The sequence below is a fragment of the Staurois parvus genome, unplaced genomic scaffold (assembly GCF_062004578.1).
Source record: "Staurois parvus isolate SC_StPar_1 unplaced genomic scaffold, SC_StPar_1.0 ptg002113l, whole genome shotgun sequence".
Lineage (NCBI taxonomy): Eukaryota > Metazoa > Chordata > Amphibia > Anura > Ranidae > Staurois > Staurois parvus.
The window spans coordinates 3,476,088-3,620,266 of record NW_028319909.1 but is presented as its reverse complement, the minus strand read 5'-3'; the positions used below and the strand labels follow the sequence as shown (position 1 = coordinate 3,620,266).

The 144,179-nt window shown below is 43.6% G+C and overlaps 7 protein-coding genes across 7 annotated transcripts in view; 4 read left to right on the top strand and 3 right to left on the bottom strand.

Moving 5' to 3' along the window:
* LOC149432736 (uncharacterized) overlaps positions 1-1,793 on the top strand; it is an 11,304-nt gene extending 9,511 nt beyond the window's left edge. Inside the window, exon 4 of the mRNA XM_089664959.1 lies at positions 1-1,793. This exon is cut by the window's left edge and continues 419 nt beyond it. The gene's annotated coding sequence lies outside the window, so the exon portion shown is untranslated.
* A 4,708-nt stretch (positions 1,794-6,501) lies between these two features.
* Positions 6,502-30,182, top strand: LOC149432735 (NACHT, LRR and PYD domains-containing protein 12-like). The gene is made up of 6 exons (XM_089665028.1): positions 6,502-6,619; positions 9,826-9,861; positions 13,290-15,081; positions 19,669-19,755; positions 23,844-24,011; positions 28,286-30,182. The coding sequence occupies exons 1-6, from the start codon at positions 6,502-6,504 to the stop codon at positions 28,599-28,601; spliced, it is 2,517 nt and encodes an 838-aa protein (XP_089521154.1). The 3' UTR covers positions 28,602-30,182.
* A 3,613-nt stretch (positions 30,183-33,795) lies between these two features.
* Positions 33,796-39,069, top strand: LOC149432734 (uncharacterized). The gene is made up of 3 exons (XM_089665001.1): positions 33,796-33,824; positions 36,835-38,167; positions 38,330-39,069. Exons 1-3 carry the CDS (start codon positions 33,796-33,798, stop codon positions 38,606-38,608), a joined length of 1,641 nt encoding a protein of 546 aa, XP_089521127.1. The 3' UTR covers positions 38,609-39,069.
* A 6,676-nt stretch (positions 39,070-45,745) lies between these two features.
* On the top strand, positions 45,746-66,046 carry LOC149432733 (lens fiber membrane intrinsic protein-like). The gene is made up of 5 exons (XM_089664973.1): positions 45,746-45,904; positions 52,329-52,534; positions 55,015-55,164; positions 63,449-63,583; positions 64,313-66,046. Exons 2-5 carry the CDS (start codon positions 52,360-52,362, stop codon positions 64,372-64,374), a joined length of 522 nt encoding a protein of 173 aa, XP_089521099.1. The 5' UTR covers positions 45,746-45,904; positions 52,329-52,359; the 3' UTR covers positions 64,375-66,046.
* A 3,178-nt stretch (positions 66,047-69,224) lies between these two features.
* LOC149432732 (uncharacterized) lies at positions 69,225-83,973 on the bottom strand. The gene is made up of 5 exons (XM_089664956.1): positions 83,849-83,973; positions 79,992-80,173; positions 77,044-77,172; positions 73,831-73,953; positions 69,225-69,456 (listed from the first exon to the last, which is right to left on the bottom strand). The coding sequence occupies exons 1-5, from the start codon at positions 83,866-83,868 to the stop codon at positions 69,314-69,316; spliced, it is 597 nt and encodes a 198-aa protein (XP_089521082.1). The 5' UTR covers positions 83,869-83,973; the 3' UTR covers positions 69,225-69,313.
* Positions 83,974-90,092: 6,119 nt separating this feature from the next.
* On the bottom strand, positions 90,093-111,786 carry LOC149432731 (uncharacterized). The gene is made up of 5 exons (XM_089664971.1): positions 111,752-111,786; positions 104,004-104,185; positions 100,822-100,950; positions 93,542-93,664; positions 90,093-91,188 (listed from the first exon to the last, which is right to left on the bottom strand). Exons 1-5 carry the CDS (start codon positions 111,769-111,771, stop codon positions 91,055-91,057), a joined length of 588 nt encoding a protein of 195 aa, XP_089521097.1. The 5' UTR covers positions 111,772-111,786; the 3' UTR covers positions 90,093-91,054.
* Positions 111,787-116,911: 5,125 nt separating this feature from the next.
* On the bottom strand, positions 116,912-135,663 carry LOC149432730 (uncharacterized). Its single transcript, XM_089665069.1, has 5 exons — positions 135,588-135,663; positions 133,162-133,323; positions 129,279-129,407; positions 126,790-126,906; positions 116,912-119,793 (listed from the first exon to the last, which is right to left on the bottom strand). Exons 2-5 carry the CDS (start codon positions 133,307-133,309, stop codon positions 119,663-119,665), a joined length of 525 nt encoding a protein of 174 aa, XP_089521195.1. The 5' UTR covers positions 133,310-133,323; positions 135,588-135,663; the 3' UTR covers positions 116,912-119,662.
* Positions 135,664-144,179: the final 8,516 nt, after the last annotated feature.

The following is a 144,179-nucleotide window of genomic DNA, read 5'->3' as shown; positions in this document are numbered from 1 at the left end:
AGTAAGCAGGTTCCAGCCAATAATTCATAAGCGGGACCTGCTGATCCCCGGTGTCCAATCACAGCTTAGAGCCCTGTGTTGACAAACAACACAGGGCTCTGTACAGAGGGAACACTCTCTCTGTTTCTTCTCCCTGCAAAGCAGGGAGAAGAAACAGAGAGATATTTAGTAAAAAAAAAAAGCACATAATAAACACATTAACACTTGTTAGGCACACATTTGACCCCTTGATTGCCCCTAAATGTTAACCCCTTGATTGCCCCCAAATGTTAACCCCTGGATTGCCCCCAAATGTTAACCCCTTGATTGCCCCTAAATGTGAACCCCTTGAGTGCCCCTAAATGTTAACCCCTTGATTGCCTCTAAATGTTAACCCCTTGAGTGCCCCTAAATGTTAACCCCTGGATTGCCTCTAAATGTTAACCCCTTGATTGCCCCTAAATGTTAACCCCTGGATTGCCCCTAAATGTTAACCCCTTGATTGCCCCTAAATGTTAACCCCTGGATTGCCTCTAAATGTTAACCCCTTGATTGCCCCTAAATGTTAACCCCTTGATTGCCCCTAAATGTTAACCCCTTGATTGCCCCCAAATGTTAACCCCTTGATTGCCCCTAAATGTGAACCCCTTGAGTGCCCCTAAATGTTAACCCCTTGATTGCCTCTAAATGTTAACCCCTTGAGTGCCCCTAAATGTTAACCCCTGGATTGCCTCTAAATGTTAACCCCTTGATTGCCCCTAAATGTTAACCCCTGGATTGCCCCTAAATGTTAACCCCTGGATTGCCCCTAAATGTTAACCCCTTGATTGCCCCTAAATGTTAACCCCTGGATTGCCTCTAAATGTTAACCCCTTGATTGCCCCTAAATGTTAACCCCTTGATTGCCCCTAAATGTTAACCCCTTGATTGCCTCTAAATATTAACCCCTTGATTGCCCCTAAATGTTAACCCCTTGATTGCCCCCCAATGTTAACCCCTTGATTGCCCCCCAATGTTAACTCCTCCCCAGCCAGTGTCATTAGCACAGTGACAGTGTATAATGTTCTCAGGGATCGCTGCATTAGGCCCCTTTCACCCGGGCGGTTAGATTTCAGCTTTTAGCTGCGGGTAGAGGAACTCATTTTCCGCAGCTAATTGCAGAGAATGCATCCCTATGGCTCAGTTCGCACACTGCGTTTAGTAACGTTTTCATAACATACGTTTTTATGCGTTTAGGAAAGATAAAGTTGAGGAGCGATGTGCCGCAGCCATCTGTACATAAACGCAGTACAAAAAAAAAAAAGTAAACGGTTGCTATAGAAAAGGTAAGAATTTACTACCGCAGCTAAACGCAGCCGCATGTAATCGCACGTAATCGCAGATAAATGTACAGACGCAAGTGATTTCTGTGCCTGGAGTGTTGGAACTTCAGAATGAAAAAAACGTGCATTTACCAGCGGCAGAACAACCGTGGGCGATCATGAAGACGGTATAAAAGCTCTTCTTTTGCAGGTTTTTTTTTGCAAAAAATTAAAGCGAGATTGTTGCTTCACCCTGAATGGGTAAAACGTAGAATAACTTTAAAATTCTCAATTTTAAAATTTAAATTTTAAAATTCTAAATTTTAAAGCAAAACTCCAAATAGCTAATAGAAAAAAAAAATTCCAGCAGGCATGAATTCCCCCAGAAAGGAGGTATGGGGGATGTTTAAACATATTGGTGACTTTTGTGTATTTTTGCATTTATCTATTTATTTACGTTTTTTGTGGTGTATGTGGTGAAAAATAAAAGTATTGGTTTAAAAACTATGAAAATTATTTATTTTATATTTTTTTGGGCCAATCAATGTGAATCTGTCATCTTCAAAGAAAAGAAAGAAGAGAACTGGACCTAGGGGGAAGCCCAAGTCCAGCCTTTCCCAACCTTTTTAACATGAGGGAACTCTTGAAATAACTTTCAGGTCTCGTGGAATCCACGTCATTGTTGGTCAGTGAAACCTGCCATATATACAGTGAACGATCAGTGGAGACAGACTATCGTAGATTGGTAGGACCACTATGCATTGATCGTAATTAGCAGACAGGTCCAATTACATTGGTGGTCAGTGGGGAAAATGCTCCTTACGCTTGTGGACAGTAGAAAGAATGTTCCTAAAATTGGTGTCATTGAGAAGAATGCTCCTGAAATTGGTGTCATTTAGAAGAATGCTCCTGAAATTGGTGTCATTGAGAAGAATGCTCCTTACATTGGGTGCAATTGGGAGAAGGGCCCAGTTACATTGGTGGTCAGTGGTAAGAATGTTCCTCATATTGATGGTCAGGGGGAAGAACATTCCCAAAGAGCGATCAGTGCAAAGAAAAAGGTCCCATTACTTTGGTGGTTAGTGGGGAAAATGCTCCTTACGCTTGTGGACAGTAGAACGAATGCTCCTTAAATTGGTGTCATTGAGTAGGAAGGATGTCCCTTACATTGGTGGTCAGTGGGAAGAATGTCCCTTACATTGGTGACCAGAGGGAAGAATGCTCCTTACATTGGTGGTCAGTGGGAAGAATGCCCCTTACATTGGGGGTCAGTGGGAAGAATGTCCCTTACATTGGTGGTCAATGGGAAGAATGTCCCTTACATTGGTGGTCAGTGGGAAGAATGTTCCTTACATTGGTGGTCAGTGGGAAGAATGTCCCTTACATTGGGGGTCAGTGGGAAGAATGTCCGCTACATTGGTGATCAGTGGGAAGAATGTCCCTTACATTGGTGGTCAGTGGGAAGAATGTCCCTTATATTGGTGATCAGTGGGAAGAATGTCCCTTACATTGGTGGTCAGTGGGAAGAATGCTCCTTACATTGGTGGTCAGTGGGAAGAATGTTCCTTACATTGGTGGTCAGTGGGAAGAATGTCCCTTACATTGGTGGTCAGTGGGAAGAATGCTCCTTACATTGGTGGTCAGTGGGAAGAATGTCCCTTACATTGGTGATCAGTGGGAAGAATGACCCTTACATTGGTGATCAGTGGGAAGAATATCCCTTACATTGGTGATCAGTGGGAAGAATGTCCCTTACATTGGTGATCAGTGGGAAGAATGTCCCTTACATTGGTGATCAGTGGGAAGAATGTTCCTTACATTGGTGATCAGTGGGAAGAATGTTCCTTACATTGGTGATCAGTGGGAAGAATGCTCCTTACGCTTGTGGACAGTAGAACGAATGCTCCTTAAATTGGATTCATTGAGTAGGAAGAATGTTCCTTACATTGGTGATCAGTGGGAAGAATGTCCCTTACATTGGGGGTCAGTGGGAAGAATGTCCCTTACATTGGTGATCAGTGGGAAGAATGTCCCTTACATTGGTGATCAGTGGGAAGAATGTCCCTTACATTGGGGGTCAGTGGGAAGAATGTCCCTTACATTGGGGGTCAGTGGGAAGAATGTTCCTTACATTGGTAATCAGTGGGAAGAATGATTTACATGTAGGATTGGGATCAGATAGGAAAGCACTAATTGGTTTGTTTACACTGATTTGCATATTTGTGCATAATAGTTTTTAATTATTTAGCACTTCTTGGCACATTATGGATGATGCATTCATATAATGGTCCTTGGATGTGTAGTATACAGTAATAGGCGCCGCACTTCTTCTATGCATATCATTTGGATTGCACCATCTCTGGTGGGGTGGTGATCGCAGTGCAGGCATTACCACTGATGGCATAGGACCTCTATATAATATTTATTAGAAAGCGCTTATTGCTCAAAGAACCTTTATCAACATCTGGAGGAACCATAAAACTTTCCCACATGGAAGGAAAATATATTTGAAATATATGTTAAAAATATTCTTCCTAAATATATTGACATATATTATAAATACTACAATTTTGGCCGTATTCAATATACTTCAAAATATATTTCATTAAATATATATATATATATATATATATATATATATATATATATATATATATATATATATTTCATGTTAAAATGTGTTTTTTATATATTACAAAATATATGAAAATGTTTTTCAAAAATCTATATTTTTAAAATATATCCTTCAGATTTTATTTAACATAGAAAAAAGTAATTTTAACATATATTTTTACATATATTTGTAAATGCATTCCAAAAATGTAGATTTGTATTTTTAAAGACATACAGTATATTTGAAATGTATTTTTAAAAATATTTTTCATATATTTTGTAATAAAAACGCATTTCAACATACAGTGTATATATATATATATATATATATATATATATATATATATATATATTGAAATATATTTTGAAATATATTGAATACGGCCAAAATTGTAGTATTTCAAATATATGTCAATATATTTAGGGAAAATATTTTTTAAATATATTTTTCATCCATATGGGTTGGTTGTGAAAGGCTGATCTAATCAAACAAATATGTAAACCATATAATAATGTAGCGTTCAATTATTGCTCTACAAAAAATGAGAATGAAGAACAATAACCTAAGCCATCTCAAAGGATGAGTCCGCTGGCTGCTTCCTGCAGTACTCTGATAGGCCAACATGGTGAAAACTGCAGACCCCCCATGGAATGATCATGTTCAAAGGGTCTCCAGGATTTTCAGGAAGTAGTGCACAAAATGAGCAATATCCAATAATCATCAGTTCCAAGGTGGAAAAAGAGTTTCACAGTATGAATACATGACCAACAAAGCTGAAGGACCAAGAACCCAAGAAGAACCTTTCCAGCATGGTGCTGAATCCATGGATTTCTGAGTATTACCCAGGATGAGGTGTCTGTAACTTTTTTTTTTTTTTCGTTTTATCTTTTAGATATTTTATGGAAACTATTTTACTTGGCCAGCTTAGATACAATTACAAATGAAATTATTTCTGCACAAGTTTCAGAGAAAGTGTCATTTCAAAAGATCAATGTTCAGAAAATTTTTCTGATGTCGGATATGAAAGTGCCGATTTATTTTTCATCAGCTCACCCATCCAGACAGGTCACGTACCTTGTATTTATTGCTCCATACTTATCTCTATGCACAATATAATTACTACAGTTAATAAATAAGATCTGGTTACTGAGTACCAACTGCTTGACATCCTAAAGTGAGTCAACACACGAGTGCTATTGCAGTGACTGAGAGTTTGCATTAGAGGGTAAATACACTGAAATGTCATATTTTATTTATAGGTGGAGCATTGTGGGCGAGTCAGAGATTGGCTTCTTGTATGTCTTGGATACTTCAACAGTGAGATCTCCTGGGCCGTGATTCCCAGCTCTGTGTCCACTCAACTGGGAGTTTTGGGTGCTCCTACCCACCCCTGTGTGTTCCGGTTCCTCCTGTTCCCTTCCGCTTAATACAAAATAAATTAAAAAAATCTAGTAGGGCTGGTGGGAGCCCCTCATAATGGGCAGAGCAGGTGTGAAGACTCCAGACCTTAATTGCACCATGCTGGGAGCCCCTCATAATGAGCATGGGAGGTGTGCAGACTAAGGAACTCAACACAGGGATTGTGGGAGCCTCTCATAATGGGCATAGCAGGTGTGCAGACTCGAGACCTCAATTGCGCCATGGTGGGAGCCCCTCATAATGAGCATAGCAGGTGTGCAGACAAAGGAAGTCAACACAGGGATTGTGGGAGCCCATCATATTGGGCATAGCAGGTGTGAAGACTCGACACCTCAATTGAGCCATGGTGGGAGCCCCTCATAATGAGCATAGCAGGTGTGCAGACAAAGGAAGTCAACACAGGGATTGTGGGAGCCCATCATATTGGGCATAGCAAGTGTGAAGACTCGACACCTCAATTGAGCCATGGTGGGAGCCCCTCATAATGAGCATAGCAGGTGTGCAGACTAAGGAACTCAACACAGGGATTGTGGGAGCCCCTCATAATGGGCATAGCAGGTGTGAAGACTCGAGACCTCAATTGCGCCATGGTGGGAGCCTCTCATAATGAGCATAGCAGGTGTGCAGACTAAGGAACTCAACATAGGGATTGTGGGAGTCCTTCATAATGGGCATAGCAAGTGTGCAGACTCGAGACCTCAATTGCGCCATGGTAGGAGCCCCTCATAATGAGCATAGCAGGTGTGCAGACTAAGGAACTCAACATAGGGATAGTGGGAGTCCTTCATAATTGGCATAGCAGGTGTGCAGACTAAGAAACTCAACACAGGGATTGTGGGAGCCCCTCATAATGGGCAAAGCAGGTGTGCAGACCCCTGAAATCAATGCAGAGTTGGTGGGAGCCCCTCGAAATGGGCATACCAGGTATGCAGTTCCTGGAACCTAATGCATGGATCCTTCCTAAATGGCATAGAAGGTGTGCAGACCCAGAGCTCAACACAAGTATGATGGGCACCCCTTATAATGAGCATATCAGGTGTGCAGAGCCTAGGAACACAACACAGAGATGGTGGGAGCCCCTCATAATGGACAAAGCAGGTGTTCAGACCCAGAATCTAATTCAGAGATGGTAGGAACCCCTTATAATGGGGATAGCAGGTGTGCAGAGCCTGGGAACCCAACGCAGGGATGCTGGGAGTCCTTCATAATTGGCATAGCAAGTGTGCAGACCTGGAGCTCAATGCAGGCATGGTGGGAGTCCTTCATAATTGGTATAGCAAGTGTGCAGACCTGGAGCTCAATGCAGGTATGGTGGGAGTCTTTCATAATGGGCATAGCAGGTGCGCAGACCCAGAGCTCAACTAACACAAGGAATGGTGGGATTCCTTCATAATGGGCAAAGCAGGTGTGGAGAGCCTGGAACTCAACACAAAGATGGTGGGAGCCCCTCATAATGGGCAAAGCAGGTGTTCAGACCCAGAATCTAATTCAGAGATGGTAGGAACCCCTTATAATGGGGATAGCAGGTGTGCAGAGCCTGGGAACTCAACACAGGGATGCTGGGAGTCCTTCATAATTGGCATAGCAGGTGTACAGACCTGGAGCTCAATGCAGGCATGGTCAGAGTCCTTCATAATGGGCATAGCAGGTGCTCAGACCCAGAGTTCAACTAATACAAGGAATGGTGGGAGTCCTTCATAATGGGCATAGCAGCCAGAGCTCAAGTAATACAAGGAATGATGGGAGTCCTTCATAATGGGCATAGCAGGTGTGAAGACCCTGGAACTCAACACAAGGATGGTGGGAGCCCCTCATAATGCACATAGCAGGTGTGCTAATTCAATGCAAGGATAGTAGGAACCACTCATAACTGGCATAACAGATATGCAGATCCAGAAATCAGAGATCTTACCAAAAGAGTCCCAGAAAGATAGAAGGAACTGGTTTAACTCTCCGGCATCCACAAAAATCGAAATATCAGTTTTGGGGGAACTCTCCTTTAAAAAGGAATCTGTCACCAAATGGCGTTTCCAATAAATAGGAATGGGCCCCACTGCAGGAAAAATTGTCCCTGTCTTTTTTTTTTTAATACAGTACATATGCTAACCTGCACTTTATACATTACATAGGCACATAGTTTGGGCAAATAAAGGCACAAGTCCATCTGGTTCAACAGGTAGAAATAAGGAGTACGGTAAATAAATGACACCGACATCACTACAGGATGTGTTATCAATGTTATCAGTCCATTCTCCACAATATACTTAGAGCAAACAAGCGTAGTTAATTATTCCACAAATTAGACAGCCATTGGAAAAAAAACACATTATTTCTCTTACAGATCAAAGAGCAGGATCAACTGTTCTATCATCTCCCCACGAAGGTATGTCAATCTCTGTTTACTTATCAATTTCCCTACTTTGTTGTTTCCTTTTCACGTGTTGTCTGAGATCTGTTTTCCTGAGAACAACTTCTGTTGTTTACAAACCTCAATAGCTCAAACTGCAATTACATTTATCACATACATGAGTATGAGTTAAAGGTATTATGACTTCTTCATAAAGCGGAGCTCCACCAAAAATGGGAAGTTCCGCTTTAAGGACTGGTCCCCTTTAAGGATTTGCACCTTTAGGAAGTGGGGGTGGGGTGGGGTGGGGGAGCAGGTACCTGAAATTGACAAGCTGACAGGTACCCGCTCCCACCTCCGCTGCAATCGCCTAGGTGATAGGAAGCATGAGTTGTCCTCCCCCCCCTCCCTCCCCATAGTCTTCTAGGTCCCAGAAGACTACGGGGCCATTCACAAAGCGCAGTACTACTCGCGCATGCGCAGTGGGCACCCGGCTGTGAAGACGCAAGCTGTCACAGCCGGGGGCCCACACTGAAAATGCCAGGAACACCAGACTGCCTATGTAACGTGCTGCGGGGGAGGACACCGCGGGATCGTGGGACAGGTGAGTGGCTGTTTTTTAAAAGTCAGCCAGGAACACAAGGTGGCCGGTGAAATGGGCTTTAGGGGGTGAGGGGTACACCGTGGGACCAAGGGACAGGTAAGTGTCCATTTTTTAAAAGTCAGCAACTACAGTTTTTGTAGCTGCTGACTTTTATTTTTTTTTTTATTTTCACTGGATCTCCGCTTTCACTCTCCCATTCCATATTCAAACAGCAAAGTCTGAATTTTTTTATTAGGCTTTGATACAACTTCCAAAAACAACAACACCACTAGGTTCAACCAGCTCTATATACCACATGTGGTAGTGGTCCAATCAGGGCTCGTCTTGACCCCTATATTTTGAGCTTTCTTAAAAAAGCAAAAGAATATACCCCATGTAATCAGTGTGTGGGCGGCACAGTGGCTTAGTGGTTAGCATGTCTGCCTTGCAGTAAATGGGTCATGGGTTCGATTCCTGACCATGGCACCTCCTGCATGGAGTTTGCATGTTCTCCCTTGTGTGGGTTTCCTCCAAGTACTCCAGTTTCCTCCCACACACCAAAGACATGCTGGTAGGTTAATTGGCTCCTGTCTAAATTGTCCTAGTTTCATCCCTGGCCATGCGGGATCTCCTGCATGGTGGGGGTTGGGGAAAGACCTGGCAACCTATCCTGTAAAATAATTGCTAAGAGAATTCATGGAAAAAATCACTTACCAGTGACGGCCCATGCAATCGCCAAGGGTCAGATACAACTAGATAGATAGATAGAATCAGTGTGCAGTCAACTTTATTGTTCTTTGGCATGCACTCCAACCAGAATGCTGTTACTTCTTTCTTCTCTTAGGGCTTGATACTAAAAGCCATTCATTGATCATGTGGTGTCCATTTAGTCCTTGGGAAGCTTAGTAGGTATAAACTCATAAAATATATTATATATATATATATATATATATATATAAAATGGGACCAAAGCCATTTTAGTTTCCCTTTAAAAACATGAAATTCATTGGTGTTGCATAAAGCAACCCAACCCAATGTTGGCTGCTTTATTTCCCAACCTATGCTTGGGAAATGACAACTGCAAATTTATTGGGTGCAATGTTTCTAAAGAAGACACCTTTTATAAAGTATATGACAAAATAACAAAAACATATTGAGTACATATCTTCAATACATAACACTCTTCCATGTGTTATCCCTTTAAAAAGCTGCAAGTACAGAAAAATACCTGTTGACCTCCTTGAAGTCCTTTGTGCTCCTAACATTCTGTTTGGGGCTGAGAACACGGTGCCTCTGCTGCACATAAATCCCAGGCAGTGTTGTCAGCACTGCTTGCTGGACTACAGAACTTCGACCATCACCAGGCCCTCTCTGTCCATTCCTCTTGCATACATTGATTTCTTTACCTGCTGCCTTCAGTACCAAGAATCTGCCAATACAGTGTATGTAGGGAAAAGTCTATTGAGAGATGTAGTTCTGGTGGTGTGCCTGAGTCAACGGGAACCAAACACCCAGGTTATTACTGGACATATACTTCAAGTCATAACTATCCCAGAAGTTATAATATCTTTCTTTCTTACAGGTCAAATGGCACCTGTTGGACCTTCTCCCCTGGAAGGTTTGTCGTTGTTTGCTTACTTATCATTTTCACAAATGTTGTGCCTGCATGATTTTTTAGGGGGCAAAGTTAACAGTACAAATTTAATTTCAAACTACAATCATCCAAACGCCTGCTAACAATTTGAGGACTTCTGGACATGTTCAGGGTCTCTGTGGTCTGCTGCTAGTGTGGTCCTCAACACACCCACAGTCATCCTGCTATCTCAGATATGGATGATCCTTCCTTGTCACCAGTGGTGAGCTTATGACGAGGTAAAAGGTCTACTGAGGGATCACTGCTCGTTGGCCCATAGGTGTAGCTAAAAACCAGCAGGTTGGTGCAGGCAGCAGACAGCCAGGCAAGCACATCTAAAGATGTCCTGGGAATAACTAAGAAAGGAAGCAGAAAGTCCCAAGAACCATCATACATGGAGGACGCCCAATGACGACTGCATTTTAGATTGCAAAGTCAAAAGTCCACAGCAGCTGGGTGGAGCTGGGAACTGCAAACAAACTCCATGCTGAGGTTTCTGGGAAGTATAAAAAAAGTCATCTGATTGGCTAACAACCACCAAAAGAAGACAATAAAGTTTTACTGAGAGATGAGAGCCAGACAATGTGGGCAATATTGGCTGTTGCTCCCTAAAATTTCAATTGGGGTCTGCTTGTTGGGCCCGGTGGAGCCCATAGCTTCCTGTAAGATCATGAGAGTTTTTTTTAGTATGTTGTACTATGCTAGAAAACTCATTGTTTTGCAATGGAAATCGCCTAACCCCCCTTCTATCCAGCAATGGAAAGCTCATGACGAGGTAAAAAGTCTACTGAGGGATCAGTGCTCGTTGGCCCATAAGTCTAGCTAAAAACCAGCAGGTTGGTGCGGGCAGCAGACAGCCAGGCAAACACATCTAAAGATGTCCTGGGAATAACTAAGAAAGGAAGCAGAAAGTCACAAGAACCATCATACATGGAGGACGCCCAATGACTACTGCATTTTAGATTGCAAAGTCAAAAGTCCACAGCAGCTGGGTGGAGCTAGGAACTGCAAAAAAACTCCATGCTGAGGTTTCTGGGAAGTATTAAAACGTCATCTGATTGGCTAACAACCACCAAAAGAAGACAATAAAGTTTTACTGAGAGATGAGAGCCAGACAATGTGGGCAATGTTGGCTGTTCCTCCCTAAAATGTCAATTGGGGTCTGCTTGTTGGGCCTGGTGGAGCCCTTGGCTTCCTGTAAGATCATGAGAGTTCTTTTGAGTATATTGTTGTACTATGCTAGAAAACTCATTGCTTTGAAATGGAAATCGCCTAACCCCCCTTCTATCCAGCAATGGAAAGCTCATGAGGAGGTAAAAAGTCTACTGAGGGATCAGTGGTCGTTGGCCCATAAGTTTAGCTAAAAACCAGCAGGTTGGTGCAGGCAGCAGACAGCCAGGCAAGCACATCTAAAGATGTCCTGGGATTAACTAAGAAAGGGAGAAGAAGGTCACAAGAACCATCATTCATGGAGGACGCCCAATGACTACTGCTTCTATCCAGCAATGGAATGCTCTGGCTAACTCAGTGCTTCCCCTTTATAAGGATTTCTATAATAGTAGAGGTTGTCCCACCAAGTTTGACCAAATTTGGAACCCGTGGTTAAAGCACTCAGATACTATTACGGACCTGTGTGTGTGACTGCCCCCCCGAGCTTCTTTCCCATGGTGTTTTGAGCCCAATTTCTTATCTCACTGGGAGTGATACTCCTAACCGCGTCTCTCTTCAAGAGACGTCGTACCGCTACTCATTTTACAGCCTTTTATCTTCTCCTTGTGTGGAAGCTTGGAGTTCTGTCATATCTCATTGAGTCACTTGGGTTGATCGCATTGTGCTTTCTGATTATGTTCTACCACAAGGCCTTTTGGTGCCCCATAGCTGGTAGCTGAAGCACCCAATATGAGACTGCATTAAAGGGAAACATTAGAGGTTTTTTGGTTTTCTTTTTTTGATTGTGGATTTTGTATTTGTCTGGCAGTGGTTTATGCTACTGCCCATTTGTTGTAATTTTGAAATTTCAATAAAAATCATTTTTTTTTTTAAATGTCAATTGCCTGGCTCACCCATAGCTTCAATGCTATCGGACCCAAAACAAATATGCACATCAAGAATTGTGACTTTACTGGCTGCCTGCTGCATGTTGAGGTCAGCAATGGGAGCTTCTATATTTCTCTTAGTACCAGTTTCCTTAGCATATTATTATTATTATACAGTATTTATATAGCGCCAAAAGGTTTGCTGAGCGCTGTACATTATAGTGGGGGACAGTACATGAGACAATACAGTAACAAAACAAAACACGAGGGGTTCGAGGGCCCTGCTCCTTGTCCTTGGAGCTTACAATCTAGGAGGGAGGGGATAGTGGTACAGGAGGAAGTGGCTGTGGGGGATGAAGTGGTAGGAAGAGTGGAGGAGATCGCCTGTTAGGTGAGGGTGGGGTAGGCTTCCCTGAAGAAATGGGTTTTCAAGGTGCGCCTAAAGGTGAGTGGGGTAGGTGACAGTCTGATGGATTGGGGTAGTGAGTTCCAGAGGATGGGGGAAGTCCTGGAGAAGTCCTGCAGTCGGGAGTGGGAGGAGGAGACCAGGGAGCTAGAAAGTAGGAGGTCTTGTGAGGAGCGAAGAGTATGGGAGTGAACAAGTTGTTTAGTAGTGTCTGGGGTTAGGAACGTACGTATTTTGGAGATGTTGCGGAGGTGGAGCCTGCATGAGTTTGCCAGCGACTGGACATGGGGTTGGAAGGACAGGTTTGAGTCTAGAGTGACACCTAGGACTTTGGCTTGCGGGGTAGGACTGATGATGGTGTTGTTGGTCGTGATGGAGAGGAAGGGGGGGGCGGGCTGGGGGGAAAATTAGGAGCTCGGTTTTGGAAAGGTTCAATTTGAGGAGATGGAGCGACATCCAGTCTCATATGTCGTTCAGTAGGTGGGTGATACGGGTGGAGACTGAAGGAGTGAGGTGAGGGGTGGAGAGGTGGAGAGGCATGACTTCGGCGTAGAGGTGATAGTTGAAGCCGTGGGAGTGTATCAGTTTGCCGAGGGAGGAGGTGTAGATGGAGAAGAGAAGGGGCCCGAGGACAGAGCCTTGGGGGACCCCAACAGAGAGGGGGAGAGAGGGGGAGGTGCTAGCATTATAGGTAACGCTGAAGGAGCGTTGGGATAGATAGGAGGAGAGCCAGGAGAGTCTCTAATGCCACGGGAGTGTAGTTTATTAAGGAGAAGGGGGTGGTCAACTGTGTCGAAGGCCGCGGAAAGGTCGAGGAGTAGGAGGACTGAGTAGTGGCCATTAGCTTTGGCGGTTAGCAGGTCATTAGTGATTTTGAGTAGGGCGGTTTCCGTGGAGTGTAGGGGACGCATATCATTTTTGGATGGAATGACCCATACTAATACATTACTAACACTGAAATCTTTTTTCAGCTGCTTTACAAAATCACAAGCAGTTCATGTTGAAAAAGAATATTAAGATTCAGGGGAAGCTGCATACATCCCATACGTGCTGTGAAATGCTGGAGATCCGATATACTGAACTATTTATCACCGATGAAGATCCCATGGGGTTGCCAGGAGAACATGAGTATTTTGTGTTGGCCAACCGAAGAGCTCGCATCTATGAACATAACAGGCATCAAAAAATCAACCTTGCAGATATTTTCTCCACTCTGGATGCAGGGTGTAATGGTCCAAAGAAGGTTCTGGTCACTGGGATAGCTGGGATTGGAAAGACATCTGCCATGCAAAGACTTTTGTATGAGTGGGCAATTGGGAAAGCCTTCAGCAACATCATTTGTGCTGTTAATTTTGTATTCCGGGAGCTGAACTTGTTCGAAGAACCCTTAAGTCTTCTAGACCTACTAAAACAATACCATCCTCTACCGAATGATATTTCTGAGGATCTCTGTAAGCACCCCCAGAGATTAATGGTGGTCCTGGATGGGCTGGATGAATTTAGGCATTCGTTAAATGATGGGACTTTGATGAAAAGTCTCAGGGATCCAGCACCTATTAAAGATTTAATTTACAGCCTATTGAAAGGCTCTCTTCTGCCAGGGGCATCTATCGTGGTGACCAGTAGACCACGGCCATACCTTCCTTTGGAGGCTTTTGATCGAAAAGTTGTCATCTTAGGCTTTGAGGAAAGCCAAGTGAAGGAATTTTGTTTCAGGATCTTTAGAGAAGAGGTGATATCGGAGGAAGTATTTCAGTATATTATAAAAAATGATACTATTTCAGGACTTTGCTTCATTCCTCTGTATTGTTTTATCATTTGCTCTGTGCTAGGTCCTTTCTTTCAAAAGAAATCATTGTGTCTCGAGGAGCCTCCGGAGACTATGACTGAGGTCTACCATTCCTACCTTTGCACTCTCTTGCATTTGAGAGACAATTCATCAGAAGAGGAGAATGTAACAGGAGAGCCTATTGTACTTTGCTGTCCACCCATTGCATCTTCTATGAAAGAGACCCTTTATCAGCTTGGAAATCTAGCTTACCATTGTTTGCTGGAAGGCAAGATCTTATTGAGTAAGGCAGATTTGCAAAAATTTGGTTTTGACCATATCAAAGCACCAGACACCTTCATGGACAGAATACTTGTCCACGTGGATGGTGAAACCAAGTCTGAAATGTTTGCCTTCTTCCATATGACTGTTCAGGAGTTTTTTGCTGCACTCTATTGTGTCATGTCCATCGGTTCCTCTCCAGAGGAGCTCTTCCAGTGCCTTGATCTCTGGTGCTTTGGATGTTCTCCTGCTAACCCAATCCAAAGTCAGCTCCTGTCCACCACCATGGAATCTATGATACCAAATCGTTGGGAGAACCTACAAATGTTCACCAGATTCTTCATGGGCCTTCTTTGTTATAGGATTAAAGGAAAATTAAAGGGACTGGTAGGTCCATTCAAAAATGACCTCCTGGAACCTCTGAGCAACTGGTTTACAGAGAAAATAATGTATGAAGTTAACCAGCGGCTCCTGAACCTCTTGCATTGCCTAAGGGAATTACAACAAGAGTCCGTTGTGAAAGCGGTTGCTCCCATGATAGATGAGGTCAACTTATTCAGAGTGATATTGAATCGTGCAGACTGTGCCACCTTGAGCTATGTACTGCAACACTCCAACAGCAGACTGAGGACCTTTAACCTTGGCTATACAAATATCGGCATCCAGGGGTTGAAAAGGCTTCAACCTCTTCTTCATCGCTGCCAAACACTATAGTAAGTACAACTCTCATTCCTTTTAGGTTTGGACACGGCTGCTCTTAGAAATCATGGGACCCCATACAGCCAACCTGACAGGGCCCCCCAAAAACACAGTTCAGTTATGAATGAACACAGTGAGCGATCGTTACTGTGTTCATTCAGGAAAGGAAGGGGCTGGTAAATGCAACATATTTACCGGACCCTTCTCCCACTCTCCATCCTGAAGGATCCAATTGTGTGCTTGCAGCTGTCAGTGGGAAGTCAGCACCACTGCAGGGGTAGCGGCACTCAGGGGGGCCTGGGCAGCGTATGGTGCACAGAGAGTGTGATGGGTGCAGTGGGGGGGGGGGGGCAATTACTAAAACCTATCACCTGTTTGGGTCTCTCTGTAGCAGCTGAAAGCCAGCAGGATGGAGAGGAGAAGAATGCAGCTTTCATCTGCTGCAGAAAGAGACATACAGGGGTCCATTCCATGAATTGCCTTCCCGCCGCCATGCCAATCGCCCTCCCTGCCCACACCCGGTTCATCCAGCTGCCTGGGCCCTCCTGCTGGCCTGGGCCCTGTACAGGAGGCCTGGTGGTACCCCCTTATCCACGGCCTGGGTTTGGATTACACAGTGGAATACACATGACAGAGTTTGAAGGTGTAGCCAACTCAACTTTTACATTTTGCATCGACTGGTAATTGATTAGAATCTCTGTTGGATCCTTCTTGTATTCTGTATCCTCACTGGGGTACGTCCTCCGAACTTTCTTTGCTCCTGCCATTGAGACAAGAAGTGTATACTTTCCAAACATGATCAGCAATAGAACCTCTGTTGGGTATTTTTTGCTGTTCCCATTTTCTTTCCTTCCTGTTCTTAGGACACCCTGAGTGTCAGAATTTGACTTTAATGGGAAGTGAGAAGAAACTTCTCCAGTGAAGAAATTAAAACCTGACAAAGGTTCTACTCATCCCTATGCTGTTACAAAAAGTCTTGGTTAGAGCTGGATATTTTTTTCCAAATGCAAACACTTTCAAATTGCAAGGTGAAAGTGTTACTAAACCTGGACCCTGCATTCACTATATCTGGTCTCCCCGGACCCTGCATTCACTATATCCAGTCTCCCCGGACCCTGTATTCACTATATCTGGTCTCCCCGGACTCTGCATTCACTATATCTGGTGTCCCCGGACCCTGCATTCACTATATCTGGTCTCCCCGGACCCTGCATTCACTATATCTGGTCTCCCCGGACCTTGCATTCACTATATCTGGTCTCCCCAGACCCTGCATTCACTATATCTGGTCTCCCAGAACCCTTCATTCACTATATCCAGTCTCCCCGGACCCTGCATTCACTATATCCGGTCTCCCAGAACCCTGCATTCACTATATCCAGTCTCCCTGGAATCTGCATTCACTATATCTGGCCTCCCCAGACTCTGCATTCACTATATCCGCTCTCCCCGGATTCTGCATTCACTACATACGCTCTCCCTGGACCCTGCATTCACTATATCGGGTCTCCCCGGACCCTGCATTCACTATATCCGCTCTCCCCGGACTCTGCATTCACTATATCCGCTCTCCCCGGACCCTGCATTCACTATATCTGCTCTCCCCGGACCCTGCATTCACTACAGTTGCAAGAAAAAGTATGTGAACCCCTTGGGATTACGTGGAGTTTTGCATGAATTGGGCATAAAATGTGCTCTGAACGTCATCTAAGTCACAACAATAGAAGAACACAGTCTGCTGAACATAATACTACACAAACATTAGATGTTGCCATGGTTTAATTGCACATAACATGTAAACATTCACAGTGCAGAGAGGAAAAAGTATGTGAGGCCCTAGCTTAATGACTTCTCCCAGAGCTAATTGGAGCCAGGAGTGAGCCAACCTTGACTAAAAATAGTGTGATGATATTGGATGTGTTGCTGACAGCTGTCCTGCCCTTAAAAAACACACACCTGTTTTGGGTTTACTGGTTTCAAGGAGCACTGTCTGATGTGAACCATGCCTCACAGAAAAGAGCTCTCAGAAGACCTACGATCAAGAATTGTTGACTTGCAAGAAGCTGGAAAGGGTTACAAAAGTATCTCCAAAAGCCTTGATGTTCATGTGTCCACGGTAAGACAGACTGTCTACAAATGGAGAAAGTTTAGCACTGTTGCTACTCTCCCTAGGCGTGGTCGTCCTGTAAAAATGACTGCAAGAGCACAGTGCAGAATGCTGCATGAGGTAAAGAAGAATCCCAGAGTGTCCGCTAAAGACCTACAGAAATCTCTGGCACATGCTAACATTTTTGTTGACACATCTACAATAAGGAAAACACTAAACAAGAATGGAGTACATGGGAGGACACCACGGAGGAAGCCATTGCTGTCCAAAAAGAATATTGCAGCACGTTTGAAGTTTGCAAAAGAGCACCTGGATGTTCCACAGCACTACTGGCAAAATATACTGTGGACAGATGAAACCAACATTGAGTTGTTTGGGAAGAACACACAACACTATGTGTGAAGAAAAAAAGGCACAGCACACCAACATCAAAACCTCATCCCCACTGTAAAACATGGCGGAGGGAGCATCATGGTTTGGGGCTGTTTGCTGCCTCAGGGCCTGGACGAATTGTTGTCATTGATGGGAAAATGAATTCCAGAGTTTATCAAGACATTTTGCAGGAAAACGTACGACCATCTGTCCGCCAACTGAAGCTCTGCAGAGGATGGGTGATGCAACAGGACAATGACCCAAAGCATACAAGTAATTCAACAAAACAATGGCTGCAGCAGCACAGAATACGCCTTCTGGAGTGGCCCAGTCAGAGTCCTGACCGCAACCCGATTGAAATGCTGTGGCATGACCTTAAGAGAGCGATTCACACCAGACATCCCAAGAATATTGCTACACTGAAACAGTTTTGTGAAGAGGAGTGGTCCAAAATTACTCCAGATCGTTGTGCAGGTCTGATCTGCAACTACAGGAAACGTTTGGTTGAGGTTATTGCTGCCAAAGGAGGGTCAACCAGTTATTAAGTCCAAAGGTTCACATACTTTTTCCTCCCTGCACTGTGAATGTTTACATGTTATCTGCAATTAAACCATGGCAACATCTAATGTTTGTGTAGTATTATGTTCAGCAGACTGTGTCCTTCTATTGTTGTGACTTAGATGACGTTCAGAGCACATTTTATGCCCAATTCATGCAAAACTCCACGTAATCCCAAGGGGTTCACATACTTTTTCTTGCAACTGTATATCCGCTCTCTCCAGACCCTGGATTCACTATATCTGCTCTTTCCGGACCCTGCATTCACTATATCTGCTCTCCCCAGACCCTGCATTCATTATATCTGCTCTCCCCAGACCCTGCATTCACTATATCTGCTCTCCCCAGACCCTGCATTCACTATATCTGGTCTCCCCGGACCCTGCATTCACTATATCTGGTCTCCCCAGACCCTGCATTCACTATATCTGGTCTCCCACAGTACACAGAACCTGGAAATGCAATTATTTTTGTACATCTAAACTGCTAAATACCCTTTCTCATCAGTCCTCCCATCACATCAGAGCCCCCCTCATCACATCAGAGATCCCCCATCATGTCAGCACTCCCCCATCAGAGTCCCGCCTTCATGTCAAATTCACCTTATCATATCAGAGTCTCCCCTACACATCATAGGCCTACCTATACATGACAGTAACCCCATGACAGAGTCCCCCCATCACTACTGAGTTCCCCCAATCACAGAGCACTCTCCCTCCCCATCACATAGCCCCCCCCCATCACATGCCATCCCCATCACACAGTCCCCTCTTCACATCACAGCCCTACCGTTTGGCTCCAGCAGAGGGCGGGAGGTGGAACAGGTCTGGAAGAGGCAGACTTCCATCCTTTCCTGAATGCTGGGGGCAGTCCTGCATGCCACCTGTCCTGGATCAGTGTCATGCATTGCCCTAGTGCAAGCAGGCCAGCCGCCAACACCATGACAATGAACGACATCATGTATCCAGCCCTACAGTGTCATTGGTTGTTATGGTGCTGGTGGGTGCCAAATCCGGCACCATGGCAAGTCATGTCATCCCGTACTTGCCGTTCATGAACCCAAATGGCACCCTGGATGAGAAACACTGCCACAGAGCACTGAAGTGAGTTGCATTAAAAATTTGGTGGCAGGTCCAATTTTTAGGACATTTTGGTACATTGGCAGCCTTTTATGGTCAAATGGTCTTAACCAAACAAATGTAGATGTCTACGATGCCCTGTGTGAAGCATAGTTGACCATTTCACTCCTCCTAGACGACATTTTTGAAGCCTTTAAAGAGACCCTGTCACCAGGTCACTCAAGTATAAAAGGCATGCAACTTTTTTTGCTTGAAACCATGGGTGGCAGATTGCTGTGGACAACTGAAACCTTTCAAATTATTTGATAAGAAAGACCAGCAAAGGTTTTTTTTACATAAAAGCAGGTTTGTGTCTAAATGGTTTTGAAGGTTATTGCACGGTTGTGGCCTCTCGGTATTTTTGGTTGTTAGCACGTACAAGCATATACTGCCTGCTGCAATGAGTTCGCCATATGTGTCAATAACCTTCTTTTATTACTATGTAGCCTGCGCTATAACTCGTTGGATAAGGAGGCCGCGGAGATCGAGGCTGATGTGCTGAAATCACCCTCGTGTCAAGTGAAAAGTCTTCTGTGAGTCAGAACGTCAATATCTGGAGGCTCTTCTAAGTATTGCCTACTTCATTCATTGGTATTCATAGTCCACTTAAAGGAAATCTGTCTTTAGTATAGCCAAGGGAGTGGATTGAAAAAGGCTCAATTTATTGTTCCTTGGAAATGAATGGAGTTATATCACAGCTGGACAACCACAGTGTAGACTACAGCATAAAGGATAAAGCGGACCTGTGCATTGCCTATGAAAGGCACAGCTACAAGTCCACTTTAAAGTACACCATATGGACCATCACACCTGTCCACTATATGACCAAAACTATATTGACAACCCTCAAAATGATTGAGTTCAGGTGTTTCCAGTGAAGGGTATTGGTGATACTACAGCTTAAAAAGACATTTAGATAACCGTGCTCCTCCAACCTTGTGGTAACAGTTTGGAGAAGGTCTTTTATAATGACATGGTTTGAAGAGTTTGGTGTGGAGGAACTCAAGGGTCCTGCATAGAGCTCTGACCTCAACCCAACTGAACATGACAATGTACAGACACCCATCTCCATAAAGACATGGCTTGATGAGTTTTGGTGTGGAGGAACTCAAGTGTCTTGTAGGGAGCTCTGACCTCAACCTTACTGAACATGACAATGTACACACTCCCATCTCCATAAAGACATGGCTTGATGAGTTTGGTGTGGAGGAATTTGAGTGTCCTGTATGGAGCTCTGACCTCAACCCTACTGAACGTGACAATGTACACACTCCCATCTCCATAAAGACATGGCTTGATGAGTTTGGTGTGGAGGAATTTGAGTGTCCTGTATGGAGCTCTGACCTCAACCCTACTGAACATGACAATGTACACACTCCCATCTCCATAAAGACATGGCTTGATGAGTTTGGTGTGGAGGAACTCAAGTGTCTTGTACAGAGCTCTGACCTCAACCCAAATGAACATGACAATGTACACACTCCCATCTCCATAAAGTCATGGCTTGATGAGTTTGGTGTGGAGGAACTCAAGTGTCTTGTACGGAGCTCTGACCTCAACCCAAATGAACATGACAATGTACACACACCCATCTCCATAAAGACATGGCTTGATGAGTTTGGTGTGGAGGAACTCAAGTGTCTTGTACGGAACTCTGACCTCAACCCTACTGAACATGACAATGTACACACACCCATCTCCATAAAGACATGGCTTGATGAGTTTGGTGTGGAGGAACTCAAGTGTCCTGTACAGAGCTCTGACCTCTACTGAACATGACAATGTACACATATCCAGCTCCATAAAGACATAGTTTGGTGTGCAAGAACATGAGTGTCCTCCACAGAACCCTGACCTCAACCCTACTGAACACCTTTTGGATGAATTGTAATGCTACTTCTTGAGATCCAGGTCTTCTCATCCAACATCAGTACCTGACCTCCCAAATGATCTTAAGGCGAATGGTCACAATTTCCCAGAGAAATACTCCAAAAACTTGTGGAACGTCTTCCCTGCAATGTGGAGGCTGTTATAGTCTGAAAGGGGTGCCAACTCCATATTAATGCCTGTGGTTTTGGAATGTGATGTCCATCCGGGCTCATATGGATGTGATGGTCAAGTGTAGATAAACATTTGGTCATGTATTGTATACGGCAAGGTTGCATTGATGGCTCTATACCAATATGCATTCTGTCAAAGTCATCTAGCAAATACCTGTACTCAGGGCGGGGACAAGAGGTGGGCAGAAGGGGTGGCTGCCCTGGGCACTGTGGTATCATGTGATGTGGGGCTGCAAGTAGATTGGGGGGAGGGGATTTGGGGGGCAGTGGGGGGGGGTAAGAATTGTTCTAGGAGCGTCAAGGGCGGACTGACAACTCATGGGGCCCCCGGGCAATAGGGGATCATGGGGCCCCTGTGTCCTCGCCCACACTCAAACCACACCCAAAAAAGCCTATGAAAGGTACCAGGGGCATCTCATGGGGCCCCCTACTGACCCCGGGCCCTCGGGCAGTGCCCGAGTTCCCAAATGGACAGTCTGCCCCTGAAGAGGGTTAATTTGGGGGGAGGGTGCTAGGAGTGGTGATTTGCGGGAATTTGTGTTAAGAGGGGGCATGGGGGAAGAAGATTTGTGCTAGGAGGGTTGATCTGGGGGGCTTGTGCTAGAAGAGGTGAAATGGTAGGAGGGAGAAGGATTTGTTCAGGGAGGGAGATTTCAGTGGGCGAGGGGCAATTTATGCTTAAGGGACAAGAATGCAGATTAGTGCCAATTTTTTTTTTTTGGGGGGGGGGTTGCTGACACATAATGCTCATACTGGCGAGGGGGGAGGGGACAGTTTGGCATGTTCACCTTGGGCTCTAGCTGACCTTGTCCTGGCACTGTCTTTACTGGCCTAATGGACAGTTCTACTGTAGTGACATAGGGGTTGGCAGGAATAATCACTGAATGCAGCAGGAGACAGGAAACTGACATTCCCCAAATTTTGAGTTGTTGAAGAGACTTCGGTTGACAATTAGATTTTTTATTGGGAGCAGAGGAGGTAAGTATTCACCTTTTTTTTTTTTTTGGAAGAACAACTTTAATTCAGGGTTTCATTTTAAGCCTCGCTTAGACTTGCAGTTGGAGGGTGGCAAAAATGTGTGGTTGAGCTGCGTTTTTGCCACCCACCAAAAGCCCCCCCCCCTCCCCAAGCCGCAATAGGCAGCGGACGGGGATGTCTACATGCCTCGGCCACAGCAAAGTTGACCTGACATGTATCAGTAGGTAGACGGCAAGCCTGCCAAACACTACATATTCAAGTCGGCATTTAACGCGGCATTTTTTTTTGCAAAATTGAGGTTCAAACAGGCGGTGTGAAGGTGTCGCATCTCTTCCTCACCGCCTGTCAGCAGCCCCTAATGTGTGATCCGAACGTGGATCAGGCTTCAGAGGGAAGGGAGATGTAGACGCATGTCTAAATCTACCCTAACTGATAAAGTGCGGAAGTGAAGTCTTTCTTTTTACAACTGATGACTGGCAGGTTTTTGTTTTATGTTGGAAGAAACTCTGTCTTTTCTGTCATAGATGCTTCTATGCGTATGTCAGAACTTTTTTGGCCTGCTATGTTCACACTTATGACTGCATTTTCATGCATTTTTCCATTTTTTTTTTTTTTAAGTACTTTCAACGCAATCCCAAAAAGCACCAAAAGAAGCTCCTGAATCTTTTTTTAATTTGCAGGTTTCATAGGTATGAATGGACCCATTGGACGATATTGGGATTCCTCTTGTCCTGGCTACGTCCCACATCACAAATGTGTGATTCGTTGCACTTTGGCCATCATGCGACATAATGCATGACAAAAGGAATCCCATTATTATCTATGGGACCAATTCACAACACGCTTCTGTGCAACTTAGAAAAAAGATGCAGGCGCTGCCTTTGGTAGGCTGTAGAACATTTGGGCCCATAGATTTCAATAGAAGCACATGAAAAATACATAAAAAGCTCATTATAAATGCATGAAAAACACATGAAAATGTAGACGCACAGGGGCGGACTGACCATTTGGAAACACGGGCACTGCCCGAGGGCCCGGGGTCAGTAGGGGGCCCCATGAGATGCCCCTGGCACCTTTTTCATAGGCTTTTTTGAGTTTGGGCAAGGACACAGGGGCCCCATGATCCCCTATTGCCCGGGGGCCCCATGAGTTGTCAGTCCGCCCCTGTAGATGCACAAATGTGAAACTAAATGTACACTGAGCCATACATGTGCAGCTCAATGTTTAGTCTTGGCGAGGTTCTGTGCTGGGACAGAGCAAGTCCCATGCGGAATTACATTATTCTGGCCCGGCAACCAAGAAGGCTGAAGACTCCGAACCCAATCAAAAAAAACAGGTAAAGATGGAAGCATTGGCGATGGAGGGGAACATGGTCATGGTAGAGCTGGGAGGGATCACTTTGCTGGGCAAGTCTGTGTATACAAGTACGTTATGGTGAAACACTCCTGGAGGGCCGAATCTTGGGAATCTGCTCTTGTTCACCTCTGTTTTAAACATATCTTTCATGAATTCTCCTTCTAAATGGCATAATTGAGTAATAACGGAAAAGTCAGTGTGAAATTGTCTCTTTCTTGGCCTTGCAGAATGTGCGGTAACAGGATCGGCTCAGAAGGTGTGCGGTGCCTATGGGATGCATTAAGACATAACCAGACCCTGGAGGAGCTCTATTTGGATATAACCGGGATCACAGACAGTGGACTGGACAACTTACTGCCCAGCCTGGCCAACAATAGGACTCTGCGCCTGCTGACGTGAGTACCCTTCTCTGTGGATACACCCCAACCCTGCTTGTTGGGTTATAATGGCACTTATCTCTATAGACAGACCAGTTTTTTTGGAAAATAAAACACAGGTGGGCGATTATCCCCATTAGGGACACAGATGGCAATAAAAAAAAACCTGAAAGAAGCCCCATCCCTTCTCCACTTTAACCAAATTTAATTCCTCCTGCCAAGCTTTCCTTCAGTCTTGCACAGTTGTAGCGGCTCCTCTCCTGGACTAAAATGACTTACTCTGATTTCACTGCACACTGTGAGCTTCTCACAATGTGCATTAGAAGCTGCATTGAGTCATATAGAGCTCCGCCTCATTTCCTGGCTGGAGGACATCCAGCATCATCTAGCGCTTTCACCCCCAGTATGACTGTCCTTGGCCCTCTCCTTTCATTCTTTGGATTTCAGTTCTTTCAGCCATAGACACTCAGTGGACATTGCCTAGTCTTGGTGAATTTCCTCGGCCTGGTAGCAGCCATATACATATTTCCGTCTGTTGCAAGATAGGAGCATGGTGGTGGACCATGGAATACGAAATATAAGCAGACACAGCTTCAACTTTTAATAAAACATTTTGGCTGTAGATAAGCGTTAACCACATGCCGCCCAGCCACTGTAGAAATACGGCGGCAGGGCGGCACGGGCAGGCAAAACCACATTTTAAAACGTGTGATTTGTAAACCGGTAGGGGGCGTGTGCGAGGCGCGCCGCCGCCCTGCTTGTCCCACCGATCACAGCCGTGGATGTCAGTCGCCGGGTCACAGCCGGTCCTTACTGGCTATGACCCGGCGATCGGCGGCAATCAGTGACAGAGAGCACAGCTGCAGTAGCTGTGCTCTCTGTCACTTCCCTGACAGCTCGAGAACACGCTGACCGGGACAGAAGAGTTTCCATCTCCCGATCAGCGGTGTTCCCTTCAGTACACAGTCCCGCCCCCTAGTAAAACACTCCCCCTCACTCAGATAACCCTTCCCTGCAAAATAAAGTTAACCCCTTCCTCCCCAGTGCCATTAGTACAGTGTCAGTGTTTTTTTTTTTGCACTGATCACTGTATTGGTGTCACTGAGGATGTCAGTGTCCCCAAATCAGTACCCCCCAATGTCAGAATGTCCGCCGCAGTCCCGCCATAAGTCACTGATCGCCGCCATAAGTCACTGATCGTAGCCATTATTAGTATAAAAAAAACCTAAAAATCCCAGTATCTTTCCCGCCATTTGTAAACGCTATAACTTTCACGTAAACCAATTAATTTACACATATTGGGTTTTTTTTTTACCAAAGACATGTCGCAGAATGCATTTTGGCAGAAATTTATGACTAAATTTGATTTTTAAATTTTTTTTTACTGGACATGTTTTATAGCAAAAAGTCCAAAATATTGTTTTTTTTCCTCAAAATTGTCAGCCTTTTTTTTTTATAGCGCAAAAAATAAAAACCGCACAGGCGATCAAATACCACCAAAAGAAAGCTCAATTTGTGGGGAAAAAAAGGATGTAAATTTCATTTATGTACCGTACAATTGTCCGTTAAAGTAGCACAGCGCTGTATAGCAAAAAAATGGCGTAAATTGCAGTATCTATACCATAGTTTGTAGACACTATAACTTCCACACAAAGCAATCAATATATACTTATTGGGATTTTTTTTTACCAAAAACATGGAGCAGAATACATTTTGGCCTAAATTTATAACCAACTTTGAGTTTACTATATATTTTTTATAGCTGAAAGTAAAAAATATTGTTTTTCTTCAAAATGTTTGGCTTTTTTTGTTTATAGCGTGAAAAATAAAAAGCGCACAGATGATCAAATACCACCGAAAGAAAGCTCTATTTGTGTGAAAAAAAGGACGTAAATTTCGTTTGGGTGCAGCGTTGCATGACCGCGCAATTATCAGTTGAATTAGTGCAGCGCCGAGTAGCAAAAAGAGGCCTGGTCAGGAAGGGGGGTAAATCCTCTGGAGCTCAAGTGGTTAAAGATGCAAGCTTGGGGCATCCTTTATCCTTTGTTTAGTACATAGTGAGAAAACACAGTGCCTTATCTGCTATATATTTATGTGCAGCACAATCCATCTTCCTGCCCTCCACTTCCCAGGAGGCAAGCTGTAAATTCCCAGCCGAAGGTATGCAAATGAGCCCAACTTCAGAAGAGTTGGCTTCATGCTGGTCATAGAGCTGAATGAATTCATCCCCACTGTTCAGTGCAACCACAAACCCAACTGTCCCAAAGATGGCCTCATGTCTACTTTCTTGGCGAGACAGTTCCCTCCTGGCAGAGCAGGGGTAAGACAACTTAAGTGCACTAGGAACCATGCTCTGCACAGGGTAATGAGAGTCTGGTTCTTTTTTATTACAATTGCTTACTGTAGTAGCTAGTAGCTCTTATAAAAGTGGTGATAGTCAATGCAAACATGGTTACTCCAGTGAGAGCTACCAACTAAATACAGCTTGAGTATGTAAATCTTGAACTGTATGTGTATGTTCTGCTGAGGGCCACCATGGCTAGTTTGGAGAAAGCAGAAAGCTAATAAGAATATTAGGATTTGGGAGGTAGGAAAGCATGGCACGCAGGGAAGGAGAGACTGACAGCCGCAGCAGATACATATGAAATACAGAGCTCTCACAGTGCAGGTAGGTGGTGTACATTACATGGCCAAAACTATGAACACCGGACCATCACACCTATGTAGGGTTGCTGGCCAAACCAAAAGACATGGGCATTAATAAGGAGTTGACCTCCCCTTTGGGGCCATAACAGACTCCACTTTTCTAAGAAGGCTTGCTACAAGATTTTGGGGTGTGTCTTTGGCAATTTGTGGACATTGAGCTAAAAGAGCATTTATGAGGTCAGGTACTGACATTGGAAGAGAAGATCTGGCTCACAATCAACGATACAATTCATCCCAATAGCTCTCAGTAGGGTTGAGGTAAGGGCTCTGTGGAGGACATTCATGTTCTTTCACACCAGACTGACCAAACTATGTCTGGCTTTGTGTACATATGTCATGTTCAGCACGGTTCTGAGCTCTCTGCAGAACACTTGAGTTCCTCCCTTGATCTAAAAGAGCATTTATGAGGTCAGGTATTGATATTGGATGAGAAGACCTGGCTCACAATTAGCATTCCAATTCATCCCAAAGGTGTTTAGTAGGGTTGAGGTCAGGACTCTACGATGGCAATAGAATTCCTTCACACCAAATTCACCAAACCATGTCTTTATGAAGCTGGGTTTGTCCACAGGGGCACAGTCATTCTGGAACAAAAAAGGACCTCCGTAAAGGCTTTTCCAAAGATTTTGGAGCGTGTCTGTGGGAATTTGTGTCTATTCAGCCAAAAGAGCATTTGTGAGGTCAGGTATTGATGCTAGGTGGGAAGTCCTGGCTCGCCATTGGCGTTCCAATTCATCCCAACGGTGTTTAGAAAGGTTGAGGTCATGGATCTGTTTAGGTCACTTGAGTTTCTCCACACCAAACTCATCAAACCATGTCTTTATGGAGCTGGCTTTGTACCTCAGGGCACAGCCATGCGGGAACAGAAAAAGTCCTTTATCAAACTGTAACTGCAAAGCTGGAAGAGAACAATTGTCTAAAATATGTTTGTATGCTGTGGGATTAACAGTAACTGCAATTGAATAACGTGAGCAGGTCTCATAATTTTGGCTCTGATGATGAGGGTGGACCCTCGAAACACAATAGTGTCTGTAGGACTGTATAACATCTTGCAAGTCCATCTGGAGGCATGCATATCCGTTCTGGTCGTTCTTTTGGAGATTTGTGATTAGCATGTTGACTTCTACTGTTTATGAGTTTTACCTTTGGAAATAAATGGTGCCTCAGTTAATGCACAAGGCTGGTGCACCCTCTTTTGCTTTTTTTATACATTGTTTTGTCTATATAGTGTAGGTGCAATGGTCAGGTGTCTACAAACATTTGTGTATGTAACTCACAAAGACTTAAATCCAGGTTGTGGATGACAATAGAGGTGGAATTTTACAGACAAAGGTTGTGCTGGAGACACTTATCCAAGGAAAAATTGGAAAACACATTTGGAGTCACTTTAAAAGCCATTTCCACCCAAAGTAGATATTTTATCTCTGAATATCAAACTTATGGGTCTCAATACTTGACTTTGAAACATCTGAAAATTCAATTAGAAGAAAATATATAATGCATACAATAACAGACAAGTTTGAAAATGCTATTTACAGAATGCTGGCTTGTAATGACCATTCAACATTTTTCTTTTTTCTCCAAAGGATTGTGGGAAACAAGCTAAGCGACAGAGGGAAGGATGTGCTTCTGGAATTGCAGAGGCGTCTGCCCAATCTGAAGATCCTCAGCAGCTTTATGGGGGACATGGGGCTCCTGCAGGCTTACCTGGACTGGGTGCAGGAACTGAGGGAAAACCCCCAGCAGATGGAGTCTGCGAAACACGCTGACGCCTTGCGTAATATTCTGTCCGAGCTGGCGAAGGAGGATTCTAGGGAGAGGCCCAACGACGTGAAAGAGAGGGCCAAGCAGCTGGAGAGGGAGATACATCAACTCCTGCAAGCCTCCAAAGATGTTGGATGATTGAACTAGGAAGACAATAAAAGACTTGTTAGTGGAATTCATAGATGATCACTCAATTTCAGGAATGATTCAATAGGTTCTACAGCAACAACAACCATACAGTCTTATTGCACACGGGTGTCAGATTCAGAAGCAAAAGTAACTGCCACATGTTTACATAGAAAAATGGCATTGGATGCATACATGATGCTGATGATGGTGATGATCCAAGATCACATTTGGGTGTACTTAGGCATGACAATTCATGTTTGCCATTGGGGTCCTTACTCAGGCATGACCATTCGTGGTTGCATTTAGTGTCTTTTTTTACAATATAATTAAGATCCCACTTGGGTGCCCTTACACTGGTGTGATAATCCAAGATGGCATTTGGGTGCCCTTAGACAGGTGTGATGATCCAAGATGGCATTTGGGTGCCCTTAGACAGGTGTGATGTTCCAAGATCCAGTTTGGGTGCCCTTAGACAGGTGTGATGATCCAACATCCAGTTTGGGTGCCCTTAGACAGGTGTGATGATCCAAGATGCCATTTGGGTGCTCCTAGACAGGTGTGATGTTCCAACATCAAAATTGGTTGCTCCTAGACAGGTGTGATGATCCAAGATGGCATTTGGGTGCCCTTAGACAGGTGTGATGTTCCAGGATCCCATTTGGGTGCCCTTAGACAGGTGTGATAATCTAAGATGGTATTTGGGTGCCCTTAGACAGATTTGATGATCCAAAATCCAATTTGGGTGCCCTTAGACAGGTGTTGATCATCCAAGATGGCATTTGGGTGCCCTTAGAAAGGTTGGACGATCCAAGATCTAATTTGGGAGCTCTTAGACAGGTGTTGATGATCCAAGATGGCATTTGGGTGCCCTTAGACAGGTGTGATGATCCAAGATTGTATTGGGGTGCCCTTAGACAGGTGTTGATGATCCAAGATCCAATTTTGGTGCCCTTAGACAGGTGTTGATCATCCAAGATGGCATTTGGGTGCCCTTAGAAAGGTTGGATGATCCAAGATCTAATTTGGGTGCTCTTAGACAGGTGTTGATGATCCAAGATGGCATTTGGGTGCCCTTAGACAGTTGTGATGATCTAAGATAGCATTAAGGTGCCCTTACACAGGTGTGATCATCCAACAGCACTTTAGGATGCTTTCACATGTGTGTTGATCCAGAACTCTTGTCAGCATCATAAGCCCACATGGGCCCCCCCCCCCCCCCCGACTATGTCATAGGATATAATGCAGGAACACCAGGCATTGTCACCTTTTATAAGTGTCGCCAGAGTTGAGCTTTGAATACATAGAACCTGAGTGCCTAAATCTGTCCTGATAGTATTATCTTTCTGTACTGCACCAGCTCTGAAAGTGGGAGGGGCAGTAGGCTGGCCTCACTCAGTGCTTTCAGATTAACACAGGGAGCTAGCTGACAGAAGTCCCACGGCACGCTCTCTGTTTTAGGCTGAATGTAGATTTTTGGTTGTGCTACTGAACGGCTAAAAGTCACCGGTGCTCATTGGCTGAAAATATTCTTACATTTTATGCGATACAGTAAAAGACTTCTTTATTGAATAAAAATTAACCCTTTGCTCATCTGCTATGTGTGTGTGGTGCAAGTCCGCCCATTATTGATGTACTCGATCAGTCCAAATATAGACTGTAATATAATATTTTAGGCCAGGCCAGAGTACTTGGTGTCATTCTGGACTCCAACCTATCCTTCCAGCCCCAAGTCCAATCTTTAACAAACTCGTGCAGACTCCACCTCCGCAACATCGCCAAAATCCGCACGTTCCTAACCCCAGAAACCACTAAACAGCTCATCCACTCCCTCATCATATCACGACTCGACTACTGCAACTCCCGCCTCACTGGCCTGCCTCGCCGCTGGCTATCCCCTCTTCAGTCCATCCTGAATACGGCAGCCAGACTCATTCACCTTTCCAACCGCTCCATCTCCGCCACCCCCCTCTGCCAATCCCTCCACTGGCTTCCGATTGCGCAACGGATCAAATTCAAAATCCAAACACTGACGTACAAAGTCGTCCACCATACTGCCCCGAACTACATCACCGACCTAATATCCAAGTACCGCCCAGCACGCACACTCCGCTCCTCACAAGACCTCCTTCTCTCTAGTTCCCTGGTCTCCTCCTCCCATGCCCATCTCCAGGACTTCTCCAGGGTGTCACCCATCCTCTGGAACTCCCTGCCCCAAACCATCAGATTATCACCTACTCTCCTCTCCTTTAGGCGCACCCTGAAAACCCATCTTTTCAGGGAAGCCTACCCCACCCCCTGCTAACTTGCCAACCTCCTCCACTCTGCCTACCACTCCATCCCCCACAGCTATCTCCTCCTGTGCCACCATCCCCTCCCTCCTAGATTGTAAGCTCCAAAGAGCAGGGCCCTCGATCCCCTCATGTTTTGCATTGTATTGGTATTGTTCTGTCACATGTTCTGTCCCCCTTTGTAATGTACAGCACTGAGCGAACTATTGGCGCTTTATAAATACTGTATAATAATAATAATAATAATTTTATATATATATATATTTATATATTATATATATATATATATATTATTTATATATATATATATATATATATATATATAAAATAGAATATTTTATATTATACTGTATATGTGTATGTATATATATATATATATATATATATATATATACATACAGTACATCAAATATACTAAATGTGTGCTTTAGAATAATATATTAATTCATTCTATAATGTACTATAATATAGTATTAAAAAAATATATATATACAATTATATAAATTGTATATTATATAAAATAATGCATAACATGTGCTGTAATATAATATACTAAATAATAATACAATAATATAGTAATATGTATAGAATTAATTAATATATCAATAACAATATAAAACTCATTAAGATTTAGTAAAATGAAAAAAATAAAAAACGTAAAATGTATATAAAACTGACACTTACAAAACAGTGTCCTGTATATAACCAATAAATGGATTGATATAGAAATGACCCTCCTGTGTAGTCACATGGCCTTTCCATGGAGGTGACAAGCGGCGCCCTTTTCTATGCACATTACACAGACCCGGCCCACTGTTGTCACTGTCAGGAAATGCCCGGAGAACGGTCGTGCAGCCATTGCTGGAGTGTGTGTAGACGGGAAGTGGCTGCAATGAGGCTGCAGGAGATCAGCAGTGCTGAGATGTAGCAGAGCAAAATGAAAGTGAAAAGCATGTTGTAGAAAAATAAAACCAGCAGTTGCTTGTCATGATCTGTAGGGGAATAGTACACTAGATCTCATTGTGTTATATATGTATCAGTTCTAGTGTATATACAGTGTATAATGATATCACTGGGACATGCCGGATCTGCAGTGTACACCATGCCTGGACTGACAGGACACAACATGGACCCCTCATCACAGGGACTGCTGTCCTTCCCTGCAAAGTCACATTTACCAAAAGAGCTGCATGTGCCCCTCCCCCGCTATGCAATATAAACCCAAATCCTGCGACATGGCTACATGTAATATACAGTATATACAACCACTGCTCATCCTACAGCTGCACCATGTGACTGCATACAGAACACGTGACTTCTATGACATCATTCGCTGACCACACCCCTGTACTGCCCACACCATTCACTGACCACACCCCCATACTGCTCACACCATTCACTGACCACACCCCTATACTGCCCACACCATTCGCTGACCACACCCCTATACCGGCCACACCATTCACTGACCACACCCCCATACCGCCCATGCCATTTGCTGACCACACCCCTATACCGGCCACACCATTCACTGACCACACCCCCATACCGCCCACACCATTCGCTGCCCACACCCCCATACCGCCCACACCATTCGCTGACCACACCCCCATACTGCCCACACCATTCGCTGACCACACCCATATACTGCCCACACCATTCGCTGACCACACCCATATACTGTCCACACCATTCGCTGACCACACCCATATACTGCCCACACCATTTACTAACCACACCCATATACTGCCCACACCATTCGCTGACCACACCCCCATACTGCCCACACCATTCGCTGACCACACCCATATACTGCCCACGCCATTCGCTAACCACACCCCCATACTTCCCACACCATTCGCTGACCACACCCATATACTGCCCACACCATTCGCTGACCACACCCATATACTGCCCACACCATTTACTAACCACACCCATATACTGCCCACACCATTCGCTGACCACACCCCCTATACTGCCCACACCATTTACCATTGTGGGCAGTATATGGGTGTGGTCAGCGAATGGTGTGGGCAGTATATGGGTGTGGTCAGCGAATGGTTTGGGCAGTATGGGGCTGTGGTTAGCGAATGGTGTGGGCAGTATGGGGGTGTGGTCAGCGAATGGTGTGGGCAGTATATGGGTGTGGTCAGTGAATGGTGTGGGCAGTATGGGGGTGTGGTCAGCGAATGGTGTGGGCAGTATATGGGTGTGGTCAGTGAATGGTGTGAGCAGTATGGGGGTGTGGTCAGCGAATGGTGTGGGCAGTATTTGGGTGTGGTCAGTGAATGGTGTGGGCAGTATGGGGGTGTGGTCAGTGAATGGTGTGGGCAGTACAGGGGTGTGGTCAGCGAATGATGTCATAGAAGTCACGTGTTCTGTATGCAGTCACATGGTGCAGCTGTAGGATGAGCAGTGGTTGTATATACTGCATATTACATGTAGCCATGTCGCAGGATTTGAGTTTATATTGTATGGCGGGGGAGGGGCACATGGTGTGGGCAGTATTCACCATTCACTGACCACACCCCCATACTGCCCACACCATTCACTGACCACACCCCCATACTGTCCCTATAATTCACTGACCACACCCCCATACTGTCCCTAAAATTCACTGCCCCCCTCATGCGGACCGCCCTCATTCTGACCACTCCTCTATACTGCGCACACCGTTCACTGACCACACCCCCACACTTTACTAACCGCACCCCTATATTGACCACCCCCACACCTCTATTCTCCCTACGCCATTCAGTGACCACGCCCCCACCCTGGCTGCACCCTATAAAGACCACACTGACCACATTTTCCTCACCCGGAGAGCAGAAGAAGTTCCGGAGGCGGAGCGATCTGTAGCGAAACGATCTGTCCTCAGAGGAGCGGCGTGCGGCCTGGTCACAGCGGGCGGGATGGAGAGCGGAGCGGAGCCACGAGACAGGTGGGCGGGGTCTCTGTACCGCGCACCGGACACTGAGAGCGCCATTCATAGCCGGGTGTAGTGTGTACACAGGGGGTCACCTCACTCCCATAGACATCATATTCTGTATGTTGTGGCCTGACTCCCATAGAGACCTTTGTGTATGATAGGAGGAGGCGGGTGTCATCTATGGTCACCTCCAGGACATTCCTGACCCTTTCTGTATGAAATCTGTATTGTCTGCCAGAACATGACTCCCAACATATATATATATATACAGTATATCGCCCCAAGTATTGGGCCACCGGCCTTCCCACTCACATGGCCTTTAATGGCCCCCCCAGTCTTTAGTCCGTAGGGTTCAATACTGAGTTGCCCCCGCCCTTTCCACTCACATGACCTTTAATGGCCCCCCCAGTCGTAGTCCGTAGGGTTCAATACTGAGTTGGCCCCGCCCTTTCCACGCACATGGCCTTTAATGGCCCCCCCAGTCGTAGTCCGTAGGGTTCAATACTGAGTTGGCCCCGCCCTTTCCACGCACATGGCCTTTAATGGCCCCCCAGCCTTAGTCCGTAGGGTTCAATACTGAGTTGGCCCCGCCCTTTCCACGCACATGGCCTTTAATGGCCTCCCAGCCTTAGTCCGTAGGGTTCAATACTGAGTTGGCCCCGCCCTTTCCACGCACATGGCCTTTAATGGCCTCCCAGCCTTAGTCCGTAGGGTTCAATATTGAGTTGGCCCCGCCCTTTGCAGCTATAACAGCTTCAACTCTTCTGGGAAGGCCGTCCACAAGGTTTAGGAGGGTGTCTATGGGAAGGTTGGACCATTCTTCCAGAAGCACATTTGTGAGGTCAGGCATGATGTCGGGGGAGGAGGCCTGGCTCGCAGTCTCCACTCTAATTCATCCCAAAGGTGTTCTATGGGGTTGAGGTCAGGACTCTGTGCAGGACAGTCAAGTTCCTCCACCCCAAACTGGCTCCTCCATGTCTTTATGGACCTTGCTTTGTGCACTGGTGGGCAGTCATGTTGGAACAGGAAGAGGCCATCCCCAAACTCTTCCCACAAAGTTGTCCAAAATGTCGCCTTAAGAGTTCCCTTCGCTGGAACTAGGGGGCCAAGCCCAACCCCTAGAAAACAACCCCACACCATAATCCCCCCTCCACCCTCTGTGGAAGCAATCTGGCGGCACTTATGAGGTGGGGAAAACGGGGAAGGGGGCGACGCGCACATGTTCCAGGTGTCTGGGGACACATTCAACAAAACCCACCATGCACAGGAAACGTGGCTGGTCATGGAGGGGACTCACATTCCAGGGGTTTGTGGAAGTGATCCAGCGATTCCTGTCATGCCCACGTAACATGGCGGGTGATGGAGGGTGCTTACATTTGAGGGGTCTATGGAAGCAATCTTACGCAATTCACATCTGGAAACAATGGGGGGGGTGCACATGTTCCGGAGGTCTGGAGAGGTGATCCAGCAAAATCCATCATGCCCAGGTAACATGGTGGGTGATAAAGGGTGCTTACATTTGAGGGGTCTATGGAAGCAATCTGACGCAATTCACATCTGGAAACAATGGGGGGGGTGCACATGTACCGGAGGTCTGGGGACGTGATCCAGCAAAATCCATAATGCCCAGGTAACATGGCGGGTGATGGAGGGTGCTTACATTTGAGGGGTCTATGGAAGCAATCTTGCGGCATTCACGACTGGAAACAATGGGGGGGGTGGGGGGTACACGTGTTGCGGAGGTCTGGGGGTGTGATCCAACAAAATCCATCATGCCCAGGTAACATGGAGGGTGCTTACATTTGAGGGGTCTATGGAAGCAATCTGACGCAATTCACATCTGGAAACAATGGGGGGGTACACATGTTCCGGAGGTCTGGGGACGTGATCCAACAAAATCCATCATGCCCAGGTAACATGGAGGGTGCTTACATTTGAGGGGTCTATGGAAGCAATCTGGCTGCATTCACATCTTGAAACAATGGGGGGTACACATGTTCCGGAGGTCTGGGGACACGATCCAGCAAAAGACATCATGCCCAGGGCACGTGGTGGATGATTGAGAAGACTCACATTCCAGGGGTCTGTGGACACGATCCAGTGACACCCACCATGTCCAGGAAACATAGCAGGTGGGGGGGTTCCCATTCCTGGGGTTCATGGATGCGATCCTATGACACCCCTCTCTACCTGGTGACACTTGCTATGCCCAGGAAACATGTCAGGGAAAGGAGTCGGTCACATGTTATGGGAGTCTGTGGAAGCTGTGCGGTGACCAACCCTCCCTGCTGACTTCTCTGCCAAGTCTTCTTCCAGGTTCGGGATCTTCAAACCTGATTGGCAGTCAGACAGCAGTAGATCACTATAGCAGTGGCCTATTGCTGCAAGAAGAGAATTGCAACAAGCTCTTTTATGGAGTGCTGGGTATCAAGCAGAGGCGGACTGACAACTCATGGGGCCCCCAGGCAATAGGGAATCATGGGGCTCCTGTGTCCTTGCCCAAACTCAAAAAAGCCTATGAAAAAGGTACCAGGGGCATCTCATGGGACCCCCTACTGACCCCGGGCCCTCGGGCAGTGCCCGAGTTTCCAAATGGTCAGTCCGCCCCTGGTACCAAGATCCAAAGCCCAGGAGATGATCACTCCAGCTACTAGGCCTAGGGCTGCCAGTGGCCTGCTGATTTCCGATACCGTAATAAACCAGTGTTTTGGTAAATAGCCGATGTCTCACAACCATTTGAAACCTGGGAGTCAAGTGGGTAAAGCTGAGACTGCTAAACCAATGGCAGCTATTTAGAATTCAACCTTCGTAGATCGGGCTACCAGCATGCGTAACCACCTTTATACCAAGGGCACTCATTGGGGGACATTGGGGAAATAGAAGGAGAAACTTATGACTCAAGCCGTAGCCTTGTAGTAAATCTGTTGCATTGTCTATCTCACTGCTGCTTTTTAATATTGCTTTGCTGTCCAACAGAATTGAGAAATGTTTGCCATTGTTGTTCTTTCTTTTTTTGCCCTAGGGTCCCTGAAGGAGAACCCATTTCTTCATCACGCAATGTAGTCATCAGAGAAATTGGCAGCACTGACCATGTTGCCTCACCAGCAGGAAGTACCAAACCGGGAGAGAAAAAAAAAGAATCCCACTCTTCTAGATCTTCCATGGTTCAAACCCCCCACCATCGATCTTCTCACACTTCTTCTGGTGGGGCCTTAGATCTTCAGGCTGTGGTTGGAAGGTCCAGCTCATCCATTTCTGGAATAACCGTCCCAATACGTTTGGATGCTTTGTCCTATCTTCTTAATAACGCAGTTGTGGGAAACTACAGAATGCCTTGCCAAATGCCATGTTATCCATCTTCATATCCGTGCTCTTACCCTCAGATGGGATGTTCTCCTTATGGCATGTGCATGGGTTCACAGTATTGCTCCTCAACCTTCCCAAACCAGCATGCTGCATACCAGACAGGTCCTATGGCTTGTGGGAACCAGCAAAATATGCAGGCATTCCAGCATCCAATACCAAACTTTAACCAATGTATGAATGATACATCACAGATCCAGAGTACAGGCACATTTCCTGGTGGAATGGCTTTTAGTCCCACTGGAATGGCCTTTAATTCTGCTGGAACAAGCTCAGTGCAAAACAGTAGCGGAGCTGCCCAACCAGAATGTAGCAGCTGGGCCAAGAACCCACTTGAGAAAGCTGGGACTAGTGAAAAGTTTGGAAGCAACTGGAGCAACTCCTTCTCTTTCGAAAGCGAGAAGCAAAGCTCTCCTAGAAGAGGGAGGTTTGGAGACAGAAAGAATGAAGATAGGTCTCCCCGAGGAGGATTTGGGAGGTTTGGAGATAATAAGAATGAAGATAGCTGGTCCAGTAGACAACAGTCCAACAGCTTTGGCAAAGATTTCGACAGGGGCAGAGGAAGTTTTGGTGGCTCATCATGGAGAGGTAATTCTAGAGGACAAAATAAAGAATGGACATTTGGAGACAGGTCCCGTGAATTCGGCAATAAAAGGAGATTCGGTGAGAATACCGAAAGCTTTCAAGATCAAGGAACCTTTTCTAAACGCGGGCAATGGTCCGGTGGCAGAGGGAGAGGTAGAGAAAGCCCCGACTCTTGGCAACAGAAAAACAGGCAAAAGGACTCACCGATGTGGTCCAGCACAGCAGATACACCAAGCACATCGACCTTTGGCCACGTAACCAAAACAGCTGCTCCATCTGATGCTGGAGATGAGGACTGGGAGACCGATTATCCAGAGAAACCCAAAGCAACTGAATTGGGCAACACTTCTGAAATACCAGTCGTGCAGTCGTCTGTGCCGTGCTCACCTACAAACAACTGTGAAAAAGTTAATGAGTCTAGTGACTTCCTTAAGCCAGCTGAAGATTTCACAGAAGAGCTCACCACAGGTCCTGAGACAGAAGAACAGAACAGTGAGTTTAGTGAGGTCCTTGAGCCAGCTGAAGGTTTCACAGAAGAGCTCACCACAGGTCCTGAAACAGAAGAACAGAACAATGAGTCTAGTGAGGTCCTTAAGCCAGCTGAAGGTTTCACAGAAGAGCTCACCACAGGTCCTGAGACAGAAGAACCACAAACAGATGCTAATTCTGGAAAAAGTGATGCAACAGTGGAGCTGGAAACGAAGGCAGAAGACCAAGATTCCACTTTAATCCCAGCTATTACTTCTGAGCACAATGACCAAGATGAAGAGATCTACACCTTTGTTGTCACTGTCGAAGGAGAGGAGGATAAAGGTGTTCTGGTGGAGGTCAACGGAGAAAATATTTAAGCAAGCTGGGGCCTTCAAAATATAGTAGTTTCCCAGGTTGCTGCTTCTTGCGGGTTTACACGGTTTCTTTTATTATTTTATCTTGTTTTAACTTTCAAGAATATTTTTTCCCAACATTTTTTGGATGACTTCTATGACTGACGTCACCACATTCACGTTTGAAGGATGAGGTCTTCTGCTCATAGACTTATGTGTCCACCTTGTCTACCTAAATAGAACGTTAAAAAAGATGGTCGTGAACTTTGCTATAAGGTTATACCCAACTTAATATTTTTTACATTTGGAAGTAGATCTTGTACGACTTAACATAATGGCCACCTCACCTCACCTTCCCAACACAAAAACATGTTTCTATGAAAGGTTTATTTTCTCTTTAATTTCATGATTATTATGTCTCTTCTAGTTTTTATGTTGCCAGATAAACAAAAAAAATGCTTTGGAAGTTTTATATTCTTCCACCCTAGAGGTACACCTTGGGTTCTAGGATTTTAATATTCTATGTTCCTACTGGATTATTCGTTTGGTGGCCCATAATCTCACAAACTGCTTTAAATTTTATTGCAATGTTAGAGAATGCCCATGAAAAGAAGTTATGTCTAGGATGAAGCTCAGGGAAAAAAAAATTTCATGATTATGATGTCTCTTCTAGTTTTTATGTTGCCAGATAAACAAAAAAAATGCTTTGGAAGTTTTATATCCTTCCACCCTAAAGGTACACCTTGGGTTCTAGGATTTTAATATTCTATGTTCCTACTGGATTATTCGTTTGGTGGCCCATAATCTCACATACTACTTTAAATTTCATTGCAATGTTAGAGAATGCCCCTGAAAAAAAGTTATGCCTAGGATGTAGCTCAGGAAAAAAAAAAATTTCAACTCCCAAAAAAAGTCTGCTGATGATGGAACTGGTGGATGCATCTTTCCGTATTCCACCTTGTCAAACTGAGCACATTTGCAAAGCAATCCATAGTTGCTTACCGAAAAACCAAGTTCCTCTCCAGTAGACGTTGGTTGGGAAAACGTTTACCCCATTTGTATGGGAAGCTAGGTGCTCAACAAGGTGCCATGATGAGGAAAAGTTGATAGATAATGTGATTTCACAGTATGTAGCATCATATTATTTGATGGGTACGTACATGAAGACCTCCATCACTTTTACCACGGGGTCACTCGTAATCTTTGGATTAAGGATATGACATCTTAAAGCAGAACGTCAGCCAGTTTTTGGTACTCCTGGTTATTTGTTTCCCCTGATTGTCGCCTAATGTGACATCTTTGGGTAATGTTGCCTGTATTGAACGGTTTTAAAGCAAAGGGTGAGACCACCGAAAACCGATTTTACGCAGTTTTTGAAAGCAGCTACCAGTTCTCCTTGAGCTCCCAGTTCGTTTTTTCAGTTGGAGTATGCATCAGGAGTGAGTCTTCTCCCCTGCACTGTAAATCCAAGGTGGGGGGGAGCATGTCTGAGAATTAAGACATTGGATTGTACCACCAAATGCCCAGTGGATCCAGCTTACCAGCAGTTGTGAAGAGTTGGAATTTCACTTTTGGTTGAGGTTAGGTCTTTAGATCTTATTGGACAGCTGTGTTAAACGAACATCTACCAGACCTATCCCACCAAGCTAACTACATTTTTCCATCCTCAACCCACCCTCTGCAGTTGCTTTGGATCCAGGGTGGGGGGGGGAGCATGTCTGAGAATTAAGGCATTGGATTTTGCCACCAAATGCCCAGTGGATCCAGCTTACCAGCAGTTGCGAAGAGTTGGAATTTCACTTTTGGTTGAGGTTAGGTCTTTAGATCTTATTGGACAGCTGTGTTAAACGAACGTCTACCAGACCTATCCCACCAAGCTAACTACATTTTCCATCCTCAACCCACCCTCTGCAGTTGCTTTGGATCCAAGGTGGGGGGGGAGCATGTCTGAGAATTAAGGCATTGGATTGTACCACCAAATGCCCAGTGGATCCAGCTTACCAGCAGTTGCGAAGAGTTGAAAGTTCACTTTTGTTTGAGGTTAGGTCTTTAGATCTTATTGGACAGCTGTGTTAAACGAACATCTACCAGACCTATCCCACCAAGCTAACTACATTTTTCCATCCTCAACCCACCCTCTGCAGTTGCTTTGGATCCAGGGTGGGGGGGGGAGCATGTCTGAGAATTAAGGCATTGGATTTTGCCACCAAATGCCCAGTGGATCCAGCTTACCAGCAGTTGCGAAGAGTTGGAATTTCACTTTTGGTTGAGGTTAGGTCTTTAGATCTTATTGGACAGCTGTGTTAAACGAACGTCTACCAGACCTATCCCACCAAGCTAACTACATTTTTCCATCCCCAACCCACCCTCTGCAGTTGCTTTGGATCCATGGCCTCAAGAGTCATTACACCAAGATGGCCCCATCTGCGCGCTCTGCCCCCATAGGCTTGGGCTTAGATGGAGCCGAGTTTCAATATCTGACCCATTCAAACCTGAGTGCGCAATTTCTGCCGGTGCTAAATTGGCTTTCAACAGACAGAACGAAAGGCCTCGGTTCTGAAACCAAAGCAAGGAAGCACCTGCAGAGGAGGGGTAACTGGAGGTTAGTGGAGTAAAACTTATGTGGGGGGGGGGGGGAGTTCATTTATTAAAAAACTAGTTTAGAGGTACACCTGTCCTTCAAATCAGTTCAGCTGTGCTCATCATACTCAAAAGTCTACATTTTCCGACTGACGGTATTTTAGCACCGGAGCTGCGTCAGGGTTAGATTCGATTTTTGCTGAGTTTTATCGTTTGTTCTGCAGGGTTGTTCATGTAAAATGCTCCTGCCAAGTTTACGCTCTGTTGCACTTTGTGTTCATGTAGGACGGAGGAGGTCAGTGTGCCTTATAATGGTTGGGTTGGTCTAATAATGTTCATTTGTTCTTTACATCTTGTATTGTTACTATGCCCTTGAGCTGTCAGCTTGTAATTGGGCGTGACACCGTCAAAGAGAACGGAGGTCCATATGGTGGCCATTGTACAATCTGCACTGGCCATAAGACATGCAGTTATTATTTCCAAGTGTTTTTCAAAATAGGAACCTTATATTTTTATTCAGAGTTTATGTTTAGATCCCATCCTTCATCTAGGTGGTGCACTCCTTCTTACCCCCATCCCTTGACCTAACCTGACCCAGCCTCCCCTGCTGCAGATGCATACTGATCTCGAGCACGTGCACATAATAATCCTTGGTTGCGCTTGCACATTACAGACCCATAGACATCAATGGGATCCCATCGTTCACCTAGATGGTGCACTCCTTCTTATCCTCATCCCTTGTCCTAACCTGACCCACCCTCCCCCGCCACAGATGCATACTGACCTCGAGCATCAGCACATAATAACCCTTGGTTGCACTTGCACATTACAGACCCATAGATATCTACAGGATCCCATCATTCATTTAGGTGGTGCACCTCTTTTTACCCCATCCCTTGACCTAACCTGACCCATCCTCCCCCACCACAGATGCATACTGACCTTGAGCATGTGCACATAATAATCCTTGGTTACGCTTGCACATTACAGACCCATAGACATCTACAGAATCACATCATTCATCTAGGTGGTTCACTTCTTCTTACCCCATCCCTTGAGCTAAGCTGAACTACCTTCCCCCTCCAAAGATGCATACTGACCTCGAGCATGTGCACATAAGAATCCTTGGTTGCGCTTGCTCATTACATACCCATAGACATCTACAGGATCCCATCATTCATCTAGGCGGTGCACTTCTTACCCCCATCCCTTGACCTAACCTGACCTACCCTTCCCTGCTACAAATGCATACTGACCTCGAGCACCTGCACATAATAATCCCTGGTTGCACTTGCACATTACAGACCCATAGACATCTATGGGATCCCATCGTTCACCTAGATGGTGCACTCCTTCTTACCCTCATCCCTTGACCTACCCTGACCCACCTTCCCCCGCCACAGATGCATACTAACCTCGAGCACCTGCACATAATAATCCCTGGTTGCGCTTGCACATTACAGACCCATAGACATCTACAGGATCCCATCATTCATCTAGGTGGTGCACTTCTTCTTACCCCCCCATCTCTTGACCTAACCTGACCCACCCTCCCCCGCCACAGATGCATACTGATCTCGAGCACCTGCACATAAGAATCCTTGGTTGCGCTTGCACATTACAGACCCATAGACATCTGCAGGATCCCATCATTCATCTAAGTGGTGCACTTATTTTTACCCCCATCCCTTGACCTAACCTGAACCATCTTCCCCCTCCAAAGATGTCTACTTACCTCGAGCATCTGCACATAGTAATCCCTGGCTGCACTTGCACATTACAGACCAATAGACATCTACAGGATCCCATCACTCACCTAGATGGTGCACTCCTTCTTACCCTCCTCCCTTGAGCTAACCTGACCCACCCTCCCCCGCCACAGATGCATACTTAGCTTGAGCACCTACACATAAGAATCCTTGGTTGCACTTGCACATTACAGACCCAATGACATCTGCAGGATCCCATCATTCATCTAGGTGGTGCACTTCTTTTTACCCCCATCCCTTGACCTAACCTGAACCATCTTCCCCCTCCAAAGATGTCTACTTACCTCGAGCATCTGCACATAGTAATCCCTGGCTGCACTTGCACATTACAGACCCATAGACATCTATGGGATCCCAACGTTCACCTAGATGGTGCACTCCTTACCCCCATCCCTTGACCTAACATGACCCACCCTCCCCCGCCACAAATGCATACTGACCGCAAGCATCTGCTTATAATAATCCCTGGTTGCGCTTGCACATTACAGAGCCATAGACATCTGCAGGATCCCATCATTCATCTAAGTGGTGCAGCTGTGGCTGCTTTCTATAGAAAACGAACTGGAAGATTTTGCACACCTGGAATGTGTTCAGTGGATTTAAACAATGTTATAAAACACTACCGGGTACGTTCTGTAGTGGAAGGCAGAGAATTTGCGGGGGGGGGGGGGGGGTTCTTTTTAAAGGAGAGCACCTTTAAATGCCATTACGCTGTGTGCTAAAGTAGCAGGTCCGGTGTTTAAAGGGCTTGCCTGTCCTTTGGATATGTGTAGAGGGAATTCTGAGACGTAAGACAGCAGGTCAGGCATAGCCCGCAGGTTCAATAGACTGACGGAAGAAAAGGGCTTTGTGCCCGGATGTAATGTGCCGCGTGCAATGTTCAGAGAGCCACGAGGTTCCCCGTGCGACATGCCTCTCCTAAAACAACGACCCTGCAGAGCTCACCGTGCCTTGTATGTTCCATGTGTTACTGTCGGCTGATTGCAGACCTTTTTCTTTATGTGTTTTATAGTTTTGCATAAATATGTTAAAAGCAATTCTGTGTTTGTGTCATTTGTTCTGTGCTTTTTATCCCAGTTCCCTGAAGAACTACTGCTGCAGGGCTGCACAAAATCACGTGTATATATTTGTGATTTTGCATTTGCGGGTAGGGGGCGCACGCGCGCCACCCTGCTCAAACTGCCATTGGTGGCTACAGCTGTCGGTACCGGGTCCTGGCCGGAGATTCCCCGCTGGTACCTGGCGATCACCGAGGAACAGTGAAAGGGGAGAGGTCTGTATGTAAACAACACAGATCTCTCCCCTGTCAGCACCGACATGCTGCTTTGTATGGCTCTGCATAGCAGAGCCATACAAAGTAGCATGTCTCCCTAGTAAACCGCACACAGTGCAAAACAGCACACAGTTAACCCGTTGATTGCCAGAGATGTTAACCCCTTCCTGCCCAGTGCCATTAGTACAGCGTCAGTGCTTTTTAGTAGCACTGAACACTGCATTGGTATCACTGGGGATGTCAGTGACACCGTCAGTTCCCTCCCGGTGTCAGAATGCCTGCCGCAGTCCCGCTATAAGTTGCTGATTGCCGCCATTACTAGTAAGAAAAAAATAAACCTATATATACCGCTACTTGTGACCCACATGGAAGAAAAATATATTTTAAAAATATTCTTCCCAAATATATTGACATATATTTGAAATGCTACAATTTTGGCCATATTCAATATATATATATATATCTATATAGATATATATTTATATCTATATAGATAGATATATATACCACAAAATATTTTTAAAAATATATATTTTTTAAATATATTGAGATTTTTTTTTTAACATAAAAAGTCATTTTAACATATATTTTTTCATATATTTGTAAATGTATTCCAAAAATGTTGATTAAATGTATTTTTAAAGACATACATTATATTTGAAAATTTATTTTAAAAAATATTTTTCTTTTATTTTGTAATAACGCATTTCAACATACAATATATATATATTTATTGAAATGTATTGTGAAATATATTGAATACGGCCAAAATTGTAGTATTTCAAATATATGTTAGTAGATTTGGGAAGAGTATTTTTTAAAATATTTTTTTCTTCCATGTGGGAAACGCTATAATTTCCACATAAACCAATTAATTTACACGTATTGGGATTTTTTTTTTTTAGCAAAGACATGTCGTGGAATACATTTTGGCCTCAATTTAAGACGAAATTTGATTTTTAAAATTTTTTATTATTTTTAATTTTTTTTGCTTTTTTTTTAATAGGCTCCTTTTAATATATTTACTTTTACATGATGTGAAAAGCTTTTTTTTTTTACTTTTAATAGGCTCCTTTTAATATATTTACTTTTACACGATGTGAAAAGCTTTTTTTTTTCTTTTAATAGGCTCCTTAATATGTTTACTTTTACATGATGTGAAAAGCTTTTTTTTTTTTCTTTTTCTTTTTTTTTTTAATAGGCTTCTTTTAATATGTTTACTTTTACATGATGTGAAAAGCTATTTTTTTTTTTTTTTTTTAACATGGTTTTATACTGTGAGATCTGTCAGCCCACATGCGTACTTAAGCTAAGCCCCCCTGTTTTATAGCCCGTTGGCAAGCAGGGGTTAAACTTGACTGCCATTGTTTCCTAGGGGCCAGTTCTCTGGAAAAAACTGTCAGTCTCATCACATCCATTCTCTGGTCCAGAGTGCCAGCTAAGCACATGCCTTTTATCAGGAACCCAACCAGCTCCCAGCTTGAGGGGATCTATTGACCCTTTTCTGCCAGCTTTGGGGTGGGCAGTATCCCGAGTTAAAAGAATTTTACCTGCGTCGACAGAAACCATCCAAAGTGACCACGAGCATCATGGGGTTTTTTTTGGACGGCAGCCTAGTCTGATCCTTTTCTGCGTTGTACTCCATCGGAGTGACATCTCTGTTCCCTCAGTCACCTCTTCTAAGGACACATCAAACAGGTAAGAATTTTTTTTTTCTAATGACCAAAGTTGCACACATTTACCATTTGCCTGATTTATCAGAAAAATTCTGTCTCTCTTTTTTTTTTTTTTTTTTCTACGATGTACTAAAATTCAGGAAAAAATGTAATTTATAACAAAAGAGATTGTGCTTTATTTGGTGGGGGAAAGCCTCCAAATAAACACATTTTCCCTTCCCCTGGTTTGTGAATAAAAAAATTTCGTCATTTAATTTTATTTTTTAATTTTTTTTTACGGCATATGGGAAAAAAACTAAAATGCAGGATAAATACATTTCTAACAGGAGTTCATGCATTTAAAAAAAAAATCAAGTTTCCAAATAAACATTTTTTAACTTACCGGAGTTAGAAATCTAAATAATCCTGTTAAAAAAAGTAGGGGAGACAATTTTTTTTTTCTAACAAGTTTGTGCATTTTTTTTTTAAATAAAGTTTCCAAATAAACACATTTTTATACTTGTCTGATTTGTTAGAGAAAAACATCTGTCTCCCCTCTTTCTTTTTTTTTATGGGAGAAAAACTAAAAGTCAGGAAAAATTTATTTTCTAATAAGAGATTATGCTTTCTTTTTGGGAAACAAAGTTTCCAAATGAATACATTTTATGCTCTCCTGATTTATGAAAACAATTCTGTCTCCCCTTCATTTTTTTTTTTTTTTTTTACTGCATACTGGAGAAAAACTAAAATACAGGATAAATCTCTAAGAATTTTTTGTGCAATTTTTTTTTTTTTTGGAAAATAAATTGCAGTTGTTCCTTGTAACGGTTGCTGGGGTTTGACCTAACGGCTGCGGTTAAAACCAGGGATGAGCAAATCGATTTTGCAAGCGTAATGAATTTGTTCATCTTTTTTTGGTCACTGCAATTTTTTTTTTCTCTTTGCATAAGCAGGTTCACGCAGATCAGAACTCATCTGTTGTGAATTGGTTTTACAAATCGAGGTAAAAAGGATTTGTATAATCATAAATCCCCAGCGCCAATGAAATGTGTACCAAATTAATACAATTTAAATTAAATGCTGCTGTACATAAGTACAATATACACCAAAAAAACATAAAAACATCATTAACAATGCAAATAAATATAAATCATATAAAAATTATATATATATATATACAAATAGTCCCACTCCAAAACTCGTGAAAAAATTGTGAAAAAAATAATAATTATTATATATATATATATATATATATATATATAATTTATATATTAAGTGCCAAAGGACAAAAATAAAAAAACAAAAAAGTCCTTGTTCCAAAGAAGTGTGCTTCCACCATAAATCAGTGCTTTAACCAATTAATGGTGGAAGCACACTTCTTTGGAACAAGGACTTCTTTTTGTTTTTTGATTTATTTCAGGTACTTTAGTGCCGTCAATTTACGCAGCGCTTTACATATTTTATTGTACATTCACATCAGTCCCTAACCCTCAAGGGGCGTACAATCTAAGGTCCCTAACTCACATTCATACATACACATATTAGGGCCAATTTAGACAGGATCCAATTAACCTACCAGCATGTCTTTGGAGTGTGGGAGGAAATCGGAGCACCCGGAGGAAACCCACGCAAGCACAGGGAGAACATGCAAACTCCATGCAGGAGGCACCATGGTCGGGAATCAAACCCATGACCCATTTACTGCAAGGCAGATGTGCTAACCACTAAATATATATGTATGTATGTGTATAATATATATATATATATAATTTTTTTTTTTTTTTTAGATGTTTCATATTTAATTATTTGTGGTGTTTATGATGTTTTTTATAAAAAAGATTTGTAAGTGGCTTGAATCTTTACAACTCATATCGAAATATGAATAGAAATATTAAAAAATATATAAATAATACATTTGTATTAATGTAAAAAAAAGGAGACTGAATAAATTAGCCTATTCTTTTTTTTTTTTTTTTTTTTTTTTTTGTTTTCGAAAAAAAAAATAAACTTTTGCTGTATATCTGGACCACAAACCTGTCAGTTATTCTGCAATAATTAGGTGTGCCCCCACTTACGTGGACACTTCATGCAAGTGTGTACTAAAAATTACAGCGACTGCACAAATTAAATTTAATAGCCCCCCCGGCAAATCAGTATTTAGGGGTAACATTTTTGTAACATTTATTAAGTACCCTTTTAAAATTATTTTTTTCAATTGTTTAGCTGCTTTTTTTAAAAAAAAAATAATAAAATCACGCGTGTTGTTGTTGATATTCTAGTATCACAATATTGGCAGCAGATTATGTAAACACCATTCCAAACGGGTTCAAATTTTGATATACAAATGTGTAGAGATCGTTCACTTAGTTTAGTTTTCAATGGTCAATCATCCAATCGGGTACAAGTAATTTTTTTTTTTTCCCTTGTACATGATTATTCAAAGTATCCACAGCTTTATCTTTTTACTAACTAATTGTACAGTGGAGGCAGGGGTGGACTGACAACTCATGGGGCCCCCGGGCAATAGGGGATCATGGGGCCCCTGTGTCCTTGCCCAAACTCAAAAAAGCCTATGAAAAAGGTACCAGGGGCATCTCATGGGGCCCCCTACTGACCCTGGGCCCTCCGGCTGTGCCCGAGTTTCCAAATGGTCAGTCCGCACCTGGGGAGGGAGCATTTTTAAAATGGTCAGTCCGCCGCTGAGTGGAGGTGACTGAATAGAGTCCGTTTTTACCCAACAAAGTTGATAAGGTGAAGCTGTGTTCACTTTGAACAGCCAATCATGTGCTAGGGAAATAAAAAAGTAAGACTGGAGGATTCAAGATGATCAATGTGAACACAGCTTCATTTTATTCATTAAGCTGAGTAAACATTCACTTTCCTAGGTTGAAAGATTGTACACTTTGAGTAAATGACCTCCCCCCCACTCCATGGACCAAATAGGTCCTGTTTTCGTATCCACAGCCTGGGTTCAAAGACAGAATCTGTGATTGAATGATTCTAATTTGCACTGCACATTTTTGCAACATGCAATATAAATTTAAAGGGCTGGGATAGCCAAAAATTTTTAGCTAGTTGGGTTTGCTCAGTTGCCCTCATATTTTTTTTCGTTCTCCAAAGCTAGTTATATTTTCAAGTGAACATTCAGTGACTTTGAAAATTCGCTTTTAGCATTCCATTGAATGTAATTTCTCAAACGAAAACAAATTAGTTCATTCGGTAAATGTTTTCTATCCTGCTCCTTCTAAATTCTTCCATCACTAGGGTCAAAAAACAATTTGTAGAAAACCAAATGACTATTCCTAGAATGGAACATTTTGTACAAAGTTCTAGGTTACGGCCATCCTGAAGTGTTCGTTCACCTTGTTCAGAATAAATAATACAAACCCCCTGGTCCCATTTGTACCTACCTCTGGAGATGCTGAGATGTCAGAGCTCACCTAGGCAGTCCAAAGGTCTGGGGATTTGAAATCCCCGCTCTGCTCCCTCTATCAGTGCTTCTAGGATGGACCAGGCGGATTGTAATTGGTCTGACCAATCAAAATCCATTTGGATTTTTTCAGCTCTGAGGAAGAAGGGATCCCCTTTGAAACGCGTCAGTGGAACTTTGTGCTTGTTTTTACTTCTTTGTGAGTATAGATCTCATTTTAATAAAATCAGTTTATTGAGGTAATGCAAAAGGTTGGACAATCTTGAGGCACCCCTGAAGAAACCTCAAGGCACCCCTGAAGAAACCTCAAGGAACCCCAGGGTGCCTGGGCACCCTGGTTGAGAAAGGCTGCTTTAAACCCACAGATACTGCTCTTTGCTGGCTCCCGGGTATAAAGGAGCACGTGACCTTCTCCCCCTACTCTGTGCTCATGATGGCACATAGCTTCAGCAGATGACCACAGCATCGAAAAAGTGCCCCAAAAGTATCTCTGAGTGGAGTGCTCTAGCGTGAGACCCTGAATAGGTTTTGGAAAGGAGCCACCAATAAGAAGTGTAATATTACAGAATGTTGAACCTATTTCTAAGGCTCAATGGCCCGGGGAAGGGTGCTCATTGGACAGGGTTACACTAAGGTTACCCTAATCCAAATACAGAAAAAGAAAGATGGCGTGAAGATAGGAAAACACTGATGTATGGGGTTTGGATTCTGTATCACTCAATTAAAATTCATATAAATTCAGTTTGTTAGTTGTGCTATTCGATTCCCTACATATAGGCCCTGATGAGGGAGTGTTCAGACCTCCGAAATTTGTCGGCTTTTTTTTCCAATTATTTGATGAATGAATAAAATTTCCTTGGACTCGTTTTGTGGTTTGGTGCTCTTCAAGCTATCTTTCTTTTTTTCGCAAGAGACCCCTCACTTTGTCCTCAGTGGGCAATATTACAAATTGTCTTTAAGTCATGACACTCCATGATGAAAATTTTGGAAACTCAGTGGAAAGCTTCACTAGGTGAAGTGAAATCCCACTTTTAACAGTCGTCTCCAGAGCAAGGATCACCAATGGAGATCCTTGTTATCCAATGGAGATCTTAGAGATCCAGTTGGAGTTCCTGTGGCATCTATAAAATGTTGGGTTTCCCCTCGCTTTCTGTCTTAATGACATTGACTGCAAGGACAAAAAAGTAGGTGGAATCACCCCGGTAGGGACAGAGAAGTAACGGTAAAACCATAGGAGAGGTCCCGTACAGCGATCGGTGCCGCGCGCTCCCAGGAAGTGCGCACAGGCAATGGATGCAGGGGGACGTGTAGAAACGTCCTTCTGCATTGGCAGCGCTCCCAACCGACAGTTTATCGACATGGGCCGAACGGGAAGTGGTTAATAACATAATGAATGCCGATGCGGGAGGACGTTTCTAAATGTCCCCCCACATCCATTGCCTGTGCCACTTCCTGGGAGCGTGCGGCACCGATCGCTGTACGGGACCTCTGTGTGAAGCCTTGATTCATGTGATCACTGATTGGCCAATCAATGATCACATGAATAGTAGTAAACAAGATGTCACTTCCTGACATTGCTTACTACTTGTGAAATCTGTGAATGATCACAGAGATCACATGGTACAGGGCCATTCACAACAGCCTTGTACCATGTGACAAGCTGTGACCAATCACAACTCTCACAATATTTCTCAATGGCTGCAAGGAATGCAGCCAGAGAGAAGGAGAAATGATTGCTTTTACAGCCTTCATCACCCCCCACAAGTAGTACAGTGTCACTATGGTGACACTATTGCTAGGGTGACCATATGTTTAAAAAAAACAAAACAAACAAATAATAATATAAAAAGATAAAATAAAAATGTAAAATAAAATGTTTAAAAATTATAAAATTTTGGTTATAAACTAATTTGGGTTATTTTTTTTTTACTAAAAAGATAGATTAATACATTTTGGCCAAGATTTATGAAGAAAGATTATTTATTTGCAAAATTTTTTTTTTTTTTTACAAACTTTTTGGACTTTTTCATTTATAGAGCAAAAAAATAAAAATCTCAGGTGAATAAATACCACCAAAATAAAGTTTTATCTGTCTCAAAAAAATGCTAACAAATTCATATGGGTACAGTGTTGCATGACCGCGCAATTGTCATTCAAAGTGTGAAAGCTGAAAATTGGCCTGGAAGGGGGTGAAAGTGTCCGGACTGGAAGGGGGTGAAAGTGTCCGGACTGGAAGGGGGTGAAAGTGTCCGGACTGGAAGGGGAGGAAAGTGTCCGGACTGGAAGGGGGGAAAGTGTCCGGACTGGAAGGGGAGGAAAGTGTCCGGACTGGAAGGGGGGAAAGTGTCCGGACTGGAAGGGGGGAAAGTGTCCGGACTGGAAGGGGGTGAAAGTGTCCGGACTGGAAGTGGTTAACCGTTGCGCACTCTTTCTCTCTGGCTATATAGCTGGTTGACTGATGCCACCGGCCCATATAATGATATTAATGATTCCATTTTTTGGGTAAGAAACAAAAAGTCACAAACATGACCATCCTGGCAGAGTATAAAGTTGCTGGTCTGTCATTCCTGCTACTTTTGCATTTCTCATGTCATCCCCTGTTTTTGTAAAGATGGACCTAGAGGAGACATGCCAAGGATTGCTCCTCATGGCAAGGATTGCTCCTCATGCCAAGGATTGCTCCTCATGCCAAGGATTGCTCCTCACGCCAAGGGTTGCTCCTCACACCAAGGGTTACTCCTCACACCAAGGGTTACTCCTCACGCCAATGGTTACTCCTCACGCCAAGGGTTACTGCTCACGCCAAGGGTTACTGCTCACGCCAAGGGTTACTGCTCACGCCAATGGTTACTCCTCACGCCAAGGGTTACTCCTCACGCCATGGCTTGCTCCTCACGCCAAGGGTTGCTCCTCATGCCAAGGATTGCTCCTCTTTCAGTCCATCTATCCATACCGTTGTTGTATAACATATTTGTTTGACTGATACAAACCGTCTGTAACAAAGTACTTACCCTATCCTGTCTTATCTCTCCTGTAGACGTTGTGTCTAGCTCCACCACACCATCAGGATGTACAGTTTTATGGGTGGAGGCCTCTTCTGTGCCTGTGTGGGCAACATACTTCTAGTGGTCTCCACAGCCACTGACTACTGGATGCAATACCGCCTATCTGGAGCCTTTGCTCACCAGGGCCTCTGGAGATACTGCGTGACTGGAAAATGTTACATGCAGATAGAGAGTATCGGTAGGTACTTAAAGGATGATTCAACCAGGAAACCTGTGCTGAGACCTTCAACGATCTTTCTTTCTAAAAATGCTGTTTGCTTAGTTTTCCTGCTCAGTTAATGATGGCAAGACCACTGACCTAGAACAAGCCTTCATAGCCAAGAGTGCTTTACCTGTTGTTACTTGTACCCTCAAGTCAGGTTGGCCATCAAGGACCTTGCTATCTCATGACAAGCCTGAAGACTCCTGGTTTAGCAGGATCTATTTGGGTTGGGCAGGATGCCCCAATTAGATGTTTTGCAAAGTGGTCTGTCTGCAATTCAGTTGGGTTAATTGAGAACTATCGGGCAAAGACAGAGGTAGTCTTGAGGCCGGTCTTCGGGCAGTAAGAAGGTTAAAGTGACCTGCCATAAATGCCTCTTGAAGGACCAGCTTGAGTAAAATGAAGGTAGCCATAGGTGTCTAAATGTACTTCCCGCTGTCTTACCGGAATCCCAAAATCCAGAGACATTCTAATGTGCAATAATGAACTTTAAAAAGGCAAGTCTAGTGCTAGCCCACTTTTTCCGGCCTCCTGCACCTCACTGTTGGTCTCTAAACATGAAAGGTAGCCTCAATGGCCAATAGTGACACGCAAGAGAGAAAAAAGTGATTCATTCATGCTTTCTGATAACCACAGATGTCTGGCCCATGGCACATATACTGATAGTGCTCTTTTTCAAAAGGTTCTTTGTGCCACCGATTTTACATGGCTGGAACCCAGATTTGTAGATTATTCTGCGATCTTCCCCTACAAACTCAAACTGTAAATTTAGCCAACATTTAATAAGGATTATATTGGTCAGTTCTCCAACGGACATAACTGAGGGTCCCATAAACATTGCCATCAAATTGAGGGTTCTTTCAATCTTAGAAAAATTCTAGATCTGATTAGGATGGAAGTCTGTTGGAGAACTGACCAATATACAGGTGTACCTCGGTTTACGAATGAAAATCCATTGAAAATAATGGCTCGGTTTACACATTTTTTCCACAATATGAACGGATGAATTGTTTTTCAACCCATTTACACATTTTTTTTTTTAATCATGTCCATGTACAGTATTAATGCCTTTTAAAGTGCACTTAATAAAGAGTTTTGAACGGATACATTTTTTTTTTAACTTTTTCCTGACCTCCGGAATGGATTAATTGGTTTTCAGTACATTTACAAATTAATTTTTAATCATGTCCCTGTATAGTATTTATGCCTTTAAAGTGAACTTCATAAAGAGTTTTGAACAGATAAAATTTTTTATTACTTTTTTCTGACCTCCGGAACGGAATACTGTAATTGGTTTTCAATACATTTACACATTTTTTTTTAATCATGTCCCTGTACAGTATTTATGCCTTTAAAGTGAACTTAATAAAGAGTTTTGAACAGTAAAATTTTTTTTACTTTTTCCTGACCTCCGGAACAGAATAATTGGTTTTCAGTGCATTTAGGAATTCATTTTTAATCATGTCCCTGTACAGTATTTATGCCTTTAAAGTGCACTTTATAAAAAGTTTTGAACAGATAACATTTGTTTTTACTTTTTTCTGACCTCCGGAACAGATTAATTGGTTTTCAATGCATTTAGGAATTCATTTTTAATCATGTCCCTGTACAGTATTTATGCCTTTAAAGTGCACTTTATAAAGAGTTTTGAACAGATAAATTTTTTTTTACTTTTTTCTGACCTCCGTAACGGAATACTGTATTTGGTTTTCAATACATTTACACATTTTTTTTAATCATGTCCCTGTTCAGTATTTATGCCTTTAAAGTGAACTTAATAAAGAGATTTGAACAGACACATTTTTTTTTTTTTTACTTTTTCCTGGCCTTCGGAATGGATTAATTAGTTTTCAATGCCTTTTAGAATTAATTTTTAATCATGTCCCTGTACAGTGTTTATGCCTTTAAAGTGCACTTTATAAAGAGTTTTGAACAGAGTTTTTTTTTCACTTTTTCCTGACCTGAACGGATTCATTGGTTTTCAATGCATTTACAAATTATGTCCCTGTACAGTATTTATGCCTTTTAAAGTGCACTTTATAAAGCGTTTTGACCAAAAAAAATGGCTTTTTTTTTTCTTTTTTCTGACCTCTGGCGAATTTCTCGCTATACGAAAAGTCCCACAGAACGAATTAAATTGGTAAACTGAGGTACGCCTGTACTCCTATCTTCCATAACAACCAGTTGCAACCTCCATTGTACAGTCCGAAAGATTTTATTCTTCTGCACATTGCAGTGTCCAGCCCAGACATCACATGACTGACTCTTAGCCATTGGTGGGATAGGCCGATCTTCCTATGTAAAGCAATCTTTTCCCTGCTGCATCAGTTCCTGACGAATTTCCTGAGCACTCTGAATTGTCCTTGGTTGAAATTTTTGAGATGTTATTTATTCGTCCTAGAAATCTGCTCCACGATGTTGATTTTTTATTTTGGTGAATTTTTGTTCTCTTCCAGCTTATTGGAACGCCACACGGGCCTTTATGATCCTGTCCACCTTGTCTTGCTTTGCTGGCATCATCGCCGGGATCTTGTCCTTCGCCCACTTTTCCACTTTCCAGAGGTTTAATCGATCCTTTGCTGCAGGCATCATGTTCTTCATCTCCAGTAAGTGTTATCCTTACAATAGATGCTGCTTCTCATTCCAAAATTAAGAGAGGAATTGTTCAGTAAAGCAGGCCATACATGGGTCTAATTCCGAATGATTTTTTGATCGAAAATCAAAAACATTGTTCGTTCTGTAATCCGATGGTGCCAATGATTTTGAAATCGGTCGTTTTTCACGATTCTTCCAACATGCTTGATAAACGAAATGGGGAGGAACTACGAAAATTGGCCGGTACCATTGTCCCACTTACAGAGGGAAAATCGGCCGATTATTCCTAGGTCCGATTTTCGAATGAAAAATCGTTTGGAAATCAACCCATGTATGGCTGGCTTAAGTGTAGGTCCGTGCTGGATGTAGAAAACAAAGTCTGGGCTAGCTCAATGCAAAACTCAATCAACATGGAAGTGGTTACTAGGTTGTTCATCCTGGGGGTCAAGGTAAAGGCTGAATGTCCATGAGTCTGTTTAAGCTTTCCTGATTAGGGCAGGTGTGCACTGCAGAAACCTGTGTTTCAGCGTCGAGTAATATTCACAAGAGGATGAATGTTCAAAAGGTTGTTATAATAGGATAGGAGCAGGGGAGACCAGATATAGTGAATGCAGGGCCTGGGGAGACCAGATATAGTGAATGCAGGGTTCAGGGAGACCAGATATAGTGAATGCAGGGTCAGGGGAGACCAGATATAGTGAATGCAGGGTCAGGGGAGAGCGGATATAGTGAATGCAGGGTCCGGGGAGACCAGATATAGTGAATGCAGGGTCCGGAGAGAGCGGATATAGTGAATGCAGGGTCCGGGGAGAGCGGATATAGTGAATGCAGGGTCCGGGGAGACCGGATATGGTGAATGCAGGGTCCGGGGAGACCGGATATGGTGAATGCAGGGTCCGGGGAGGCCAGATATGGTGAATGCAGGGTCAGGGGAGGCCAGATATAGTGAATGTAGGGTCCGGGGAGACCAGATATAGTGAATGCAGGGTCCGGGGAGACCGGATATAGTGAATGCGGGGTCCGGGGAGACCGGATATAGTGAATGCGGGGTCCGGGGAGACCGGATATAGTGAATGCGGGGTCCGGGGAGAGTGGATATAGCGAATGCAGGGTCCAGGGAGAGCGGATATAGTGAATGCAGGGTCCGGGGAGAGCGGATATAGTGAATGCAGGGTCCGGGGAGACCGGATATGGTGAATGCAGGTTCCGGGGAGACCGGATATGGTGAATGCAGGTTCCGGGGAGGCCAGATATGGTGAATGCAGGGTCAGGGGAGGCCAGATATGGTGAATGCAGGGTCCGGGGAGGCCAGATATAGTGAATGCAGGGTCCGGGGAGACCAGATATAGTGAATGCGGGGTCCGGGGAGACCGGATATAGTGAATGCGGGGTCTGGGGAGACCGGATATAGTGAATGCGGGGTCCGGAGAGACCGGATATAGTGAATGCGGGGTCCGGGGAGACCGGATATAGTGAATGCGGGGTCCGGGGAGAGCGGATATAGTGAGTGCAGGGTCCGGGGAGAGCGGATATAGTGAGTGCAGGGTCCGGGGAGAGCGGATATAGTGAATGCAGGGTCTGGAGAGAGCGGCTATAGTGAATGCAGGGTCCGGGGAGACCGGCTATAGTGAATGCAGGGTCCGGGGAGAGCAACTATAGTGAATGCTGGGTCCGGGGAGACAAGATATAGTGAATGCGGGGTCCGGGGAGACCGGATATAGTGAATGCGGGGTCCGGGGAGAGCGGATATAGTGAGTGCAGGGTCCGGGGAGAGCGGATATAGTGAATGCAGGGTCTGGAGAGAGCGGCTATAGTGAATGCAGGGTCCGGGGAGACCGGCTATAGTGAATGCAGGGTCCGGGGAGACCGGCTATAGTGAATGCAGGGTCCGGGGAGAGCAGCTATAGTGAATGCTGGGTCCGGGGAGACAAGATATAGTGAATGCAGGGTCCGGGGAGACCGGATATAGTGAATGCGGGGTCCGGGGAGAGCGGATATAGTGAGTGCGGGGTCCAGGGAGAGCAGATATAGTGAATGCAGGGTCCGGGGAGACCAGATATAGGGAATGCAGGGTCCGGAGAAACCAGATATAGGGAATGCAGGGTCCGGGGAGACCAGATATTGTGAATGCAGGGTCCGTGGAGACCGGATATAGTGAATGCAGGGTCCGTGGAGACTGGATATAGTGAATGCAGGGTCCGGGGAGACCAGATATAGTGAATGCGGGGTCCAGGGAGACCAGATATAGTGAATGCGGGGTCCAGGGAGACCAGATATAGTGAATGCAGGGTCCGGGGAGACCAGATATAGGGAATGCAGGGTCATGGGAGTCCAGATATAGTGAATGCAGGATCCTGGGAGACCAGCTATAGTGAATGCGGGGTTTGGGGAGACCAGCTATAGTGAATGCAGGGTCCAGGGAGACCAGATATAGTGAATGCAGGATCCGAGGAGACCAGATATAGTGAATGCAGGGTCCGGGGTTTAGGAAACACTTTAAATATAAATATAGTATATACTGTATGTAACATTTTTATTATAATATTTTTTCAGGTAAATTAGGGAAAGATAAAGGCTGAATGTCCATGAGTCTGGTTAAGCTTTCCTGATTAGGACAGGTGTGCACTGCAGAAACCTACGTTGCAGCATCGAGTAATATTCACAAGAGGAGGAATGTTCAAAGCTTGCTGTCATAGGATAGGAGCAGAGTGGGTCGGCATGCCATGGTGAACTTTTAGAAGAACAGTAAAAGCAAGATCAGAGAGGCACACTGAAGAGGCATTTGTGGCCATCCCAGATAATAACCGGCACCTTGAGCTGTATGAACTTTTGAAAGTTGCAGACAGCTGACAGGTTCACTTTGGGATGGAATCTGCATTCTCCTAACGCTTTGTGAACTTTCCATAATCGCACTAATCTGAGTGGCTGATTGACTAAAGCGGCGGCCAAAAAATGAGACATAAAAGAGATGTAAAAAGACCTTCCTGACAGATATAAAAATGTATTGGACAGCGCGGCGCGTGAAGTAATGTCATGTCTGTTCGGGGGAAATAGATGTCTGCCGGTGACACCGCTTGTCTCCCGAGATTAATGTGACATTAAACTGCGCAACAGCCGAGAGCCGTGACACCGACACCATTTATTTCTGCGAGTGACAGACTCCTACAAATGATATTTTGTCATTATTTCACTGAAATGTCAGACGTAATTTCTACCCTTAAAGTGCTCGTCGTGAACTGCTGAGTGCATTAAGAAGTCCTATATCTTCCCTGGGACCACTCCGAACCTCATGGGAAGGACTTTACTAATCCACCATTAACCACTTCCAGTCCGGACACTTCCCCCCCTTCCAGTCCGGACACTTTCCCCCCCTTCCTGTCCGGACACTTTCCCCCCCTTCCAGTCCGGACACTTTCACCCCTTCCAGTCCGGACACTTTCACCCCCTTCCAGTCCGGACACTTTCACCCCCTTCCAGTCCGGACACTTTCACCCCTTCCAGTCCGGACACTTTCACCCCCTTCCAGTCCGGACACTTTCACCCCTTCCAGTCCGGACACTTTCACCCCTTCCAGTCCAGACACTGTCACCCCCTTCCTGCCCAAGACAATTTTCAGCTTTTAGCACCATCGCACTTTGAATGACAACACTGTACCCGTATGAATTTTTTAGCATTTTTTTGAGACAGATAAAACTTTTTGGTGGAATTTATTCGCCACTGGGATTTTATTTTTTTTTTTGCTATATAAATGAAAAAGTCCAAAAATTTAGAAAAAAAGTGTTTTTCTTATAAAATTTTGCAAATAAATAATCTTTCTTCATAAATCTTGGCCAAAATTTATTCAGTTATCTTTTTAGTAAAAAAAAATAACCCACATTTGTTTATAACCAAAAATTATAATGTTTTTTTTTACATTTTTTTTCCATTTTTATTTTTTTTTATATATTTTTTTTACATACTGTCACCCTAGCAGTACAGTGTCACCATGTAACCAAATTGTATTTATCTATCTTTTTAGTAAAAAAAAGAAAAAGTAACCCAAATGAGTTTATAACCAAAAATGATAATTTTTCAAATGTTTTTTTTACATTTTTTTTATATTATTATTTATTTATGTATTTATTTTACATACAGTCAACCTAGCAGTACAGTGACACTGTACTACTTGTGGGAGGTGATGAAGATTTTTTTTTTTTTTTTTACACTGATTTCTTTTACACCCATAAAGGCTGTAAAAGCAATCATTTCTCCTTCTCTCTGGCTGCATTCTTGCAGCCATTGAGAAATACTGTGTGAGCTGTGATTGGTCACAGCTTGTCACATGGTACAAGGCTGTTGTGAATAGCCCAGTACCATGTGACCTCTGTGATCATTCATAGATTTCACACGTAGTAAGCAATGATGTCAGAAGTGACATTTTGTTTACTACTCTTCATGTGATCACTGATTGGCCAATCAGCGATCACATGATCGGGACCTCACACAGAGGTCCCATACGAGGATCGGTGTTCCATTGTGTCCGGAGGATATAGCGGGTGCCGGATCGCGGTGCTGCACGCTCCCAGGGAGCGCGCACAAGCAGGGAGCGGGGAGGACTTTATAAACGGCCACCAAACCCTGCACTGCCACTGTCCGGCCGTTTATATACAACGGCCAGACAGGAAGGGGTTAAAATGTTACTAAACCCACAACAGTAACATCAGTCTGTATATACAGTAAAGCATGCTTGTTATACTCACTGTGGAGCCTAAGGGGTTAATCCCCTGCATTGTGTTGAGAAGGCCGTTTGATCCTGATTGCTCTGTTCCTCCCCTTGTTTAAGCGACCACCTTTTGCCCTCTGATAAGACAGACTGAACGACAGGCATTTTGCACATGCTCAATTCAGTGTGTATTGCTAGAGACTTTTTTTCTTGGGAGAGTGCATGTGATCAGCACAGGGCCAATTGGCCCTGTCCAATCAGAACTCAGGGGTTCTGCATCCTCCTAGAGCAGATTGAAAACTCCTATAAGCTTTAACCAGTGCTCTGCTGGACACTGATAGAAGTCACAAGACTGCTTTATACTGCTGATGAGAAAAGGCATTTAGCAGTTTAGATTTGCTAAAATAATTGCATTTCCATGTTCTGTGTACTGTGAGAGACCAGATATAGGGAATGCAGGGTCCGGGGAGACCCGATATAGTGAATGCAGGGTCCGGGGAGACCAGATATAGTGAATGCAGGGTCCGGGGAGACCAGATATAGTGAATGCAGGGTCCGGGGAGACCAAATATAGTGAATACAGGGTCCGGGGAGACCGGATATAGTGAATGCAGGGTCCGGTGAGAGCGGATATAGTGAATGCGGGGTCTGGGGAGACCAGATATAGTGAATGCAGGGTCCGGTGAGAGCGGATATAGTGAATGCGGGGTCCGGGGAGACCAGATATAGTGAATGTAGGGTCCGGGGAGACCGGATATAGTGAATGCAGGGTCTGGGGAGACCAGATATAGTGAATACAGGATCTGCGTAGACCGGATATAGTGAATGCAGGGGCCGGGGATACCAGATATAGTGAATGCGGGGTCCGGGGAGACCAGATATAGTGAATGCAGGGTCCGGGGAGAGCGGATATAGTGAATGCGGGGTCCGGGGAGAGCGGATATAGTGAATGCGGGGTCCGGGGAGAGCGGTATAGTGAATGTGGGGTCCGGGGAGAGCGGTATAGTGAATGCAGGGTCCGGGGAGAGCGGATATAGTGAATGCAGGGTCCGGGGAGACCGGATATAGTGAATGCAGGGTCCGGGGAGATCAGATATAGTGAATGCTGTGTCTGGGGAGACCGGATATAGTGAATGCGGGGTCCGGGGAGACCAGATATAGTGAATGCAGGGTCCGGGGAGACCAGATATAGTGAATACAGGGTCCGGGGAGACCAGATATAGTGAATACAGGGTCCGGGGAGAGCGGATATAGTGAATGCGGGGTTCGGGGAGACCAGATATAGTGAATACAGGATCTGCGTAGACCGGATATAGTGAATGCAGGGGCCGGGGATACCAGATATAGTGAATGCGGGGTCCGGGGAGACCAGATATAGTGAATGCAGGGTCCGGGGAGACCGGATATAGTGAATGCAGGGTCCGGGGAGACCAGATTTAGTGAATGCAGGGTCCGGGGAGACCAGATATAGTGAATACAGGGTCCGGGGAGACCGGATATAGTGAATGCAGGGTCCGGTGAGACCAGATATAGTGAATGCAGGGTCCGGGGAGACCAGATATAGTGAATGTAGGGTCCGGGGAGACCGGATATAGTGAATGCATGGTCTGGGGAGACCAGATATAGTGAATACAGGATCTGCGTAGACCGGATATAGTGAATGCAGGGGCCGGGGATACCAGATATAGTGAATGCGGGGTCCGGGGAGACCAGATATAGTGAATGCAGGGTCCGGGGAGAGCGGATATAGTGAATGCGGGGTCCGGGGAGAGCGGATATAGTGAATGCGGGGTCCGGGGAGAGCGGTATAGTGAATGCGGGGTTCGGGGAGAGCGGATATAGTGAATGCAGGGTCTGGGGAGACCAGATATAGTGAATGCAGGGTCCGGGGAGATCAGATATAGTGAATGCTGTGTCTGGGGAGACCGGATATAGTTAATGCAGGGTCCGGGGAGACCAGATATAGTGAATACAGGGTCCGGGGAGACCGGATATAGTGAATGCAGGGTTCGGGGAGAGCGGATATAGTGAATGCGGGGTTCGGGGAGACCAGATATAGTGAATACAGGATCTGCGTAGACCGGATATAGTGAATGCAGGGGCCGGGGATACCAGATATAGTGAATGCGGGGTCCAGGGAGACCAGATATAGTGAATGCAGGGTCCGGGGAGACCGGATATAGTGAATGCAGGGTCTGGGGAGACCGAATATAGTGAATGCAGGGTCTGGGGAGACCAGATATAGTGAATGCAGGGTCCTGGGAGACCAAATATAGTAAATGCTGGGTCCGGGGAGAGCGGATATAGTGAATGCAGGGTCTGGGTAGAGCGGATATGGTGAATGCAGGGTCTGGGGAGACCAGATATAGTGAATGCAGGGTCCGGGTAGAGCGGATATGGTGAATGCAGGGTCCAGGAGACCAGATATAGTGAATGCAGGGTCCGGGGAGACCAGATATAGTGAATGCAGGGTCCGGGGAGACCAGATATAGTGAATGCAGGGTCCGGGGAGACCAGATATAGTGAATGCAGGGTCCAGGGAGATCAGATACAGTGAATGCGGGGTCCAGGGTTTAGGAACACTATAAATATAAATATAGTATATACTGTATGTAACATTTTTATTATAATCATTTTTCAGCTAAATTAGGGAATGTAAAGGGCCTCTTTGCCCCCATTAGGTGCGGTGTAATGCGTTGCTGTATGCATGTCGATGTGCAGTAATGGCGCAAGATAATGTGCATTACGTTAAAGTGGTTGTAATCGCTTCCATATGCCCAGTGAAGTGATTGGCCTCAGGTGGTACCCAGAGATGAACCCACTCCTCCTACACAAGTTGTACCTGTTTATCTGCTGTATTCTCTTCTCTGCAGCTATCCAAAGTCCAGAATTTATAAAGCTTGTCCGAACTTTCAGCCTTTTGGAGAGTTGAAATTACACTCTGTAGAGCTCCGAGAGCTGAATGGAGGGAAGAGACACCCCACCCCTCTCCACACAGTTCTCAGAGACAGAACTGAGGCTGTCAATCACAGAATGTGTGCTGGAGCTCCCTCCCCTGTCACCTTTTTGCCTCTTGGTGTAAGGAAATGAGCAGAGGAATGAGGCAGCAGACAGAAATGACACTTAATGCTCTGGACTGAGACAAGTACATACTATAGAGGGATATGCTTTGTTCATATTTCATGTCTGAGGTTTACAACCACTTTAACACAGCCAATTTGTTTTGAGTGGGCCACCAATGCAGCACAATACACTAAACAATGGACCGAAGTCTTTTTCAGGAATGCATGACACCGCAGCACACACAAGGTTCCCCTCCGCTTGTTGCCATATGTTAAAATCTCACCAGCAGGGTTTACAGAAAGTAAGAAAACCCCAACAGAGTTCCTAAACTCACACTTCTGTACCAAAAGTAAATAAAAACATTGAAATATAAAAAAAAATTGTCTTTATACTTTAAGGGCTCATTTACACTTTTCAGACAGCTCCCGCATTTCATTCAGCACAGGTCCACTTTAATTCTTTGCACATTGTTGTTGTGAATACTTCCATATTCCTCATATACCGAGTCTCTTTGTTTTTACCCCCCGCAGCCCTCTTTGTTCTTCTGGCCATGGCCATCTACACCGGGGTAACCGTTAATTTCCTGGGCAAGAGGTTCGGTGATTGGCGCTTTTCCTGGTCCTACATCCTGGGCTGGGTGGCTCTGCTTATGACCTTCTTTGCAGGTAAGATTTGAAGTACATGATGGTATCTACCTACCTATCTACCTACCTACCTGTCCATCTCTCTCTCTCTCAAAAGGTGATATATATATATATATATATATATATATATATAAACTTGTACTCTGGGGACATATAAATCATTATCTATCTATCGCTATCTATCTATTGATCGATCTATCTTTATCTGTCCTATCCTCTCTCTCTCTCTCTCTCTCTGTTTCTTTCTCTCCCCCCCTCCTTCTCCCCTCTCCCTCTCCTCCTCTCTCTCCCCCCTTTCTCTCCTCCTCTCTCTCTCTCCTCCTCTCTCTCCCCTCTCTCTTTCCCCCCTCTCTCTTCCCTCCCCATTTCTCTCCCCCCTCCCTCCCTCCTCTCTCTCTCCCATCTATCTCTCTCTGCCCCCTCTCTCTTGCTCTCCCCCCCTCTCTCTCCCCTCCCCTCCCCCTCCCCCTCTCTCCTCCTCTCTCTTTCCTCCTCTCTCTCTCCTCCCCCTCTCCCCCCCTCTATCCCCTATCCCTCTCTCTCTCTCCCCCCTCTCTCTCCCCCCCCTCTCTCTCCCTCCTCTCTCTCTATCCCTTCTCCCCCCCCTCTCCCTCCTCTCGCTCTCTCCCTCCTCTCTCTCTGTCCCCTCTCTCTCTCCCCTCTCTCCCCCCCTCTCCCCCCCTCTCTCTCTCTTTATCTATCTCTATCTTTGTGATATCATAATTAACCCCTTTCTCTCCTTTTCCCCAGGGATATTCTACATGTGTGCCTATCGCATGCACGAGTGTCGGAGAGTAACTGGTCCTCGTTAAAGAGTGCGGAGACAACAGCAGTTATGAAAACAATATCTAGTACAATACCTCCTAAAAAACTTTTGTCTCTGAGTACTGGATATCAATGGATAAACGGATAACGACCATCGCGCTAAAGTAGATGCAGACAAGCCTATTCCGTAAGGCGAAGAGAAGAGCGCACTAACCCAAATCAACCAATTAGCATTCATCTTTCAGTGACCATGGGAAACTCAATCTGATTGGTTGTTGTGGATTAGCGCACCAAGATTTGTCCCTTGACTTGGACAAAACATGGGCGTGCCTTCTGTACAGACCAGTCCAATCTCAACTGTCAATATGGTTACAGTCCAGGAAGGGTTTCCTGGTCACAAAAGTTCACTGACGCGTTTCAACATTTTAAGAGGCCCACTTCACAAGGGCTAAAATACAAAACTAGGACTTGATTGTTATGTATCTGACGTATTTTAGCCCTCATGAAGGGTAGTGCTCAAACCCCTGAAACATGTTGGCATTCTAAAAAAAACTTCATAGATTGGCACTCTCTATTTTAAAATCTCTAAGATGTTCCACCAGGGGTCTTGCTATGGTAATGGTCCATTAAAGAACTGCCGATACCACATTTTTATTCCTCACGGGGATAGATACCCATACCAGGGTTCAACTCTCCTCCTCGTTGTTTTACAGTCATCACATAAAATGAGCCCTCAAAGAACATCTTGCACCCTTCTCCAGAGTTAACTTAGCCCAGGGGTGTCCAAACTATGGCCCTCCAGCTGTTGAAGTACTACAACTCCCATCATGCCTCTGCCTCAGGGTGTCTTGCCTTTGGATGTCAGTGTCTTACAAGGCCTCATGGGACTTGCAGTTCCTCAACACATGGAGGGCCAGAGTTTGGACACCCTTGACTTAGCCAGAAGCTGATCCAGCACCATGGATCACCCTTTCCAAGAGAAGCAAAATGTGGATGTCAATGTCTTGCAAGGCCTCATGGGACTTGCAGTTCCTCAACCCCTGGAGGGCCATAGTTTGGACACCCTTGACTTAGCCGGAAGCTGATCCAGCACCATGGATCACCTTTTCCAAGAGAAGCAAAATGTGGATGTCAGTGTCTTGCAAGGCCTCATGGGACTTGCAGTTCCTCAACCCCTGGAGGGCCAGAGTTTGGACACCCTTGACTTAGCCAGAAGCTGATCCAGCACCATGGATCACCCTTTCTAAGAGAAGCAAAACGTGGATGTCAGAGTCTTGAAGGCCTCATGGGACTTGCAGTTCCTCAACACCTGGAGGGCCATAGTTTGGACACCCTTGACTTAGCCAGAAGCTGATCCAGCACCATGGAACACCCTTTCCAAGAGAAGCAAAATGTAGGCTCCTGCCCCAACATTGTCGGCATTCAGGACATTCTTTTAAATGGAAGGTTAATTCTCGTTTTCATTTTTTTTCATCCCTCTTTGCTTACTTCAAACCCCGTAGGTGCAGCACTGTACTGGAAGGGATAAAATAACCAATGTTTTATCTCCAAGGGTGATAGAACAAAACTGAAATGAGCATGGTAAATTGAAAGTGTTGTGAAAGTTTGCAAAATTTAAATAAAAAAAAGTTTTAAAGGTTATTAAAAAAATATATATTTAATGAATTTTCATTGTTTTTATTCTTTTGAGGGTTTTAATAAAGACGAATGCAAATTTTACCCGTCTTTGATCTTGTGAATGACTTCCAAGTAATTTTAATAGAGTGAATAGAAGAATTGGTCTTGGCAGCAACAAGTAGATCGGCAATTCAATCCTTTATTGAGATTTAGAAGGGAAGTATTGGGAACGCTCAAATCTACTGGTGACTAATTATAGAGAAACGTAGGTTTGAAAAACCTTTCTCCCCTATAGGGATTGGATATGATGGCTAAACTCATAACTGGACTCCCATTCAGTTCATGGGAACTAGGCCATATGGCCAGAAGACCTGGTTCACAATGGTCATTCCAAATCATGTTCTGTAGGATTGAGGTCTAGGCTCTAAGCTTTTTGGATATCCTATTATAAAACCACAGCTATGAATATAGAGTTGCCTCCATTGGAGCAATAACATCCTCCCCTCTTCTGGGAGGGCATTCCACAAGATTTTGGAGGGTGTCTGTGGGAACTTTTGTCCAGTTGTGATGTCAGGCACTAATGTTGGATGAGAAGGCTTACGATCAGGTCAGAAGTCCTGGTCCACAATGGTCATTCCAAGTCATCCCAAAGGTGTTTGGTAGAGTTGAGGTCAGGGTTCTGCTCAGGCCATAGAGTTCTTCTATGCCAAACCAGTTAAACCATGTCTTTATGGAGCTGGCTTTATACATGGGTCACAGTCATAATGAAACAGAATAGGGTCTTCCCAAAACTGTTACCACACGCTTGGAAGATAAGGCCTGGCTTACGATCCGGTCAGAAGTCCTGGTCCACAATGGTCATTCCAATTCATCCCAAAGATATTTGGTAGGGTTGAGGTCAGGGCTCTGCTCAGGCCATAGAGTTCTTCTACGCCAAACCAGTCAAACCATGTCTTTATGGAGCTGGCTTTGTACATGGGTCACAGTCATAATGAAACAGAATAGGGGCTTCCCAAAACTGTTACCACAAGCTTGGAAGATAAGGCCTGGCTTACGATCCGGTCAGAAGTCCTGGTCCACAATGGTCATTCCAATTCATCCCAAAGGTGTTTGGTAGGGTTGAGGTCGGGGCTCTGCTCAGGCCATAGAGTTCTTCTCTGGCCTGAGCAGAGCCCTGACCTCAACCCTACCAAACACCTTTGGGATGAATTGGAATGACCATGAGAAGAGAGGGAGTGGGGCCAAGTTGTGGCTCCATGTGTGAATGGACACATGGAACAGCAGCTTGGGAACACACCTGCTTGGGTGCCCCCATAGCAAGCTGCTTGCTGTGGGGGCACCTGACAGAAAGGAAGAGCCAGGAGAGGTTGCGGGAGGGGGACCCGAGAAGAGGAGGATCCTGGCTGCTCTGTGCAAAACCACTGCACACAGCAGGTAAGTATAACATATTTTTTATTTTCCAAAAAATGAACCTTTAAATCGCCTTTTAAGCAAACACCTGGTGATCTACCTCATAAAAAAAACTTGCCAAGAAAAGTCTATGGAAAAAGGCTCTCAAGTGTAGAAGATATGGTGCCCAGAGAGCTAGCCCTAGAGTTGGGGATGTCTGAACTAATATCACACATGTAAAAGGTCATGCTGTAGTACCAAATTTCACCACTAACCAGTCCAATTCTTGTTGTTTTTTTTTCAATAGTGTATTTTGATGATTTCATGAAATTCAGCTTTGCAGTCCAAAACACAATGAAATATTGAGTCAGTGAGCTAATTTCACCACTTCGAAGTAAGGATTGGATTTATATCTCAGGTATCTTTTACGTTAGCCTAGGCTTCCCTTCTGCCGCCACACTTGGTCACTCCTATTTCAACCAGGATCACAGTCTTTGTGGTTGGGCTGCAGGCTCTTGTCTCATGATTCTGTGCTGTACGAAAATTCTCTCCCTCTGAGAGCTTCCCAGAGAGCTGCCCAGAACCTGAGGACACTTGGCCAGTTGTTATTTCAGGTATCTTTTACATTGGCTTAGTCTGCCCTTCTGCTGCTACACTTGGTCAATTCCATTTTAGCCGGGTTCACAGTCTTAGTTGTTGGCACCGCAGGCTCTTGTCTTATGATTCTGTGCTGTACAACAATTCTCTCTCTCCGAGAGCTTCAGCCATTGCTGCCCAGAACCTGAGGACACTTGGCCAATTTTTATTTCAGGTGTCTTCTATGCTGGCCTAGTCTGCCCTTCTGCTGCTACACTTGGTCAATTCCATTTTAGCCAGGTTCACAGTCTTAGTTGTTGGCACCGCAGGCTCTTGTCTCATGATTCTGTGCTGTACAACAATTCTCTCTTTCTGAGCTTCAGCCATTGCTGCCCAGAACCTGAGGACACTTGGCCAATTTTTATTTCGGTTATCTTCTATGCTGGCCTAGTCTGCCCTTCTGCCGCCACACTTGGTCACTTCTATTTCAGCCAGGATCACAGTCTTTGTGGTTGGACTGCAGGCTCTTGTCTCATGATTCTGTGCTGTACGAAAATTCTCTCCCACCGAGAACTGCCCTGAACCTGAAGACATTTGACCAATTTTTATTTCAGGTATCTTCTATGCTGGCCTAGTCTGCCCTTCTGCTGCTACACTTGGTCAATTCCATTTTAGCCAGGTTCACAGTCTTAGTTGTTGGCACCGCAGGCTCTTGTCTCATGATTCTGTGCTGTACAACAATTCTCTCTTTCTGAGCTTCAGCCATTGCTGCCCAGAACCTGAGGACACTTGGCCAATTTTTATTTCGGTTATCTTCTATTCTGGCCTAGTCTGCCCTTCTGCCGCCACACTTGGTTACTTCTATTTCAGCCAGGATCACAGTCTTTGTGGTTGGGCTGCAGGCTCTTGTCTCATGATTCTGTGCTGTACGAAAATTCTTTCCCACCGAGAGTTGCCCTGAACCTGAAGATATTTGGCCAATTTTTATTTCAGGTATCTTCTATGCTGGCCTAGTCTGCCCTTCTGCTGCTACACTTGGTCAATTCCATTTTAGCCAGGTTTAGTTGTTGGCACCGTAGGCTCTTGTCTTATGATTCTGTTCTGTACAACAATTCTGTCTCTCTGAGAGCTTCAGCCATTGCTGCCCAGAACCTGGAGACATTTGGTCCTTCTATATCTCAGGCTCAGATTCACCTCATTCATTCATCAAATTCATCATCCATTGACACAAGCCCCAAGCCCGTCCACACAGTCCTTCTAAGGAGCTTCTGGACATAGAAATGGTACTGCAGGCAGTACAGTATAGGAAGCAAAATAACTAAATAAATGTTTTATTATAAAGGAGAGCTTATTCCTTTATTATAATAGATTTTATATAGAAAAAGCATCAAAGCCATATCCCATCTAGGACACGACGACAGTGCTTGGTGGGGGTTGGGCTGTATACGGCGGCGGCTGTGCGTTCCTCATAGACAATTGCCGTTTGATTTCTTCCAAAGTCCCTTCTCTGTCCGGCTGTTTTTTATGGTGATACCAGCTGATGGATCCTACAACGAAGGAGAAGATTCAGTTAATGCGCATTTCATCGAATGGCTGGAGGCGCGCAACGCAAAAACGTGTTTAGTTTCGGTGTCATTCGTACGGTAAATCGTTTTGTTTCGTCATAATCATTATGTTAGAATAATTAGTTTTTTTTTAACATTTTTGTTATTTCAGGAGATTAAATATTTGTAGTTCTGAATCAATTCATATTTTTGGGAGTTATTTCGGAAGGTTAGTTATGTATTTGTTTTTTTATTTCGGGAGATTGCTTATTTATTTATTTCAGGTACTTGTATGGTGCTGTCAATTTATGCAGCACTTTACATATATATTGTACATTCACATCAGTCCCCGCCCCCGAGGAGTGTACAATCTAAGGTTCCTAACTCACATACTAGGGACGATTTAGACAGGTTTCAAATAACCTTCTAGCATGTCTTTTGGAGTGTGGGAGGAAACCGTAGTACCCGGAGGAAACCCACGCAGGCACAGGGAGAACATGCAAACTCCAGGCAGGTGGTGCCGTGGTTGGGATTTGAACCAGCGACCCTAGTACTGCCCGGTGGAAGTGCTAACCACTTAGCCACTGTGCTGCCCAATTACCGGCCGGGACCCGGTGATTGACAGCCACAGCCGCGAATGGCGGCCCTACACGCGCGCCCGCTACCCGGAATGCAAAATCATATATGTGCGCACTTGTGCTGCCCTGTAGCAGTATTTCTGCTATAGGACGGTCGGGAAGCGGATGAATATATGCATGCGGCCGGTGGGAATTCCGTGCTGAGAGCGCGAGGGAACTAGAAAGTCCCGACGCATACTTGTGACCGGGAGCTTTCCGATCATGTTACTGCTGTGACAGTCAATCACAGCCATCACGTGACCGAAATGCCCACCTCTGCCTCCCAGCATTTATAACTCCTAAAGGGCCGGGAGGAGGTCAGCGAGAAGGAGTTAAAGTGTATCTCTTAGTTTTGATTAGAGTAGGGAAGGGTTTAAACCCCCTGCAAGATTTTATTACTTATCAAGGGATGTGTGAAGCTGGGAGGTGGGGTTTAGGGTCATGTGACCGCCGTAATTGGCAGTCAATCGGAAAGCTCACAACCACAAGTAGCCTTCGAGACTTTTCCGTGAGGCGCCGGTAAACGTTCAAGGAGCGCGCAGGGCACAAATGTTTTGTTTAGATTGGGTACAAAAATTTGCGGCGCCAAGGCCCAGTCACCGAGAAGAGCGTACGCTCGGCGCCAAGGAGTTGATATTACGCTACACCTCCTCCCTTGGTCACTTGATAAACTCCCATGGCGTTAAGTACCATCTCTATGCTGATGACACACAAATCTATCTTTCTACCCCTCACCTCACCCCTTCAGTCTCCTCCTCACCTCACCCCTTCAGTCTCCTCCTCACCTCACCCCTTCAGTCTCCAATCGCATTACTAACCTACTAAGTGACATATCGGCATGGATGTCCCTCCACTTCCTCAAACTCAATCTTTCCAAAACTGAGCTCCTAGTATTCCCTCCAGCCCGTGCCCCCTCCCCCGACTTCTCCATCAAGATCAATAACACAACCATCAGTCCCTCCCCTCATGCCGGGGTACTACGTGTAATCCTAGAATCCCATCTTTCCTTTCACCCCCAAATCCAATTGCTGTCCAAATCTTGTAGACTTCACCTTTGCAACATCTCCAAGATACGTCCGTTCCTAACCTCGGAAACCACTAAGCAACTTATTCCCTCCCCGGTTATCTCTCACCTTGACTCATGTAACTCCTTCCTCATTGGCCGACCTCATCACAGTCCCCTCTTCAGTCTATCATGAATGCTGCTGCCAGACTCATCCACCTAACCAACCGTTACGTATCTTCCACCCCACTCTGCCAATCCCTCCACTGACCTCTATTCAGTGTCCTCCATCCCTCTCTGCCAATCCCTCCACTGGCCTCCATCCCTCTCTGCCAATCCCTCCACTGGCCTCCACTCAGTGTCCTCCATCCCTTTCTGCCAATCCCTCCACTGGCCTCCACTCAGTGTCCTCCATCCTCTCTGCCAATCCATCCACTGGCTTCCACTCAGTGTCCTCCACCCTTCTCTGCCAATCCATCCACTGGCTTCCAATCAGTGTCCTCAACCCTTCTCTGCCAATCCCTCCACTGGCCTCCACTCAGTGTCCTCCATCCCTCTCTGCCAATCCATCCACTGCCTCCACGCAGTGTCCTCCATCCCTCTCTGCCTTCCCTCCACTGGCCTCCACTCAATGTCCTCCATTCCTCTCTGCCAGTCCCTCCAATGGCCTCCACTCTGTGTCCTCCATCCCTCTCTGCCTATCCCTCCACTGACCTCCACTCAGTGTCCTCCATTCCTCTCTGCCAATCCCTCCACTGGCTTCCCATTGCCCAATGAATAAAATTCAAAACATTAACAAACACATATAAAGCCATTTATAACTCCGCCCCAAATTACATCACCAATCTTGTCTCCAAATATCACCCAAACTGTCCTCTCCGCTCCTCCCACGACCTCCTGCTCTCTAGTTCCTTTGCCTCCTTCTCCCATGCTCGTCTCCAGGACTTCTCCAGAGCCTCCCCTATTCTCTTGAACTCTCTACCCCAATCTATCAGATTATCGCCTACTCTGCTCACTTTTAGGCGATCTCTGAAAACCTATCTCTTCAGGGAAGCCTATCCTGCCCTCAGCTAATAATGGAATCTTCTATTCCTCCTACCAGTCCATCCCCCACAGTTACTACCTTTTGTACCACCAGCCCCTCCCTCTTAGATTGTAAGCTCCAAGGATCAGGCCCTCCTAACCCTCTTGTATTGATCTGTATTGTTGCTGTATTGTCTCCCTTTATAATGTAAAGCACTGAGCAAACTGTTGGCGCCATAAATCCTGTATAATAATAATAATATTGAAAATTGGTTTTAAATGAACAGCAGAAGGCTGCTCTTGGTCAGCAGGTACCAGGAACCTGGTGGGTGTACTCATAGAAGAAAGAAAAGTAGGGCCACAAAAGAGTCAATTGATGGGCACATATTTTATTGATCCACTTCACTGAAAATGTAGATAGCTAGGTTTCGGGGGGTCAGACATCCCCCTTCATCAGGACTAAGGTACAGCACATGATAGAATACAAAAAGAATCTAAAACATGACTGAATAAATAAAAACGAAATAAAAATGTATTAAAATATATATTATTACAATAGTTTAATACATTTTTATTGCTAGTTTGCATCTATCAGGGATGTTTTATATACGATTGTAATTGTTTTTGTTTCATGGTTTATGATTTACCATAGCCCTGATGATGGGGTCATGTCTGGCTGGATATGTGTCGGAATTTTCCTACAATCAATAAAGTGATTCGATAAAATATCTGCCAGTCCATCGACTCTTATTTCACCACTTTTCTTTCTTTCACAAGAATTTTTTTCACTGTGTTCCTGCTGGGGAGACTCAATCCTGTTTGTTCTGATGACCATTGCCACCGATGGAGGGACCACATTGACCACTGCTAAAGTGATGGGAAATCCATGAATTTACAATTGTCTCTGGAACTGGAATGGGGCTGATCTTCTAATGAGGACACTTCCTCTGGTGATGACTGTCTCCTAGTCCTCTCACTTCTTGTTACGTCTCTAAGACAGTAAGTGAAGAGAAATCACCTCTTACTGGATTATAATATTTATAGGTAATAACACCAGGGATTGTCGATCCAGGAGATATCTGATTTGGGGGATCAGGTTGGAACTGATCTTTCCCCTGCTGGGGCTAATTGGATCATGCCTTGTAGGGTTTTTTTTTCCTTTCTCTGGATCAACTGTGGGTATAGGATTCTGTATATGGAAGATTTCTATTCATTTATTTTGTTTATTTCTTTTCTATTAGTTGAACTGATAAATGGCACCAGTGGTTTATTTAGGTTTTGTGCTGCCCTAGGCAACACGAAAATCACCCCCCCCCCCAACAGATAGAGCCTGACATTGACCAACAACACCCCTACCCTCCCCAAGAGAGCCTTCCACTACTACTGCCCCCATACACCAGCCACCATCCGCCAGAGAGAAAGACACTCACCTTCACAGCTCCGGATATCCCTGGGAACAAGAGTGGGGCTGTACATACACCGTCATGAAACCCGCAGCCTCTCTCGGTTCCCACCAGGTTCCCATTCCACGTGTGTCCCTTCTTTCAAGGGGCAGTGCTGACTCCCCCCCGAAAAATGCCGCCCTAGGCAAATGCCTAGTTTGCCTTATGGTAAATACACCCCTGAATGGCACACAGTTAGACATTTTGTATCAGTTATTGATGAAATTTTCTTTTAAAATGTGAAAAATGAAGCACGAAAATCACAAAATATCTATAGATAAAAAAAAGTTACCAGCCACAAGGTACAGGAATGTGCCAATCCAGCCAAAGACCAAACCATAGGCAACGCCTCCATAATAATATATAAGGCTAAAGTAGACTGTGGCAGGAATCATTCCACACAATCCCAAAACACCTGAAAGGAATAAAAAAAGAAAAAGAACAAAACACACAAGTTTAACTAGTAAAGAATCAGTCTATGCAAAACCAATTGTGCCATTATTTATTACAGGTATTTATATAGCACCAATAATTTACATCCATTTGCATCAGTCCCTGCCCTCAGGGAGCTTACAATCAAAAGTCCCTGTCTTACATACATACCAGGGGCGGACTGACCATTCGAGCACTCGGGCACTGCCCTAGGGCCCGGGTCAGTAGGGGGCCCCATGAGATGCCCCTGGTACTTTTTATAGGCTTTTTTGGGTGTGGGCAAGGACACAGGGGCCCCATGATCCCCTATTGCCCGGGGGCCTCATGAGTTGTCAGTCCGCCCCTGATACATATTATAGCCTATTTACCTACCAGCATGTCTTTGTAGTGTAGTAGGAAACTTGAGTACCAAAAGGTCCTGCTCCCCCCGTTGGATAAAGCATTAATTGCTAGTTGTATGTTCCTGAGTTTCAGCAGTATATATATATGCCCTTGAGTCTGCCTCCATTTCAGGGAGGTCCTGTTCTCCCTGGTAGAGCAGTGTTAGAAACTCCTGCAAATGAATGAATGACCACCTCATATCTCTCTGAGATTCAAGTAGTGATATCACCGCCCCTGAGTTCCCAGCTCCGCCTCTATTCCAAGAAGCTCCTGCTCTCTCTGGTGGAGCATTGTCAGGATCTCCTGCAAAGAGGATTAGGCGCATTGTACTTTTTTGAGATTCGAGTAGTGATATCACCGCCCCTGAGTTTCCAGCTCTGCCTCCATGGAGGTTCTGCTCTCCCTGGTGGAGCATTGTCAGGAACTCAAGAAGAGAGGATTGTCCACCTCATACCTCTCTGAGATACAAGTAGTGCAATCACTGCCCCAGAGTACCCAGATCCTCCTCTATTCCAGGCAGGTCCTGCTTTCCCTGATAGAGTAGTGTTAGGAACTCCTGCATAGAGGACTGGTCACCTTGTGCCTCTGAAATTCAAGTAGTGATATCACTGCCCTGGAATTCGCAGCTTCACCTCTATTCCATGGAGTTTCTGCTCTCCCTGGTGGAGCATTGTCAGGAACTCCAGCAGAGAGGATTGGTCACCTTGTACCTCTCTGAAATTGAAGTAGTGATATCACAGCCCCTGAGTTCCAAGATCCACCTCTATTTTGTGGAGGTCCATCTCTCCCTGGTGGAAAAGCGTTAGGAACTCCTGCAAAGAGGATTAGCTGCCTTGTACTTCTCTGAGATTCATGTAGTGATATCACTGCCCCTGAGTTCCCAGCTCCGCCTCCATTCCAGGAAGGTCCTGTTCTATGATGGACCAGTGTTGGGAACTCCTGCAAACACGATTGGTCACCTCATACCTTATTGAGATTCAAGTAGTGATCTCACTGCCCATGAGGCCCTAGCTCTGCCCCTATTTTATGGAGGTCCTGCTCTCCTTGGTAGAACAATGTCAAGAACTCCTGCAGAGAGGATTGGCCACCTTGTACCTTTATGAGATTCAAGTAGTGACATCACTGCCCCTAAGTTCCCAGCTCTGCCTCTGTTCCAAGGAGGTCCTGCTCTCTCTGGTGGAACAGTGTCAAGAACTCCTGCATAGAGGACTGGCTACCTTGTACCTCTCTAAAATTCTAGTAGTGATATCACTACCCCTGAGTTCCCAGCTCCATTCCAGGAAGGTCCTGTTCTCTCTGATGAAGCAGTGTCAAGAACTCCTGCAAACACGATTGGTCATCTCGTACCTTTCTGAGATTCAAATAGTGATTTCACTGCCCATCAGGTCCTAGCTCTATCTCTATTCCATGGAGGTCCTGCTCTCCCTTGTGGAACATTGTCAGGAAGTCCTGCATAGAGGACTGGCCATCTTGTACCTCTCTGAAATTCAAGTAGTGATATCACTGCCCCTGTGTTAGCAGCTCCACTTCCATTCCAGGAAGGTGGACCAGTGTCAGGAACTCCTGCAAATAGGATTGGTTGCCTTGTACCTCTCTGAGATTCAGGTAGTGATATCACTGCCCCTGAGTTCCCAGCTCCTCCTCCATTCCAGGAAGGTGGACCAGTGTCAGGAACTCCTGCAAAGAGGATTGGCTGCCTCGTACCTCTCTGAGATTCAAGTAGTGATATAATTTCCCCTGAGTTCCTGAGTTCCACCTCCATTCCAGGAAGGTGGACCAGTGTCAAGAAGTCCTACATAGAGGACTGGCTACCTTGTACCTCTCTAAAATTCTAGTAGTGATATTATTCCCCCTGAGTTTCCAGCTCCGCCTCCATTCCAGGAAGATCCTGTTCTCTCTGATGAAGCGGTGTCAGGAACTCCTGCAAACACGATTGGTCACCTTGTACCTTTCTGAGATTCAAGTAGTGATTTCACTGCCCATCAGGTCCTAGCTCTATCTCTATTCCATGGAGGTCCTGCTCTCCATGGTGGAACATTGTCAGGAAGTCCTGCATAGAGGACTGGCCACCTTGTGCCTCTCTGAAATTCAAGTAGTGATATCACTGCCCCTGAGTTCCCAGCTCTGCCTCCATTCCAGGAAGCTGGACCAGTGTCAGGAACTCCTGCAAAGAGGATTGGCTGCCTCGTACCTCTCTGAGATTCAGGTAGTGATATCACTGCCCCTGAGTTCCCAGCTCCGCCTCCATTCCAGGAAGGTGGACCAGTGTCAGGAACTCCTGCAAAGAGGATTGGCTGCCTTGTACCTCTCTGAGATTCAGGTAGTGATATCACTGCCCCTGAGTTCCCAGCTCCGCCTCCATTCCAGGAAGGTGGACCAGTGTCAGGAACTCCTGCAAAGAGGATTGGCTGCCTCGTACCTCTCTGAGATTCAGGTAGTGATATCACTGCCCCTGAGTTCCCAGCTCCGCCTCCATTCCAGGAAGGCAGACCAGTGTCAGGAACTCCTGCACTGAGTATTGGGGAAGTACCAATGGAACTCAGACCTGTGAGATGAAAAATGTTCCAGCCAAAGCTAACAACTCATATGGAGCAGCAAAAGGTTAAGCTTCAGTGAAAATGGAACGCCCCTTTAAATGCTTCTTTTGAGACAAAATTTGGTCAGGACATTATAGTTTGTAGCTGAATCATACCTGTTAAGAACATTATTTTTGCTGTTGCCTTTTTAATGTCCTCCACTCCATACATCTGCGCCAGGACAGCCACAATATTGCCACATATTCCAAACAAAAGGCAGAATACAAGAAGAACTTTGGAATATACTGGGAATGAAATGGAGAAAGAGAAAAGTCAGGACAAAATGCAAAAAACAAAAACATATTTTTTATATATATATATATATATATATATATATATATATATATATATATATACACACAGGCGTACCTCGGTTTACGAATTTATTGCGTTCTGCGGGACTTTTCGTATTGCGAAAAATTCGTAAACCGAAATGTGGTTTCCCATAGGAATGCATTGAAAACCAAATAATCCGTTCCGGAGGTCAGAGAAAAGTTTAAAAAAGTCTTATCTGTTCAAAACTCTTTATAAAGTGCTCTTTGAAGGCATAAATACTGTACAGGGACATGATTAAAAATTAATTCGTAAATGCATTGAAAACCAATTAATCCGTTCCGGAGGTCAGAAAAAAAGTCAAAAAAGTTTTATCTGTTCATAATTCTTTATAGAGTGCACTTTAAAGGCATAAATGGACATGATTAAAAAAAAAATCGTAAATGCATTGAAAACCAATGAATCTGTTCCGGAGGTCAGAAAAAAAGTAAAAAAAATTTTATCTGTTCAAAATTATTTATAACGTGTACTTTAAAGGCATCTGATGGGGAAACTGATGTAAGGGAGGACACAGATATAATTGGAGATTCTAATGTAAAGGGGGTCTCTGGTGGGGACACCTATGTAAGGGGGGATTCTAATAGGAATGCTGCTGTAAGGGGAGACACTGACGTAAGGAGGGATTCTGATGTAAGTGGGGGACTCTGTTGGGGACACTGATGTAAAGGGGATTCTCAAAACGACACTGTTGTAAGGGGGATTCTGATGGGGACACGGATTTCTAATAGAGACAATGATGTAAGGGGGGGCGGGGACTCTGATGTAAGGGGGAACTCTGATGGGGATACTGATGTAAGGTTGACTTTGTTGGGGACACTGATGTAAGAGGGGTTCGACATGGGGACACTGATGAAAGGGGGGTTTCAGATGTAAGGGGGCTCTGATAGGGATATTGATGTAGTAGGGAATTCTGATGTGGACACTGATGTAAGGTGGGGTGCTAATGGGGACAATAATGTAAAGGGGACTCTGATGGGGACACTGATGTAAGATGGAGTATTAATGGGGGCACTAATGTAAAGGGGACTCTGATGGGGACACTGATGTATGAGGGTACTTTGATGAAGGGGGCTCTGATTGGAACACTGATGTAAGATGGAGTATTAATGGGGGCACTGATGTATGGAGGGAAACTAATGTAATGCAAAGGAGACACTAATGTAAGGTGGACTCTGATGGGAGACTCTGATGTAAGGGGGGATTCAGATGGGGACCTTGATGTAAGGGGGGATTCAGATGGGAACCGTGATGTAAGGGGGGGGGGATTCAGATGGGGACCTTGATGTAAGGGGGATTCAGATGAGAACCTTGATGTAGGGGGGGATTCAGATGGGGACCTTGATGTAAGGGGGGGATTCAGATGGGGACCTTGATGTAAGGGGGATTGAGATGGGAACCTAGATATAAGGGAGGGATTCAGATGGGAACCTTGATGTAAGGGGGGGGATTCAGATGGGGACCTTGATGTAAGGGGGGGATTCAGATGGGGACCTTGATGTAAGGGGATTGAGATGGGAACCTAGATGTAAGGGAGGGATTCAGATGGGAACCTTGATGTAAGGGGGGGGGATTCAGATGGGGACCTTGATGTAAGGGGGGGATTCACATGGGAACCTTGATGTAAGGGGGGGGATTCAGATGGGGACCTTGATGTAAGGGGGATTCAGATGGGAACCTTGATGTAGGGGGGGATTCAGATGGGGACCTTGATGTAAGGGGGGGATTCAGATGGGGACCTTGATGTAAGGGGGGGGATTCAGATGGGAACCTTGATGTAAGGGGGGGATGCAGATGGGGACCTTGATGTAAGGGGGGGATGCAGATGGGGACCTTGATGTAATGGGGGGATTCAGATGGGAACTTTGATGTAAGGGGGGATGCAGATGGGGACCTTGCTGTAAGGGGGGTATCAGATGGGGACCTTGATGTAAGGGGGGGATTCAGATGGCAACCTTTATATAGGGAGGGGATTCAGATCGGGACCTTGATGTAAGGGGGGATTCAGATGGCAACCTTGATGTAAGGGGGGGGATTCAGATGGGGACCTTGATGTAAGGGGGATTCAGATGGGGACCTTGATGTAAGGGAGGGATTCAGATGGGGACCTTGATGTAAGGGGGGGATTCAGATGGGGACCTTGATGTAAGGGGGGGATTCAGATGCGGACCTTGATGTAAGGGGAGGATTTAGATGGGGACCTTGATGTAAGGAAGGGATTCAGATGGAGACACTGATGAGAGAGGTGCAGATTGAATTTATTTTTGCTTGACCTTCATATTATGCTGATTGTATATGAATTAATATGTTTTACTTTGAGCTTTTTTTTTATACTTTATTCATTGAGTTAAAAAAAAACCTTTTTTTGGCCCGCAATAATTTGTAAAATATACGATATTTGGCCCACAAACGGTTATGGTCGGAGACCCCTGGTTTGGTGAATCAATCACCCCGGGTTTGAATCAATAATTCAGAATGTCGTCCTTTCTGCGGTCATTTACTGAACCAATAATTCTTTGTACGATTTTTGTTTGGCTCTCTTTCTGGCGCAGCTGTGTATAGTGATAAAAACCTGGCAGAGGGTCTAATGCTTCCCCCACTCTATCCAAAAGCGAGGTTGTGGCTGGATATACCCTTTAATTGTGGCTTTACCTATTGGTTTTCTATGGACATGATCTGTAGGTGGTCTGTGTGTTGTACGGGAAGAGGAGGTGTGAATATATAATCCACTTACTGATTGCGCTGTGGGACACGCACACGACCCTATTGCAGACCTTCCATAAACCTATACTCTGTATGTCATCCTTGCCGTTCCCGTCCACCCAGCGATTGGTGGATATAGCGACCAACATGACGATGGTGGCGATACAACTCAACGCAGTCACTGTCAGCCTCAGCTGGAAGGACGAAGGGAAGCTGCAAAGACAATAAAGACAATCGTGTATTAGCTTCGGTCCCCAGTGCACTGGGTGCGGCTTGGCATGTGTCATGGCAAGTTGCACCCTATTGTCTGCAATTACAGTGATTTCTAAAGTGGGGCACCTCAAATCGGCATGCCATCCACTTCACTGTAGGTCGCACGCAGGGGCGGACTGACAACTCATGGGGCCCCTGGGCAATAGGGGATCATGGGGCCCCTGTGTCCTTGCCCACACTCAAACCACACCCAAAAAAGCCTATGAAAAGGTACAAGGTGCATCTCATGGGGCCCCCTACTGACCCTGGGCCCTCGGGTAGTGCCCGAGTGCCCAAATGGTCAGTCCGCCCCTGGTCGCAAAGTTGGGATCGGTGTAAAGAGGCCCCCATCATCGCTGGTAAAAGCTCCAAAAAATTAAGTAATTTAAACATAGTATTATTATTTGTGATCTCCTGGACTGAAATTGCTCACTTTCATTTCCTGGCTGGAGGACGTCCAGCAGCATCTCCCATTTTCTGGATGGAGGACATCCAGCATCATCTCTCATTTTCTGGCTGGAGGGCGTCCAGCATCATCTCCCATTTCCTGGCTGGAGGACATCCAGCATCATCTCTCATTTTCTGGCTGGAGGGCGTCCAGCATCATCTCCCATTTCCTGGCTGGAGGACGTCCAGCAGCATCTCCCATTTTCTGGCTAGAGGACATCCAGCATCATCTCCCATTTCCTGGCTGGAGGGTGTCCAGCATCATCTCTCATTTTCTGGCTGGAGGACATCCAGCATCATCTCTCTTTTTCTGGCTGGAGGGCGTCCAGCATCATCTCTCATTTCCTGGCTGGAGGGCGTCCAGCATCATCTCTCATTTCCTGGCTGGAGGGCATCCAGCATCATCTCTCATTTTCTGGCTGGAGGACTTCCAGCGTTATCTCTCATTTCCTGGCTGGAGGACGTCCAGCATCATCTCTCATTTCCTGGCTGGAATACATCCAGCATCATCTCTCATTTCCTGGCTGGAATACATCCAGCATCATCTCTCAATTCCTGGCTGGAATACGTCCAGCATCATCTCTCATTTCCTGGCTGGAGGGCATCCAGCATCATCTCTCATTTTCTGGCTGGAGGACTTCCAGCGTTATCTCTCATTTCCTGGCTGGAGGACATCCAGCATCATCTGTCATTTCCTGGCTGGAATACGTCCAGCATCATCTCTCAATTCCTGGCTGGAATACGTCCAGCATCATCTCTCATTTCCTGGCTGGAATACGACCAGCATCATCTCTCATTTCCTGGCTGGAATACGTCCAGCATCATCTCTCATTTCCTGGCTGGAATACGACCATAATTATCTCTCATTTCCTGGCTGAAGGGTGTCCAGCATTATCTCTCAATTCCTGGCTGGAGGGTGTCCAGCATCATCTCTCCTTTCCTTGCTGGAGGACGTCCAGCATCATCTCTCATTTTCTGGCTGGAGGGCGTCCAGCATCATTTCTCATTTCCTGGCTGGAGGGCGTCCAGCATCATCTCTCATTTCCTGGTTGGAGGATGTACAGTATCATCTCTCATTTCCAAATGTGTCCCTGTTGCTCCTTCATCCAGAGTGGGGGGCACTCTAATACAGGAGGTTTGTTGCTGGCCAGATCACAAGGTGAAAACAGAGGGGAAAAAAAGCAGAAAAAAAGAAAACTAATGCAGCCACCATATCTAATGATTGGTAAGCTGCAATGAATTATGGTTTTGGGTTGGGGTTTAATATTTCTTCAACCACTTCCGGTCCATGTACATAAACAGCTGCATAGGAGCAGTGCTGAAGCGGGTGGGCGTTTATAATCGGCCCCCACATTCACTGCCTGTGCACTCTCCCTGGGATCTGGACACAGCGGAACACCGATCGCTGTATGGGACCTGTGTGAGGTCCCGATTCATGTGATCACTGGTTGGCCAATCAGTGATCACTTCCTGACATCATTAATTATTACTTGTGAATTCTGTGAATGATCACAGAGGTCACATGGTACAGGACTATTCACAACAGCCTTGTACCATGTGACAAGCTGTGACCAATCACAGCTCTCACAGTATTTCTCAATGGCTGCAGGAATGCAGCCAGAGAGAAGGAGAAATGATTTGTTTTACAGCCTTTATGGGTGTAAAAGCAATCAGTGTTAAAAAAGAAAAAAAATCTTCATCACCCCCACAAGTAGTACAGTGTCACTATGGTGGACATTGTACTGCTAGGGTGACAGTAGAAAAAAAGCAAAAACATAAATAATACTATAAAAAAATAAAATAAAAATATAAAAAAAAGTTCTGAAAAATTATAATTTTTGGTTATAAACTAATTTGGGTTATTTTTTTTTTTTTCTAAAAAGATAGCTGAATACATTTTGGCCAAGATTTATGAAGAAAGATTATTTATTTGCAAAATTTTATAAGAAAAACACTTTTGTTTTTCAAAATGTTTGGACTTTTTCATTTATATAGCAAAAAAAAAAAAATCCCAGCGGTGAATAAATACCACCAAAATAAAGTTTTATGTCTCAAAAAATGCTAAAAGATTCATAGGGGTACAGTGTTGCATGACCGCGCAATTGTCATTCAAAGTGTGATAGTGCTGAAAGCTAAAAATTGGCCTGGGCAGGAAGGGGGTGAAAGTGTCCGGACTGGAAGGGGGTGAAAGTGTCCGGACTGGAAGGGGGTGAAAGTGTCCGGACTGGAAGGGGGTGAAAGTGTCCAGACCGGAAGGGGGGGGGAAAGTATCCGGACTTGAAGTGGTTAAGAATGCATCCTTAGAATAGAATGTTTATTTTTTAAACCAGAATTTAGGGTCATGTTAACTCCAGGTAGATAAAATGAAACTCGCAGTTTGCGTAACGGTTGATTGTATTTTTAAATGCAGCTAATATAAATACTACAACTAAGAAAACAAATGCATCTGATTGATTGGTAAGCTGCAATACAATACATTTTTATTTTTTTTGGGGGGAGGGTTTATTACCTCTTTATTTCAACAATAACTTTGTTATTACTTAGATAACAAAGTAACACATACAGAATATATACATGGCTTTCTTTTGGTGATATTGTCTTGCAAAAATTGTTTTATTTATGCAATCCATAGACAAAAAAAAAACAAAAAACACCTTTTTCTACTTTGATCAGTATTAGTTTAATAAAAAAAAATATTGTTACTGTAAATAACCAGTATAAATTGTATTCCATAATTTGTCACATTTAAAATCACATTCAAATTATGATTCTGGTAGAAAAAAAATGAGCAATTATTTAAAAAAAGAAAAAAAAAACAGTAATTTACAATGGCATTTTCTTTGAATGTTATGTTTTTTACATGTGACATTTTTGTGTCAATTGAAATTAACAAAGAAAATGAAAAACAACGAAAAAGAACTGGTAGAACAAAAAAAAATACAAAGTAGTTTACAGTGAAATAAAGGCTTTTTTTTTTTTGTGGGGGGTTTTTTTTATGTGAAATTTTAGTGTCAATTAACATTAACAAACAAAATGAAAAACAACGAAAAAAAAAAATAAACATTAATAGGCAGAAAAATAGAAAAGAGTAAAAAAATAAGCAGGATAAAAACTGTTAAAAGGATAAGTTAAAAAAAAGTTAATTAGGGCTGATTCAATTAAACTAGGGTTAGGAAATAATCTCTGTACCTTGATGTGTTGGAAATCATGTCTGCTCTCCTTCGTCTTCAGTCTTTACTGGAACATCAGACACAAGGCAGTTTATATTTTGGACTCTTCCCCCTCCAATAAATGTAACTGCTACACTGTTGGGAAATTGACCTGAGAGATTACTACACTGCTTCCACATTTATTATTATTATTATACAGGATTTATCAACTGTTTCATACTGTGTGGGCAATAGGGATCAGAGGAGTGACTTGAGGGATATTGATTTCTATTTAAAATTAGGGATTAGGGATTAGCTGCTTCAGGGAAATGTGCTTGAAATAAAAAGACTCTTTTTTTCCCAATTTATTTAGAGCGTTTATTATTTTTTTATATTTTGGGTGTATTTAAGGAAGCTAAGTTCATTTTATTTAGGGATCTATGTAAAAATATTTGACCCAGGATTCACTTTTTTTGTTCTTTGTGTATTTTTCTTTTTTTTGTGCATTTGATTCTGTTCAACAAATTTTTATTTTTTGCCAGTTTTGGAAACAAAAGGATCCATTTCTTAATGAATTTCACATTCTGAGTTCAAATATAACAATGAAATTTGTCAATTGGCTCTAGTTTTTCTGTAAACGGAAAGTTTTCTACTATAGGCGTAATGACTACATAATGCACAATAATTATATAGATAGATGTCTTTCCACAAATATAAAGCAAGTGATATTGACTACATAACAAAGCCTAAATGGCATAATATATTGCATAGGATTACCAAGAAAAATTATAGCCATAAGCTAAGTTGAATCATTTTAATACTTAGGATTCTCACTAGTTTTGTCTTCAGTTTGTGTCGGTTTTGCTTCTCTTGGCTTTTCTCTTGTATTCGAGGAAAGGGCTATCTCTTACAACTGCACGTGACTACACGCTTCAGGTTCTTCCTCACTTGACTCAACCACGAAGGATTCTGGTGCTTTAGGAATTGGTAGCCCCTCTCCATGAGGAACTGGACGTATTGCCGATGGAATATTTGGATAGTGCACAGATAACTTTTTCTTCTTATTTAGCCCTTTTACAATTGGAGGCACCATACAAAAGTAACAATTACTAACATGATCTGTTGGCTCTCTCCAAATCATTGGCACAGCAAAAGGCATAGATGCCTTTTTTCCATTCAACCATTGCTCCAGTGCCGTCCCACAAGAATTGCAGCATATATGTGGTGCCCAGCTCTTGTCCTGGTCTCCTATCTTGCAGCCAAAATACAAGTTGTAGGCTTTCTTAATCATTCCTGTTATCCTCCTTTTTTGTGAGATAAAAGTTATTTCACCACAGATATAGCAGAAATTATCTGCTTTATTCACACAAGTTCGAGGCATTACTGAGTAGCCTATATAAGCATAAAACGAAATGTAAAGACGCTGTCGAACTCCAATCAGCTACAGATACTGCAGCTTTTATGCAGTGAAGTGATGCAATTAAAGGCTAATATTGCATCATCTCAGTATACATGCAATTTTCTATTGGTCACCAGTATCAATTGCGCAATATGCAGCTGAAGTTGCATCATAATTTTGAATGGCTTACGTCATTAGATGGGTGAATATATCATGGAAACTAGAGCCAATCAACATTTTTTAGGGTCATTTTCGTTTTCAGCACCCCAAAATTATGTAAGATTAACTAATTTTATGCCCAAAACTTTTTACCTGTTGAACAGTGTTATCTTTGTACAGTTTTTAATTTTTTAAATTTTTTTTTAACTGTTATTTTATTTTGTTGGAAAAAAAACCACCTAAAATAATGAGGTTAAAGAGAAACTAAACTTTCATTGTGAAATCACATCTATAAGGGTTAATAGCTATGTTTGTAAATGCTTGACCTTTTATACATAGCCAAGATTTCCTATGAGGAAGCAGGTGACAAAAAATGGTAATGATAAATTTTTATTTTCTCGGAGAATATGCTATTTTCACCTTTTTCCCGTTTCAACGCTGCTAATCTCTTCCAGCTTGTGTCAGCGATCCTCTACCCATATGGGAGAAAAATGTATTTTAAAAACTAAAATTTTGCCGATATTCAATATATTTCAAAATATATTTTAATATATATATGTGTGTGTGTGTGTGTGTATTGTATGTTGAAATGCATTTTTATTACAAAATACAAAATATATGAAAAGTGTTTTTAAAAATACAAATCTACATTTTTGGATTGCATTTACAGATATATGTAAAAATATGTGTTGAAATTACTTTTTTATATGTTAAAAAAATCTGAAGAATATATTTTTAAAGAAATTATTTTTAAAACTAATTTTCATATATTTTGTAATATATAAAAAAAGCATTTCAACATGCATTATATATATATATATATATATATATATATATATATATATATATATTGGTCATATTCAATTTATTTCAAAATAATTATATATATAGGGTATATATATAATCAAATATATATATAAATCAAATAAAATATGAATGAAAGAAATAAACTGAGTGTCTAGAAAAAAAAATAAAATAAAATATGAATGAAAGAAATAAACTGAGTGTCTAGAAAAAAAAACATATGAATGAAAGAACTAAACTGAGTGTTTAGAAAAAAATAAAATAAAATATGAATGAAAGAAATAAATAAATGGGCCCATTACAGACTTCAAAGGAGGTAACATTGTTTGATTTTTTTGAAGATTTATAGGATGTTGCACAAACTTGCAATGAAATCTTAAGGCTGTGAACATTTTTCCAGTATTTTACACAACTGTCATCTTACAGAATTGCTCGCAAGACCTTTACTTCCTGCGAGAGAGCACAGCTTGTAATGACCGAGAAATGTCCCTGTTGCCTAAGAGTATAGAGAGTTTCAACATGTAGAATTTGAGTAGTAAGCAAACCCTATAGCCGAAGTAAAATTTTCTCATATTTTGACTTACATGGTTCCCCTCTTCACCAACAAGCTACGGTAATTACATTTTTTGACTATAATCTTTCCATTTTCCTTATAAATTTTATTTTAGTCCCAGTGATGACAGTATAGTATATAATAGCCATTCTCAAACAAGGTTCAGTGGAACCCTAGGGTTACTCTAGGGCAGGGGTGTCAAACTGGTGGCCCTCCAGCTGTTGCGAAATCATAAACACGCCGCACTGCAAATAAATTTAAAATTAAATTAGATACTCTAAATAAAAGTCCAAAATAAAGTCCAATAAATACGAGCATGGGAGGAGGAGACGAGGGAGCTAGAGAGCAGGAGGTCGTGCGAGGAGCAGAGAGGACGGTTTGGGTGATATTTGGAGACATGATTGGTGATGTAATTTTGGGCGGAGTTATAAATGGCTTTATATGTGATTGTTAATGTTTGAATTTTAACCGTTGGGCAATGGGAAGCCAGTGGAGGGATTGGCAGAGAGGGATGGAGGACACTGAGTGGAGGTCAATGAAGGGATTGGCAGAGAGGGGTGGAGGACACTGAGTGGAGGCCAGTGGAGGGATTGGCAGAGAGGGATGGAGGACACTGAGTGGAGGTCAATGGAGGGATTGGCAGAGAGGGGTGGAGGACACTGAGTGGAGGTCAGTGGAGGCATTAGCAGAGAGGGATGGAGGACACTGAGTGGAGGTCAGTGGAGGGATTGGCAGAGAGGGGTGGCAGATGGCCACATCATGACCAATGGACCAAAGTTTGTAGACCACTGCTCTAGAACACGGGTGTCAAACTGATGGCCCTCAAGCTGTTGCCAAACTCCCATGAGGCAAACTCGCACGACCTTCTGCTCTCTAGCTCCCTCATCTCCTCCTCCCATGCTTGTCTCCAGGACTTCTCCAGGGCTTCCCCCATCCTCTGGAACTCTCTACCCCAATTTATGAGACTATCGCCTACTCTGCTCACATTTAGGCAATCTCTGAAAACCTCTCTCTTCAGGGAAGCCTATCCTGCCCTCAGCTAATAATGGAATCTTCTACTCTTCCAACCAGTCCATCCCCCACAGTTATTACCTTTTGTACCACTAGCCCCTCCCTCCTAGATTGTAAGCTCCCAGGATCAGGGCCCTCCTATCCCTCTTGTATTGAACTGTATTGTTGCTGTATTGTCTCCCGTTATATTGTAAAGCGCTGAGCAAACTGTTGGCGCCATAAATCCTGTATAATAATAATAATAATAACATTATAAGGCCCATGGGGCACAATTCCTCCCACTGACACCATCAATAGTCTTCCTACTGACACCACTGATAGGGCACTATTCCTTCCATTAACACCAATTGCAGGGCACTATTCTTTCCACTGACACAAATGATGGCACACTATTCCTTGACCTGACACCAACATCGGGGCACTATTCCTCCCACTAGTACCAATGATGGGGCACTATTCTTCCTACTGATACCAATGGTGGGGCACTATTCCTCCCACTGATACCAGTGATGGGGCACTATTCCTCCCACTGATACCAATGATGGGGCACTATTCCTCCCACTGATACCAATGATGGGGCACTATTCCTCCCACTGATACCAATGATGGGGCACTATTCCTCCCACTGATACCAATGATGGGGCAATATTCCTCCACTGATACCAATAATGGGGCACTATTCCTCCCAGTGATACCAATGATGGGGCACTATTCCTCCCACTTGTTCCAATGATGGGGCACTATTCCTCCCACTTGTACCAATGATGGGGCACTATTCCTCCCACTTGTACCAATGATGGGGCACTATTCCTCCCACTAATACCAATGATGGGGCACTATTCCTCCCACTTGTACCAATGATGGGGCACTATTCCTCCCACTTGTACCAATGATGGGGCATTATTCCTCCCACTTGTACCAATGATGGGGCACTTATCCTCCCACTGATATCAATGATGGGTCACTATTCCTCCCACGGATACCAATGATGGCACACTATTCCTTGACCTGACACCAACATCGGGGCACTATTCCTCCCACTAGTACCAATGATGGGGCACTATTCTTCCTACTGATACCAATGATGGGGCACTATTCCTCCCACTGATACCAGTGATGGGGCACTATTCCTCCCACTGATAACAATGATGGGGCACTATTCCTCCCACTGATACCAATGATGGGGCACTTATCCTCCCACTGATACCAATGATGGGGCACTATTCCTCCCACTGATACCAATGATGGGGCACTATTCCTCCCACTGACACCAATGATGGGACACTATTCCTCCCACTAATACTAATGATGGGGCACTATTCCTCCCACTGATACCAATGATGGGGCACTATTCCTCCCACTAATACTAATGATGGGGCACTATTCCTTCCACTGACACCAATGATGGGGCACTATTGCTCCCACTGATACCAATGATGGGGCACTATTCCTCCCACTGATACCAATGATGGGGTACTATTCCTCCCACTGATACCAATGATGGGGCACTATTCCTTCCACTGACACCAATGATGGGGCACTATTGCTCCCACTGATACCAATGATGGGGCACTATTCCTCCCACTGATACCAATGATGGGGCACTATTCCTCCCACTTGTACTAATGATGGGGTACTATTCCTCCCACTGATACCAATGATGGGGTACTATTCCTCCCACTGATACCAATGATGGGGCACTATTGCTCCCACTGATACCAATGATGGGGCACTATTCCTCCCACTGATACCAATGATGGGGCACTATGCCTCCCACTAATACCAATAATGGGGCATTGTTAACTCCCATTGACTCCATAGAATGCAGGAATGATAAAACCTTGAGCTTTTAGAAATGCTTTAAACATTTGAACATTTTCTTGTTTTTTTTTCCTTTGAAAATGCTAACTGTCTGGCTTTTTGGCCCATAGCTTCAATACTTCCAGAATCAGTTTTCTTAGCACATTTTCTGGCTGACCGCTAAATCGAAGGTTAGAATGAGCCCCACAATCCATCGCCTGCTGCATTGAAAGGGTCTCTGAACCCAGCAGTCATCACATGAAGGCAGCTGTCAAGGAACATCTTGCTCTTTTTTTCCAGAGTTAACTTAGCCGGAAGTTGATTGTGTAGCATTATGTGGAACACCATTTACAAGAGAACAAAAAGTAGACACTTGGCCCAGAGTTGTTGGCATTTGGTGCATTGCTGTAAATGTAAGCTTCACTCTCATTTTTATTTTTTTTCATCCTTCTTCGCTTATTTCAAGCCCCGTAGGTGCCATGCCATACTGGAAAGGCTAAAATAACCCATGTTTTATCTCCAAGGTTATAAAACAAACCAAAATGAACTTAGCAAAAGTGTTTTACAAGTTCATAGAACAACAAATTTTAATGGTCATTAAAAAAAAATATATTTAATAAAATTGAATTCTCTGATGGCATAATAAAGAGGACAAAGACAAATTTTACCCACCTTTTATTCCCTGAATTATTTCTAAGTTTTTTTTTATTAGGAGAGAAAATACAAACTTGTGTATCTACAATTCAGTTCTTTTATTGTGATTAATTAGAGAAGTATTAGGAACATTTAAATCCACTTATGCATTTCACACTACACACAGTGACTAATGATGTGCACATGTAGGTTTAAAGGTCATTTCTTCCTTATACAAAGTGAGTATCTGCCGGATAAACTCATAACAGGACTCCTGTTCTGCTCATTAGGAAGTCCACTATATGGACAGAAGACCTAACTTGCAATGTTTCAATTCATCCTGAAGGTATTCTGTAGGGTTGAAGTTAGGGCTCTGTGCAGACCACTTGAGGTCCTTCACACCAAAATCATCATATCATGTCTTTACAGAGTTGTCTTTGTGCATGGGGCACAGTCAGGGGTGTATTTACCACAAGGCAAATACACCCCGGATTGACAACTCATGGGGCCCCGGACAATAGAGAATCATGGGGCCCCTGTGTCCTTGCCCACACTCAAACCATTCCCAAAAAAGCCTATGAAAGGTAACAGGGGCATTTCATGGGGACCCCTGCTGACCCTGGGCAGTGCTTGAGTGTCTGAATGGTCAGTCCGCCCCTGGTATCAACCTGATATCATTAATAGATGCCCAAAGCCCACCAACCCTGATACTAAAAGGGAACTTCTGTGAACAGAAATAATGGTTTTAGTACTGCATGTAGCTGGATATGGCCCATCCAGATATGAGAGGAAACAAAATGGATTTTTTTTGTTATATAATTACAGTGGTGAACTTATTCCTTTAATATAATGATTTTTTAATTAAAAGAATCATAGACATAGTCCACCTAAGAAACGACGCTGGTTGGTGGGGGGTATACTGTATATGATGGTGGACGTCCATTGATTATTAGCTGTCTTAATTCATCCAATGTCATTGCTACGTCGGGTTCAGTTCTACTGTGAATCCAGCTCATGAATCCTGCAATGAAGGAAAGGATTCTGTTAGTGCACATGTTACATAATAACTATTTTATTTATTTATTTCAGGTACTTATATAGTGCTGTCAAATTACGCAGCGCTTTACCTATATAGTACATTTACATCAGTCCCTAACCCTCAAGGTATCGTATTTAATCTCCAGCGCCTCAGGATATGCACAGCCAAAAGGGAAGCCAAGGGTACCAGGACAGCGACAACCAAAGGAAATGCTTCAGGGGTGCAGCCCTCCTCAGACGGGGAAATCAGCCACTGGATAGAGAGAAAACAGGTGGCGCACACACCTAGTGCATTATTCAAGGTTTATTGTAGGAGTGAAATAATAAAAACATACTCACAGCTGTTGATGGCATCAACAGCGAGGCTCTTACTTTCCATTCATCATACATCTGCATCAGAGGCTGGTCATCAGCTCTGAGGAAAGAGATTCGTCCCCGAAATGCGTCAGCCATTTGACCGCACTGACAGTGAGAAAACCTCGCCTGCCGTTGTGGCCATTGTCATTTTTCTATGCTTTTTAGATACATGCTTCATCTGTGAGTATGTTTTTATTATTTCACTCCTACAATAAACCTTGGATAATGCACTAGGTGTGTGCGCCACCTGTTTTCTCCCTAACCCTCAAGGGGTATACAATCTCCATACAACCTTGGTGGTGCTTCTGTAGCAGGGTGTCACTGCCCCATCCCTGTGGCAGAACAATTCTAGCGTATTCATAATGCCCAATTCAAAAGGAGGAATCTGCCCCATCTTGGCTCTCAAGGCCCAAAAGGAAGAGGAGACAGTTCTGAAGCTGCAGATCTGTGACAGTGCCATATATTTTAGATCAACTTTACTGACTGGAGGAAAATATCAATGCATTTTGGAGATCAGACACATCCCTTAATTAGGGCTTTGGTAAATCATAAAACACAACAAAATCAAATAGGAATAGTATTCAAAAAATGATAAAAGAAATGCCCGCAGCGATGAAAGAAGAAAAGAATTAGCGCAGGGCAGGCATGACTAGGCCCAGAGTGGGAAGGAAGATGTGTGAGGGGTTAATGATAGTATTAGGGTTGGTAAAGGATAGCTGGGGGATCTGGTTGGTAGAGGAGAGTGTAGGTGGGGTCTTCTGCACCTTAGGGTGGGGTGTCCTGGGGAGCATCAGTTGGAGTTGGACGTGGGTGAGAGAGCTTCCCTCCCGCCCTCCCTGTTTGGTGAGTGTTGTGTTCCTCCTGGGGGGGGGGTTATTTCAGTTCCTGGGCGGTGGTTGGTCTTTGGAGGCGGTTCTTATCTTGGAGGTACAAAAATGGTGTGGGACCCATCGTTGGTATGGTGTGCCCGGGAACATTCCAGTTAACCGAGGTTTAACTGGAAGGTGGTGGTGCTGCACTGCGGACGGTATGGTTGTCTCCGAGCTGGTTGGTTGCGGCTGGAGGCCTAGTGGAATATGGTTGTCCTCAGGTGCATTTCGGATCGTTTTGGGGGTGCCTTCAAAGACCAACAACAACTCTTTATGTTTTCTGTTATAAGGAATGGTTGATGTGTTTAAACTTGATTTGTTAATAAAAGGCCGTGTTGGCCATTTTACTCCAAAATTGGTGTTGTGTTTTCTGTAAGTATAGTAAGTAAAGGGGATTGGTATGGAAGGGTAATGGTGGTGTAGTGGGGTCTGGATGAACCTATCTCGGGTGCACTAGTCATGCAAAACAAAATAAAATGAGTTAAAAATATACTCCTATATAATATTTTATAACATTTTTTAGTTTGCATCTATCATCGAATGTTTTAGTTACTATTGTTATGGTATTTTATTACATTTTGACTTTTACTCTAGCCTAAATGAAGGGTGGCGTGCCTGCTTCCGAAATGTGTTGGAATTTTCCTACAGTCACTGCAGATGATTCATATAATATCTGACATTCCATCGACTTTTTCATTTAGTTCTCTACTTTTCTTTTCTGCATGAGAAATTTAGTGCTGTCTTTGTTCCCTTTGAGAAGATTCAATCTCTCATTTGCCCTACTTACCATTGTCAGCAAGACAGAAAGTGGTGGGAAATCCTTAAATTTATAGTTGCCTATGGAAAAGGGTTACTCTTTCAAATTCTAACAGAAACATTTGTTCTGGTGACAAGGGATTTCACCTCAATCAAAAACAAGAGGGATTTTGACCATTCCCTACTCTATTCAAAACTAAACAACAAACCTTTTGGCTATAGATAAACTTTAAAGATAAATGAAAAATGACATGCAGTAAGATATTTTGTATGTTTTTTTAATTGAATTTCCCTTTAAAGTGTGGGAAATAAAAGTCAGAAAGCAAGAAAAATCTATAAATAAAAAAAATTTACCAGCCACATAGTACAGTACCACGCCCAGCCAGCCAAAGACTAAACCGTATTCAATGTGCACAAAATATAGGAGATGGACAAGGATGACAGTTGCGGAGATCATTCCACACAATGCTAAAATACCTACATGGAATAAAAATGATACACAGTATTAACGCATTAAAAAGTCAGTTTATGTAAAAATAAATCACACCCTGTTTTCTTGTACCACTCTGAAGTTCCAGCAGTGATATCTGAGTTCCCAGCTACACCACCGTTCTAGGGAGGTACCAACCTCTTTGGTCAAGCAGAACTCCTGGGTGGCTACTAGTTGCATGTCTTGATGATTTCAACAATGATATCAATGCCCCTGAGTCCCTGGCTCTACCCCTGTTTAATGGAGGTGCTGCTCTCCATGGTGGTGCAGTGCCAGAAACACGTGCATAGAGGATTGACTGCTTTGTAGCTCTCTGAGATTCCATCAGTGATATTGATGCCCCAGAGTTCCCAATTTTGCCTCCATTATAGGGGGGTCCTGCTCTTCCTGGTGGAGCAGTGTCAGGAATTCCCACACAGAGGATTAGCTGCTAGTTGTAGATCTCTGAGACCTCAGCAGTAATCTCTACCACACCTGAGTTCCTGGGCCACCTCCATTTCAGGAAGGACCCACTCTCACTTGGTGGATCAATGTCAGGAACTTCCTCGGAGGAGATTGGGTACCTCAGCAGTAATCTCTACCCAACCTGAGTTCCTGGGGCACCTCCATTTCAGGAAGGACCCACTCTCACTTGGTGGAGCAATGTCAGGAACTTCCTCTGAGGAGATTGGGTGCCTCAGCAGTAATCTCTACCCCACCTGAGTTCCTGGGCCACCTTCATTTCAGGAAGAACCCACTCTCACTTGGTGGACCAATGTCAGGAACTTCCTCGGAGGAGATTGGGTACCTCAGCAGTAATATCTACCCCACCTGAGTTCCTGGGGCACCTCCATTTCAGGAAGGACCCACTCTCACTTGGTGGAGCAATGTCAGGAACTTAATCTGAGGAGATTGGGTGCCTCAGCAGTAATCTCTACCCCACCTGAGTTCCTGGGCCACCTTCATTTCAGGAAGAACCCACTCTCACTTGGTGGAGCAATGTCAGGAACTTCCTCGGATGAGATTGGGTGCCTCAGCAGTAATCTCTACCCCACCTGAGTTCCTGGGCCACCTCCATTTTAGGAAGGACCCACTCTCACTTGGTGGAGCAATGTCAGGAACTTCCTCTGAGGAGATTGGGTGCCTCAGCAGTAATCTCTACCCCACCTGAGTTCCTGGGCCACCTCCATTTTAGGAAGGACCCACTCTCACTTGGTGGAGCAATGTCAGGAACTTCCTCTGAGGAGATTGGGTGCCTCAACAGTAATCTCTACCCCACCTGAGTTCCTGGGCCACCTCCATTTCAGGAAGGACCCACTCTCACTTGGTGGAGCAATGTCAGGAACTTCCTCTGAGGAGATTGGGTGCCTCAGCAGTAATCTCTACCCCACCTGAGTTCCTGGGGCACCTCCATTTCAGGAAGGACCCACTCTCACTTGGTGGAGCAATGTCAGGAACTTCCTTGGAGGAGATTGGGTGCCTCAGCAGTAATCTCTACCCCACCTGAGTTCCTGGGCCACCTCCATTTTAGGAAGGACCCACTCTTACTTGGTGGAGCAATGTCAGGAACTTCCTCTGAGGAGATTGGGTGCCTCAACAGTAATCTCTACCCCACCTGAGTTCCTGGGCCACCTCCATTTTAGGATGGGCCCACTCTCACTTGGTGGAGCAATGTCAGGAACTTCCTCTGAGGAGATTGCGTACCTCAGCAGTAATCTCTACCCCACCTGAGTTCCTGGAGCACCTCCATTTCAGGAAGGACCCACTCTCACTTGGTGGAGCAATGTCAGGAACTTCCTCTGAGGAGATTGGGTGCCTCAGCAGTAATCTCTACCCCACCTGAGTTGCTGGGCCACCTCCATTTCAGAAAGGACCCACTCTCACTTGGTGGAGCAATATCAGGAACTTCCTCAGCGGAAATTGGGTGCCTCAACAGTAATCTCTACCCCACCTGAGTTGCTGGGCCACCTCCATTTCAGGAAGGACCCACTCTCACTTGGTGGAGCAATGTCAGGAACTTCCTCAGAGGAGATTGGGTGCTAGAGTCACTAAGAGAACTGAGAAGCACATGCTCTGAAAAATGTTGTACCCAAAGCTAACGTCTCACATGGATTTTGTTTTAAATAGTGCTTAATATTACCCTGGGACTAGCTCTGTTCAGGTTTGCAACCATGTTGTATTCTTTTGGACATCCCATATGCCAAACTATGTTATATCTAATCTTAATATTTTGTTGTACAGTACTGTGAAAAAAGTTACAGGCAGTTGTGGAAAAATGCTGAAATTAAGAATACTTTCAAAAACAGAAGTGTTAATAGTTTATTTTTATCAATTAACAAAATGGAAAGTAAACAAACAGAAGAGAAATCCAAATCAAATCAATATTTGGTGTGACCACCCTTTGGCTTCAAACCAGCATCAATTCTTCTAGGTAGACTTGCACACAGTTTTTGAAGGAACTCGGCAGGTAGGTTGTTCCAAATATCTTGGAGAACTAACCACATCTGTGGATGTAGGCTACCTCAAATCCATCTGTATCTTCATGTTATCCCAGACAGACTTGATGATGTTGAGACCAAGGCTCAGTGGGAGCCAAATCATCACTTCCAAGACTCCTCGTTCTTCCTTGTGCTAAAGACAGTCCTTACTGACATTGGCTGTATGTTTGGGGTTGTTCTGATGCAGAATAAATATGAGGCCAATCACATGCCTCCCTGATGGTATGGCATGATGGATATGTATCTGCCTGTATTTCTCAGCATTGATTCTGACCAAATCTCCAATTCTATTTGCAGAAATGCGGCCCCAAACTTGCAAGGAACCTCCACCATGCTTCACAAAGCCTGCAGACATTCATTATTGTACTGCTCTCCAGCCCTTTGGTTTACAAACTGTCTCCTGATACAGCCAAATAATTAAAAATTTGAATTGTCAGTCCAGAGCACCTGCTGCCTTTTTTCTGCACCCCAGTTCCTATGTTTTCCAGTATAGCTGAGTCACTTAGTCTTGCTTCCACGTCGGAGGTATGGTATTTTCAATTTCAATGCTTCAATGAAGACCACTTCTGACCAGACTTCTTCAGAACAGTAGATGGGTGTACCTGGGTATTACTGGTTTCCACCAGTTCTATGCTTATGGCACTGCTGGACATCTTCCAATGCCCAAAAAAAAGTAAGGATGATGTCTTTCATCTGCTGCAATAAGTTTCCTTGTCCAACCACTGCGTCTATGGTTCTCAACGTTGCCAGATCACTGGTGTCCTCAATACTAAGAAATACACACAGATACTTATCCCTGATGCCATACAATCATGGGGGCTTGTGGTTGGCTCCAAATGTATTCTGCAGCAGGACAATGACCCCAAGCATGCAGCCAATATCATTAAGAAAAATCTTCAGCGTAAAGAAAAATAAGAAGTCCTGGAAGTGATGGTTTGGTCCCCACAAAGCCCTGATTTCAACATGGAGTCTGTCTGGAATTACATGAAGAGACAGAAAGGTTTGAGGCAGCCGACATCCACAAAAGATCTTTGATTAGTTCTTCAAGATGTTTGGAACAACCTACCTGCTGAGTTCCAAAAAAAAAACCTGTGTGCGCAAGTGGTGTGTGTGTACCTAGAAGGATTGACACTGATTTGAAGCCAAAGCATGGTCCAACCAAAGTGTGATTTGATTTGGATTTCTTTTCCATTCTTTACTTTCCATGTTGTTAATTGATAAAAATAAACCATTAACACTTCTATTTTTAAGAGAAAGAAAGGGGGGGATACAGTACAAGGGGTGCCAACATCCCTAGGAATATAGAAAAAAGAAGAAGTCCTCTACTTGGTGGGACTTTAACGGCACGAGTTTGTAAGTTAATAAACTAATGAATCAGCAGTTAAAACATAACACTCAATTGTATTTTATACCATCTTAAAAAGGACATAACAAGTTGAAATACATAAATGACGGCGGTCACTGTCAAAGGATGTGTAACCTAATAGTGGAAGATCGGTCATGCAAATGTTGCACTGGCGCGTTTCGGGACTAATTGTCATCTCTTCCTAAGAGGTGCTCAAAGAGGCATAATGCATGGCCCCATGTGGGGGCAAGAAAAGTACCCGCGGACCGCCAAGAAGCTAAAAAGTATTGATTCCCATGATGCAGTAGAGAATATTCATAGACCTCTCATGGCAAAGATGGTAGTAAAGTACAGGGAGAAAGAGATGAGAAGAGCCAAACGTCTCCTGGAGGGGCCCCGCCCAAGCACATCAATGGCGAACCCGCAACAGTCCGCACAGAGATGCAGACGGGATGGTGCTACGTGAGGAGGACCAAAAGAGTGAAAAGTGACTTAACTCCAAAGAATCCAAAAAGGATTTTTCAAGGAGGAAAAAAGAGACCACTTCCGGGTCGTTTGCCCAGAGGCAATGTAGTGATGTATAGACAAGCCAGGCTGCATCAGCCGGAATCAATACTTTTTGGCATCTTGGTGGTCCACGTGTACTTTTCTTGCCCCCACATGGGGCCATGCATCATGCCTCTTTGAGCACCTCTGAGGAAGAGACGACGATTAGTCTTGAAACGCGTTAGAGCAAACATTTGCATGACCAATCTTCCACTATCAGTATTAAGTTACACATCCTTTGACAGTTACTGCCATCATTTATATATACTTGTTATGTCTTTTTTAACCACTTCCCGTCCGGCCGTTGTATATAAACGACCGGATGGTGGCAATGCAGGGGCGGGTTGCCATTTGTAAATAGCCTCCCCGCCTTCTCCTTGTGCGCGCTCCCTGGGAGTGCGCAGCACCACGATCCAGTGCACGCTGTGTCCTCTGGACACAGTGGAGCACCAATCGTTGTACAGGACCTCTGTGTGAGGTCCCGATCATGTGATCACTGATTGGCCAATCAGTGATCACATGCAGAGTAGTAAGCAAGATGTCACTTCTGACATCATTGCTTACTACGTGTGAAATCTGTGAATGATCATCGAGGTCACATGGTACAGGGCTATTCACAACAGCCTTGTACCATGTGACAAGCTGTGACCAATCACAGCTCACACAATATTTCTCAATGGCTGCAAGAATGCAGCCAGAAAGAAGGGTAAATGATTGCTTTTACAGCCTTTATGGGTGTAAAAGCAATCAGTGTAAAAAAAAAATCTTCATAAACCCCCACACGTAGTACAGTGTCACTATGGTGACACTGTACTGCTAGGGTGACAGTATGTAAAAAAAACCCCATAAATAATAATATAAAAAAATAAAATGTAAAGAAAAATTTAGAAAAAATATAATTTTTGGTTATAAACTAATTTGGGTTTTTTTTTTTTTTTGCTAAAAGGATAACTGAATAAATTTTTGCCAAGATTTATGAAGAAAGATTATTTATTTGCAAAATTGTATAAGAAAAACACGGTTTTTTCAACATTTTTTGACTTTTTCATTTATATAGCAAAAAAAATTAAAATCCCAGTGGTGAATAAATACCACCAAAATAAAGTTTTATCAGTCTCAAAAAAATGGTAAAAAATTCATATGGGTACAGTGTTGCATGACCGCGCAATTGTCATTTAAAGTGTGATAAAATTGGCCTGGGCAGGAAGGGTGTAAAAGTGTCCGGACTTGAAGTGGTTAAGAAGGTATAATATAAAAGTGAGTGTTATGTTTTAACTGCTGATTCATTAGTTTATTAACTTACAAACTTGGGCCTTTAAAGTCCCACCAAGTAGAGGACTTCTCCTTTTTTTTCTATTTCTGAGAGAATTCTTCATTTACAGCATTTTTTCGCAACTGCCTATATTGCCTATTATGACTGTATAAAATCTTTTAACCTCCCTGGCGGTATGATTATTTCAGATTTTTGGTGCTGAAAGCGGTACATTTTTTTGCATGGAAATATGTTGTTTTTTTATTGTAGGCCTGTAATTTTTAGGAATAACTCACTGAAATCTGTCCGAACAAGAGTCTAGTAAACATCCTGGGGATGATAAAATTTGAAACATGAAATCATAAATTATAATTTAATAAATAATCATAAAAAATAATAATATAATAATAATACATTTAATTCAATAATATAATCAAACCAAAAACACTGAAATGTGAAATAGAGCGCCAAGTTCGCACATCGCTGAGCAAAGTCGCAGAATCGTTTTCAGTGTCTGATGAGGAATTTCCCCCACGAATCATTATCACTCAATTCTGCAAGTGGTTCTGATTTACTATCGCTGTTCTCTAGCCGGTCTAAAACCGCTTTTGACCTAAAGGGACGCTTTTTGGACGCCATGGACGTTTCTCAGTTTCCAGGCAGAAAGAACAGTAAAAATGCAGACAGGGGACAGGACAAAGCACTCGGGACAAAATGTATGTGAAATGGTTTGATACAGGAATGTTTTGCTATGAAATAATCGTTTTTAAAAAAATGTAATTTTTTTAAAATTTTCAAATTTGCCGCCGGTTCCGGCGCCCGTACGTCCCGACGTCACAGGGACCGGAACACGGAAGCCAGATGCCGGCATCGGCCGGAGGAGATGGCCAGGGACGCTGCAGGGGGGACATCGCAGGAGCGAAGAACAAGGTAAGCGCTGTAGGGACTCCCTGTGCAACGCCGCATGGTAAGCCCGAGTGTAGCTCGGGGGGGGTTACCGCTTTTGGTACTGAAACTTTACCCCGAGCTACACTCGGGAATACCGCCGGGGGGTTAATGAAGTTTTTTTATTAAGTAAATATATCTATATCCTCCTTTTGTCTTCATCTTTGTCCTAAAGAAGCAGTTTGTAAATCCCGTTGACATAAAAGGATCCTCTACCAAGGCCTTTTGTCTACTTTTGTATACCACACTAGATAATATGTAGACTAATTGTTAGCTAGGAGATATGTGTTTAAAACAAGGAGTTCTGTTATCTGAGATAGGATTTATTCCACATGGAGATGTTTATAGAATCGTTTATTATCCATTAGAGTTTTTTTATTATATATGTGCTAATAATAAAGCTTTCTTAAGATTTTAACATTTGTGTGGTCTCATTTGTATCGGCAAAGTTCAATTGTATTTTTTTTCCATAAAGAGGACCAGTAAAGGGTTATGTTTCAATGAATGTGGAATAACCCTTTAAATGCCTTTTTTTTAAAAAAGTACATGAAGGAATTACGGTTTGTAACTGAAACATACCTGTTATGAACATCGCTCTTGCTATCACGTATTTCAGGTACTTCACACCTTTCACCAGTGCCAGAATGGCCACGGTATTGCAACAGGTTCCAAAAAAGATGGCAATCACAAAAAGGATTTTGGAATATACTGGGAAGGAGAGAGAGAAAGAGAAAAGTCAGACCAAGATGAAAATAAACTATCCATATATATCTCCACAGAACCAGTCTGTTCAGACAGCCACCTGCTGACCCACATGGAAGAAAAACATATTAAAAAAATATTCTTCCCAACAGGGGCGGACTGACAACTCATGGGGCCCCCAGGCAATAGGGGATCATGGGGCCCCTGTGTCCTTGCCCAAACTAAAAAAAGCCTATGAAAAAGGTACCGGGGGCATCTCATGGGCCCCCCTACTGACCCCGGGCCCTCGGGCAGTGCCCGAGTTTCCAAATGGTCAGTCCGCCCCTGCTTCCCAAATATATTGACATCTATTTGAAATACTACAAATTTGGCCGTATTCAATATATTTCAACATATATTCCAATAAATAAATAAATAAATATATACATAAATATATACATATATACAGTCAGGTCCATAAATATTGGGACATCGACACAATTCTAACATTTTTGGCTCTATACACCACCACAATGAATTTGAAATGAAACGAACAAGATGTGCTTTAACTGCAGACTCTCAGCTTTAATTTGAAGGTATTTACATCCAAATCAGGTGAACGGTGTAGGAATTACAACAGTTTGCATATGTGCCTCCCACTTGTTAAGGGACCAAAAGTAATGGGACAATTGGCTTCTCAGCTGTTCCATGGCCAGGTGTGTGTTAGTCCCTCATTATCCCAATTACAATGAGCAGATAAAAGGTCCAGAGTTCATTTCAAGTGTACTATTTGCATTTGGAATCTGTTGCTGTCAACTCTCAAGATGAGATCCAAAGAGCTGTCACTATCAGTGAAGCAAGCCATCATTAGGCTGAAAAAACAAAACAAACCCATCAGAGAGATAGCAAAAACATTAGGCGTGGCCAAAACAACTGTTTGGAACATTCTTAAAAAGAAGGAACGCACCGGTGAGCTCAGCAACACCAAAAGACTCGGAAGACCACAGAAAACAACTGTGGTGGATGACGGAAGAATTCTTTCCCTGGTGAAGAAAACACCCTTCACAACAGTTGGCCAGATCAAGAACACTCTCCAGGAGGTAGGTGTATGTGTGTCAAAGTCAACAATCAAGAGAAGACTTCACCAGAGTGAATACAGAGGGTTCACCACAAGATGTAAACCATTGGTGAGCCTCAAAAACAGGAAGGCCAGATTAGAGTTTGCCAAACGACATCTAAAAAAGCCTTCACAGTTCTGGAACAACATCCTATGGACAGATGAGACCGACATCAACTTGTACCAGAGTGATGGGAAGAGAAGAGTATGGAGAAGGAAAGGAACTGCTCATGATCCTAAGCATACCACCTCATCAGTGAAGCATGGTGGTGGTAGTGTCATGGCGTGGGCATGTATGGCTGCCAATGGAACTGGTTCTCTTGTATTTATTGATGATGTGACTGCTGACAAAAGCAGCCGGATGAATTCTGAAGTGTTTCGGGAATATTATCTGCTCATATTCAGCCAAATGCTTCACAACTCATTGGACGCTTCACAGTGCAGATGGACAATGACCCAAAGCAGACTGCAAAAGCAACCAAAGAGTTTTTAAGGGAAAGAAGTGGAATGTTCTGCAATGGCCAAGTCAATCACCTGACCTGAATCCGATTGAGCATTTCACTTGCTGAAGACAAAACTGAAGGGAAAATGCCCCAAGAACAAGCAGGAACTGAAGACAGTTGCAGTAGAGGCCTGGCAGAGCATCACCAGGGATGAAACCCAGTGTCTGGTGATGTCTATGCGTTCCAGACTTCAGGCTGTAATTGACTGCAAAGGATTTGCAACCAAGTATTAAAAAGTGAAAGTTTGATTTATGATTATTATTCTGTCCCATTACTTTTGGTCCCTTAACAAGTGGGAGGCACATATGCAAACTGTTGTAATTCCTACATTATTCACCTGATTTGGATGTAAATACCCTCAAATTAAAGCTGACAGTCTGCAGTTAAAGCACATCTTGTTTGTTTCATTTCAAATCCATTGTGGTGGTGTATAGAGCCAAAAATGTTAGAATTGTGTAGATGTCCCAATATTTATGGACCTGACTGTATATACATATATATATATATATATATATATATATATATATATATGTATGTGTGTATATATATATATATATATATATATACACACACACTAAATGTTGAAATGCGTTTTTATTACAAAATATATGAAAAATATTTTTAAAAATACATTTTCAAATATACTGTATGTCTTTAAAAATACAGTCAATCTACATTTCTGGAATGCATTTACAAATATATGAAAAAATATATGTTAAAATGTCTTTTTTATATGTTAAAAAACATCGGAAGAAAGTATTTTAAAAATATATTATTAAAAATATGTTTCATATATTTTGTAAAATATAAAAAACGCATTTCAACATGCAGTGTATATATATATATATATATATATACTGACATCATTGCTTATGTTTGAGAACTGTTCCTGTGTTACCTTTAACTACTTTAGGAAAGATCCTTTGTTGTTCCTTTAATTAGCCTGGTCTGAAGTCTCTCAAAGGGTGCGTGCTTGGCGTATCAAAGAACAATACCTACATCAGGGGACTGAAGGTTAGAGAAAGTACAGTACAGAGGGTCCAACATGTGAGTTGCTGTCTAGTATAGGCTATATTGCTGTTTCTAGGCACAACTGTGTATGTATCACTTGCTAATTTAGCCAACCAGTCAGGGAATGGGTGACAGGCAAGGGTGATGAACACTCAGGTTTGGGCATTAGTGAATGCAGTTCCACAGTATCCCCACTAAGGTGCCGTAAGCCCTGCCCAATCTACTCTACTCAAAAAAATTGTCTGCCCGTGCTGCTTTTGGAGACTTTCCCTCACTACTTGTCTGTTGAAACTTTTGTCACCGTAAGAAGAAGTGAGGGGAAATCTCTCTAATAGGTTAAAACAATAAAAAAAAGTGGCTTTATCTTTAATATTGATTTTAAATGGATGATTTGTAGGTGATTTGATTGTTGTATGGGAAGGTGAAGTGTGAATATTTAATCCACTTACCAAAAAGCTTGTGAAATGCGCACGCCTCCATACTGCAGACCTTCCATAAGCCCACATGGTCTATGTGATACTCTCCATTTCCCTTGATCCAGTGGTTGGTACACATAGCGATTAACATGCAGATGTTGCCGATACTGATTATTATAGTCACTGCCAGCCTCAGCCAGAAGGACGAAGTGGAGCTGCAAAGACATGAAAACAATTTCTATTAGCTTAATAAGACCCTCACACCAACCTAAAGGCAAAGTTCCCCATTTTACATAAACTGGCCCATGCAGACACGGGGCCCCAGTAGTTTAAACTGCATGGTGCCATTTGTAAAACTACTGTTTGATGTAAATACCATACCAATAGGCCTTTAATGTCATCCATGAAGCTTGACTGAAACTCGTTCAATGTTCCCATTTCTATGTCCTGACTTACTTCCATGATATGGACTACAACAAAATGGCCGTCAATATATATGCAAAATAGTGAATGACTCTACCTAGCCAACAAAACAATACACAAATGATAGGTAATAAAACAATATAGTATGTGTAGTAATAAAACAGTAATAATCAGTATGTGTTGCCACATTTCATAAACAATTTAGTGCTTACGGGGGGTTGGACAAAATTAAAGAAAAACCAGGTAAAAGAACGAAATTGTTGCCTAATATGGTGTTGGACAACTTTTGGATTCTAAGATGGCCTGAATTCTCCTGGGAGAATTCTCAGTTTTTTCAGAGATACTGGAGGCGTGATCCCGAACCTTGTTCTCCAAAATTGACCATAGTTGCTTTATGATATGAAGGTCCGGTGCTCAGGGAAGGTGCAACACTTTGTCTGCATGCTTGTCAGACCACGATTTGACAACACCAGTTGACAAATATGAAATTAGTTTTTTGGTGGAGCAGATCCATTGTCTTGGCACAAGAGCATTTGAGTATTTGGAGGAAGATCTCTTATCTGGAAGGTGTATTGTCCTTTGAGCCCTGGGACCTGCTTGTGAAGGGAATATACTGTATGTGGAAAGGACCTCGTAAAGCTATATTAGACCTCCTAACATAGTGGTGAGGTCCATCACGGTCAACTGTTATTGGGATCATAACAAAGTGGAAGACACTGGGAACAACAGCAACTCAGCCACGAAGAGGTAGGCCCCATAACAGAGTGGGGTCAATGCATGCTGAAGTCGCCAACTGTCTGCAGAGTCATTAGCTAAAGACCTCCAAACTTCATGTGGCCTTCAGATTAGCACAACAACAGTGTGTAGAGAGCTTCATGGAATGGGTTTCCATGGCTGAGCAGCTACATCCAAGCCAATGTGCAAGGCAAAGAGTCAGATGCAGTGGTGTAAAGTACGCTGCCACTGGACTCTAGAACAGTGAAGACGTTTTCTCTGGAGTGACAAATCACGCTTCTCTGTCTCGCAATCTAATGAGCGTCTCTGGATTTGCCAGGAGAACGGTACTTGCCTGACTGCATTGTGTCAAGTGTAAAGTTTGGTGGAGGGGGGATTATGGTGTGGGGTTGTTTTTCAGGGGTTGGGCTTGGCCCCTTAGTTCTAGTGAAGGGACCTCCTAAAGCGTCAGCATACCAAGACATTTTGGACAATTTCATGCTCCCAACTTTGTGGGAAGAGTTTGGGGATGGTCCCTTCCTGTTCCAACATGACTGCGCACCAGTGCACAAAGCAAGGTCCATAAAGACATGGAGGAGCCAGTTTGTGGTGGAGGAACTTGACTGGCCAGTCCTGACCTCAACCCCATAGAACACCTTTGGGATGAATTAGAGCGGAGACTGCGAGCCAGGCCTCCTCCCCCGACATCAGTGCCTGACCTGACAAATGTGCTTCTGGAAGAATGGTCCAACCTTCCCATAGACACCCTCCTAAACCTTGTGGATGGCCTTCCCAGAAGAGTTGAAGCTGTTATAGCTGCAAAGGGTGGGGCCAACTCAATATTGAACCCTACGGACTAAGACTGGGGGGCCATTAAAGTTCATGTGTGGGGAAAGGCAGGCGGCCCACTACTTTTGGCAATATAGTGTACAGTATATGTGAGTTTTTGACTTATCTGCGTAAGTCCAATTTTAATAAATAAATTATTTCAGAAATATACTACACCATGAGGCCCTCATTTTCTATGTGAGCCCACTATAGGAGGAATTACGACCTCTTAAAGAGTCACACATCAACTTTTTGGGAAAGGATGCAGGACCCCCCAGCGGAGGAAAAGGAGCCAGGTGCCCTAGGAGATACATCAAGGGAAGTGATCCGGCAGGAACCCTGATGAGGGGAAAGTGTGTTTGACATGATTATCGAGCAGGTCCACAGATAGAGGTGAACGCATATGGTGAATGGTGGTGTTGATCACCAGAAGGCGCTAATTAAAACTTCACGGGTGAATTTTCAGAGACATTGAATGCATATGGACATTGGATCATCAGTAGAAACAAGGACATTAAATATATGTTATAAAATATTTATGCACATGATGGTTTACTTACTGTAAATATCTCCAAAACATGCATGTGAGTGAGTGACGTCAGTGGTGGCACGGCCAGTCAAACGTCCGCTGCCCACCAACCCAAAAGGAAGACCAGGTGAAGATGGAAGCCTCAGGGAGCCGTGACAGTTCTCTGCTGGAGGGCTTTGTTTTCAGGTAAAGCTTTCATAATCTACTGGTATGTGATCCATACTAAGGCTGGTTATACACTATACAATTTTCTTACAGTTTTCTGACCAATTTCCTTTAGATTTACCTTCCACTATGTAGTGCAAGGGTCTACCTAATTAGATACAATTGAAAGTGTTGTTTAGGTTTGACCTCCTATTATATGGTTTTTGGTAAATCTAAAGCAAAAATCCCAGGAAAATTGTATAATACAGGTGAAACTCGAAAAATTTGAATATCGTGCAAAGTTCATTTATTTCAGTAATGCAACTTAAAAGGTGAAACTAATATATGAGATAGACTCATTACATGCAAAGCAAGATAGTTCAAGCCGTGATTTGTTACATTGTGATGATTATGGCTTACAGCTCATGAAAACCCCAAATCCACAATCTCAGAAAATGAGAATATTGTGAAAAGGTGGAATATTCTCGGCTCAAAGTGTCCCACTCTAATCAGATAATTAAGCCATAACACCTGCAAAAGGTTCCTGAGCCTTTAAATTGTCTCTCAGTCTGGTTCAGTAGGAATCACAATCATGGGAAAGACTGCTGACCTGACACCATCATTGACACCCTCCATAAGGAGGGAAAGCCTCAAAAGGTAATTGCAAAAGAAGTCGGATGTTCCCAAAGTGCTGTATCAAAGCACATTAATAGAAAGTTATGTGGAAGGGAAAAGTGTGGAAGAAGAAGGTGCACAAGCAGCAGAGATGACCGCAGCCTGGAGAGGATTGTCAGGAAAAGGCCATTGAAAAGTGTTGGGGACTTTCACAAGGAGTGAACTGAGGCTGGAGTCAGTGCATCAAGAGCCACCACACACAGACGGATCCTGGACATGGGCTTCAAATGTCGTATTCCTCTTGTCAAGCCGCTCCTGAACAACAAACAACGTCAGAAGCGTCTTACCTGGGCTAAAGAAAAACAGACCTGGTCTGTTGCTCAGTGGTCCAAAGTCATTTTTTCTGATGAGAGCAGCTTTTGCATGTCATTTGGAAACCAAGGACCCCGAGTATGGAGGAAGAATGGAGAGGCCCAAGGACCCCGAGTAGGGAGGAAGAATGGAGAGGCCCAAGGACCCCAAGTATGGAGGAAGAATGGAGAGGCACAAGGACCCCAAGTATGGAGGAAGAATGGAGAGGCCCAAGGACCCTGAGTATGGAGGAATGGAGAGGCCCAAGGACCCCGAGTATGGAGGAAGAATGGAGAGGCCCAAGGACCCCGAGTATGGAGGAAGAATGGAGAGGCCCAAGGACCCCAAGTATGGAGGAAGAATGGAGAGGCACACACTGCAAGATGCTTGAAGTCCAGTGTGAAGTTTCCACAGTCTGTGTTGATTTGGGGAGCCATGTCATCTGCTGGTGTTGGCCCATTGTGCTTCATTAAGTCCAGGGTCAATGCAGCCGTCTACCAGGAGATTTTGGAGCACTTCATGCTTCCTTCCACAGACAAGCTTTATGGGGATGCTGACTTTATTTTCCAGCAGGACTTGGCACCTCCCCACACTGCCAAAAGCACCAAAACCTGGTTCAATGACCGTGGGATTACTGTGCTTGATTGGCCAGAAAACTCGCCTGACCTGAACCCCATAGAGAATCTATGGGGCATTGCCAAGAGAAAGATGAGAGACATGAGACGGAACAATGCAGAAGAGCTAAAGGCCGCTATTGAAGCATCCTGGTCTTCCATAACACCTCAGCAGTGCCACAGGATGATAGCTTCTATGCCACGCCCCATTGAGGAGGTAATTGCTGAAAAAGGGGCCCAAACCAAGTACTGAGTACATATGCAGCTTCTACTTTTCAGAGGTCCGATATTGTTCTATGTACAATCCGTGTTTTATTGATTGCATGGAATATTCTCATTTTCTGAGATTGTGGATTTGGGGTTTTCATGAGCTGTAAGCCATAATCATCACAATGATGACAAATCACGGCTTGAACTATCTTGCTTTGCATGTAATGAGTCTATCTCATATATTAGTTTCACCTTTTAAGTTGCTGCACTGAAATAAATGAACTTTTGCACCATATTCTAATTTTTTCGAGTTTCACCTGTAAACTCAAAACGTGCGCAATTTCATGACAGGAGATGCATTGATTATCCAGGATCAGGCACTCAACGTGCTCAATGTTCACAGGAATTACTGCTGTGGGCTGGGAACCACCCGGCCGGGATGGTCACTGATGGACGTACAGCCAATGTTTACACCATTCAATGTCTTGGAGCTCATGTACACTGCAGCTGATAAACTCACGTTCAGGAGCTGTTCAGCGTTTTTTTCAGCAGCCCCTGAACTCTCCCTAATGTTTTCCTATGTGTCCATGTACACATCATCGTTTACAGCCGTATGCTTGTAAACACGGCTAAATGCGCCAAATCGCGTTTATAAGTGTTTGCGTTTGAAATTTTTTTTTTAATTCTTCCCGTTCCCGATGCTGTCCAGAGCCTTTTTTCATCATGAAAAATGCATTCAAAGAGTTTTCAGGGTGCTCAGATGGACAAAACACTGAACACAGGATGTTCCTACCAAGCTTGTCACATATTGTAATGACCATTCACACCTCAGACCTCTCCCACCCTTGGAAACAAAAGATGTTAATGACCATTCACACCTCAGACCTCTCCCACCCTTGGAAACAAAAGATATGTTAACCCCTTCACGCCTAAGGGTAAAACAAATCTAAATGCCTAAGCACAATTCTGCAACGTTGACGTGTTAGTAAAACCGTACATATCGTCACAACTACTTTGTACATCCAGGTGGATTATACCTTGTTTTTTTCAGGACAAATTGGGCTTTCATTTGGTGGTAAATGGTCATGGATAGCTCCTAATTTTTTTTTTATTATTAAAGGAAAACTGGGCCAAAATAGTAAAAAAAATCATTTTTTTAAATTTAACTGTGTGTTTCTTGTTACGACCATAACCTACCACCAAAGAACAACCCAAAATACATTCTCCAGTTCTTGACGATCACAGCGATACCATATATGTGTATGTTATTTGTTGTTTGTACCCGTAGTACAGTCCAGAAACAACAGTGCGCATTTTGTTTTTGTCTTTTTTTTTATATAAAACACACTGACACTGACATTAACACTAACTGACACTGATACCAATTTTTTTTTAAATCCTGACCTTTGACCCTGACCTTTGCCCTTGACCCTGACCTTTGACCCTGACCTTGACCCAAACACTAACCCTGGTACTGAACTAGATCAAACCTTGATCTAGGTATTTTTCTTTATTTTTTCTTTTATTTTTTAATATTTATTTATCTTTTTTTTTTTTTTTTACAAACTTTTTTTTTATCTCTCTATGTCAGGAGTTCGAGAGATACAATGTATCTCTCTTCTCCATTCATAGAGAGAGAGAAAACAAGGGGGCCGGGCTGCACAGTGAGTGATCACTGTGATAGCCAATCAGAGGCTATCACAGCGATCACGTGACCCGGAATCGGGGGTCCCGATCGTTAGAACGGGACCCGGGGCTCTCAGTGACACCGCGGTCTTGGTGCTGGGAGCGCGCCGAGCGGCGCGCTCCCAGCACAAAGACAGGTACGCAAATATGCGGCCCCACGGAAAAAAGCCCAGGTCCGTGAGGCCACATATTTGTGTTACGTCGGCGTCAAGGGGTTAATGACCATTCACACCTCAAATTCCTCATGAAGACCTCCTGCCAGGTGACCTTAATGACTCCCTCCCCCAGACACCTTTCCCACCCTTGGAAACAAAAGAAATGTTAATGAGCAACTCACACCTAAGCTAATCTCAACACATACTGCTGTCTCTGCTTCTACTCTCTGTATTTCTCTGAAATAGCTAATAATTTACCACTTTACAGTGCATTCTGGGCATTTGGGAGGTTCTCCTGTGCTTATCTTTAAAAAACGCTTCTAAACACAAACGCACATAAACGCACATAAACACGGTATGCAAATGCGGCTAAACAGACGTTTTTTAACCTACCATTTTCCAGCAGTCAGTTTCCATCGTTCAGAAACGTCCCGTGTACATGGGGCCTAACCGTTTGTGATTAGAGGCGTTTTTTAACTGTTCCATGTCCAGATGCTGTCCAGCCTTTTTTTATCATCAGAAATGCATGCAAAGCATTTTCCAGGTACTCAAATGGACCCGGTACACCAGCGCAGTCAGTTCCAGGTTTTGCGTGAAGGAAAAAATGGTAGAACGCGCCGCAGTATGCTCATGATGGGATCCATAGTGAATACAACCAGAAAAGACAGGTCATCTCCACCAGGGGCGGACTGACAACTCATGGGGCCCCCGGGCAATAGGGGATTGTGGGGCCCCTGTGTCCTTGCCCAAACTCAAAAAAGCCTATGAAAAAGGTACCAGGGGCATCTCATGGGGCCCCCTACTGACCCCGGGCCCTCGGGCAGTGCCCGAGTTTCCAAATGGTCAGTCCACCCCTGATCTCCACACATACTGCTCTCTCTGCTTCTGCTCTCTCTATTTCTCTCCAAATGTCTGAAATAGTTTATTTTTTTACTATTTTTCAGTGCATTCTGGGCATTTTGGAAGGTCTCCTGATGTTATCTTTTCAAAACGCTTCTAAACGCAAACGCACATAAACGCGGTATGCAAACGTGGCTAAAATGACGTTTTTTAACCTACGTTTTCCAGCAGTCAGTTTCATTTGTTCAGAAGAGTTTTCCAAAAGCCCCGTGTACATGGAGCCCTTACTGTGGCTGAGCGGCTCATCACTGTACTGTGCTTGAAATCTTCTGTAGATATCCACGGGTTTTACGCCTTCGTTCACAAAAAACATCACCACCACGCGCTGTTCCATGCACGCACTAACACTGTTGTCTGCCATCTTGATTAACGGTCCAAGGACTGACCCGACTACCAGTAATAGGACACACTTGCCACTTACTACTGCCGCCCTAGCATCCCTTTTTATACCTGTAAAAGTCCCGGTTTGACTTGAATGCCCCTCATATAAATACATTATGGTTAACCACATTAATCTATTCACTTTTAACAAGTCAAAATAAAAAATAAAAAATAATTTTTGCTATATAAGCACCTTTTAAGTCATGAGTGCAGCTGAGTTTAGGAAAATACCTCGTGCTGTAGGAAATCATGTCTGTTCTCCTCCTCTGTCAGTCCTTACTGTAACATTACAAAGAAAAGTCAACTTACTTTACAAAGTTTTCATTCTTCCTCCTCCTCCCTCGAAACTAACCTGACTAACTACACACGTCCACATTCATACCATGATTTATGATGTGTGGTTAATGTTTTTGCAGAAACACCACTCTTGATTTCACTCACTGAGCTATTCAGGTAAAATTTGCTTGCAAAAAAACTCAAAAAGCTAAATGTTCCCTCTTTTATAGAGGATGTGTTTCTTTTTTTGTTGCGTTTTTTAGTGTATTTAGGAAGGTTTTGTAGCACCCTCTGGTGTACATAGTTTCTTCCACCTGAAAACCTTCTATAAGACACCAGTACAAGAGGCCCTGCTTGATATTTGTAAGCTAAGAGGGATCGATATGGTTGTCAATCAAGGACCCGGCTTATATGTGTGCTGCTAGAGAACGAAACAGAAGAGCGCACCATGAGAACCCAGTAACAGTGCCACTCCAGGTGACTGCATGAAATGGTGTGACTGGTTCTTGGACAGCCCCTGGCAGGAGAAATTGTCACACAAATTGAGTTGCTTCTGAAAAGAACCCTACTGCTATTGGGAACCAATGACCCACATTAGTACCTTCAGAGGGAGAAAGAGCACAAACTGAAGATGGCTCAGCTTGGCCAGCTAGAGCCCTTGATTGTATCTTTACAGTCATCTGCATCAGGATCTTCAACAGCCAGACCTTCACTTATCGCGACCTGTAAGCGTTTTGTCTGGAACCAAGTGGGGTATATCACAGGTCACTGTCCAGAGAGGAAGAGACCTATCAAAGATATCTTAGCTCATCCAGGATGGAGGAACCGTGAGGAGGTGATCACAGAGTAAGCCATGATTATCACAGGATTTGGACATCATGACTGTGCTGTACATGACCTGTGCAAAGAGAAGACCTGAGAGGTTGCCCCAGCACCCATGGCCTGTACAAAGATATCTTAGCTCATCCAGGATGGAGGAACCATGAGGAGGTGATCACAGAGTAAGCCATGATCATCACAGGATTTGAACATCATGACTGTGCTGTACATGACCTGTGCAAAGAGAAGACCTGAGAGGTTTCCCCAGCACCCATGGCCTGTACAAAGATATCTTAGCTCATCCAGGATGGAGGAACCATGAGGAGGTGATCACAGAGTAAGCCATGATCATCACAGGATTTGAACATCATCACTGTGCTGTACATGACCTGTGCAAATAGAAGACCTGAGAGGTTGCCCCAGCACCCATGGCCTGTACAAAGATATCTTAGCTCATCCAGGATGGAGGAACCATGAGGAGGTGATCACAGAGTAAGCCATGATCATCACAGGATTTGGACATCATGACTGTGCTGTACATGGCCTGTGGAAAGAGAAGACCTATGATGGTGCCCCAGCAGGCCCTCCCCCCACTACAGACTGCCTGTAGAAAACTACAGAAGGGGACAGAGACAAGGCCAGTCACCCTGCACAAGGAGAGAGAGCAGCATTGGCCAGTCTTCATTTCTGCATAGCAAAGTTTCATAGTTGCATAGTTAGTCTGGCTGAAAAAAGACAAGTTCATCCAGTTCAACCATAGCAAAAAAAAAAATTAAAATCCTACACCCACAGTTGATCCAGAGGAAGACAAAAAAAATAGCAAAGCATGATCCAATTTGCTCCTGGAGGGAAAAAAATTCCTTCCTGATCCCCCAAGAGGATCACACTGGATTACTGCACAGATGTGGAAGAAATACACAAAGCACACCAAGATTCAAGTATGAGTACAAATGCGTCTTATATTTAGACATTCAGTTGTAGATGGAAGATTGCAAAATATAAAGTTTTAAAGGTTATTAAAAATATATATTTATTGAATTTTCGTTGTTTTTATTCCTTGATGGCTTGACAAAAAAGCCGTATGCAAATGTTACATGCCTTTGATTCTAAGTAATTTTATTAAGAGAGAAAATAAAATCAGCGATGGCAACAACCCATGTAGCTGCAATTATATCTATTGTGATTCAGCAGAGAAGGATTACAAACACTTACATCTACTTATTCATTTCACACTTTATACAGCAACTAATTATAGGGATATGCAGGTAAAGATCACCTCTCCCCCAAACAAAGCAGTTATGTGTTGGGTAAAGTCATGATAGGACTCCCAGTCAGCTCATTAGGAACTACCCTATATCACCAGAAGACCTAACTCGCAACGGTCAGTCAAAGTGATCCCAAAGGTCTTCAGTAGGGTTGAGGTCAGAGCTCTGTGCATCCCAAAGCTCTATAGTAGGGTTGAGGTCAGCACTCTGTGCATCCCAAAGGTCTATAGTAGGGTTGAGGTCAGCGCTCTGTGCATCCCAAAGCTCTATAGTAGGGTTGAGGTCAGCACTCAGCATCCCAAAGCTCTATAGTAGGGTTGAGGTCAGCGCTCTGTGCATCTGAAAGGTTTATAGTAGGGTTGAGGTCAGCGCTCTGTGCATCTGAAAGGTTTATAGTAGGGTTGAGGTCAGCAGTCTCCCCCAAACAGAGCAGTTATGTGTTGGGTAAAGTCATGATAGGACTCTCAGTCAGCTCATTAGGAACTACCCCAAATCACCAGAAGACCTAACTCGCAACGGTCAGTCAGAGTAATCCAAAAGGTTTATAGTAGGGATGAGGTCAGTGCTCTGTGCATCCAAAAGGTCTTCAGTAGGGTTGAGGTCAGCATCTATGCATCCGAAAGGTCTATAGTAGGGTTGAGATCAGCGCTCTGCAGGGGCGGACTCACCATTTGGAAACTCGGGCACTGCCCGTGGGCCGGGGGTCAGTAGGGGGGCCCATGAGATGCCCCTGGTACCTTTTTCATAGGCTTTTTTGAGTTTGGGCAAGGACACAGGGGCCCCATGATCCCCTATTGCCCGGGGGTCCCATGAGTTGTCAGTCCGCCCCTGCTCGTTATCCTTCCTTTCCCACTTGAGTGCACAGTATGGAATTTGCAACTTGGCCTGGACTCTGACTTCTGGATTCCCTTTGGATATGATCTCCAACCTCTAGCTCTGAGGTGGTATTCATTAAGTGCAAGTGTATATGATCCATGGCTGAAGTACTTGGGGGGCAGGAGGTGGTGAAGGACCTTTCCTCCATATTCCCCATTAACTCGCTGGGCGCCAAGCCTGGGTCACATGAGAGGACTGCCCCCAGGGTGTGTTCTTCTGGGCTACGCTAGGAACTTGTGACAGGTTCATTCTCTTTACATATGGGGTAACTTTATTTTGTGCCGTTCCCATCAATGCCCAGGGACAAGGCTGAAGCCGCCTTCATGGAACACTCGACCTTAAGGTTGGCCTTTAACTATTCTCCAATTAACTCTCGGGTCCCCGTGTCAATATACACTCTCACTGTAAGTTGTTGCATTTAGGAGGAACATGCTGAGCCTATGCTCACTCCACCTGTCCACCTATCACCGCTACATCGCTTCCAGTAACAGAATAGAGCCCCGCAGTGCTCCATGCATGCACTTGACTTAACTCTTGACTTACCGTACCTCTGCACAGGTTGGGGACCTCAGCGGTGTCCATCCAGTCCCGTTTGCTATGGGAGACAAACCGCTGCGGTAGGAGCCCATATGGATGAAAAATATATTTGAAATATATTTTAAAAATATTCTTCCCAAATATATTGACATATATTTGAAATGCTACAATTTTGGCCATAGGTACGTCAGCACAAAAATCACTTACTCAATGTATATAAATAAAATTACAAACAATAGTGCCGCGCTCCTAAAACTATTATAACATGTAATAAAACAATTATCTTTCAAAAAATATACATTAGTGATAAAGTCCTTTGTGTTAGCGTGAAACAAATTATATCCGAATAATAAGTGACCATTGCAATAAATAAAAAACAAAATTTAAAAATTGATCAGTCCAAACTTGACAAATTCAAAAATGAACAAATCTTCATTCCAAGTGACTTCTTATTATGATCTCAATATGCGCTCACCTCCTTTGATGCCTCCTAAAAGGCCAAAACCGCTTTTGTTCACCTATTGGAACTATGGATCATATATTGCATCTCAGCAATAGTGGTATATATATATATATATATATATATATACATACATATACATACTTCATGTTGAAATGCGTTTTAATTACAAAATATATAAAAAATATTTTTAAAAATACATTTCAAATATACTGTATGTCTTTAAAAATACATATCTACATTTTTTAAATGCATTTACAAATATGTGTAAAAATATATGTTAAAATGACTTTTTTATAGGTGAAAACAAATCTGTAGAATATGTTTTAAAAAAAATATATTTTTAAAATATATTCTTCAGATTATTTGAAATGTATTTTGAAAAATATTTTTAACATGTTTTGTAATAAAAGCTCATGTCAACATGCTGTATATATATATATATATATATATATATATATATATATATATATATATTTTATATATATATATATATATTGAAATATAATTATTATGGCCAAAATTGTAGCATTTCAAATATATGGCAATATATTTGGGAAGAATATTTTTAAAATATATTCTTCAGATTATTTGAAATGTATTTTGAAAAATATTTTTAACATGTTTTGTAATAAAAACTCATTTCAACATGCTGTATATATATATATTGAAATATAATGAATATGGCCAAAATTGTAGTATTTCAAATATATGGCAATATATTTGGGAAGAATATTTTTAAAATATATTTCTCTCCCATATGGGACTGCTGCTGCTTGTGTGGGTGGGATGTGGACTGCTCCGGTCACATGGAATGAATGGGAGAGGACGGTCGTCGAGGATCGGGCCCCAGTGAATTTTGTTTGCCCAGGGGCCCATTATGTTATTAAGATGACCCTGCTGACTGGGATGGCTCCCTGCCGGAAGAACACAATAGCTTCGCAGGAAGGACGTGCCCATCAACACTGACTGTGTTGATTGGAGAATCACATCATCTATGACCTACCTAAGACACATTTTTATTGGCTACACAGCATTAGCTGAATAGTTACCGGTGACTCCTCTCATTTTGTACTATTGTATTTTTTCATGGTATAGGACTTGGAGGACCTGTAAGTTTAGTATTGTCCTTACAGATTTATACACGTTGAAAACAGCTTCTGAAGTGACATCACCAGATTTTTTTATTTCAGGTACTTATATAGCGCCATCAATTTACGCAGCGCTTTACATATATATTGTACATTCACATCAGTCCCTAACCCTCAAGGAGCGTTCAATCTAAGGTCCCTAACCCTCAAGGGGCGTACAATCTAAGGTCCCTAACCCTCAAGGGGTGTACAATCTAAGGTCCATAACCCTCAAGGGGTGTACAATCTAAGGTCCCTAACCCTCAAGGGGTGTACAATCTAAGGTCCCTAACTCACATTCATACATACACATACTAGGGACAATTTAGACAGGAGCCAATTAACCTACCAGCATGTCTTTGGAGTGTGGGAGGAAACCCACGCAGGCACAGGGAGAACATGCAAACTCCAGGCAGGTGGTGCCATGGTTGGGAGTCGAACCAACGACCCGAGTACTGCCAGGTGGAAGTGCTAACCATTTAGCCACTGTGCTGTCCTAATTATGACAAAGAAGCTGCCGTACAGATCAGGGGACAGGAGGTTTCTAGGAAGTTGCACAAAACATAACTGAAATACAAGCTTAAAAAGAATTCAGAATGCTTTTCAGGATTGTACTTCACCATTTTGAACCATTACCCAACTGCACGTAGACTAACATCCCCAAATCAGCAAAGGCGATGGCGAAAGAGCTGTTGACGTATTACTTTACAGCTTCCTCAGGAAGCAATAAGCAGCAAAGAGCCATTAACAGCTCCTTCAAAGCTTGATATACTCAATGTGGAACCTAAGGGGTTAATCCTCTGCATTGTGTAAAAAGGCTGTTTGATCCTGTCTTCTCTGATCCTCCCCTTCTTCCAGTGTTCCCCTCTTATCTCCTGATAAGACATATCGTGTGGAGACACTCTGCACATGCTCAGTTTGGTGTGTATTACTAGAGAGGTTGTTTTTTTTTTCTTGGGAGAGTGCATGTGATCAGCACAGGGCCAATCAGCACTGTCCAGACAGAGGTCAGGGGTTCTGCATCTTCCTAGAGCAGAAAGAAAACTCCTACAAACTTTAACCAGTGCTCTGCTGGACACTGCTAGAAGTCACAAGACTGCTATATACTGCTGATGAGAAAAGGTATTTAGCAGTTTATATTTACTAAAATAATTGTATTTTTGTACTGTAGGGAGACCAGATATAGTGAATGCAGAGTCCGGGGAGACCAGATATAGTGAATGCAGGGTCCTGGGAGAGCGGATATAGTGAATGCGGGGTCCGGGCAGATCAGATATAGTGAATGCAGGGTCCGGGGAGACTGGATATAGTGAATGCAGGGTCCGGGGAGACTGGATATAGTGAATGCAGGGTCCGGGGAGACTGGATATAGTGAATGCAGGGTCCGGGGAGACTGGATATAGTGAATGCAGGGTCGGTCCGGGGAGACCGGATATAGTGAATGCAGCGTCCGGGGAGACCGGATATAGTGAACGCAGGGTCCGGGGAGATGTGATATAGTGAATGCAGGGTCTGGGGAGATGTGATATAGTGAATGCAGGGTCCAGGAAGACCAGATATAGTGAATGCAGGGTCCAGGAAGACCAGATATAGTGAATGCAGGGTTCGGGGAGACCAGATATAGTGAATGCAGGGTTCGGGGAGACCAGATATAGTGAACGCAGGGTTCGGGGAGACCAGATATAGTGAACGCAGGGTTCGGGGAGACCAGATATAGTGAACGCAGGGTCCGAATAGACCAGATATAGTGAACGCAGGGTCCGGGGAGAGAGAGAGAAAGAGAGAGAGAGTCAGAGTCCTGTTGTGTCTCTTGTTCCTATATTTCTTTCTTATTCCAAATTTTGTGCTTTTTTTTAAAGCCCTGATGAAGGGGGATTGGAGACCTGAAATATGTTTTTTGCCTTTTATTTTCCTAAATCAAAATGTGTGCCAATCAAATGTCTTAGGGGTCCAATTTTTGATCCTATTGTTTATTATTATTATTGTTATTATTATTATTATTTTACACAAGGGGCAACAAAAGAAAAAAAACCCAAAAATGTAGCTAACATGTTTCCGGGGTCCTTAACGTTTCCTTCATCAGGGCTACAAAAACACTAGGTTTGGAATAACAAATATAGGAAAACAAGGACAAAGGACAATATGAATTATAAATATATACGCACACATACACACTGTATAATTCCCGTTGTAGTATTATTATTATATTTGTAATGTACAGCGCTGAGTGAACTTTTGGCACTTTATAAATACTGTATAATAATAATAATAATATACAGGATTTATATATCACCAACATTAAACTCAGGTAATCCCTTGGCATACACTTTAAATACAGGTATGGTTGATGAAGGTCATAAATCCTATATCCCAAATAAATTCAATTTCAGAGTCTGAGTCTGTTTGGAATCTGGAATATCTTAACTCTGATTTTTTATTATTATTATTATACAGGATTTATATCGCGCCAACAGTTTGCTCAGCGCTTTACAAAATGAAGGTAGAAATTACAGTTACAATACAATTTGGTAGAAGAGGAAACAGAGGACTCGGCTCATTACAGCTTACAATCTAGTTGAATCTTTCATTCCTATTTTGTAGCCCTGATGAAGGAAGGTTTGAGACCTGAAATGTGTTTACTGCCTTTTGTTTTCTTGAGCCAATCCGATGTCATGCACTTGACATGAAATAGATGTATATCTCATCCTAGGTCCAGCCTGATGAAGCAGATGTAGAATGGCGTACTCCCAGAAACGCACATCCGTATTCTTTTCCACGATCACGCCAAGGACTGTTCTGTATTTCCGGAGATAACTGCAATGTTCGGTGGCATCGCTGCCCCTACTGGCAGAACTGTGGATACTTCCGGCTCTGTATTCCCTTTCTGACGTGTGAAAAAGCTCAACACCCCTGGAACAATGCAGAAGAAATGTTCAAGTAATTGAAAAGGTGAGCAAGGAAAGAAAAACTCCAGATACGTGTTCATTAAATGCATTTTGAACACTGCTAGTGTAACCTCTTCCCTCCAGACGCGCGCATATCTGCAGCCTCTCGGCCGGTGGGCTTCAAACGCATATATGCGTCTCATACATAAGCAATGGTGTGCTGAGAGTATGCGCCGTGCGTGCTCCCGCCCTGGAGCAGACTGACCATTTGGAAACTCGGGCACTGCCCGAGGGCCCGGGGTCAGTAGGGGGCCCCATGAGATGCCCCTGGTACCTTTTTCAAAGGCTTTTTTGAGTTTGGGCAAGGACACAGGGGCCCCATGATCCCCTATTGCCCGGGGGCCCCATGAGTTGTCAGTCCTCCCCTGCTCCCGCCACAGCTACCTGTAGGTAACAGAAAGCTTTCCAATCATGTGACCGCTGTATCAGCCAATCACGGTTGAGAAAATGCAAAAAAGTAGAGGTGCAAACCATATGGAAGAAAAATATATTTGAAATATATTCTAAAAATATATATTTTTTAAATATATTCTTCAGGTTTTTTTAACTTATAAAAAAGTCATTTTAACATATATTTTTACATATATTTGTAAATGCATTCCAAAAATGTACAATTTGTGGGAAGGGGTTAAATCATTTTCGTTTTGGGTGAAGAAGGGAAGGGTTAAAACCCCCGCCAGTTTATTTTTTGCCGTCTGTGTACCATTAGAGCCCAGTCACAACGGGTGTGACTTGCCATGCAATTTGCCATGCGAGTTTTAACCTCCCTAGCGGTCTGATTATGTCAGTATTTCTGTGCTCAAAGCGGTACATTTTTTTGCATGGAAATATGTATTTTTTTATTGTAGGCTGTAATTTTTAGGAATAACTCACTGAAATCTGTCCGAACAAGAGTCTAGTAAACATCCCGGGTATGATAACATTTGAAACACGAAATCATAAATTATGATTTAATAAATAATCATAAAAAATAATAAAATAATAATAATAAATGTAATTCAATAATATAATCCAACCAAAAACACTGAAATGTGAAATATAGCGCCAAGTTCGCACATCGCTGAGCAAAGTCGCAGAATCGTTTTCAGTGTCTGATGAGGAATTTCCCCCACGAATCATTATCACTCAATTCTGCAAGTGGTTCTGATTTACTATCGCTGTTCTCTAGCCGGTCTAAAACTGCTTTTGACCTAAAGGGACGCTTTTTGGACGCCATGGACGTTTCTCAGTTTCCAGGCAGAAAGAACAGTAAAAATGCAGGCAGGGGACAGGACAAAGCACTCGGGACAAAATGTATGTGAAATGGTTTGATACAGGAATGTTATACTCTATGATTTTAGTGTATTTAGTGAATGTCACTTTTTGACATTTTTAAATTTCCCGCCGTTCCGTCCCCCGTACGTCCCGACATCACAGGGAACGGAACCCAGAAGACAGATGCCGGCATTGGCCGGAGGAGATGGTTGGGGACACTGCAGGGGGGACATCGCGGGAGCGCAGGACAAGGTAAGTGATCGAGGGATCCCGGAGCAACGCTGCAGTGTATTCCCGAGTGTAGCTCGGGGGGTTACCGTTTGTGGTGTTGAAACTTTACCCAGAGCTACATTCGGGAATACCTCCAGGGGGGTTAAATCGCATGGCAAGTCACACCCTGTTGTCTGCAATTCAAGTGATCATATCGGTGCGGTTCCGACTTGGTCAGAGCCACACCGATTTCTAGTAGTGATTTCTAGTAGTGATTTCTAGTACTGCATGCACTGTTTCAGGTGCGACTTGCATAGACATCTGTGTCTTGCAAGCCGCAACGCAAGTCGGAATGACATCCGACTTTGAAATCGTGCGACTTCCCTGGAAGACACACGATTTCAAAGTCGGATTGGTGTGACCAGGAACTTAGGGAAATTTTCCTTCACTTCTTGTCCAAGGAACAGGAAGTTAGGGGAAATCTCCCAAAGGTCAGTTGTTGGTACAGGTGTCCCCTTTGGGAACTTTCCCTTCATCTCTCATTCTTGAGAAAATTAAAAAAAGTAAGAGGTGCAACCCATATAGAAGAAAAATATATTTGAAATATATTTTAAAAAAGATATTTTTAAATATATTCTTCAGATTTTTTTAACCTATAAAATAGTCATTTTAACATATATTCGTAAATGCATTCCAAAAATGTAGATTTGTATTTTTAAAGACATACAGTATATTTGAAATATATTTTAAAAATATTCTTCCCAAATATATTGCCGTATATTTGAAATGGCCATATTCAATATATTTAAAAATATATTTAAATAGAAAAATAAATAAATGTAGATTTGTATTTTTAAAGACATACAGTATATTTGAAATGTATTTTTTAAAATATTTTTTATATTTTTTGTAATAAAAACGCATTTCAACATACAGTATATGTATATATACACACACACACACACACACACACACACACACACACACACACACACACACAGACATACTGCATGTTGAAATGCGTTTTTATTACAAAAAAATCTAAAAAATATTTTTAAAAATACATTTCAAATATACTGTATGTCTTTAAAAATACAAATCTACATTTATTTATTGTTTTATTTAAATATATTCTTAAATATATTGAATATGGCCATTTCAAATATATGGCAATATATTTGGGAAGAATATTTTTAAAATATATTTATTTATATATATATGTGGGAATTCTCCTCAATGGGGGTGCAGACAGAAATAAAAATTTGACGGAGGGTCTAACCCTTCCCCCCACTATCCAAAACTATGGATACACTTTAACTTCACTAACTTAAAAAAAAAAAAAGAAAATCAGGACTACAGCTGGACGATTTTTAGGGCACACAGTGGATTGCTTTTCAGAGAACTGCCAAATGGGGATCTTGCATTGCTGGACCACGCCGGAGCTGCAAGCCAAGTGTTTGTATTGCAATTACGTTGTGGTCCATTCACTTATATGGGAGAATTTGCCAACAGGTGCTGCCCCTCGTCAAACTCAGCATATTGCTTTAAAATTTCTGAACCACAATGGAAAGCAAATCAAAGTAAAGTAACTCACCCGAACAGCACCATGTGCGCTTGTAGGTAGATGGGCGGGACACAGTAAAAATGCATATCAACCACCTGTTTTTACCACCCCATGGCTGTCCATGTAAAAGTAGCCTAAAATCAGCCATTGATGGCTCGAATCCCAGCTGGTGCTACAAGGACCAGGATGATTGTACCCAAGTCATTTTTTGTACGACTTGGGTACAACCAGCATGTCAGATTTTTCATGCGATTATTGCTAGCAGTAATCACTTTGTTCTCCTGGTGGGGGAGTCTCCCCTCGCCCCCCCTCCACCCTTACTGGGAGAACACAATGGCTCTGCAGGAGGGATTCTCCCATCAACACTGACTGTGTTGATGGGGAATCACCAGTGGTTGCAGGAAAGAAAATCACATCATGTATGGCCGGCTTAAGCGGGGCCCACATGCACACAGGTGGACCAAAAACATACTTGCTGCAAGTTTGGTGACCACAGTGGCAGTGTATCATCATATGGCACAGTGTGCTGCAATGCATGTGTGTTGGGAAGGTGCTTTGGGATTGCCATTCCTAATGTATGGCAAGAAACAAATGCAAGCCCATGATGTGGAGTGACCTAAGCTGGAATGAACTTAAATGAGAAAACAAGAAATCTGGAGTTTTGGTATATCATCCACGGCTTCAAGGACAATAGGGAAATCACTCATGCTGAGTGTGGTAGTTGCTACAATCTATAACAAAATGCAAACCAACCAACCAAAAAAATGGTGTATGCAGTCCGAACCTCAACCAAACACAACGGTGTAAGCTGGTCCTGCCGAAACAGTGAACTCTCTCATGCTCATATGGTTGGTCAATGTTGCAACAAGCAACGCAATGCCTAAATGGGGTTAAAATGTGTGTGGCCTCCTTGTCCTAAACATAGTTACATAGTTAGTCTGGGTGAAAAAAGACAAAAGTCCATCCAGTTCAACCATTTAAGAAAAACGTTATAATCCTACACCCACAGTTGATCCAGAGGAAGGCAAAAAAACCAGCAAAGCACGATCCAATTTGTTCCTGCTGGGGAAAAAATTCCTTCCTGATCCCCCGAGAGGCAATCGGATATTCCCTGGATCAACTTTACCTATAAATGTTATATCCAGTTATATTCTATGTATATAAGAAAGAATCCAGGACTTTCCTACAGCAATCCACTGAGCTGGCCAGAACCAACTCTTGAGGGAGTCTATTCCACTTTCTCACCGCTCTTACTGTGAAGAAACCTTTCCGTGTTTGGAGACTACATTTCTTTTCCTCCAGACGTAAAGAGCGCCCCCTTGTCCTCTGTGATGACCTCAGGGGGAATAGCTCTACACCGAGTTCACTATATGAACCACTGATGTATTTATACATGGAGATCATATCCCCCCCCTTATGTATTATACATGGAGATCATATCCCCCCCTTATGTATTATACATGGAGATCTTATCCCCCCTTATGTATTATACATGGTGATCATATCCCCCCTTATGTATTATACATGGAGATCATATCCCCCCTTATGTATTATACATGGAGATCATATCCCCCTTATGTATTATACATGGAGATCATATCCCCCTTATGTATTATACATGGAGATCATATCCCCCCTTATGTATTATACATGGAGATCATATCCCCCTTATGTATTATACATGGAGATCATATCCCCCCTTATGTATTATACATGGAGATCATATCCCCCCTTATGTATTATACATGGAGATCATATCCCCCTTATGTATTATACATGGAGATCATATCCCCCTTATGTATTTATACATGGAGATCATATCCCCCCTTATGTATTATACATGGAAATCATATCCCCCCCTTATGTATTATACATGGTGATCATATCCCCCCTTATGTATTATACATGGAGATCATACCCCCCTTATGTATTATACATGGAGATCATATCCCCCTTATGTATTATACATGGAGATCATATCCCCCCCTTATGTATTATACATGGAGATCATATCCCCCCTTATGTATTTTACATGGAGATCATATCCCCCCTTATGTATTATACATGGTGATCATATCCCCCCTTATGTATTATACATGGAGATCATATCCCCCCCCCCTTATGTATTATACATGGAGATCATATCCCCCTTATGTATTATACATGGAGATCATATCCCCCCTTATGTATTATACATGGAGATCATATCCCCCTTATGTATTATACATGGAGATCATATCCCCCTTATGTATTATACATGGAGATCATATCCCCCCTTATGTATTATACATGGAGATCATATCCCCCTTATGTATTATACATGGAGATCATATCCCCCCTTATGTATTATACATGGAGATCATATCCCCCCTTATGTATTATACATGGAGATCATATCCCCCTTATGTATTTATACATGGAGATCATATCCCCCCTTATGTATTATACATGGAAATCATATCCCCCCCTTATGTATTATACATGGTGATCATATCCCCCCTTATGTATTATACATGGAGATCATATCCCCCCCTTATGTATTATACATGGAGATCATATCCCCCCCTTATGTATTATACATGGAGATCATATCCCCCCTTATGTATTTTACATGGAGATCATATCCCCCCCTTATGTATTATACATGGTGATCATATCCCCCCTTATGTATTATACATGGAGATCATATCCCCCTTATGTATTATACATGGAGATCATATCCCTCTTATGTATTTATACATGGAGATCATATCCCCCCTTATGTATTATACATGGTGATCATATCCCCCCTTATTATACATGGTGATCATATCCCCCCTTATGTATTATACATGGAGATCATATCCCCCTTATGTATTATACATGGAGATCATATCCCCCCTTATGTATTATACATGGAGATCATATCCCCTCTTATGTATTATACATGGTGATCATATCCCCCCTTATGTATTATACATGGTGATCATATCCCCCCCTTATGTATTATACATGGAGATCATATCCCCCTTATGTATTATACATGGAGATCATATCCCCCCCTTATGTATTATACATGGAGATCATATCCCCCTTATGTATTATACATGGAGATCACATCCCCCCTTATGTATTATACATGGTGATCATATCCCCCCTTATGTATTATACATGGTGATCATATCCCCCCTTATGTATTATACATGGAGATCATATCCCCCTTATGTATTATACATGGTGATCATATCCCCCCTTATGTATTATACATGGAGATCATATCCCCCTTATGTATTTATACATGGAGATCATATCTCCCTTATGTATTATACATGGTGATCATATCCCCCCTTATGTACTATACATGGAGATCATACCCCCCTTATGTATTATACATGGAGATCATATCCCCCTTATGTATTATACATGGAGATCATATCCCCCTTATGTATTATACATGGTGATCATATCCCCCTTATGTATTATACATGGAGATCATATCCCCCCCTTATGTATTATACATGGAGATCATATCCCCCCTTATGTATTATACATGGTGATCATATCCCCCTTATGTATTATACATGGTGATCATATCCCCCTTATGTATTATGCATGGAGATCATATCCCCCCTTATGTATTATACATGGAGATCATATCCCCCCTTATGTATTATACATGGAGATCATATCCCCCCTTATGTATTATACATGGAGATCATATCCCCCCTTAATCTCCTGTTTTCAAGAGAGAATAAATTCAGTTCCTCTAATCTTTCCTCATAGCTGATCTCCTCCATGCCTCGTATGAGTTTGGTTGCCCTTCTCTGTACTTTCTCCAGTTCCCCAATGTTTTTTTTTTGTGAATTGGTGCCCAAAACTGAACTGCATATTCCAGATGAGGTCTTACTAATGATTTGTACCGGGGGTGCTACATGTGCTTTGGATAATTCATACCTGAAGCAACTGCGATGATCACCGTCAGCCATCCCAATCCAAAGGACCAAGAGTAATGAAAGGTCTCCTTAGAGAGAACGACAATTCCGTGTATAAGTGCCGCAAAAGCCAAGAGAGCTGTAAAGGAAAAAAAGTCAGATGTAAGAAGCAGCTGAAACTCGTTAGCAGCTCATGAAATCTTTGTTACCAGGTTTTGATGATCCACATGGAAGAAAAATATATTTGAAATATATTTTTAAAATATTCTTTCCGAATATATTGACAGATATTTGAAATACTACAATTTTGGCCATATTCAGTATATTTCAAAATATATTTCAATAAATATATATATATATATATATATATATATATATATATATATTTTATGTTGAAATGCGTTTTTATTACAAAATATATGAAAAATATTTTTAAAAATACATTTTTAAATATACTGTATGCTTTTAAAAATACAAATATACATTTTTGGAATGCATTTACAAATATATGTAAAAATATATGTTAAAAGGACTTTTTTATATGTTAAAAACAATCTGAAGAACATACTTAAAAATATATATATTTTAAAAAATATACTTTTTTAAAATATATTCTTCAGATTTTTTTAACATATAAAGTAATTTTAACATATATTTGTAAATGCATTCCAAAAATGTACATTTGTATTTTTAACCACTTGACCTCCAGAGGATTTACCCCCCTTAATGACCAGGCCTCTTTTTGCTACGCGGCGCTGCACTAATTCAACTGATAATTGCGCGGTCATGCAATGCTGCACCCAAACAAAATTTACGTCCTTTTTTTCACACAAATAGAGCTTTCTTTCGGTGGTACTTGATCACCTGTGCGCTTTTTATTTTTCACGCTATAAACAAAAAAAGGCCAAAAATTTTGAAGAAAAACAATATTTTTTACTTTCAGCTATAAAAAATATATAGTAAACTCAAAGTTGGTTATAAATTTAGGCCAAAATGTATTCTGCTGCATGTTTTTGGTAAAAAAAATCCCAATAAGTGTATATTGATTGCTTTGTGTGGAAGTTATAGCGTCTACAAACTATGGTATAAATACTGCAATTTACGCCATTTTTCTGCTATACAGCGCTGCGCTAGTTTAACGGACAATTGCGCGGTCATGCAATACGGTACATAAATGAAATTTACATCCTTTTTTTCCCCACAAATTGAGATTTCTTTCGGTGGTATTTGATTGCCTGTGCGGTTTTTATTTTTTGTGCTATAAAAAAAAAGGCTGACAATTTTGAGGAAAAAAAACAACAACAATATTTTGGACTTTTTGCTATAAAACATGTCCAGTAAAAAAAAAATGCAAAAATCAAATTTAGTCATAAATTTCTGCCAAAATGTATTCTGCGACATGTCTTTGCTAAAAAAAATACACAATACGTGTAAATTAATTGGTTTACGTGAAAGTTATAGCGTTTACAAATGGCGGGAAAGATACTGGGATTTTTAGGGTTTTTTTTATACTAATAATGGCGGCGATCAGTGAATTATGGCGGCGATCAGTGACTTATGGCAGCGACCAGCGACTTATGGCGGGACTGCGGCGGACATTCTGACATTGGGGGGTACTGACTTCCCCAAAAACACTAATACAGTGATCAGTGCAAAAAAAAAAAAAAACACTGACACTGTACTAATGGCACTGGGGAGGAAGGGGTTAACTTTATTTTGCAGGGAAGGGTTATAGGAGTGAGGGGAGTGTTTTACTAGGGGGCGGGGGTGTGTGCTGCACGGGACACCGCTGATCGAGAGAGAGAAACTCTTCTTTCTCAATCAGCTCGTCCTCGAGCTGTCAGGGAAGTGACAGACAGCACAGCTACTGCAGCTGTGCTCTCTGTCACTGTTTGCCGCCGATCGCCAGGAAATAGCCGATAAGGATCGGCTGTCACCCGGCGACTGACATCTGCGGCGGTGATCGGCGGGACAGATAGGGCGGCGTCACGCGCGCCCCCTATCTGTTTACAAAACACATGTTTTAAAACGTGGTTTTGCCTGCCCGTGCCGCCGTACAGTGGCAGGGCGGCGGCAAGTGGTTAAAGACATACTGTATATTTGAAAATGTATTTTTAAAATGTATTTTCATATATTTTGAATTAAAAGCGCATTTCAACATACAGTATATATATATATATATATACACCACATACCACAGCATACAGACATGTTAGACAACTGTGCTCAACTTTTTGTAACAATTTGGTGAAGACACTTTTCTGTTTCAACAGCCCCATGTGTACAAAGCAGGGGCGGACTGACCATTTGGAAACTCGGGCACTACCCAAGGGCCCGGGGTCAGTAGGGGGCCCCATGAAATGCCCCTGGTACCTTTTTTATAGGCTTTTTTGAGTTTGGGCAAGGACACAGGGGCCCCATGATCCCCTATTGCCTGGGGGCCCCATAAATTGTCAGTTCGCCCCTGGTACAAAGCCAGCTCCATAAAGACATGATTAGAAAACATCTTACCCATCAGGCCTGACACACAGCAGTGAAAGATATTCCATCTTAAACCACGGATAAATTCAAGAATACAGAGCGGAAGCGACACCACCATCCCAGTGACCATGACTGCCATAAACAGATTTAGGACGTCATCTTTAAAGAAAAAAAAAAATCAAACAGGAAATAATTTGTTTCTGATTGTGTTTTTCAAGACTTTCCAAAAGGATAAATTATTTCTGTGCAAATACTACATTTACAAGGCATGCTTGAAAGCAATCAATCTTCCCACCCTTTTAAAGACTTAGCCCTCATGCACACGGGACATTTTTACAGCGGCTGTTTTTGGCTTTTGGCGTTTTTTTCTACAGCCAGTAAACGCCCCAGCAGGGGCGGACTGATCATTAGGAAACTCGGGCACTGCCCGAAGGCCCGAGGTCAGTAGGGGGCCCCATGAGATGCCCCTGGTACCTTTTTCATATTCCCCATTAACTCGTTGGGCAGCAGGTGGTGAAGGACCTTTCTTCCATATTCCCCATTAACTCGTTATCAGGGGTGGACTGACCATTTGGAAACTCAGGCAGTGCCCAAGGTCAGTAGGGGGCCCCATGAGATGCCCCTGGTACCTTTTTCATAGGCTTTTTTGAGTTTGGGCAAGGACACAGGTGCCCCATGATCCCCTATTGCCCGGGGGCCCCATGAGTTGTCAGTCTGCGCCTGCCCCCCAGCATGTTCTCCTAGGTATCCATACACACACAGGCTTTAATTAGCTTTTTTTTTGGCAGAGGAGTTTTTTGGCTGGAAGAAAAAACCTAGAACTGTTGGGTTTCTAAGAGTTTTGTAGCTGTAAAAAATGCTCTAATGCTGGTCAACGTGGGAAAATGTGCTAAAACATGGCAAACCGGAGTTTTTTGGGTTTGCTGGTTTTTCTCCGTTTACGTTTTATAACGTTTTGAGAAAAAAAATAGTAAAATTTTTGCTTAAAAAAACTTTTTTTAGCAAAAATTTTACTATTGTGTTTCTAAAAAATGTTATAAAATTCAAACGCAGAAAAACCGGCAAACCCAAAAAACACCGGTTTGCCATGTTTTAGCACATTTTTCCACGTTAACTAGCATTAGAGCGTTTTTTACAACTACAAAACTCTTAGAAACCCAACAGTTCTAGGTTTTTTTTTCCAGCCAAAAAACGCCTCTGCCAAAAAAAGATAAACGCTAATGCAAAAACACTAAAAAAGCTGAAAACTAGCGTTTTGAATGCAACCAGTGTTATTAAAACGCCCAGTGTGCATGGAGCCTTAAAGGGTAGCACAAGCCCAGAGCAGGGGCGGACTGACAATTCATGGGGCCCCCGGGCAATAGGGGATCATGGGGCCCCTGTGTCCTTGCCCAAACTCAAAAAAGCCTATGAAAAAGGTACCAGGGGCATCTCATGGGGCCCCCTACTGACCCCGGGCCCTCGGACAGTGCCCGAGTTTCCAAATGGTCAGTCCGCCCCTGGCCCAGAGCAGTATTAAAATGTCTAAAATAAGGGAATGATATTATAGGGAAAAAAAAGTGCAAAGTCAATCTGACATATAGATATACATAAAAAAAAAACAATTCAGTGAAACAGTAAAGATATAAAAATCAAATATAAAAAATGTTCAATAAATCATTCAATAAATGTGAAACAGTAAAGTGCAGCATAAAAGTGAGAATATATAAAGTTCATAAAATATCAGTGGAGTGAGAGCTATAAATTGTCCGTAAGGATATAAGTACGGCAATCACGTACGGGATCCAAGAGGGAATCCACCACCTCTGTCAGATGTACACTCACCAGACATCTACTGGTAAACAGCATGTAAGCACGTCTCATCTGGGTACAACAATGAAGCCTCTGCAAGGGATGCTCAGCCAAGGGCAAAAAACGCTGTTGGACCCTCTCCAAGATGGCCGCTGATCCAATCTTCAGCGTACCCCTGAAGACATGCATGTGCACGAAACACGTCGGGTGGAGCTGCACTTGCTGACGTCATGCTGCCGTTGCCGAAGGTTGGAGCGGGGGCCATCTTGGAGCGCTCTGCGGAAATCCTCTGCAGAAAATTTGGCGTTTAAATGATACTCGTTAAAGTGTTACTAAACCCACAACAGTACAATCAGTCTGTAGATGCAGTAAAGCATGCTTGTTATACTCACTGTGGAACCTAAGGGGTTAATCCTCTGCATTGTGTAAAAAGCCCATTTGATCCTGTCTTCTCTGCTCCTCCTCTTGTTCAAATGTCCACAACTTATCTCCTGATAAGACAGACTGAACACGTAGTCATTATGCACATGCACAATTTAGTGTGTATTGCTAGAGATTTTTTTTTTTTTTTCTTGGGACAGTGCATGTGATCAGCACAGAAAGAAAACTCCTCCTGCAAGCTTTAACAAATGCTCTGCTGAATGCTGATAGAAGTCACAAGGCTCAAACTCTGATGAGAAAGGTATTTAGCAGTTTATATTTACTAAAATAATTACATTTCCATGTTGTGTGTACTGTGGGAGATCAGATATAGTGAATGCGGGATCCGGGGAGACCAGATATAGTGAATGCAGGGTCCGGGGAGACCAGATATAGTGAATGCAGGGTCCGGAGAGACCAGATATAGTGAATGCAGGGTCTGGGGAGACCAGATATAGTGAATGCAGGGTCCAGGGAGAGCGGGTATAGTGAATGCAGGGTCCGGGGAGACCGGATATAGTGAATGCAGGGTCCGTGGAGAGCGGATATAGTGAATGCAGGTTCCGGGGAGACCGGATATAGTGAATGCAGGGTCTGGGGAGACCAGATATAGTGAATGCAGGGTCCGGGGAGACCAGATATAGTGAATGCAGGGTCCGGGGAGACCAGATATAGTGAATGCAGGGTCTGGAGAGACCGGATATCGTGAATGCAGGGTCCGGGGAGAGCGGATATAGTGAATGCAGGGTCCGGGGAGACCAGATATAGTGAATGCAGGGTCTGGGGAGATCGGATATAGTGAATGCAGGGTCCGGGGAGAGCGGATATAGTGAATGCAGGGTCCGGGGAGAGCGGATATAGTGAATGCAGGGTCCGGGGAGAGCGGTATAGTGAATGCAGGGTCCAGGGAGAGCGGTATAGTGAATGCAGGGTCCAGGGAGAGCAGATATAGTGAATGCAGGGTCCGGGGAGAGCAGATATAGTGAATGCAGGGTCCGGGGAGAGTGGATATAGTGAATGCAGGGTCCGGGGAGAGCGGATATAGTGAATGCAGGGTCCAGGGAGAGGGGATATAGTGAATGCAGGGTCCGGGGAGAGCGGTATAGTGAATGCAGGGTCCTGGGTTTAGTAACACTTTCATGACTAACACTATGTAAGACTCTACATGCCTGTGGTAATGAATATGTACGCTTGGTGATAGTTTCTGAACCATTTCTATAAACCTCTTTAGCCTTCTCTCTCCTCATTCTGCCGAAATATGCCCTGTTATTGGAGACATTATACAATTTGCACCATGTTAATGCTGGGTCACCAACTTCCCAGTTGAAAGATCTTTTAAATGAGTAAATGTATACTGGTGTCATTTGGACCCCAAAGTAGCACAGTAAGCAGATCTGTACCCCCAACTCTTCACCCACAGATCTCTGTCCCATTATTATTTGCAAGAAATCACAAAAATATTATCCCAATGGATCATCAGAGGTCTGCAAGGAAGGGGCAGGGTGCCTGTGCTGTAACTACAACCTACAAAGGGGTCCAAAGGTCACCTTTACTGGTTTACATAGCCCACTAATAATCCCTTTTTCCACAATAGAATTTTTTTCTGAATATATGTATCTGGTCTTGCCCTACTGTTAGAGGTTCAATTCATCCTCTCCTTCAATCTCCAAGTCAAGCCCTCCACTTGCTACAAACGTCTCACCTGTGTAGGGTCTGAGATCAATAAGGCCAAAGTGTATGGAGTGGTCAGGGATGACTCCCCAGGACTTTGTTAATGCAGCCATCCCTGCGAGGACGCTGACTGACAACTGAATGACTGTAATGCCGACTGACCAATTGAGGTAGACCATCCTTGGAATCAGACCTGGACATGGAAAACATGGAAAAGTAGAGTTATAGGAAAAACAGATGATCCAAGCTTGATACATAACACTGGGTTTATAGTGGACCTCACTTCAAGTATAGTTTTTCAGGTTTTCATTAATGTTTCAGTTTCCACGTATTTTTACCACCCATATAGATCACAGTACTTCCACCAACAATGTCTTCATCTATGTTCCTCTGTGGTAGGATAGGTCTACTTCCAGGACTCGGATATGACACGGTCATGTAAATCCTGGTGGCTGTGCAGTTCTTGCCTCTTACCTAATGACTACCTGCATAAGACTGATAGCATCATCTCAACCTGGACAAAGTCAACGCATTGGAGCTCAAAGTTGGCTTTTAAATGATAAAATATTTTCTAAAAAATGGTACTCCTGCTATATATTGTGAACTGTATCATTTATACATGCAGACCTGTACAGTTACTGAAGTGGCCACTAACTATTAACCAGGAGACAACTCCTACATGGAGCTTGAATGTTCCTGTCCTGACCAAAAGTGAGGAGAAATGCCCCCAAAAGGGGACAGAGTATTGTGTTAAAACCTGATGATGGTTCTAACCAAAAGAAAAGAAAATAATTTGGTCGGAATGGACCAATCAAAGCAGTTTTTATATTGTTTCAATATATCCTACAACACTGCGATCGTTCTTCACCTCCACTATATAGCCAAACCATTGAGTTGATTGAGGTGTTTCCAGTGAAAGGTACTGTTAATACTACACTCAGCGGCCAGACTCATCCACCTCACCACCCGCTCCACCTCTGCCACCCCCCTCTGCCTCTCCCTCCACTGGCTCCCGATTGCCCAACGCATCAAATTTAAACTTCTAATCTTGACCTACAAAGCCGTTCATAACACTGCCCCTGACTACCTCACCAACCTGATCCCCAAGTACCACCCTACCCGCACCCTTCGCTCCTCACAGGACCTCCTTCTATCATGCTCCCTGGTCTCCTCCTCCCATGCACGACTGCAGGACTTCTCCAGGTCCTCCCCTATCCTCTGGAACTCACTGCCCCAATCCATCCGACTGTCGCCTTCCCTCCCCACATTCAGGCGCTCCCTCAAAACCCATCTCTTCAGGGAAGCCTACCCCACCCTCACCTAACGGCCATTCTCCCTCATTCCTCCCACCACTTCATCCCCCTCAGCCACTTCATTCCCCTCAGCCACTTCCTATCGTTCCACTTCCCCCTCCCTCCTAGATTGTAAGCTTGAAAGAGTAGGGCCCTCTTACCCCTCGTACGCTGTCTGTTTTTGTTGTACTGTGCCATGTATTGTCCCCCCTATTGTACAGCGCTGAGCAAACCCTTTGGCGCTATATAAACTCGATGTAATAATAATAATAATAATACTACAGCAAACAAAGATATTATAAATAATTGTGCTTTTCCAACCTCGTGGTGAAGGACCTTTCCTGTCCCGCATGTCTGTGCCCCTGTGTAGAAAGCCAGTTCCACAAAGACATGATTTGATGAGTTTGGTGTAGAACAAGGGTCTCCAAACTTTCTGGACTGTGGCTAGTGGGAGTAGAAAATGCCCCGGCATCAGTTGGCATAAACAATGCTCCATCAATGGCTTTAATGGGGGGGAACAGCACCCCCTTGTTGGTATCCCTGGGAAGAATGGTGCCATAGATGGTATCAGTGGAAACCAGGGGCGGACTGACAACTCAAGGGGCCCCCGGGCAATATGGGATCATGGGGCCCCTGTGTCCTTGCCCAAACTCAAAAAAGCCTATGAAAAAGGTACCAGGGGCATCTCCTGGGGCCCCCTACTGAACCCGGGCCCCCGGGCAGTGCCCGAGTTTCCAAATGGTCAGTCCGCCCCTGGTGGAAACAATGGTGTGCGATCATTGGTGTCAGTTGGTGGAATAGTGCCTCAAGAGCCAGATAAAGACAGGCAAAGTGCCATAGTTTGGAGACCACTTGTATAGAGGAACTCCACAGAGCTCTGACCTTAACCCTACTGGACACCTTTGGGATGAACGGAAATCCTGGTTGAAAGCTAGGTCTTCTCATCCCTCACAAATGTTCTTTTGGCTGAATGCACACATATTCCCTGAGACACACTCCAAAATCTTTTAGAAAGCCTTCCCAGAAGAGTGAAGATTGTTATAGCGGGCAACTCAATATTAATGGCCATGGTTTTGGAATGGGATGTCCAACAAACTCATATACGTGTAATGGTCAGGTATCTACAACCTTTTGGCCATACAGTATATGATGGATTTGCTCTTACCTTGTCTCTGGGTGCTAAACGGTCCTCAATGCTTTGTGTAGTCCCTTTCCCAGTGTACGAGACTTATACATTTACATTATGTGAGCAATCAGTTAAGCAATGGACAAGAGTGAAATACAACCAAGGAAGTTGGTTGTTTGCAATAGTTAATATTGTGCAAAAGCACTTTTCCTGGCTGCTTCGTTTCTGGTCTGGACAGTAAAAATGATACTTGTGAAAACTTAAAGTACAGGATGTCTACAGCTGTAATTTTTTCATCTTAGAATAGAACTTTTTATATTTTGGCCTTTTTTGATGCATTTCTATTTTTGCCTCTTTAACCTCCCTGGCGGTATGATTATTTCAGATTTTTGGTACCATTTTTTTGCATGGAAATATGTAGTTTTTTATTGTAGGCCTGTAATTTTTAGGAATAACTCACTGAAATCTGTCCGAACAAGAGTCTAGTAAACATCCCGGGGATGATAAAACTTGAAACACGAAATCATAAATTATAATTTAATAAATACTCATCAAAAATAATAATATAATAATAATAAATTTAATTCAATAATATAATCAAACCAAAAACACTGAAATGTGAAATAGAGCGCCAAGTTTGCACATCGCTGAGCAAAGTCACAAAATCGTTTTCAGTGTCTGATGAGGAATTTCCCCCACGAATCATTATCACTCAATTCTGCAAGTGGTTCTGATTTACTATCGCTGTTCTCTAGCCGGTCTAAAACCGCTTTTGACCTAAAGGGACGCTTTTTGGACGCCATGGACGTTTCTAAGTTTCCAGGCAGAAAGAACAGTAAAAATGCAGGCAGGGCGCCGGACAAAGCAGTAGGGACAAAATGTATGTGAAATGCTTTGATACAGGAATGTTTTGCTATGAAATAATCGTTTTAAAAAAAATCAAATTTTTTTTAAATTTTCAAATTTGCCGCTGGTTCCGGCGCCCGTACGTCCCGACGTCACAGGGACCAGAACATGGAAGCTGGATGCCGGCATCAGCCGGAGGAGATGGCCGGGGACACTGCAGGGGGGACATCGTGGGAGCAAAGGACAAGGTAAGCGCTGTAGGGAATCCCTATGCAGCGCCGCATGGTAAGCCCGAGTGTAGCTCGGGGTTACCGCTTTTGGTACTGAAACTTTACCCCGAGCTACACTCGGGAATACCGCCAGGGAGGTTAATGGTATGTTTTTGTTTTTCTCTTTCCACTGACATATATTGATTTTTTTTTTTTTGCCCTTTTGCACTCAACAAGGTTTCATAGCCCATATTTTACATCTGTTCCCGATCCATTTTGTACACATACAGTTGCAAGAAAAAGTATGTGAACCCCTTGGGATTACGTGGAGTTTTGCATGAATTGGGCATAAAATGTGCTCTGAACGTCATCTAAGTCACAACAATAGAAGAACACAGTCTGCTGAACATAATACTACACAAACATTAGATGTTGCCATGGTTTAATTGCACATAAAATGTAAACATTCACAGTGCAGGGAGGAAAAGTATGTGAGGCCCTAACTTCTCCCAGAGCTAATTGGAGCCAGGAGTGAGCCAACCTTGACTCCAATCAGTGTGATGATATTGGATGTGTTGCTGACAGCTGTCCTGCCCTTAAAAAACACACACCTGTTTTGGGTTTACTGGTTTCAAGAAGCACTGTCTGATGTGAACCATGCCTCGCAGAAAAGAGCTCTCAGAAGACCTACGATCAAGAATTGTTGACTTGCATGAAGCTGGAAAGGGTTACAAAAGTATCTCCAAAAGCCTTGATGTTATCTATTGTACTGGAAAGGTCTGTTGTTGCTGGTGGGAGATCTATTGTCACTGGAATGGATCTTATGTGGCTGGGGGTCTATTGTTGATAGGAGGAATTTACTGTTGACAGAGGGGTCTATTGCTGATGACTGCTGGACAGTCTATTGATGCTGGCTGAGGGGAGATCCATTATTGCTGCTTGGGGTCTATTGTTGCTATGGGGTATTTTGTGTCTGGGGGCTCTATTGTTGTTGAGGGTGATCTATTGTTGCTGGAGAGTCTATTATTGCTATGGGATCTTTTGTTGCTGGGGGGACCTGTTGTTGCTGGGGGTCTATTGTTGCTGGCTACAGGGGATCTATTTTACTGTTTTTCTAGTTATTAACAAATTCCATACAAATTACTTATCATCACAAAATTATACCTGATTCTGTATTGTCTAAAAGGCCGGTACCGGGAGGTGAGTAGGGGGTGGAACCAAGGAACAGTGCTCGGAGGTGGGTAAGGGGCGGAGACATGGGGTGACTTGGAAAGGGAAATTTCCTGCACCTATTCTTTGAGCAAGTGTCTGTTGGGTGTAGGATCCCATAACAAGCAAGTGTCTGCTGGGTGTAGGATCCCATAACAAGCAAGTGTCTGCTGCGTGTAGGATCCCATAACAAGAAAGTGTCTTCTGCGTGTAGGATCCCATAACAAGAAAGTGTCTTCTGCGTGTAGGATCCCATAACAAGCAAGTGTCTTCTGCGTGTAGGATCCCATAACAGGCAAGTGTCTGCTGGGTGTAGGATCCCATAACAAGCAAGTGTCTTCTGCGTGTAGGATCCCATAACAAGCAAGTGTCTTCTGCGTGTAGGATCCCATAACAAGAAAGTGTCTTCTGCGTGTAGGATCCCATAACAAGCAAGTGTCTGCTGCGTGTAGGATCCCATAACAAGCAAATGTCTTCTGCGTGTGGGATCCCATAACAAGCAAGTGTCTTCTGCGTGTAGGATCCCATAACAACCAAGTGTCTGCTGCGCGTAGGATCCCATAACAAGCAAGTGTCTTCTGCGCGTAGGATCCCATAACAAGCAAGTGTCTGCTGCGTGTAGGATCCCATAACAAGCGTCTGCTGCGTGTAGGATCCCACAACAAGCAAGTGTCTGCTGCATGTAGGATCCCATAACAAGCAAGTGTCTGCTGCGTGTAGGATCCCATAACAAGCAAGTGTCTTCTGCATGTAGGATCCCATAAAAAGCAAGTGTCTTCTGTGTGTAGGATCCCATAAAAAGCAAGTGTCTTCTGCGTGTAGGATCCCATAACAAGCAAGTGTCTTCTGCGTGTAGGATCCCATAACAAGCAAATGTCTTCTGCGTGTAGGATCCCATAACAAGCGTCTTCTTTGTGTAGGATCCCATAACAAGCAAGTGTCTGCTGCGTGTAGGATCCCATAAAAAGCAAGAGTCTGTTGCGTGTAGGATCCCATAACAAGCAAGTGTCTGCTGCATGTAGGATCCCATAAAAAGCAAGAGTCTGTTGCGTGTAGGATCCCATAACAAGCAAGTGTCTGTTGCGTGTAGGATCCCATAACAAGCGTCTTCTGCGTGTAGGATCCCATAACAAGCGTCTTCTGCGTGTAGGATCCCATAAACTTGCACGTCATGAACTTGGGGGCCACAGTTTGAAATCTTTGCCCTGGGAGCTGGATGACCTTCTCCTGGCACTGGCTGGAAGTGATGTAATACATACCACTTCCAGGTTACTAGGTAGGGGAGATCAGCGAACGGGCATTGTCTGGCCTCCCTCCCACCTCTACCCAGTAGCACCCACCATACCACGAGCCTACAGGTGGGAGAGCGAAGCCCAGGAAACATGGTGAGGGGGGGAGTGAGCAGAAGAAGGGAAAATGTACCAAGAGTGTGTGAAAGCGTTGGTTGGTTGGTTGTACTTATAGCCAGTAAATTAGCAACTCCAGGCTTCCCTGCACTTTGCAAGATAGATCAGGGACTGGCCAAGGAGGGGTCACTTTGAGGCAGTTGGCCAGCTTGAACATGTATTACAATATACAGTATGTGAACTAAGAATCCCCATTTTACAAGCAACAGTTTGCTATAGGAAAGGGTTAACAAGTGGCAACACCTACTCATTTTCTCATGTGTTGTATATATGAAGCTATTTGGACCTGACCATTCATTATCCTGTTTTCACTTGATGGTGCAGGTAGGTAACTATGATGGACAGGGGTGCCTGAAGTTGCAAATCTACTAGCTTTCAGGGTATACACACTATGCTTTAACACCTTTGTATTTTATATTGATTTTGGTGGTTGTTTTGGGATCCACCTGGTTACTTGCATTAATTTTACCTACTGGTGCTGTCCACCCTCCTAAACAAGATATATAGTATGTATGTAGTGCTACCCTTGTGAGGGCTGCTGTTTTTTTTTTTTTTTTCTCATTGTAAATCTGCATGGCTTTATTTTGGCCCTGAGCTGTTTTCACCTCCAGCTGTGTCTGTCCCATATTGGCACTGTATGTCCGCACTCTCAAGAGTCGCTATTTTAGCAAATGTGCAAGATTGAGTAGGGACTGGCCATGGAGGGGTCACTTTGAAGCAGTTGGCCAGCTTGAACATGCATTGCAGTACATGAGAACTAAGGGACCCCATTGCATGAGCAATTGTTTACTATAGAAAGGATTTGGGACTGGCCATGGAGGGGTCACTTTGAAGCAGTTGGCCAGCTTGAACATGCATTGCAGTATATGAGAACTAAGGGATCCCATTGCATGAGCAATTGTTTACTATAGAAAGGGTTTGGGACTGGCCATGGAGGGGTCACTTGGAAGCAGTTGGCCAGCTTGAACATGCATTGCAGTATATGAGAACTAAGGGATCCCATTGCATGAGCAATTCTTTACTATAGAAAGGATTTGGGACTGGCCATGGAAGGGTCACTTTGAAGCAGTTGGCCAGCTTGAACATGCATTGCAGTATATGCTAAGAGTCCCCATTGCATAAGCATTTGTTTGCTATAGGAAAGGGTTAGAGACTGGCCATGGAGGGGTCACTTTGAAGCAGTTGGCCAGCTTGAACATGCATTGCAGTATATAGTAACGAAGAGTCCCCATTGCATATGCAATAGTTTGCTATAGGAAAGGGTTAACAAGTAGTGACACCTCAGTTTCTCGTGTGTGTGTGTGTGTGTATATATGAAGCTATTTGGTCCTGCGCTTTAATTTCCCTGTTTCCACTCCATAGTTCAGGTTGGGAACTATGAAGGACAGGGATGCCTGATGTTGCTAATTTACTGGCTATAAGCGTATGCTTACTGTGCGGTCCCCCTAAGCCAGTGTTTCTCAACTCCAGTCCTCATGGACCCCCAACAGGTCATGTTTTCAGGATTTCCCTCAGATGAAACAGCTGTGGTAATTACTAAGGCAGTGAAACTGATCAAATCACCTGTGCAAAATAATGGAAATCCTGAAAACATGACCTGTTGGGGGGTCCATGAGGACTGGAGTTGAGAAACACTGCCCTAAGCTCTGTCCAGCCAGGCAACACACATTTTCCACAGTCAGTGAACCGTCCATGAGCTTGTTTTGGTTTTAGGGGAAATGACATGACTGGGATCCCCAATTTTACTGATTCAATGCACTGAGGCAGCTTCCTTCCAAGTTAGAGAAACAGATCATGGACTGTTCTTTTCTTTAAAAGCCGTCAGTCCTTGTGGATCAGTAGCAACAGCCCTTTGCTGGTGAGGAACTTGCAGCCCCTCTGAAAAATCAGCTTAACTTCTTGCAAACTACATGCAGAGATGTCTCCTCACCCCTGTAGAACTGCTCCCAGCTCCATGGACAATACCAGCCCTCCTGGCTGCTCTGCATTTCCCAGGACAAGAATGAAGGGTTAAGCACAGCTCTGTCCTTTGAAAGCTTGCTACACGTAGCAGTCTCTCTCCTTGTGAATCCCTGAGTGTGCTGATGTACTCACTCTGTCCTCTTTGCTCCCCTTGTTCCTGGGGCTTTAGATGTTGTTCATGCTGTACTGCTGAATGGACCCTCCTGAGCCAGTCTGAGCCTAGCCTGGGAGGCCAGCGCCCCCCCCCCCCGTAGACCTAGGGGACCCCTCCCAGGCCACTGACAGTCTCCTCAGCTCTCAACTTGACCCAACTCTAGCCTAACTATCCCATATTGGTTGGTCCACCACTCTACCAGGGCCTCCAAACTTGAGATTGGTTAGACTCCTATAAATATGCGGATTAAGTCTCCACCTCTAATGCCCACTGGCTTCTGAAAGTTTCTACAGTCCTCCAGAGCCAGGTTGAGGTGATGGCGTCCCAACCTGCTAAGCCATCCAGCTTGGCCTGCAGTAACCTGACCTTAATCACTCACACAGTTACCATGACTCCTAAAAAATAGTTACCTACTTCACTAGTAGCACACTAGAGGGTGCTATATATCTCATAAACTGAAGCTGCTTCTGATGGTAGCCAATCGAGTGTCAATTTTTGTTTGCATAAGGACAATCTTTCCTGAATAGCAAGGTCTGAATTCAGAAAATTGAACTAAACTGGAACTGTTGGTCAACCAATTTTAATTTCTTAATGCATTCCACTGTCAAAGAAATCATTCCAATATATTTATTTGGTTGGCCAAAAGTACCAGTTTAGTTCCGTTCCTTCATTGGCTGGTGGAATGCAATAAGAAATTGAATTGGTTGGCCAACAGTTCCAGTTTAGTTTCATTCCTTCTTAATTCGGACCTTATTATTCATGAAAGGTTCTACTAAAGGAGTAGTGTGGTTATACACTAAACTGGTAGATCGGGTGAATTAACTTGTAAGGGCTGTAGATGCCTTCGGTGATCCTGGCAAATATTTGGCCGCTTCTGATAGTAGCCAATCGAGTGTCAGTTTTCATTGGGTGGCCTGCAGCTGTGGTTTAGTTTAATTTCTTCTTGATTAAGACCACCATGCCATTTAGGAACGAGTCTACTGAAGGAGTAGTTTATAAACTAAACCTATATATCGGGTAGATGCCTTGAGTGAACTAGGCAAATATCTAGCATAGCTCTACCCTCTTAGGAGTTGCTGAAGTCATTGGATCCCCCTATGGTCCTGTACAGCCAGGCAACCTGCATTTTTCTCAGGCTTGCATTCTGGAGACAGTAAACAGTCATTGAGCTTGGTTTTATGTTGGTGGAATTGGATGGGGTTGGGGAGTGAACAAGGTTGAGGGGTGTATGGGATGCCCAAGGAACAGTAAACTAAGGACAACTTCTTGACAACTATGTAAAAGTCCAAATACAGAAACTTCTCTTCTTGGAGAACGTTCATGCCTCTGCTAGCGTAGCACCCCAGATAAATAACCTCCTCATCCAGCTGTACTGGGTGAATCCCTGGGCAAGGGGACCTGGAATTTCCTCTTTTTAAATCAAATGGTCCCAGAGGGGGGCTAGTCGTGTTTCCCACCTGAATGTCCTCTTTCCTTATCTGCCCTAGGGTGTGTAGATCTACTCGCCCTTCTTCTCTTGTGAGCTTGTTGGGTTGGTGGCAACCTTCAGGCCTTCCACTGGGCTGGCTCCTTCCCTGGTTCACAGGTGGTCCCCTCTTGGAACAGCTAAGGCTGAGAGATCCTCTTCAACTTCAGTCTGGAGGTAGGCCCCTTCTCACTGAGCCCCCACCCAGGCTCATGAATCCCAGCCTCTCACTCCATCTAACGCCCAAACTCTCTTCTAGCTGAGAAGGTTCAGACATACTTACAGGCTGCCCTGGCCCCATGTAAAGCCTCCTGCTTGGGGATTGGCCAGTGTTCCTTAAGTGTGCTGGCCAGCCCCTACCCACTGAGTTCTAGAGACTTTTCCAAGTCTCTAGACCAGAGGATGGTATTGGGGAACTAACCTGCAGAGCCCTCAACCCTGACCTGAAATGACCAGGCTGCTTCTCAGCTTTTCTATCTTAAAACAAAAAAAACTAGCTAATTAGAGGGGTGCTACACTAGTTGTATCTGATGGTACGAAGGAGTGCCGTACATTACTCTTTGTGCTGTAATCCGTGATCCTCGTTTTTGTGAAACCACACCATTGACTCCTACATCTCTTCCCACAGGGGTTCATAGCTGGCTTTCTGGACCTCCTGAAGGAAGATGTTTTTTGGCAACGTTTTTGGGCTCATCTTCGCCGGTCTGAGCTGGAGTCTGAATCTCATAGCCATCCTCGGCCATTATTGGCTGGTGCATTATGGGTCGGACTATTTCCATGAAGGCATCTGGCAACGATGTACCAATAATGTATGCATTAAAATCACTGGGAAAGGTAAGATGTGTGCTTAGGTCTATCAGCTATACATAAATCAACATCTTTACAAAAAAAAAAAAAAAAAAACAAATTGTAAGAATTGTGAATTTTAAAAGCTTACTTGCAGTATTTTTCTTATCCATTTTTATTTACTTGCACTGTGCCTGTCATATCTACTCAATTACCCTTCACTGATATTTGTTTCCCCTTACAGGGTACATTGTCACCCGCTGCCTGCTCATCACATCATCCGTTGTGCTCCTGTTAGGGTTGATTGTTTCCTGCTATACATTTTTCCGTTGTCGCGTAGGAGGGATCACCACCTCCCTAGCAGCTGGTATTCTGGAAGTCATATCAGGTAAGAGCCCGCCCCCGAGGAACAGCTGAAGAGTGCACTAAATGGAGAGCAAGACGATAGAAAAGCAAACAGGATGAGGGCAGGACAGAGCATCACTATGGGAGTTGTGATCGCTCTTTCTGTAAAAGCAACCCAAATTTTTTTGGATACTGAAACACTATAATTAAAGGAGCGTAAAGCGCGTAACTTCATTCAAAAGCTGGTAC

Excerpts from the sequence above, each read along its gene's own strand:
- LOC149432735 (XM_089665028.1), top strand. The coding sequence starts at position 6,502 with ATGCTGGGAGTCCTTCATAATTGGCATAGCAAGTGTGCAGACCTGGAG. Across the intron at positions 9,862-13,289 it reads TGGACCTTCTCCCCTGGAAG|CTGCTTTACAAAATCACAAG; the intron begins GTTTGTCGTTGT and ends ATCTTTTTTCAG. Across the intron at positions 15,082-19,668 it reads CATCGCTGCCAAACACTATA|CCTGCGCTATAACTCGTTGG; the intron begins GTAAGTACAACT and ends ATTACTATGTAG.
- LOC149432734 (XM_089665001.1), top strand. The coding sequence starts at position 33,796 with ATGGAGAGCGGAGCGGAGCCACGAGACAG. Across the intron at positions 33,825-36,834 it reads GGAGCGGAGCCACGAGACAG|GGTCCCTGAAGGAGAACCCA; the intron begins GTGGGCGGGGTC and ends TTTTTGCCCTAG. Across the intron at positions 38,168-38,329 it reads CTACAAACAACTGTGAAAAA|AACAATGAGTCTAGTGAGGT; the intron begins GTTAATGAGTCT and ends ACAGAAGAACAG.
- LOC149432733 (XM_089664973.1), top strand. The coding sequence starts at position 52,360 with ATGTACAGTTTTATGGGTGGAGGCCTCTTCTGTGCCTGTGTGGGCAAC. Across the intron at positions 52,535-55,014 it reads CATGCAGATAGAGAGTATCG|CTTATTGGAACGCCACACGG; the intron begins GTAGGTACTTAA and ends GTTCTCTTCCAG. Across the intron at positions 63,584-64,312 it reads GCTTATGACCTTCTTTGCAG|GGATATTCTACATGTGTGCC; the intron begins GTAAGATTTGAA and ends CCTTTTCCCCAG.
- LOC149432732 (XM_089664956.1), bottom strand. The coding sequence starts at position 83,868 with ATGATTTCCAACACATCAAG. Across the intron at positions 77,173-79,991 it reads CGTGTCCCACAGCGCAATCA|TATATTCCAAAGTTCTTCTT; the intron begins GTAAGTGGATTA and ends TTTCATTCCCAG. Across the intron at positions 69,457-73,830 it reads ATTCCTGTACCTTGTGGCTG|GATCCATCAGCTGGTATCAC; the intron begins GTAACTTTTTTT and ends CCTTCGTTGTAG.
- LOC149432731 (XM_089664971.1), bottom strand. The coding sequence starts at position 111,771 with ATGATTTCCTACAGCACGAG. Across the intron at positions 104,186-111,751 it reads ATGATTTCCTACAGCACGAG|CTCCACTTCGTCCTTCTGGC; the intron begins GTATTTTCCTAA and ends ATGTCTTTGCAG. Across the intron at positions 91,189-93,541 it reads GGTACTGTACTATGTGGCTG|GATTCATGAGCTGGATTCAC; the intron begins GTAAATTTTTTT and ends CCTTCATTGCAG.
- LOC149432730 (XM_089665069.1), bottom strand. The coding sequence starts at position 133,309 with ATGGTCTACCTCAATTGGTCAGTCGGCATTACAGTCATTCAGTTGTCA. Across the intron at positions 129,408-133,161 it reads TGATCTCAGACCCTACACAG|ATGACGTCCTAAATCTGTTT; the intron begins GTGAGACGTTTG and ends TTTTCTTTAAAG. Across the intron at positions 126,907-129,278 it reads CTGTGTGTCAGGCCTGATGG|CTCTCTTGGCTTTTGCGGCA; the intron begins GTAAGATGTTTT and ends TTTCCTTTACAG.